This window comes from Salminus brasiliensis, chromosome 24, assembly GCF_030463535.1.
Source record: "Salminus brasiliensis chromosome 24, fSalBra1.hap2, whole genome shotgun sequence".
NCBI lineage: Eukaryota > Metazoa > Chordata > Actinopteri > Characiformes > Bryconidae > Salminus > Salminus brasiliensis.
The window spans coordinates 6,499,572-6,643,750 of record NC_132901.1 but is presented as its reverse complement, the minus strand read 5'-3'; the positions used below and the strand labels follow the sequence as shown (position 1 = coordinate 6,643,750).

At 39.1% G+C, this 144,179-nt stretch overlaps 1 protein-coding gene across 4 annotated transcripts; it reads left to right on the top strand.

Moving 5' to 3' along the window:
- Positions 1-38,208: 38,208 nt before the first annotated feature.
- tasp1 (taspase, threonine aspartase, 1) lies at positions 38,209-112,580 on the top strand. Of its 4 annotated transcripts, none has more exons than XM_072670571.1 (14): positions 38,209-38,286; positions 39,119-39,312; positions 43,204-43,271; positions 48,253-48,321; positions 54,335-54,455; positions 68,098-68,182; positions 81,439-81,518; positions 88,852-88,952; positions 92,042-92,176; positions 92,313-92,391; positions 97,238-97,348; positions 106,107-106,211; positions 109,212-109,282; positions 111,552-112,580. In XM_072670571.1, the coding sequence occupies exons 2-14, from the start codon at positions 39,183-39,185 to the stop codon at positions 111,642-111,644; spliced, it is 1,248 nt and encodes a 415-aa protein (XP_072526672.1). In that variant the 5' UTR covers positions 38,209-38,286; positions 39,119-39,182; the 3' UTR covers positions 111,645-112,580. The 4 variants fall into 4 exon arrangements, 3 of the variants coding, with proteins under 3 accessions (XP_072526672.1, XP_072526671.1, XP_072526673.1); XM_072670570.1 differs by having other exon boundaries at positions 109,209-109,282; XM_072670572.1 differs by lacking the exon at positions 38,209-38,286 and adding an exon at positions 45,241-45,280 and having other exon boundaries at positions 39,228-39,312; positions 109,209-109,282.
- Positions 112,581-144,179: the final 31,599 nt, after the last annotated feature.

Here is a 144,179-nt window from a genome sequence, read left to right as displayed (position 1 = left end):
CTTGCCCGATCCCATTGTTAAACACCAACCCCTTTTTGCGTTGGTCCTGCCTGCATAATACATTCGGTAAAAAAAGTCTTTTTGTTTTCTATCACCAGCCCTTGAAACACGCTGGTCTGTGGTCCATTGGTTAGTTTCTTTACTGACACAGGGCTGGCCCAATCCTATCATGAAACACCTTCTTCCTCTGTGCACCGGTGTGCAGTGCAAAATAGGATGAACATAACGTTATCTTACAGAATCTTCTGAGATGAAAAGAAGATTCTGTAACAGGGCGCAGAGAAATGAACTTGCTCTTCAAGCAAACGCAGCTAATGTGCCAAAATTACAGACATTTGTCACAGCAGGGCCTTCATTAGCTCCTGTTGCTGATAGCAGTTCTGGCAGTGGCATTCACAGTGGACAGGAACATATAATAGAACCTGCGGTAAGCTGGACTGCTTTTAGAACACTTATGTGTTATGTGAAATGTGTCCTCCGCATTTAACCCATCTGAGGTGGTGAACACATACACACTAGTGAACTAGGGGCGGTGAGCACACAAACACACACACACAGAACTATGGGCAGCCAATTCCTGAACCTTGGGAGCAGAGAGGGTGAAGGGCCTTGCTCAAGGGCCCAACAAGGGTTATGCCAGTACAGCTGTGTGTATGTTCATTAGAGAATCCAATAATTCTGCACCTGCATCCATGTGTAAAAAAAACCCAAAAAACTCCCCAATCTCTATTCATGTTTTGTTGTGCTTGGAAGAGATAGCATCCCTAGAAGAGGAAAGTGTTAGTTAGAGTTAGTAAATGTTAATTAATTGGCTTGGAAAACTTAATTCAAACGTCAGTGCATAAGTCTTGTAAATGACATGGTGGCTATGACCTTTCCATTTTCTACATTTCATACTTTTAATATATTCAGGAAAAACTTGCTGGAATGGGAGCTGGAAGATCAGCTGCAGAACCCAAACGGCAATGCTAAACAGACCTGGAATTGAAGCTTGACCATGAACGGTATTACTGGATAAAAGAGCGAATCTTGTCCGACACTAGAAGCTCCGTGAAACCCGGTAGTAGTCGACGGAGTCGAGCAGATGCTGACCTAACGCTATCCAGATCTTGTAAAGTAACCCTTAAATACCCCCAGCTTCAAGTGAAACGCATCAACTAAACAAGACGTGACCAACCTGAATCAAAACACGTGAACATGAACCGTGTTACACACATGAACGCAAATGAACATGAACCGAGTCTGTGAATCAAAGCATGAACGGAAATACAAACAAAAGTCCTCATGTTAGCCTGTGGGCGGTGGCTCAGCATCGCCCCGGGGGAGGGCACGATACCGAGGAGCTGACAGTACCCCCCTAAGGCGGCCGGGCGGGTCCCCTGATGGGGACACCCCGGTTGCCGGCCAGCAACCTGCAGAGCCTGAACAGCCGCAGAGGAACCCCGCCGGCCAGGTATGCCGGGATGTGACCATCAAAGACGCCCTTGAAGTCCCCGCTTGCATGCGGGACCAACAACATGGTCGGCCAGCTCCCGGGAGTGCACTTCGGGACCTCTGGCCCCCATGCCTCCGGGAACCCAGCACCTGCCTGACTGCGTGAAAGGGGTCCCCTCATCTCCGCAGGCTCCGGTGGCCAGTCCTGGGGCCCAGGCACCACAGGCAGAACTAGAAAACATAAAAAACACATGAACCACAAACATGACTGGGGCAAACCTATGAACATGAACATGGAATGAAACACAACCAAACAAGGACCAAAACAACTTAACTTAATCGATCAAGAGTCTAGGAGTCCACTGCGGCCTACCCGGGGCGTCACCAATGCAGGAACGGACGCAGAGGGCATCGTCATGGCAGGAACAGGGGCGACGTCTTGGCAGGGGCCAATGCGGACGCGGTGGGCATCACCAACACAGGAACGGACGCGGTGGGCATCCTCATCTCAGGAACGGATGCAGTGGGTGTCACCAACGCAGGAATGGACGCGAAAGCCGTCATCATGGCAGGAATGGGGGTGGCAAGCACCGCCTTCGCTGGACCTGTGGCAGCCGGCACCGCTCGCCCTGGGGCAGTTGCAGGCACCACCGCCTGAACAGATGTTGAAACAGGGGCAGCTGGCAATGCTTGCCTGGTAGGGGCACAGGTGCCACTTCCGGGACATGGATAGAGGTGGGCAGCATAGCACATAGTCTGATAGTTAGTCGGCAGAGTATTGTAAAAGGCTGAACAAAATTCTTCTGTTAACATATAAAGCCCTACATGGCCTCGCTCCTGAGCACCTGCGGGATCTTATTACATATTACGAACCATTAAGACTACTTTGATCTAGAGTGCTGGCTTCTTACTCCTTCCCAAAATTCAGAAAACCTCAGCAGAGGGAAGAGCCTTTTCTTATAAAGCCCCCCAACTCTGGAATAACCTTCCAGATAATGTCCGTGACTCAGACACAGCCTAAATCTTTAAATCTAAATTAAAATTAAATCTTTAATCTTGTCTTCCTCCCTCCATTAAGTTGGCCCAGCCTCGCTTTGCTCCCTGGCTACCTACCAGCCTCAGGTGGCCTTCAGGTTTAACCCATGTTATTTTGTCACGTTGTCTTGTTTCTCCTTCTCTGTTATTGCTGACACTCATCTCCAACATTTGAAATTATGTGTTGGTATTTCTTCTGCACCTTTTTGGAATAAAGTACTCTCTGTTCTCTTGTGACTTGCACATATTCTCTTGTATACACAGGAGCATAAACACAGGAGAGGTAAGAATTTAGGGAGGGCAACATTGGCAACCTGCTATTGTGATCAGCAAGCATTAGCAACCACTTCTCAGGACGGCTGAAAATGAGTTCCCATCAGCATCATCCAATGTTGTTGCTGATTCCTGAGACACATTTGAGAGAGGTATAGTTCACAAGGTCTGGAAGACAAGTGAAAATGCCAACAAGGACAAAAAGACATAAAACAAAAAGAAAAAGTATAAGTCAGCTGTCCCTTGTCCATACATCACACTCTGGTCCACATTTAAGTAACCTACGATATTCAGTAACTTGGGACTTGAAGGTTAGGACTTACTTGTGAATTTAATAATCGTTTGCTGGCAGAAAGAATGGTGGTTAATGGTTGAACAGAGGTTACCCCGAGATACAGGCGATGTTGCGGTGGGGTGCATGGATTTGCGCGAGCCGCAGGGAGGTAGGGAAGACTGTCTGGCCGGGGCAACTTAACTGGAGAAACGTACCAACTGGGGTGGCGGGAGAGGAGTCCATTTCGAGCAGGGTAGCATTCTAATACAATTTATATATGTTGTATAAATTGTATTAAATTATTTTTTGCAAGGCATTTAATTTATTTCATATGATTGTCTACTTAGCACTTGACCTACAACTCCACTTGAAAGGGGACATTGCTTAAGAAAAATGCACTATTTTAAGCAAACACACAATTTTGATATTAATACTTCTCTGCTGGCTAAATTTAACATAGAAGTCAGTTGTTTTTACCAACATAAATTATATTCTATAGTCCTATGATTTTTTAAACCCCCTTTCCTCTTTTTTAGTGGTCTTGGAAAATGCCTGCTGGCAGACAACCGTTTCTGGACAGCACCCAGCTGACATTTTCCAAGATTTTTCCAAAAAAGAGGAAAGGGGGTTTACCAAGAAAGGCATACATACCTGGTATGCTATGTGACCTGCATATAGTATTACGTGTCAGGTCCGCATCACCGCGCCCACCCCGAGGGCGGTCCCGAGCCGCGGACCACAGGCTTTATGTTCATGGACTTTTATGTTGACACCTGTTTACAGACTGCGCCATGTTTGTTCCCGTTATTAGTTCTGATTTGGGTCACCTGAGAGCTGGGGTACAAAAGGGGAGCAAACGCTAAGGTCTGGGCCGAGAATTACTCTTGCGACGCCAAGCATTATGTTGGCCTCACGTTCATGAGACTTCTAGGAGAGTCTACGGGTTTCGGTAGTGTATGCTCTATCGGAGCTGTTTCACGTTCAGAAGGAGTTCGCTGTCTGGTTCATTGGTTGGTCGCCAGTGATATTCGGAGTCCGGTTCCCTTGCACTCTAGTCACGTAAGTTCATCAGCGCCTGATGAGTGTGGTTTGGGTTCCTGTATTTGGCTTCCCCCCTCCGTTAGGTTGGCCCAGCCTCGCTTTGCTCCCTGGCTGCCTACCAGCCTCAGGTGGCCTTCAGGTTTTGCCCACATTAGTTTGTCACGTTTGTCTTGTTTATCCTTCTCTGTTATTGCTGCACTCTTGTGTTTTCCCCTTGTTTATTTAATTAAACATTATCATGCATCGCACCGTCCCTGCGAGTGTTCACCCGTCCATGTCTAGCTTAGCCAGCATGACAGAAGTCTCGGCCTTAAACCCCCGAACAGCGGGGATGGGTGCCCTGAATCTGGCTGCTCGCGCCCAAGGACTTCTTGGGGCAGGAGTCTTGGGGCAGCAGCACCACACTCCGCTGAGTGTGTCTGAGACCGCTGGTCGCCTGATGCAGCAACAACCAACTAGTGGGTGACATCCAAGCACTCATGGAGCCGTTTTTTTCTCCACACCACATCCCTAGTCCGTATCCGATGGACATTCCGGATACGTATTCTGGCAATCCAGAGCTTTGCGAGGGGTTCGTATTTCAGTGCTCGGTTTTTTTAAGTTGTCAAGGAACCAGCACTGACCAGGCGAAGGTCGCCTTCTTCGTATCCCGTCTCGCCGGAGAAGCTCTGGATTGGGCCAGCGCCACCTGGGAGTAGCTGAGTGTGAAGCCCTTCTCGGAGTACCTGAGGCACTTTAAAACAGTATTTCAGTGTCCCCGAGGGGGGCTCACGCCGGACGACCTGCTGCTGTAAGTGGAGCAGGGTGACAAGTCGGTAGCCCACTATGTGCTGGAGTTCCGCTCCCTTGCCACGCGTAGTGGTTGGAGTCACGCCGCGCTTGTCGCCGTGTTCCGCAACAGGCTGGCTCCCCATATGCAGCAAGAGTTGGCGTGCCGAGGTGAGGCGCTTGAGCTGGACGAGCTCATAGCACTCGCCATCAGGCTCAACCAGCTCTCTGGCCGTCCCTCCTCCATCAGGCCCCAGGGTGCTGGGGGGCCAGGTGTTGGTGAAGCAGGGCTAACCCATTTCATAGTCCCTAGCCATGTCACGGCCCCTAGCCATGTCACGGCCCCTAGCCATGTCGTCCTGCCTACCGCCACCTCAGTCAGTGAACCTATGGAGGTGGGCGTGTGCCACCTCACGCCTTGGTTCGCGCCCTCCGAAGCCATGGCGGCGCCCCTCGCGCCCTCCGAAGCCATGATGGCGCCCCTCACGCCCTCCGAAGCCATGGCGGTGCCCCTCGCGCCCTCCGAAGCCATGATGGCGCCCCTCGCGCATTCCGAAGCCATGGCGGTGCCCCTCGCGCCCTCCGGAGTCGTCACGTCGGCGGCGCCCCTCGCGTGGGGTCCCAAGGTATGCTCCTGGGTACCGGCCGATCAGGGTGTTGGCCCCGCACGACAGCGGGTTCTTCATGGGCGTAGCCCGAGTAGGCCGGTCCCTGGGCTCCGTGGTCGCCCCCGGGATGACCGCCTGTCCACTGGTGTTGTGCCCTCGCGTCTTTGGCTGTCACTCCCGGCACGCCTGGCTGGCGTGGTACTTTCCTGGTGATTCATGCTCTGCAGATTACTAGTTTGTCACGTTTGTCGGGGGGGGGGGGGGGGGGAGGTACTGTCAGGTCCACCCCGAGGGCGGTCCCGAGCCGCGGACCACAGGCTTCATGTTCAAGGACTTTTATGTTGACACCTGTTTACAGACTGCGCCATGTTTGTTCCCGTTATTAGTTCTGATTTGGGTCACCTGAGAGCTGGGGTACAAAAGAGGAGCAAACGCTAAGGTCTGGGCCGAGAATTACTCTTGCGACGCCAAGCGTTATGTTGGCCTCACGTTCATGAGACATCTAGGAGAGTCTACGGGTTTCGGTAGTGTATGCTCTATCGGAGCTGTTTCACGTTCAGAAGGAGTTCGCTGTCTGGTTCACTGGTTGGTCGCCAGTGAGATTCGGCGTCCGGTTCCCTTGCACTCTAGTCACGTAATTTTATCAGCGCCTGAAGAGCGCGGTTTGGGTTCCTGTATTTGGCTTCCCCCTTCCGTTAGGTTGGCCCAGCCTCGCTTTGCTCCCTGGCTGCCTACCAGCCTCAGGTGGCCTTCAGGTTTTGCCCGCATTAGTTTGTCACGTTTGTCTTGTTTATCCTTCTCTGTTATTGCTGCACTCTTGTGTTTTCCCCTTGTTTATTTAATTAAACATTATCGTGCATTGCACCGTAGCACCGTAGCTTAGCCAGCATGACAGTATGCATAAGGTCGTTCTCTTCATTTAGGTGCAGTTACGATGCTGAAGTTAGTTCCTTATTCACAGCTCGTTATTCACAACCTCTTATTCGCCAAGTGAAGTTAGTTCCTTATGCGCTGCTCTTCATTCACGGAACAACGGTGTACTAAAGGGACCATTCACATAAACACGAATGCTGCGCACATTATGTTTATGTTTAAAAGACACCCTTGAAAATGTACACAATACATATATACAAATATTATATATTTTTAATCGTTGCTAACTTTTACATGGATGCATTAGGATTTTTTAAATGTGTGTATTAAAATGAGAAACTGGAAATGTCTGGTAATGTTATATGCTTTAGTAAAAGTGTTAAAAAGTAAAAGTGTAATTTTTTCCCTCAATAATTTGTTTTTGCTGCCAAAGATACCTCTAAGCCTACATATTGCTGAACAAAAAAGTCAACATAGAGACCATAATACTGTACTCTACACTTCGCCCAAGTACATATAAGAGGTGAGTATATGATCGTATATGAAGGAAGAGGTGGGTTTTCAGTCTGTGTTTGAAGACAGCGAGTGACTCATTCTGACACCCAGGGGAAGTTCATTCCACCACTTCGGAGCCAGGACAGAAAAAAGCCTGGATGCTTGTCCTCTGTGGACCTTGAGGGATGGTGGGGCAAGCCGAGCCATACTTGAAGCTCGAAGGGCTCTTGGTACTGACCGGCTTTTAGTCATTGCCATCAAATATGGAGGGGCTGGTCCGTTCTTGGCTTTGTATTAGTCGCAGGGGCCTGATGGTGCGTAAAGAGAGACCAGCCAGAAGGGAGTTGTAGTAATCAAGTCTTGAAGTGACAAGAGACTGAACAAGCACCTAGGTGGCCTCTCGAGAGGAAGGGTCGAATTCTCTGGATGTTGAAAAAGAGTTAGATTTGCACACTTAAAAACTCATATCAGAAATAAGGAGACTTTAAGGTGCCCCTTAAAAGACTGAAACTTTCAGTCCAGTGTATATAGCACTTTCCATGCCCACAAGAGTAAACATCATTGACTGTGTATCATAGAGAATTTTTGTGGGGATGTTCTACAGACTTCCACTCTTGGTGGAAGGCTGTATATGACTCTGAAAACCCAACTCTCGTGACACATTTGGTCCTTGTAGACATTTTTGCTTTTAAATTATGATGTGAAGTATGATGAGTTTACATCAAAATGAATAGAAAGCGTGCTGGTTAAACAACTGTACAATAAGCAATGCAGTCACTGCGGCTGTCACAGAGATAGTCAGAAAAACAAGTCCACTTGTATCACTGTCACAGGACAACCTTCTTGGCTTAAAATACAGAAGAACTGTTGAATATGTTTTAGATGCATCTTTCAAATGTAAATATGTTTATGTTTCTATTTTGAATGTTTTGTCAGAACTGTTAAATCGTAACAATGTTCTAGATAAAATCTTGTCGAGAGAACACACAGAAGATTTTGAACAATTGACTTGTTTAAAAACCTACATGGATGGACCAGTTGTTTTTAGAAACTGTAAGCATGGTTCTGGGATTATACATAGAGTACTTTAAAATGTGTAACCCCTTAGGCATTCCAAGAAAGAAGCACAAGGTTTGTACAGGTTATTGAGTGGTTTCAAATGTACCAATACGGTATAGGTCTGCTGTGCAGTCAGTCTATTTGGCTTATCTCTGTTACAGTAGCAACATGAAAAAGTATGGCTATGTCATTTTTCAGCCTTTGAGTAGAGATGTGAAAGTACTTGAGCAGCAAGGTTTATATGTTCAGAAATTGGGAGCAAACATTAAAGGTTCTGTACTTTATGTGTCTATACTACAACGTCAAACTAAAGATTGTGGAACCACATGAGCTAAATGGAAATCATCCTCTGTGCCCATACATTAATCAATAAGTTATGTACAGTGTTTTGGGGTTGCATTTTACATTTCTAACATACTAAAACAGAGTACAGTGACTTATATTCAGCATTTTATACACTCTCTGAAATGATTTGATTAACTAATTAACTAATTATGTTTTCTTTAAATAAACATGTAGGTTACCTGGTTCAAGTAATTTTATTTTTTATTTTTTCTGCAGGCATCAAACCATAGAAAGAGGCAGACATTGCCATGGTACGTAAGTTCCTTAAGATGTGTGAGGTATGCTAAAACTGAAACAAATCCAAAAAAGTTGAACTAAACACAACACATTTTGTGCCTATAAAAGCTACTTCAAAATGTGCAATTTATGCATTTGTTTTATGAAGCCCACTGATCGTGAAGATGTAATCAAAGGGATTGGAATCCTGGCAGTTGCTACAAAGGTACAGTGATCAAACTCGTACCTTAAAACAAACATTGCGAAAACTAGAGCGTAAATGGTGGACAACCAAACTAGAGGTGTTCCACTCTGCGCGGAAGGACAGCCTTATTCAATATAGAAAGGCACTTATTTAAGCTCGTTCAGCATATTTGGCCTCACTGATTGAGAAAAACTAAAATAATCCCAGAGTACTTTTTAGTGAGATCTCTAAACTTACTAATGGCCAGGCAGATACTCAACCCCAGATTCCAACATCTTTAACCAGTAATGTTTTTGTGGACTATTTTAATAATAAAATAGAAAATATTAGACAACAAATCCAACCCTGCTTATTAAATCAAACATATGAAGCAGATAACAGATCAAGGCTATGTATCTTTATTGGACCTACTAGACTTTGATACAATAGATGCTTTATTACTAGAAAGATTAGAGAAAATGGTTGGAATTACAGGAACAGCCCTATCGTGGCCCATATCTAACTGAACGCTATCATTGTGTAAAGATGAAAGATTTATCTTCAAATTACACAAAAGTAAGAGTTCCGCAAGACTCTATTTTAGGACCGCAATTATTTACATTACACATGTTACCTTTGGGCTCAGTTATAAGCAGACATGACATTAATTTATTCTTCAGTTTTTATTAACATATGGTTATTAATATCTGACTTATGTTCAAGAAGACATGTTTTGTTGTTTCTGCTTCAGCCAACTAATGGGAATAACATTGATTGTTAATTTACCTACTAGACTTTGATACAATAGATGCTTTATTACTAGAAAGATTAGAGAAAATGGTTGGAATTACAGGAACAGCCCTATTGTGGCCCATATCTAACTGAACGCTATCATTGTGTAAAGATGAAAGATTTATCTTCAAATTACACAAAAGTAAGAGTTCCGCAAGACTCTATTTTAGGACCGCAATTATTTACATTACACATGTTACCTTTGGGCTCAGTTATAAGCAGACATGACATTAATTTATATTGTTATGCAGATACACCGCTCTATATATCATGATGATAAATTTAGATTAAAGAAAATGGAGGACTGTGTAAAGGAAATAAAACTCTGGATGTCACATAACTTTCTTCTTCTTAACAGTGACAAAACTGAGGTCCAAAAGGCACTAGAAATAAACTTTATAGACTTAATGTTAGACTTGGCTGATGCTTCCATTATTCCTGGGCTAGAAGCTAAAAATCCTGGAGACATATTTGATTCAGATCTATCATTTGAGCAACAAATAGCTAATATTAGTAGGACAGCCTTTATGCAGCTTAGGAACATCGCCAAACTAAGAAACTCATTATCTCTACAGGTTGAAGAAAAGCTAGCACACGCTTTTATTACTGTAATGCACTTTTGTCAGGCAGCAGGAACCTCAATAAACTTTAATTAGTTCAAAATGCTGCAGCCAGGCCCCTAATAAAACTAGTTCATTTGACCATATCAGTCCATTTCTATCAGCACTTCATTGGCTCCTAGTTAAATTCCGTATTAAATACAAAATTCTATTCTTCTATGAACATGTTAAGCTCTAATTGGCCTCGCTCCTGAGTACCTGAGAATTTTTCGGGACTCAGTCACAGAGTCTCAATCTTTAAATTTAGGCTGAAAACTCATCTGTTTAGTTTAGCTTTTGGTAATTAATATTTCCTCTTAGATAAAGGTTGTAGGTCCAGGGGTTCACAGACACAAGGAATTGTAGTACACTGAGATGCTGGAGCACACTGAGACCTGTGTGCTGCTTGCACACAATCACTCAGGTTTGTGGATGGTGGAGCAGATGGACGCTAGCGTTTCAGGGTGCTTCCATGTCTGTTTCACATTCTGGCTCTCTCCTTTAAATTAGGCTGTTATAGTCAGACCTGCCAGAGTCGTCATACACACTCTGATACTGCTCAACCTTCTATGCTCTCCATAAAATCCTCTCAGGCACTTGCTCTTCAGTTTTTATTAACATATGGTTATTAATATCTGACTTATGTTCAAGAAGACATGTTTTGTTGTTTCTGCTTCAGCCAACTAATGGGAATAACATTGATTGTTAATTTAAAAATAAATGTTGAATTACACCAATGTGTTTATTTTATTTTCAACAGGCTAATTTGAATGATTTGATTGAATGATTTGTTTATAAGCATGGCAGCTTAAATGTTTGGAATCTATGTTTTAGAATACAAAACAGTCTAGTTGTGTGTATTGGTTTAAATAAGTTATATAAAAACACCTTTTAAAAAGACACTACGTAGGACGATGAAAAGATGTGTAAAACAACTTAATGCATAACTGTATAGTAATTAAGCTATTATACATTTAAAACTGCTTATAGAACAAATGTAAAATATCACTAACTGAAACATAATTTTTTGGTGTCTTATTTTGTCAGGAGTGACTCATTTCCTTGAAAGTTTATTTACTCAGCCTGAAAAGCTAGGTTACTGTTTGAGAAGCATTTAAATAAGGAATACAATATTATACAATGTAAGGCTGTAAAATAAATAAATAAATACATTCCAAATGAATTTTGAAAATGCTTCAATATACTAAATCTCTTGCAGAGGCCCCTAATACGTTTTTATTAAAAATATATGTCAGGTCTGCGTCGCCTTGCCCGCCCCCGGGGTGGTCCCAGGCCGTGGCCCGCAGGCTCTCCTCAGGACTTTTAAGTTGATGTTCTGTTCATGTCATGGTCTTTCAGTTTAAAGTTCAAGTTCACGTTTTTAGTCACAGACTCTTATGTTGACATTCATATTCACGTCTCACATCACGTTTTATCCTCACGTGTGTTTGATTTGTGTTCTTTTTTTGTTGATTTGGTTCTCCTGAGGCTGTGGTATTTAGGAAGCTAGCGCGAGCAGACTTGTTGCCGAGAATTAATCACCCTGAGCCATCCTGGTGTTTTGGCGTCTGTTTTTGGTTCTTAGGTCAAGCGTCTAGTAATAGAGTCCACAAGGATGTCTGTGGGAGTTCCTCGTGTTACCAGTTTTACCCGGCTATACCGTTCATGAGTGTGCCAAGGTTCAGGTTTGTCCGTGGGTCGCCTCCTGGGTACAGCGACTGATCTCACAGCTCCTTAGTTACGTCAAGTGAGTTCTGTTGCGCCTAACGAGAGTTTTATAAGAGCACATATAAAAGCTCATATTTCATAAGAGCTCATATTTCATAGCACATTAAGTTTTTTTTACCCTGTTTAATAGGGGTGTAAAAAAATAATATATTGTAGTATCATATCGTAATGTTTTGAAATATTGTTAATCTCAAAACATAGTATTGATTTTTAATTGTCTTCAGAACCCAGTTTTCTAATTGCCTAAAAAGTTTTTATTTTATTTTAATGTATAAATATTTTATGCACCTGGTGGTGTGTTTTTATCCTATTGCAATGTATCATCTTTCTTGCAGAATGACAATATATAGCAAGATGCTGAATCGTTAGCCCTGTATTGTCATGCTTATTGTATCGCCAGGTTCTTGTCAATACACATCCCTACATTTAGATGTCATTATAAACATTATAAACTGTTTAAAAATATATAATGCTAGAAGACCTACAAAGTACATCAATCAATCTCAATGTTGGAGCTTTAAATATTCCAGGAAATCATTCACAGATTTGGTTGTAATGTAGGAAAACTACATTAAAACATATGAAAAAATACAAAACCAATGGATGATTACATTAAGATGAAATGTTTTAAACAATAAAGTAAAGTAAATAAGTAAAAGAAAAAATTTGAAAATATATAATAACACATTCTTAGTGTTGTATCAATAGCTAATTAACATTTCAGCATAATGTAGTAATTCTGCAGAAATCACAATGCTTAAAACATTTTTCTATAACAGATTATTGCATTATATTGTTTTTTTGTATTTTTTTATTTTAAGATATGTAGCAATTCTTTCATTTTCTATGTTAGTAAATAACTGTGTTTAATGGATTAAAAGGTGAAGTTACAGATATAATAAATAACTGAATGCACAAAAGAAGGCCTAACTGGCAGTCATTAAAAATATGTTTTGCATAACATCTTTCACATCACCATGGCCTGGTCTCTTCAGCGGCGTCATAGCAGGGGCCATCGCAGAGGGCGCTGTTGTCGCAGGCACTGATGCAGAGGGTGTCGTTATAGCAGGGAAGGGGGCGGCAAGCACCGCCTTTGCTGGACCAGTGGCAGCTGGCACCGCTTGCCTTGGGGCAGTCGCAGGCACCACCGCCTGACCAGACCTTGAAACAGGGGCAGCTGGCACTGCTTGCCTGGTAGGAGGCACAGACGCCACTGCCGGGACATGAAGGGTAGGGTGACCTGAGAGCTGGTCGAGCCTGATGGAGAGTGCCATGAGCTCATCCAGCTCAAGAGACTCACCTCGGCATGCCAACTCGTGCTGCAAATGGGGGTTCAACCCGTTGCGGAACAGGGCGACCAGTGCGGTGTGACTCCACCCACTATGCAAGGCTAAGGAGTGGAACTCCAGAACATAGTTGGCTGCCGACCAGCTGCCCTGCTCCCCCTCAGCATCGGGATCGGGGCCTTGAAGTGCTTCAGGTACTCCGAGAAGGGCTTCTTGCTAAGCTCCTCCCAGCTGGCAGTGGCCCAATCCTAAGCTTTGCCCATGAGATGAGATACTAGAAAGGCGATTTTCGCCTGGTCAGTGCCGGCTGCTTGGCTACTTAAATAAACCGAGCACTGAAACAAGAACCCCTTGCAAAGCTCAGGATCTCCAGAATACATATCTGCTCTGCCCACTAGTTTGGCGACTTGCTGCCGTTGGTCCGCCTGTTGCTGCACCAGGCAACGGTCTCAGACACACTCTGTAGGGTGTGGTGCTGCTGCCCCAAGACTTGTCCTTGGGCACGAACAGCCTGATTCAAGGCTTCCATCCCCGCTGTTGGGGTGTATTCGGCCGAGATTTCTGTCATGACTGGCTAAGTCTGACAATGAGGGTGAACACTCGCAGGGGATGGCTCGATGCAAAAGAGTTTATTAACACAATAAACAGGGTAAACTGAAGAAAAAGCAGCAAAGTACAGGGCCAGTGACCTTGAGGCTTCTTGGACCGTATGCTTGAACGCCAATGCACGTGGTCGTTGGGCACCCTGACTAAGTAAGATAAGTTCAATTATCAGCAATGCGTAGCTAGCGCTGGCCTCTTAAATAACTCAGCCTCAGGTGAAACATATTAACAAAACCGGTATCAAACAATGAACATGAATCAAACACACATGGCGTAAAACAGAGTCCGTGAAGCTAGACATGAACATGAATATCAAAACAAGAGTCCTCATAAGAGCCTGCGGGCTGCGGCTCGGGGGAGGGTGCGGCGACGCGGACCTGAGAGAAAACACAGATTATTTCCAGAAATAATTGCAGGAGACTAGAAGTAGAACTACTTTCAGGTTTTCCTTATAGTAAGAGACCAGACCTGTATTTAGCATGTGTATTTGTTCTGGTCCAAGATAAATAAGTTCTTCAGTTCATATATTTTTTTTGAGCATGGGTCATGCTGTGTTTCTATTTAATTGTAAAATGTAAAATCATCTTGGGCCAGAATAATTCCAAGTTTTTCTTATTCTTGGAGACCAGAGCTATATATAGCATGTGTATTTGTTCTGCCCCAAGATGAATAAGATGCTTAAGATAAACGTCCGGAAAGGCCATGGTCCTGACAACATAAAGTGGTATTGAATACCTTTAGCACTAATTATTGGAACACAAAATTTGTTTTGTAAGCTCATTGACCCTTGACCTACATACATGAAAAAATTCACATACGTGAATCCAATTATGAGAAGGAGGTTAAGGTGGCCAATTGCCAGTTTTTCTCCTCTTTGCATCTTCTCTGAAGAGTGGCAACATGGGAGCCTCAAAACAACTCACAAATGACCTGAAAACAAAAATTGTTTAACATCATGGTTAAGGGGAAGGATACAAAAAGCTCTCAGAGATTTCAGCTGTCAGTTTCCACTGTGAGAAACATTGTGAGAAAATGGAAGACCACAGGCACAGTTCTAGTTAAGGCCCGAAGTGGCAGGCCAAGAACAATCTCAGATAGGCAGAGGCGAAGGATGGTAAGAACAGTCAGAGTCAACCTACAGACCAGCTCCAAAGACCTACAACATCATCTTGCTGCAGATGGTGTCACTGTGCATCGTTCAACTATTCAGCGCACTTTGCACAAGGAGAGGCTGTATGGGAGAATAATGCAGAAAAAGCCTTTTCTGCGCACACGCCACTAACAGAATCGCTTGAGGTATGCTAAAGCATATTTGGACAAGCCAATGACCCTAAACACTGCTCAAAAAGGCATTCATGCAGAGGAACAAGTACAACGTTCTGGAATGGCCATCTCAGTCCCCAGACCTGAATTATTATTGGGCTGTCCATGCTCAGAAACCATCAAACCTGACTGAACTGGAGATGTTTTGTAAAGGAGAATGGTCCAAAACACCTTGAACCAGAATCCAGACTCTTATTGAAAGCTATAGGAAGCGTTTAGAGGCTGTTATTTCTGCAAAAGGAGGATCTACTAAATATTGATGTAATTTTTGTGTTGGGGTGCCCAAATTTCTGGACCTGCCTAATTCTGTTTAAATAATTATTGCACACTTTCTGTAAATCCTCTAAACTTTATTTCACTTCTCAAATATCACTGTCTTCATCTGCTATATGATACAGTGGGGAAAAAAGTATTTAGTCAGTCACCAATTGTGCAAGTTCTCCCACTTAAAAAAATGAGAGAGGCCTGTAATTGACATCATAGGTAGACCTCAACTATGAGTGACAAAATAAGAAAAATTCTGCAAATCACATTGTCTGATTTTTGAAGAATTTATTTGCAAATAAGTATTTGGTCAATAACAATAACAAATAACAAAAGTTCATCTCAATACTTTGTTATATATCCTTTGTTGGCAATGACAGAGAACAAACGTTTTCTGTAAGTCTTCACAAGGTTGGCACACACCGTTGATGGTATGTTGGCCCATTCCTCCATGCAGATCTTCTCTAGAGCAGTGATGTTTTGGGGCTGTCGGCGGGCAACACAGACTTTCAACTCCCTCCAAAGGTTTTCTATGGGGTTGAGATCTGGAGACTGGCTAGGCCACTCCAGGACATTGAAATGCTTCCTACGAAGCCACTCCTTTGTTGCCCTGGCAGTGTGCTTGGGATCATTGTCATGCTGAAAGACCCAGCCACATTTCATCTTCAATGCCCTTGCTGATGGAAGGAGGTTTGCACTCAAAATCTCACAATAGCCCCATTCATTCTTTCATGTACATGGACCAGTCGTCCTAGTCCCTTTGCAGAGAAACAGCCCCAAAGCATGTCAAGTCAAGTCAAGTCAAATTTATTTGTATAGCGCTTTTTACAACTGTTGTCGTCACAAAGCAGCTTTACATAATTAGTACTTAATAAAGGACAGAGACAGAGAAGAAAGAAGAAATAACATGAAGGATCAAAGACCCCCGTGAGCAAGCCAACGGCGACAGTGGCAAGGAAAAACTCCCTCAGAGCTGGAGGAAGAAACCTTGGGAGGAACCAAGACTCACAAGGGGGACCCATCCTCCTCTGGCCAGACTATTTAAACAGTAATGATAAAAATTACCAAAGCAGATACAACAGAAAGTTAATAGTGGTGATATTAATAGTGTCAGACAGCCACGAGTCCATCTAGGTTTCAGCACGGCCACCAAACAGGCAGCAGCGGCAGGCGGGTGAGCCATGGGTGGTGGCGGGTTGGGGGGTACCCGCTGGCCGGACTGGTAGGTGGCAGCTGGTTAGACGCAGGTAGAGGGGACCTCAGCGGGCAATCTTCCAGCAGGTCGGGCTGAGTGGCCATTTACTCGAAGAAGGTAAAAAGAGAAAAGTTAGTTCTAAGAGGAATTTTATGGAGGGCAGAGAATGTTGAGCATCAGCATCAGGGTATGTCTGACGACTCCGGCAGGTCTGATTATCACAGCATAATTAAAAGGAGAGAGCCAGAAGGAAACACGGACACGGGCGCACCCTGAGAACACCAGCATCTATCTGCTCCACCGTCAACAAACCTGAGTGATCGCATGTAAGCAGCGAGACGACAGCTCCAGCATCTCAGTGTACTACAATTCCCTGGGTCCGCGAACCCCTGGACCTGCAGCCCTTATCTAAGAAACATTAATTACCAAAAGCTAAACTAAACATATAAGTTTTCAGCTTAGATTTAAAGATTGAGACTGTGTCTGAGTCCCGAACATTATCTGGAAGGTTATTCCAGAGTTGGGGGGCTTCATAAGAAAAGGCTCTTCCCCCTGCTGAGGTTTTCTGAATTTTGGGAACGAGTAAGAGGCCAGCACCCTGAGATCTAAGTAGTCTTGATGGTTCGTAGTATACAATAAGATCCTGCAGGTACTCAGGAGCGAGGCCATGTAGGGCCTTATATGTTAATAGAAGAATTTTGTATTCGATACGGAATTTAACTGGGAGCCAATGAAGTGCTGATAGAACTGGACTGATATGGTCAAATCTTCTAGTTTTAGTAAGGACCCTGGCTGCAGCATTTTGCACCAGCTGAAGTTTATTGAGGTTCCTGCTGGAACAACCTGACAGTAGTGCATTACAGTAATCTAGCCTTGAGGTAATAAAAGCATGTACTAGCTTTTCTGCGTCTTGTAGTGATAAGGAGTTTCTTAGTTTGGAGATGTTCCTAAGCTGCATAAAGGCTGTTCTACTAATATTAGCTATATGTTGCTCAAATGATAAATCTGAGTTGAATGTGACGCCAAGATTTTTAGCTGCTAAACCAGGAATGATGGAAGCATCGGCCAAGTCTAACATTAAGTCTGATAGTTTATTTCTAGAGTCTTTTGGACCTAAAAGGAGAACTTCGGTTTTGTCACTGTTGAAGAGAAGGAAGTTTTGTGACATCCAGAGTTTTATATCCTTTACACAGTCCTCCATTTTCTGTAGTCTAAATTTATCGTCAGGTTTGGCTGATATATAGAGCTGTGTGTCATCTGCATAGAAATGGAAATTAACACCATGTCTGCTTATAACTGAGCCCAGTGGTAACATGTATAATGTAAATAATAGCGGTCCTAAAATTGAGCCTTGCAGAACTCCATATCTTACTTCTGTGTAGTTTAAAGATAAATCTTTTATCTTTACAAATTGATAGCGTCCCGTTAGATATGATTGGAACCATGATAGGGCTGTCCCTGTGATTCCAACCATTTTCTCTAATCTTTCTAGTAATATAATATGATCTATTGTATCAAAGGCTGCACTAAGGTCTAGTAGGACTAATAAAGATACGTAGCCTTGATCAGAGGCAAGAAGGAGATCATTCGTAATCTTCACTAGGGCTGTCTCTGTGCTGTGATTGGGTCTAAATCCAGACTAGAATTTCTCATACATGTAATTTTTACTCAAGTATAAGCAGAGTTGTTGGGCCACAGCTTTTTCTAATATCTTAGATATGAATGTTAAGTTTGAGATGGGTCTATAATTAAATAATAATCTAGGATCAAGATTTGGTTTCTTGATTAAAGGTTTTATAACTGCTATTTTAAGGGTTTGGGGTAATGCTTTTATAGACTAATAAAATAATAATTCTAATAAAATAGAAAACATTAGACAACAAATCCAACTCTCTTTATTAAATCAAACATAGCCGTCACCTGGTGTGGCTGCTTTAAAACATAACTTGGAAGCCTTAGCCTTAAGCCTTAAGCCTTGGAAGCCTTCTACCCACTTCCTCAGCCAGAACTAGAAAAATTATTTCCTCAGCAAATTGTACAACCTGTACACTTGACCCAATTCCCTCAAAAATACTAAAAGAAATACTCCCAATTATAATCAGATCTCTTTTAACATTAGTAAACTCATCGCTTAGCTTAGGGCATGTACCCAAAACCCTATACATGACATGTATAAGAAATTCCAATTTGGATTCAGACCCCATCACAGCTTGAAGACAGCCCTAGTGAAGATTACAAACGATCCCCTTCTTGCCTCTGATCAAGGCTACGTATCTTTATCATCCCTACCCTAGTGCAGCCTTTGATACAATCATCAGATCATACTATTCTACTAGAAAGATTAGAAAAAATGGTTGGAATTACAAGAACAGCCCTATCGTATAATACAGCCTTATGCATCTTAGAAACATTGCCTAAGAAACTAAGAAATTCCTTATCTCCACAGGATGCAGAAAGGCTAGTACACACTTTTATTACCTCAAGGCTAGATTATTGTAATGCACTTTTGTCAGGTTGTTCCAGCAGGAACCTCAATAAACTTCAACTAGAGATCTTATTACACATTATAAACCATCAAGAATACTTAGATTTCAGGGTACTGGTCTCTTATTAGTTCCCAAAATTCAGAAAACCTCAGCAGGGGGAAGAGCCTTTTCTTATAAAGTTTGTGGATGGTGGAGTAGATAGATGCTAGCGTTTCAGGGCGCTCCCGTGTCTGTGTTACCTTCTGGCTCTCTCCTTTTAATGAGACTGTTACAGTCAGACCTGCCGGAGTCTTCAGACACACTCTGATAAAAATCAAACATTCTCTGCTCTACATAAATCCTCTCAGAACTAACTCTGTCTCTTTACCTTTTCAGAGTAAATGGCCACCTAGCCCAACCTGCTGGAAAATTGCCCGCTGAGGTCCCCTCTACCTGCAGGCCCCCACCCACCACCCATACCAGACCAGCGGCATACCCTCCTACCACTGCTACCGGACTAATGACCATGTTAAAACCTAAATGAACTCTTAACTATCTGCCACTATTAATATCATCACTATTAACTATCTACACCATGATTAATATATTATGATTATGATCAGATCAGTTCAACAGTATAAATGGTTTGGTAACTTTTATCAATAATGTTTAAATGGTTCTGACCAGAGGAGGATGGGTCCCCCTTGTGAGTCTTGGTTCCTCCCAAGGTTTCTTCCTCCAGCTCTGAGGGAGTTTTTCCTTGCTACTGTCACCGTTGGCTTGCTCTTCACTGCTACGCTGTTGATGCAGCAGAGGAAGTAGACTTGGAGTATGACCTACATGTGTTCAGTGACTCCTTCAAAAAGGTGAGTGGCTAATTTGGCAGTGCACAACACGAATGTTATTCACGTCTCCTTCAAGGATTGCCCACAAGAGACAACAGTCCATGCCACGTTTGGAACTCCGTGCCGCATTAGTTGGAGTTCAGTTGGCTAAGCTACTAGAGGCTGAGATGACTCTCACAGTCTTCACTACGGTGTTGGATTGGCTCCAGTCAGACTCCTGCAAATTTAAGGTGTTTGTTGGCACTCGTGTGCCAACAGAAACTGACAGACCAGTCAGCTTGGCATTATGTGAATACGCACAAATGTCCTGTGCTTGTGTCACCGAAACGCATGGAACATAAAAACATTTTTCAAAAAATATTAACTAGTTAAAATATTAAATTAAATATTAAATTAAATAAATCTGAAACAGGTGTACAAGTCTACTGAAGTAGGCCAAGTTATTTTGATTTTACTAAAAAACAAAAACAGCGTGGCTTATGACACAGACACACTAACTACTTATCTACTTCAGCATATCACCATTGGCATTAAACCTAGCCATAGAAGAATTTAGCTTGATCTCTGTGAGACTGCCGTGGGTGTCACAACACAATAGGTCCTATCTTTAAAACACGATGAGTAGGGAATGAGAATGGGATGAAATAAAATGGCGACTGCATTTGCAATGTTTCCAAGGTCGCACTTTCACACTTTCCACAACAACATCTTCCAGCTCATTTGTAAGTTCTGCACCTTCCTTCTTTATGGCAAAGATTCTTAAGATTGTCTGCTCCATCTCCTGGTTGTCCTCAACTTCCTCAAAAACAAAATCAATAAACATTCAGCCAAAGCATGCACACACCACAAAACAAAAAATCAGTTGTCAACCATGGATATGAAAAAGGCTAGGAAGGCACGGATTCGATACCGTCCTGGATACTGTGCTGGATACCGAAATGCTGGAGGTCACAGGCAGTGACATTCTTCTTAACAGTGACAAAACAAAGGTTCTCCTTTTGGGTCCAAAACCTGAGAAAGAAACCATCAGACATAAATGTTAAATTTGGCTGATTAGTTATTTGTGGTTCATCAGCTAAAAGTTTAACCAACATATTGTTTTGCTGGTGTTTAGCTGGTGAGTTGAGTCCCAACACAATGCAGAATAATCCTCGACCCACTCAAGGTCTTGGGGCAGTCCACTCCCAGCCTCAGTTAAAAAAAGTAATAGTGGACACTGAAGGGTGCTATTTGCTCTTGGGATCATTGCTACCAGGTTGCTGTGAATAAAGCACTGGAAGAAGTATGGTCATTTTTTCTCGTTGTCTCCTTGATTAGCATTCTCTTAACTTATGTACTTAAGTATATATATATATATATATATATATATATATATATATATATATATATATATACATATATAGTGGCAATATTAATAGTGGCAGATAGTCCATTTAGGTTTTAACATGGTCATTAGGCAGGTAGCAGTGGTAGGAGGGTGTGCAGTAGGTCTGGCATGGGTGGTGGGGGAGCCTGGTATGAGCAGCTGGTCTTACGCAGGTAGAGGGGACCCCAATCAGTCTTCCTGCAGGTCTGGCTGAATGAGTAGGCCACCATTTACTCAGAAAAGCTAAAGAAATAGAGTTAGTTCTGAATGGATTCATAGAGAGCAGAGAATGTTGAGCAGTATCAGAGTGTTTATGATGACTCTTGCAGGTCTGACTATAACAGTCTAATTAAAAAGAGAGAGCCATAAGTTAACAGACACGGAACACCCTGAAACATTAGCGTCCATCTGCTCCACCGTCCACAAACCTGAGTGATTGTGTGTGTGACGACCGCTCCAGCATCTCAGTATACTACAATTCCCTGTGTCCGAGAACCCCTGGACTTACAACCTTTATCTAAGGGGAAACATTAACTACCAAAAGCTAAACTAAACAGATGAGTTTCTAGCCTAGATTTGAAGATTGAGACTGTGTCTGAGTCCCAAACATTATCTGGAAGGTTATTCCAGAGTTAGGGGGTTTTTATAAGAAAATGATTTTCCCTTCTGCTGAGGTTTTCTGAATTCTGGGAATGAATAAGAAGCCAGCACCTTGAGATCCAAGTAATCTTGATGGTTCATAACATGTAATAAGATCTCGTAGGTAGTCAGGAGTGAGGCCATGTAGGGCTTTGTATGGTAACAGAAGAATTTTACTGTCAATACGGAATTTAACTGGAAGCCAATGCAGAGCTGATAGAACTGGACTGATTTTTTAGTTTTAGTAAGGACCCTGGCTGCAGCATTTTTAACTAGTTGAAGTTTATTGAGATTCTTGCTGGAACACACTGACAATAGTGCAATCGTGCAGATGTATTTCTTTTACATTTACATTCAAAAATCATGTACAAATGTAATATTTCAATATTTTAATTAATGTAATCCATTTAAGTTTCTTCTTAAAGTTTCTCCTCACAGTTTTCAGGAAGATTGTGAGAAATGGCTGGTTGTCTATGTAGTCTTGGTGTATGCTAGAGGTTTACTTGGCACAGCTCATGTATAAGTTACTCTTGCTTAACTTATACAGCTATTAGGGAAAAAGTGTGAGTTCTGGACCTGAGCAAATCTAAGCCATATATAAAAATTAAACAAAAGTAATGCACTAATAATAATTATGCTCAAAACAAATTTTATAGTTTAATATTTTATAGCACAAGTGTTACTTCAAACCAGGCATCACTTGTGTTGTGTCTTCCTGTCCGAGCATGTGGGGCAGTCAGCACACCTCACTAAGGGACCTCCGCTTTCTGCTGCCACTGGTCCGACCTCTCTAGCAGTAGTGCCAGGTGCCAGGATGTTGCACACAGTGCAGATGAGGATTCTGAGCTGACGGGACAGACTTAAAGAGGGGAGTCTCTGCTCTGCCCATGGCTTAATAAGTGCCATTGCCAAAGCCTGCATATACTGCTTCCTCCTCATTGGTGTGTCACCTCTCCTTAAGGCATTCTCCTTGTGAATGAGTTTATCACACCAGCGTTCATCATGCCATATAGCACACAGAGTGGCCACCTCTTGGTTTTTGTTTTTTGTTTTTTTCACTTGTTAGCATGCCATAGTAAAAAATGCCTGATACAGGATGACAGCTGTGGATGAAATGGGGCAGAGAATGTGGCCAGCCTGAACGTTGTTTGCCTTGAAAAGTGCAAAGAGCGCCTGATTTAAACACACAAACACTAACATCGGGTAAATTCCACCCATAAAATATGTTGCTCTCTATCACTAACGCTGGGTGAAAATAACCCAAACGCATGCCTCTTGAAGAAACTATACCATTAATGACATCAATGAGTGCCCTGAAGCTACCCAAAGTCCCATGTAACTCAGACAGCAGCAACACAATGAAAATTACATGACAAAATTTGTGTGGGTGAAAATCACCCGGCGTTAGCGTTCTAGGGGTAAGGGCAATCTGAACCAAACTGCTTCATCATCTAGTCTCTGATCTTATTTTGTCCAAAAATATGGAAAAATCTGCACTATACTGGCCCTTGAGGCCGATTGGACAGATTTCTTGCGCCTGAGCAGTGAGAGAAAGTCTTACGATTTGAACAAGTTTCTTGTCTGTAGGCCTTACAGTTTGGTCTGTGCAACCAGTTTTAGTGCAAAATAATCCAGAAGAATAGTAAAAATCCTAACAAAAACTATAGGGTTCCACAAACACTTGTACTAAACTATTACTAAACAAAGTCATACATGTTTTTGCTTACTGTTCATATGGCATGCAGCAGTGTGTTATTTTGTCAGGTGACAAAAAACAAACAAACATCTGTGTAATAACTGTATAAGAAGAGGCACACTGTAAACTCAAATAAATTCAATGAACTCATTTTTTGAGGAAACTGACTGCCTTAAAATATTTAAGTGCACAAACTCTATTCTTCTAGTAAACAGAACTTAAATATTTGATGTATAACTTTTAGAATGCGATTACACTGTACTTGAAATGTAATATTCTCTTAACTTTCTATTTTATTAATAACTTAATTGCATTTAAAGTCTAATACCTTACTTAAAACATTTAAAAGTATACGTATTTACTGAGGTAATTAGTTAACAAAACTCAAACAAATTACAATATACAATTACAAAACAAAAGACCAAACACAAAAAAAAAACCTCACAAAGAAACAGAAATCTGACAAAATTAGCATTTTATTGTAAATATTCTAGAACATTTCCATATTTCCTAATAGGATACAAGCTTGTAAAACTGTGTTCATATACTGTACCCATTAAACAAAAATGTGACAATAGTACATAAACATGTATAAACAAGCTTTTAATTAGGTGCAGTAGAGCTTTTTACTAAAGTGAAAATACAACAACCGAAAGCACTCATTTTACTATTTCTAAACACAAGAAAGAAAAGTGCAAAACCTCAGAAAAAATGGGGGAAAATTTTCTTTACAAATACAAGTAAAATTCTGTGTAAATGTTTCTGTACCTGTTTAACAATAGCAAAACACTTTAAATACCTTAGACTTTACACAATTATCAAGAAAGTATATGCACCTTAAACTGTTAATATTTGAGATGTACTGTGCACTAAGAAAGTAGCAATATAATCTAGAAAAACTGCAAAATTCAAAAACAAGTTCAATGAACATCAAAACATCATAATGAGTAAGGTCAATAAAATAGGTGGGGCTGGTTGTGGGGGAAAGTATAATTCTTTTTACAGAACCATACATTTTTCTTTTGAGCAACTTTATTTGCTCAAAAAAATTTATTTAACTGAATATTTACTTCCATCAAACCATACTTTAGGAAGCCGAAGTTCTGATGTAACTGCTACAAAATGTTAACTTTAGTATATAAATATATTTTTTCTACATTGTGTCTATATAATTTTTAAATATAGAATTTCTAATGACATCATAGGTTTTAAAATTCAGTTAAAATGTAAAACATTAATAAGTAAATAAATGAATGAATAAATAACTATTCAAGCCACAACACAGGAGGTACATTTTGAAAATTATTTTTTACAAATCATTTAACAAATTCACTCAATAAAAGAGTGAACTCTGACAGGTAAAAAGAAACAAATTTCCCATTATTACAATCTGGAGCACTAAATACAAACTCACTCACTCCCTTTCTTTAGGAACTTTGCATTGCAATGCAAGATATTGCAGATATTGTTACGTATTTCTGTCCACTCATGAACACAGTGTCACATTCAAAAGGCTTGAGAGCTGCTGAAAGCTCTTTCAACAAGCTCCACTGTTCGGGTTTCAAATTCAGGTACCTTTTGCCTCTTGGTGTAACAGAGCTGTCTGACCGTGTTGCTGTTACAGGCCTTTGCTCAATCAGTTGGCTTATATAGAATGTACTGTTCTATCTAGTGCTAACGTCTTGAACAAGGCTGTGCTCAGGTGTGGCCATTTGTTGTTGTTTGTGCATACCTCACTTTTCTTAAAATGTTGAACTAGATATTTTGCAGCCCAAATAGTTTTTTCAATGCTTGGATGCTTCAATGCAGCATTGATCACAAGTTGCAACGCACAGAGGACCATCCATGCTTTTCCTCCAGGATGTTTGCCGCAGCCTCAACATTGGCACAATTGTCATGTACTATTTTGATGATATTTTGACTATTCTGATTTCAATAGTAGGAATTTCAAACCTGGCTACTACCTCCTCCAACCACTCTGATTAGATGCAGTATGTCTATCATGCAGTGGCATGGTGGTGAGGCAGATAGACTGCATGTCTCAGGCATCTGTGATGTAATAGCAGGTGATCCCAAGGCTTTATTGGCTTCATATATCAGCAGTGAGAGCAAGTTTGCTGGGGTTTGTGTTAAATGCAGTCCTCACTTCTATGAAAGTCTCTTCATATTTTCTGTACATGAGCTTTGTAAAATGTGTGCTTAAGGGAGGAGTGTAACCTAGACAAAAGGTGCAGATCATTCTATTGAAGCCTTTATCTTCAACCTTGCACAGAGAGCCTTTTTTATTGTTTGCTGTTTTTTTCTGAAATGAGAAAAAAGTATGAGTATGTATTATAGCACAATTCAAACAGGTTAATAAATGTCTGGTTTTATTTACAGTGTTAGGTTAAGTCATGTAAGTAACCCAAAGAGCACTTTTAAACACCAGATACACACACAATGTAGCATAGTGTGTTCAAAATTCTATTAAATACCTTAATCCCTGGCTAAATGCTAAATGTCTAAATTCATCCTACCTCAAACAGCATGAACCATGATATGCTGGTTTTCACAGTGTGAGTGTGCTGTAACGTTTCCTCACTTAAAAAAACAAAAAAACAAACTTAGGATATTGTAGTGACTGACCCTGCTGTTAAGCTCCCTTCATCCTTCATCTGTGACTCCTACATGTTTCAGTTTCAGGTGCTATATCATCACCCTGGTGCTCCCATGCCAGGTCAAATCACTTTTACACCTTTATTTTTATGTGAAGCGTGAAGTGCTCCCACACTTTTGAGGATTTAAGCCGAACCTTCTTCTCTGCATCGGTCAGGTTTTTTTTTTTTTATTATTTACTTCTTATTGGTAACCTTATTTTGAAGATCCACCTTCACTCCAGCTTGCTCTGTTCAACTCTATTTATTTATTTTTTCCAGCATTTAATAATCAATTATTATCGATTCACTGCAGCCCTACTAACGTCCTGTAAATGCAAAAACCAAACACTGGCTGAGTAAACAATGGAGTGGTAGGAATGGGAGAGGAAAAAATAAAAGGCAGCATATTTCTTGCCAATTTACACCTTCACCAGCAGATGATTTTTTAAGATTCAGTAACCTGGGTGATTTGGTTTGATGTCATCTAAGCCCATGAGGACTTTCTGGATGAAGCTGAATGTGTGGGTCAATTCTTTTGCATAGTCATGGTGTAGTGCATACATTTAACCAAATTAAATATTGAGGAAAGCATCAGCCAAATTAGGCAGCTAATTCAAAACAAGGTCACCTTCCAGCACAATACCAATACCAAATACTGACAGGACTGAAGTGGGTCTTTAAAAGAGTTACCTTAAAAGAGCTCCTGCCAGGTCTGCAATGTCCAGCTCATCCTTGACTGAACAACAGCAGATAAGGAGAGGAAGAAACATAAAAGGCAGCAGTAAAAGCTAAAGAAAAAACAGGAAGGAAACTAAGGCAATTATCTAGGAAATATTTTTGTGAAAACATAAAAGGTGATCTCATATACCAGGACATCATAGGCAGTAAAGATGCTCCTCATAGCCATCATGCCAGGACGTGCAGCCTTCTGCCTAAACACAGCCAAGAGTCGTGGTGTATGCTTGTCTAGCTCTGCATAGAACTGGCTTTGCAAGTTCATATTTGTGATCCTGTGGTATTCTGCACAAGTATACAAAATACAGTAATTTTCTTTTTAGAGTAACGTAAATGTTTTTACAACGATATTACTTTTTAAAAATAATACAATGGGAGCACATAGGAGAAGGTTAAGAAAGAATTCACCTGTAAATCCAGTCGAAGGGCAGGCCAATTACGTAAAAAATCCTTGCCCAGTTGTAATGGGTTGTCGACAATGATCTCTTTACAACGCAACGCATAGTTGCAGTTTCAATTAATCTCTCCATCATCTGTAGATTTCTGTCTGTCTTTAACACTTCAGATATTTGCACTCTTAGTTGTTCCAGGCTTAAGGTGTCCACTCCTCTTGGGAAATATGATAAATTGTTCAGCTCTATCAGCTTGATGTTGCAGTGGGGTGACTCTCTCTCTCTCTGGGTTACTTTGGCTCCTCTTCCCTGAGTTAAGAGACACATCACATCCAAATCGGCTCAGTCTGGTCCGAGACTTACCCATTTTGAATTTTAATCTTGTTTTCCAGCCATTCCAACCACAATGACTTCCTGGCTTAGTAAGGCAGGGTGCTTGGTAACAAGAGCTTCTGCAGCTTGAGCCATTTCTTGATCACTAGCGTACACCTTGAAAGTGGTTTTGGCCATGTTTTCCAAGATGTCATGCATTTGTTATGTTGTTAATTTCAAACTATTCCCAGTATTCTGATATGCTGTATTACCAGCTTCAAGGACATACTAAACAAAAGAGGTAATGGAAATACATCAGGCCACGTATGCATACATGCTAGGGCATGGGGGAGTAATTCTGTGTCAGAAGTCCCAGTTGAGCAATATTCTGGGAATTTTCAAAGTTGGGAAATGTAATTAATTAATGTGAATAAACAGGTAATTATGGTGAATTAACATGGATAAAATGGGAATATTCAAAGCTAAAGAAATGTATATATAGTTGGTAAGAAAGCAAAAGCTATAGCAAAGCTGCTCCTCAGGCACATGGCACATTACACATTGAAGGGCTATTGAGCCCAGATCCCCTGCATGTTAATTCCTCCATAAGATGCACAGCATATGTGCAGATGATTTCTAGATAGCTGACACTCACCACTAGCTTGTGGGAAAATACCTTTATTTGATTTGATGTTAATAATGAAAAATGATTCTTGGTTACAGAAACCTGTTGAGGCAAAAATATAGGTAGTTAGCCTATGGTGGTCAATGAAATTGCTCATTAAGTGTTTGTCTTTGGTTTATGAACTTTGCCTGTGTGTTGATATGAAAATGACAATTCTTTGATTCAAATAGTCAAGAGTGAAATGCCTCAGACGAACCATTTCCTATATACATAAAGCCTCCAGTAACCTCCAGCAGGTCATGAAGAATATCAGAAGGGAAACCATTGAGGGGATGAAAATGCTTAAACCTTCAACCTGGAGAAGCTTAGCTGTTGGGAAGCAATTGAAATTGAGTGCAGACAAGACAAAACAGCATGTCAAATATATGATATTTAACTCGCATATCATAGTGGCACAACAAGCTTGAGGAGTAGTATTACTATTTGACGAAAAACAAAAACAAAAAAAACAAACAAAACCCACAACAATCGTTACATTTTTTTTATCTCTTTCTCAAAAAAAGAGGCAAAGCAGTATTTAAAGGACAACAAAAGTACAGTTAGCTTTTGCAGCTAAATACTGCCTTAACTCATCGACTACACCAACCCCATTAAAACACATTTTCCCCCAAAGCTGGCTACATGGTTCACAAGACACAAAGCTCAATTTTACCAGAAAATACAAGATGTGTGGTATTTTGTATAAATATACTTTTTTTTTATTTATTTAAGATGTGAATTGAAAGTGCTTTTTTCTAAAGCTGCTATTTTAAAGGAGCGACCTGTGCTATTTTGTTAAATTTACTATATTTTGTATTTAAAGTAGTGCTATTTAAAGTATTAATACTGCTGCTATTAACACAATAGCATGATGTGTGCCCTTTTTGTAAAGAATATTACTTTTTATTACATTACTATTAGAATATTATTTTTGGTATTTAAGGTATTAAATTAAAATACTGCTATTTTAAGGGCACAATGTGTGCTATTTACTACACTATGTGTTTTATATTTAAAGTTTTTTGTGTTTTGCGATTCTATTTTTATTGGGATGTGCACTATTTTGTTTTATTTATTAAGGTATTAAAATGTTTTTATTCAGTGTGATTCTTTGCACTGCGCTGCTATCCATTTTAGCAGCAATGCTCTTATTTGCTTGTTAAGTAATTTAATTCTGTATTACTGTATTTAAAATGATTTTTATTTGAAGTGTTCAAGGAGTTTGCATTATTGTGTTTAAAGTAATTATTCCATTAATCCATTTTTAATGTGTTGTTCACAGTAGACATTCACTATTATTGCAGAGTAGAAATTCAGATTTAAGCACAGCCAAAGCTTAATTTAATTCTCTCAAACCCTTCTAATTTAGAAAACTGCCTTAGCATGCTCATGTTAAGTTAAGAGAAAGCACTTAGCTAGCACTTTGCACTAAACATATCCTAAATAATTCTAAATCATTATCCAAACAATCTAAAAATAGTGTTTAGTGGCTGCTTTTATTTGAAAACTGTGAGCCTACTGAATATAAAAGACAAATTAATTGTGGAATGTTTTAAGCCATTTTAACTATTTAGCAGTTTTGATTAAAGATAATTTTACAATACTAACTGGGAATCTAATGCAGTTGAGGAGGCAGGGTCACAAAATTAGCTGGATCGGGAAGCTATCTAATAATTAGGCAGATGCATTCACTGAACCCGATTTTCACCCAATATTCTAAACTTCATAGCTAACTCAGGGTCAGACATGACACACATTTTGCGTTGCCCTTGGTGCCCGTCATCAACTATCAGCAAGTAATCCAGCTTGAAAAAACAGATAAAAATCCACACACATGGTCTTCAGTAGCCTGCTCTGTTTACTCGGGAGCAGCACAGGGAGGAAGGGTGAGTGGGGGATCAATAACACACACAAGCACACTTGCAGGCAGACACAGCCGAAAAGTGTGCAAAATCAACAAATCACATGTTTTTTCGCAAAATTTATATATTTGAAATTGAAATCCCATCGCTACTATTAAAAGTCTGCCATTTTCCAGCGAGAGAGACGAGAACTGAGCTGTTCTGTTAGAGACTTGCGCCAGTAATAGCTAAGACAACCAAGAGCGAGAGGAAGGGTACTGACATCACTGCCGGCTGCCCTTTCATATAAGGAGAACCAAGAACAAGTTTTTTTGGTTTCACAGATTTCGTATTTTGGAATAAAAGTCCTGAGGCCAGACCACACTGTGCCAAGGTCCACCACAATTATTAATTTAAGTGTTTAGGATTTAGTATTGACTAAAAATCTAAATGTCAATTATAAATGTTTTAAATGATGAAAGTTTAGATGTTCTGTCATAAAGTACAGAAAGCTACATGTGATACTGTTGGTTAACATAAACACAATTTTGTATTTACTGTCTCAGGAACATACTAAAAGAAAAAAAACACTCCTTTTATGAGTGTGTTGGCTACCATATATATAAATAAAGGCCCTTGATGACATGAAATTGTCATAAATGTAAAAAGCCAATGTCAAAATCAAACCTGTGCCCTGTGGCATGTCTCAGTAAATCCCAAATCCCTGTTGCCAGAGGTCTACAATAAAATGACATGAAGATTACATTTCAAATGAAAGCAAAGTAGTATTTAAAACAGAATTAAATTAGCTGAGTAGCTAAGTAAGTAACAATAAATGTTACAGGGGACATTTACATGGACGTCTGATTTCAGCAAAAATGACAACACCTACTCTTCTGCACTTTTGTAAAATAAAATGACAGGTTTTTGCAAGTGGCAAGGAAAAAACTCCATCAGGGCTGGAAGTAGAAACCTTAAAAGGAACCAAGTCTCACAAGACCAAAACCAGGTACTCCTATGCCCCAAACACAAGTCAAAATTCTATTAGACTCATCTTGTTTTACAAGATAGAAATTTTGGTGTCCATGTTTCCATGTGGTCTGCTTTTCTGTTTTTTTTGCCTTGTTTACTGTTTCACGCCACACTAAAATAGTAATACAGTAAGTAATACATAAGTTTGTAGCGTAATGTGTTTAAACTCATATTATCACTGCCCCTGAACATTTTGTTTAATTATTTGCTTACTGTGCCAGCCCTGGCAGGGTGACCCCCATAATTCATCAGAACGTCACATAACCAGACACCAAAACTAGACACCTGGCAATCCTAGGAGAAAGCAAGAAGGTGGTACAAACACAGGAGCTCCCAGAAACACTGGAACCTTTATCTAGAGAGAAACATCAATTACCTAAAGGTAAACTAAGCAAATGAGTTTTCAGCCCAGACTTAAAGGTACTCCAGCTTTCAAGCAGTGAGAATCGTTTAATGATGGCAAATGTAGTCAGTTACATTCTGAAAAGGGACATGTAAGTATATATAAGTTCCTACTACACTTTGGAACATTGTAATAATTTGATTGCACTTAGTGACAAGCGCATTGAAGAGGCCAGGATGTTGGATGATCATCACCTTCTCTGGTCCACAACTCCACAAGTCCTGTTCTATTGGCAATAGTTCTCTACTGGGACTAGACAAGCTGTGTGTGCATTTAACTTCATAGTAGCTAAATGTATTCATTAAAATGACTATTCACAAACATTTGGAGATATAGTATAGATGTGTATATGTTGTATATGTAGTTGTTGCAAAATTCTTTTCCTTCTCCAGGATAACTCAGATTTTATTGCTTGACTTTAAAGAATTGTATATAACTAAAATATTGAATATTGTATTTTGGTTTTGTATATATACACCATATATTGTTGTTTTCAGGAATTAATCCCTTTGTTTGATGCCCTTTAAAATTAGCCAGTCACTAAAACAATTTTAAATGTCAAAAAAGGTTTACCTATGCTCGGTTGATATTCAATATTCGCTTATTCACTTTTCCCTCCTTGTTCCCACAAACAACATCCTAAAGTCTCTGAAATGACATTTTCTAAATGATGGACAAACATATAACAAATTACGATAATTATACTTTGTCTCAATTCCCGTCCTTTTTATTTTGCAGTAAACACTGCAGCACTGTTTAACAAACCCACTATCATTAGCATTATCTGCATTTGCCCAACAGTGGCAACGACCAGCCGCAGGAACTGATTAACCAACTGTGTGCCAACTATAAAAATAAATTAATATAAAACTTTACCTGTGTTATAGTCAAGTCAAGTCAAGTCAAGTCAAATTTATTTGTATAGCGCTTTTTACAGCTGTTGTCGTCACAAAGCAGCTTTACATAATTAGTACTTAATAAAGGACAGAGACAGAGAAGAAAGAAGAAATAACATGAAGGATCAAAGACCCCCGTGAGCAAGCCAACGGCGACAGTGGCAAGGAAAAACTCCCTCAGAGCTGGAGGAAGAAACCTTGGGAGGAACCAAGACTCACAAGGGGGACCCATCCTCCTCTGGCCAGACTATTTAAACATTAATGATAAAAATTACCAAAGCAGATACAACAGAAAGTTAATAGTGGTGATATTAATAGTGTCAGACAGCCACGAGTCCATCTAGGTTTCAGCACGGCCACCAAACAGGCAGCAGCGGCAGGCGGGTGAGCCATGGGTGGTGGCGGGTTGGGGGGGACCCGCTGGCCGGACTGGTAGGTGGCAGCTGGTTAGACGCAGGTAGAGGGGACCTCAGCGGGCAATCTTCCAGCAGGTTGGGCTGGGTGGCCATTTACTCGAAGAAGGTAAAAAGAGAAAAGTTAGTTCTAAGAGGAATTTTATGGAGGGCAGAGAATGTTGAGCATCAGCATCAGGGTATGTCTGACGACTCCGGCAGGTCTGATTATCACAGCATAATTAAAAGGAGAGAGTAAGAAAGTAACACGGACACGGGCGCACCCTGAGAACACCAGCATCTATCTGCTCCACCGTCAACAAACCTGAGTGATCGTGTGTAAGCAGCGAGACGACAGCTCCAGCATCTCAGTGTACTACAATTCCCTGGGTCCGCGAACCCCTGGACCTGCAGCCCTTATCTAAGAAACATTAATTACCAAAAGCTAAACTAAACATATAAGTTTTCAGCTTAGATTTAAAGATTGAGACTGTGTCTGAGTCCCGAACATTATCTGGAAGGTTATTCCAGAGTTGGGGGGCTTTATAAGAAAAGGCTCTTCCCCCTGCTGAGGTTTTCTGAATTTTGGGAACGAGTAAGAATCCAGCACCCTGAGATCTAAGTAGTCTTGATGGTTCGTAATATACAATAAGATCCTGCAGGTACTCAGGAGCGAGGCCATGTAGGGCCTTATATGTTAATAGAAGAATTTTGTATTCGATACGGAATTTAACTGGGAGCCAATGAAGTGCTGATAGAACTGGACTGATATGGTCAAATTTTCTAGTTTTAGTAAGGACCCTGGCTGCAGCATTTTGCACCAGCTGAAGTTTATTGAGGTTCCTGCTGGAACAACCTGACAGTAGTGCATTACAGTAATCTAGCCTTGAGGTAATAAAAGCATGTACTAGCTTTTCTGTGTCTTGTAGTGATAAGGAGTTTCTTAGTTTGGAGATGTTCCTAAGCTGCATAAAGGCTGTTCTACTAATATTAGCCATATGTTGCTCAAATGATAAATCTGAGTCGAATGTGACGCCAAGATTTTTAGCTGCTAAACCAGGAATAATGGAAGCATCAGCCAAGTCTAACATTAAGTCTGATAGTTTATTTCTAGAATCTTTTGGACCTAAAAGGAGAACTTCGGTTTTGTCACTGTTGAGGAGAAGGAAGTTATGTGACATCCAGTTTTATATCCTTTACACAGTCCTCCATTTTCTGTAGTCTAAATTTATCGTCAGGTTTGGCTGATATATAGAGCTGTGTGTCATCTGCATAGAAATGGAAATTAATGCCATGTCTGCTTATAACTGAGCCCAGTGGTAACATGTATAATGTAAATAATAGCGGTCCTAAAATTGAGCCTTGCGGAACTCCATATCTTACTTCTGTGTAGTTTAAAGATAAATCTTTTATCTTTACAAATTGATAGTGTCCCGTTAGATATGAGTGGAACCATGATAGGGCTGTCCCTGTGATTCCAATCATTTTCTCTAATCTTTCTAGTAATATAGTATGATCTATTGTATCAAAGGCTGCACTAAGGTCTAGTAGGACTAATAAAGATAAGTAGCCTTGATTAGAGGCAAGAAGGAGATCATTCGTAATCTTCACTAGGGCTGTCTCTGTGCTGTGATTGGGTCTAAATCCAGACTGGAATTTCTCATACATGTCATTTTTACTCAGGTATAAGCAGAGTTGTTGGGCCACAGCTTTTTCTAATATCTTAGATACGAATGTTAAGTTTGAGATGGGTCTATAATTAGATAATACACTAGGATCAAGATTTGGTTTCTTGATTAAAGGTTTTATAACTGCTATTTTAAGGGTTTGGGGTACATGCCCAAGGCTAAGGGATGAACTTACAATTGTTAAAAGAGGTCTGATTATAATTGGGAGAATTTCTTTTAGCAATTTAGAGGGAATTGGGTCGAGTGTACATGTTGTACAATTACATGAGGAAATAATTTTTTCTAGTTCTGGCTGTGGAAGTGGGTAGAAGGCTTCCAGCCTTTGTTCTACAACTAAGTTATGTTCTAAAGCAACTACATCAGGTGACGGCCATGTTTGATTTAATAAGCAGGGTTGGATTTGTTGCCTAATATTTTCTATTTTATTATTAAAGATATATTAAAGATGTTGGGATCTGGGATTGAGAATCTGCCTGGCTTTTAGTGAGTTTAGAGATCTCACTAAAAAGAACTCTGGGATTGTTTTTGTTTTTCTTGATCAGCGAGGCCAAATACGCTGAGCGAGCCTTTCTATATTGACTAAGGCTGTCCTTCCACGCAGAGTGGAACACCTCTAGTTTGGTCGTCCGCCATTTACGCTCTAGTTTCCGCACTGTTTGTTTTAAGGTACGAGTATGATCACTGTACCACGGTGTGAGCCTTTTTTGCCTCATCATTTTATTTTTAAATGGTGCTACTTTGTCTAAGGTTGATTGAAAGGTATTCTCTAGATCGTTTGTTAATTTAACGAGCTCCGTTTGGTCTGACGGAGTGTAAGCTAAGGTTGATAGGGGTGGGAGATTTTTAGTATACTGTACAGCCATCATGTCATTGGTGTTATTGTGCGCTTTAGACAGTGTTGGGGAGACGAATTAACATTTTGCCTTGTAGATGTAGCTCAAAGGAGATTAGATAATGATCCAATATTACTTTGAGGTTTGAGGTAGAATATTTAGCTGATCAATGCCAACACCCAGGGTCAGGACTAAATCTAGGGTATGATTACAGTAATGTGTGGGTCCAGTTACGTTTTGTATAATGCCAACAGAATCTAAAATTGATACAAACGCCTTTGTTAATGGATCGTCTGCTTTTTCAAAGTGAATATTAAAGTTTATTATAACTTTGTTGCTGCACACTGCCAAGTCTGCAGCAAAATCACTAAATTCTTTTAAAAAATTAGAGTAGGGCCCTGGAGGCCTATAAATATTAATCAGTGTGAAAACATTTTTATTTGTGGCTGGATTTGATATATTAATGTAGATAACCTCAAAAGAAGTGAAGGTGTTACAGTGTTTTTGAATAATCTCTAGTGTATTCTGATAGATTATACATACTCCACCTCCTCTGCCTGATAATCTAGGGCTATGTACATATTTATAGCCTGTGGGGGTGGCTTCATTTAGTGCTATATATTGATCAGGTCTAATCCAGGTTTCGGTTAGGCAGAAAACATCTAGTTTCTGATCACATATAATTTCATTTACGATCACTGCTTTTGAGGATAGTGATCTAATGTTAAGTAGACCAAGCTTTAGGTCTGAGGTGCTGCTGTTATCGTTGAAATGAGAGATTTTAACACTGATTAAATTATTAAAACGAGCTGATCTAGATGTTCTATGTTTGGGTTTAATTCGGGGCACAGACACAGTCTCAATACAGTGAAACCTGGGTGACGCCTCAAAGCAGCTCGCAGACGGTCGGTTTAGCCTGTCTGTCTGCGGCCTGGTCTCGGCTCTGGATTGTCAGCAGTCTTTTACACTCCTCTGCCGACTAACTAGCAGACTATGGGCTATGCTGCACGAAAGTAAGGCAGCACCCTCCCACGTGGGGTGGACGCCATCCCTACCTAAAAAACCAGGCTTGCCCTCAAACTTTAACCAATTATCTATGAAGCCCACATGATTTTTGGAACACCACTTGGACATCCAGCGGTTCAGCGCTGTCAGTCGGCTGTAAGACTCAGCGCCGCGCCTCATTGGGATGGGACCAGAGCAAATTACGGCATCGGACATCGTCTGGGCCAGTTTAACCACCTCTTTAATATTATCCTTCGTAACTTCTGACTGCTGCAGACGAATATCATTGGTCCCTACATGAATCACTATTGCCGCTAATGTCAGGCGCTCTGGCTCCCGGTGAACAGCTAACGGTCACTGCTGGAGCCCCTAAAGGACTAGCTATCTTCACGTGTCGAACAATTGAGTTTCATATGACCAGAGTACTTTGAACAGGCTCCTCAGCGGGTGTTTGCGAATCGGGGGGGGGGAGTGCGGTGTTCCGGTGGGCTAGCTTCGGCCTTAGCGCTAGCATTAGCCTTAGCTTTCCGGCTATGCCGCCGAGACGTCACCCACTCGCCCTGCTGCGAGGGCTCTAACGCCGGAGTGGGGTGGTGGTGCTAGCTGTCCCAGAGGCAACAGGGGCTGCTACCAGTGACTCTTGCTCTCTATCCTTCAGTAACCCCATGATGCACACCTCTAATTGGTCCACCTTTTCCACCAGAGAGCTAACTAACTCACATTTAGTGCAAACACTATCATTATCACTAGCGGTGGGAAAAGGGTCTAGACTAACCATAATCTTATACCATTGTGTTGTATTATTATTGTTTTATTGTATTATTTTTTCAAATATAGATTTTTTTTTTATCTGCTCTTGGGGGCCACGTAATTCGAGTATGCCTTGGGCCGGCTCTGCCTACTGAACACCACAGATGATATAAAAAAACAATGACTGGTTTTCAGTAACATTATTTCTTATAATATATAAGTTGCCAGTTTATTATGTACATCTACCTTCCACTTTGACTGGCTATTTTATCAGATATTATTTGAGAGGGATTTACCTCCACCAATAACAACCCAATTTGCTGTAAAGTTATACAGCACAGTTGTGCAGTATGCAGCCCATCTGTTGATGTGTAGCCATCCTCCGGCTCTAGATCAATAGCTAATTTCTGATCACAGAGCCGTTCTTGGCTGGATATTTTTGAATGGTGTCAGATGGAATCTTACCAGTACCACACACACAATGTATGTCACTGCTGTGTTGAGAATGAAACAAATAAACTAATTAATATCAGGTCATACAGTGGTCCTATTGTTGGATGGGGTAAGGGGGCTGATAAATTGTACATTGAAACAATGTTAACCTAATACTGGCTCTGGATAGTGTAAATTTGAAGAATGTTTTTTTAGGTTGTAAATATTTTTTTTTTCTATAGGTCATCTACAGTTATATAAAACAGTCTGACCATACGCATATGGAGACAACGGGTACCATTTGGTCTGATATCTTTTTTTTTTTTAAATGAATGAGTGCTTTTCCCAAATACTCAAAGTCGTTTCATACAAAGAATGGAGGGTAAATCCACCTACAGAGCACAAGAACACGGTTCTTATTTTAGTTGACCAAAATGATAAGACATGCAGCATCAAGAACTAACGTATTCAAACAAGAATACAAACTGGGTGGCATTTCTTTTCTGTTGCACAGAAATGAAAGCTTGCCTGCCTTTTCAGAAGCTAGAATATCAATATGTTAAATAAAAGAAGAAGTTGTTTTAAACAAAATGTTTTAAACAATAAACAAATGGCTACTGCACATAATAATTCTACCAGTAATAAGCCATACCATATGTTTTTAACACTGGCGACATGGACATCATTGCATATTATCTTGATAGTAAATAAGGACATCAGTTCCAACTTCGGCCATGTTTTGCTCCAGCACAGTAGGTGGCAGTAAAAAAATCTAACAACGCTTTCCTATCCGCGAAGTAAAAGTACAACTACAGGAAGACCAGCTCTGCTATTTTTTTTTAGATGTATCAACAGAACTAAATTCGTAGGTATGTTTTTTATTCATTTTAAATGGCCTTAATCTAAACTCCCACTGAAATTACACAGTAGTTGCTTTTCATTTATAATTTGCTTTTAAAATGTGGCGACACAACAAGCGAACACAAGGCTCTTTCTGCTACATGAAATGTAGCAGTGTCTCATACTGTTTATTTTCTAAAGCGATGGTTATCCGATGCATTTAGGAATGGTGTTGCATGTAGCAGGTATGCCACGTAACCCCCTAAAAGCTTTTGTTTCAAGTGGCGTAAGCGTCTGTGGGACCAACCGGCTGTCGTAAACGATAGACCACAATTAAACTATTTACTCTTTATATCTAATAAACGTTACTTTATAAACGTGTTGCATTTCATTGTTCTTGTAATACGGTGTATGCATTGGTGATGAACAAGTTTAAATCATAGAGAGCAGATTGAGTCACGAAGGTCAAATCAGCTGTGGTTTCTCAACAAAGAAATGTGTCATAAAGTATGTGCCATAAGAATACAACAGAAATGGAAGCTGAGCAAAGTTTAGATTTGCCAAATCTTATTGTTTGGAACGTGAAAGGAAGAACTAGTCAGCTTAGTGACCATGAAGTGTCTGGTAGGCCCTTCTCATCATAATTAAAAATTCATATAAACCTGAAAGATTCAAAACACAGGAGGTATATATGAATTGGTCAATGACTGCTGTCTGCACTTGACTTTATTAGCTAAAAAACAGAGGCTCCACCCTAAAGCATAATATTGGTATATAATATAAGGTTCTCTGGAATCTTGTATATGTGTATATTACATTGTACAATATTAACTGTTTCTTGTTCTTGTCTTATTTTTTCAGAACCGGTATGTTTATGTTGTGAGTGACTGATGGGCCAAGATGCAACTGCTGCTTCACACAGGTCATGGAAAAATTAATAAATTCAACAGGTTGCACAGAGACTGTGTTCCCACTAAATTATTCTGGGACCAAGCACAACAGCTCTATTTCCAGCAGGGGGCCCAGAGCTGTGGGATTTGTGTTGGTGCATGCAGGTTTGTGTTTTAATTCACACAGACTTTTTAAAAACTTACATTTGCTCTTAAATCATCAGCTTTACTGAGTGCAACCTCTTGCAGATCTAATTTCATGATATAATAAATAATCATTAGTTATCATTTCATGCTGTTATTTGTTTTATCTGGAGTAGAGATGAAACATTAAAATATTTTAAAAATAAAAAGTTACAAATAAAATGTATGTGCACGTGGCTCTTGAGGCCCCACACAGTGCATAATATGTCTGACCAAATGACATTTATATTCAGCAATAGGTTCCAAATCCCTATTTAACATTTAATTGATGTTAAATTATGTTTTGTTTGTTTTAGAAGTAGTGCACTATGTAGAAAGAGTAAACGCTATAGGCTAGTGTTACACTTAAACAGTGCCCCTCTAAGGAGCTTGTGTGGATGTTAACTCAGTTACGGTTGTTTTTAGAGACACAGCTCTACATTGATGTGTGTTAAAAGGTCTAGTTCCGGTTTACAGTTGATTCAGTACTCATGAACACATTGTGTACACTTTAAAAAAAAAAAAATGGCATGACCAACTTGACAAACTTTCACATGGAGTGGTTGTGATGTGCCTTCTAATTTTGTTTGAACATAGAAATCGCCCAAAATATTGATATTGTCTGTTATAAACAAAGATCTAATCAGATCGGTATAGGCTGACAGTCAGTGTAAGGGTACTCTGATTATATTGGGAGTGCAATATTCCAATGACATTTGAAGCTTTGTTGATAATACCTTGCAATTTAATTATCTTTTTTATTTTACAAAAGATCTCAACTTGTACCAAAAATCTGCACTGATGCTTGTCAATTCTGTTGATTCTTATAATCCACCATGATTTTTGTTTGTCATTTGGAGGCCGATTACTACTCTCATCATCTATGATAAAGCATATTATGGTGGTTTTATCAGTGTGTAAAGCAGTTTTAGCTGATCGATTGTGAGATACCAGATGTACTTTGTAACAGCTGTAATGTTTAATTACTGATATTAATGTTTTGAATTGAATTTGAAAAGTTAATGTTTAAATCCATTAACTTTTGTAAGAGCTTGATATTCAAAGCTAAACTAAAGTCTTTAAAAAATGTGATGGAGCAAGAATAATGACATCATCAACCAATTGATTAGCTCAATTTAATGCTAAAGCTGTACGCCACTTAGTAAGGATAATATGTCTTTGAGAATACGTCTAATACAAGCATGCGGTGTGTTTTGTGTGTGTGGTGTGCTGTTGAGAACTATTCTTTAAAACATTGTGGCACGACACATTGTGTTGTACATTTTGTATAATGTAAACAGATTTAAATGTATCCTCGCTTTTGGCAAATTTTGATGGAAGGGGCACACTGAAAGACACAGTGAATCAGTTTAGTCGGTTTGGTAAGTCCACATCATTGTGTGATATGGGCAGAAGCTGTATTATAACTGCTCATCAGCCTTATATTTCACAGACTGATCTGGCATCATTGAATTTCACCTTTTGCTCTAGTTGCTTTGCGTAGTTTCTTTGCTTTTGTTATTGTAGAATGCATTGTGTATTTAACTAAAGTACAATGTGTTGGTCCTACCACATGCATATGCAGTGTGTGTGTATGTCATTGAGCGTGCTGTGTGTGCTGGGGAGTGCGTCTTGTGTGTGGTGTATGCAGGGTGTGTGTGCATGTAATTTATGGTTCTCCACACCACAGACCCATGCACACAAAAGGCATACTCCCCACCACGCAAAAAAATCTCTCAGCTGGAGGAAGAAACTGGAGGAAGAAACCTTAGGAGGAACCTAGACTCACAAGGGGCGACAGTTTCAGCATTTCAGTTTACCACAATTCCATACGTCTTTGCACCTCTGGATCTGCAACCTTTATTGAAAGGGAAACATTAATTATCAAAAGCTAAACTATAAACAGATGAGTTTTCAGCCTAGACTTAGAGATTGAGTCCCGAACATTATCTGGATTATTGTGTTATTCCAGAGTTTGGGGACTTCATATGAAAAGGATCTTCCCCCTGCTGAAGCTATCTGAATTTTGGGAACTAGTAAGTACTGTAAGTAATAGTGATGGTTCATAAAAGGAAGTAGGATAATGCATGTACTCAGCGAGGTTGTGTAGGGCTTTGCATGTGATTAGTTGAATCAATATGAAATTTAGCTGGAAGCTAATGGAGTTCTAAACTGGGTTGATTATGATACATTTTTCTAGTTTTAGTAAGGACCCTGGCTGCATCATTTTGAACTAATGGAAGTTTACTGAGGTTCCTGATGGAACATCCTGACAATAATCCATTGCAATTGTCTAGCCTTAAGGTAATAAAAAGCGTGTACTAATTTCTTTGCATCATGTACTGAGCTTGGCAATGTTTCGAAGATGTCGAAAAGCTGTCCTAGTAATATTAGCTAGATTTTTAGCTGCTGAAGTAGAAATAGCAAACAATCATCCAGATTTAACAGTAGGTCTGATAGTTTATTTCTTGTGGCTTTTGGACCTAAAAGGAGAACCTCTGTTTTGTCACTGTTTAGAAGAAAGTTGTTTTCTGTAGTCTAGATTTGTCATTATGTTTGGCAAATTGCATAACCATGAAAATGGCACAATGTTTGCTTGTAACAGTGCCCCGTGGCAACATGTATATTGTGAATAATAGCGGTCGTAAAATAGAGCCTTGTAAAATTCCAGATTTCGCTTATGTATAATTTAAAAGTGCATCCTTTATTTTTGCAAACGGGTAATGTTTGGTTAAGTAAGTTTGAACCGCAGTAGGGCTGTTATATTCCAACCATATTCTCTAAACCTTTCTAGGAGGATACTGTGGTCTATTGCATCAAAAGCTGCACTGAGGTTGAGTTGTACTAATAAGGATAAACAGCCTTGATCAGAAGCAAGAAAAAAGTTTATCCTAACTAAAGCTGTCTCAGTGCAATGATAGAATCTGAATCCAGATTGGAATTTGTAAAATATGTGATTTGTAAAATATGTGGTTCTAAAATTGTTGGGCCACAGCTTTTTCAGAGATCTTCTATATAAATGGTATTTGTCTGTAATTAGATAGTTCACTAGATTTGGTTTCTCAATTAAAGGTTTAATTGCTCATTTAAGAGCTTTGTGTACATGTCCTGAGCTAAGGGACACATTTAATATTGTAAAGAAATCATATGAAGTGTGCAGTTTGGAGGAGATCATTTCTCCAAGTTTTTAAATCGCACTAAAAGTACTCATTGTTATTGTTGTTCTCAATCAGTGAGGCCCAATGCTGAGAGCTTTAGTGAGGCCCATTATATTTCTAAGCAGGGCCTGTATATATTAATGAGAAGGTATTCTTTTTTTTTTTTTATGACCAAATTGGATATGTTAATGGAAATACTCACAAAAGAAGTGAAGGTGTCAGTGTTTCTGATTAATATCTAAAGTGTTTTGTTATATTACACATACACTACACACTACACTACACTACGCCTGTCTGTCTGTGGCCTGTTCCTGGCTCTAAATTAAGCATTTTTGTAATGTATGATGGCAAAGCCATTAAGCACTTTATAGTTAAACATACAGCTAAAGATGACCAGCCAACCTTTTTTATACAATGTACAGTAATGGGTATTGTAGGGGGACTGGCATTTACTTTTTAGGCACAGCGGTATAGAAGTTGTAGGTGCATATCTATGCATTACATTATCATTATCCATAAGTGTTTTATGAATTTGTTATTTGCCAACAGTTATTTGTGCTTTTGTGCAGTACACAACTCAGACAGGTTCAGACAGGTGCTATGTTATTTTGTAAATATTATATATAATTTATTATACATTTATTTGTCTTTGGTTGTAAATTACTCGCTTTTAAGTTTTTGTTTTTATTTATCATTTTTTTCCTTTTCTGCCCAGGGGCAGGGTATCATTCGGAATCCAAAGCCAAGGAGTACAAGCATGTGTGCAAAAGAGCTTGCCAGAAAGTAAGTGCTAAGTATTTTCCTTTACCTCTGCATTCTGATGTTTTTGTGTAATTTCTTTGCATGTGTTAATACTTAAAATATGCCTTGATTTTTAGTATTTAATTGACCTAATTTGTATATTAGAAATATTACTAAAGAAAGAGGAAGTCATAGATGACCCCTTAATGGCTTTTGAATGCACAGGTGGCCTATTTCTTACTTTCGTTCTTTATCAGTTTGTTTATTTAGTTCCCCTTTATATTTACATTTATTCGTAAAAGTATGGAAGTAGGGGGATATGAAAAATAAAAGTACTCAAATAAAAGTAAAACAAAATGAATAATAAAAAAGTACAGTAACAGACAGTATATTTTTCTTCTACTCCCAGGTTGTCAGAGGTGCATAAAAGACTCCCATGTTCCCATGTCCTTTTCTATTTTCACTTAATGTGACATGTAACACACTTATAATACATTAATATTGCTTAAAAATTGGAAAGAATGTTTTATCTTTAAGATAATTCCTTTGAAAGCCAATTTTTACTCTTTACTGTTTGCAGTAACAGAACTGGGTTTTGCATGCCATTGTATATTTTTTAACAATTATGATGTTTGTACACACATACACTAAGATCAGTTTTATATGCCCAGTATGCATTGGGTACTGTATCTTTTAAGAAAAGGGCATGTTGTTGTTTTGCTCAACTGTTTTGTTTTGGCTTTGTAACTTGAACGCAGGTGAAAAGCTTAAGCTTCAATTGAGCTTGCATTTCATTTGTTTGAAGACAGAACAACACATTTGCTTGACAACACATTACCAGAGAAGATAGCACCTTGCAAACGTCAAGCAGGCTTTGCATGCAAGAGATATGTAACAAAGTACTAAACATTACATAATGTATCCATCATTATGTCCTAAACACAGTAGTGAATGAAGTGTTGTCTGGCTCTACTATTGTCAGGATCTCCTGATACATATGAATAATTGCCCATCGGGTCAGGTTTAATTTAAAATGCAATACTGTGGAGCAGAGGGATATATCAGGGAAAAATGTGCCTTTGTCCCAAATATTATGGAAGGTACATTCTGTGTAGCAAAATGAAAGTAGTCAAAGCCTGCAACATTCAAATCAAGCAGGTCCACTCTTTTAATAATGTATATATTTTTATGTTCTTCTTTTTGTTTTTCTTTTTTTTTGCCTTTTGACTTCAGTTACACTTTTGTGCTTGGCACCCCTGAAAAGAATTTCTCCCAGAACATTATTGCAATTACACGTTTTGTTATAACATGTTTATCCTTCGAACAGAAAAAGGAAAAAAATGCAAAACTCAAGCCTCAACTTAATATTTGGTTGGACACCCTTTGGGAAAATCTCCAGTGCTTTGTTTCCATCCATTGTCCTGCTGGAGGACCCATGACCTAGGACGCAAACCAAGCTTTCTGACACTGGGCCCTACATTGCGACCCAGAATCCTTTGGTAATCTTCGGATTTTATAATGCCTTGCGCACAGTCAAGGCACCCAGTGCCAGAGGCAGCATACCAACCTCAAAACATATTTTTTGGGTAAACAGTAGAATTATGTGCTTTACCAAAAAGCTTTAACTTTGTCTCTTCTGTCCACAAAACGTTTTCCCAGAACGATTTTGGCTTACTCGCATACATTTTCGCTGTAGCATTTCATTTAATTTAAATGTCAAATGCTTATCCACCATCTGGACTATCCTGATTTGTAACCTTTTATCAGTTTTTCCCTTCTGTCCACATCCAGGAAGATAAGCTACAGTGCCATGGATTGTAAACTATGTTGTTCACTGTGGACAAAGGAGATAGACTTGTACCCTTGAGATTGTTGATATTTTTCCACAATTTTAGTTCTCAAGTCCAAGACAGTTCTCTTCTCCTCTTTTTGTTTTAAATGCTTAGTGCGGCACACACAGACACACAATGTAAAGATTGAGTCAACATCTCTCCTTTTTATCTGGTTTCAGGTGTGATTTTTATATTGCCCACACCTGTTACTTGGCACAGGTGAGTTTAAACAAGCATCACATACTTGAAACTAAGTTCCAAAAGGTGCTGTTTTTTGTGTTTTCAAATATACACAAAGGAAGTAAACAATATGTATAACAAAACGTGCAGTTGCAATTATGTTCTGGGAGAAGTGCTTCAGGGGTGCCAACATATTTGGCCATGACTGTATATTGGCTTGGCTATGTTGTAAATGACGATCATCCTCAATGTTCTTTGAGGTTAAACAAAGGATGATTAGATTTTTTGGTTAACCTGACCTGGATTTTTTTTTTGGTCTTATCATTCTTTTAAGATATTTCCCCAAAACCTTTACGTTTTTGTTTTTTTTTGGTACACTAAGGCAGGCAGTTGTGTTAGGCAGTAGGATATACATACACATGGATATTCTGTGCATCTGTACAATGGCAGGGAAAAACTCATTTAATGCTGCCGAAAGATTTATTATTATTATTATTATTATTACAGCAATTATTATATATTATTAAACAGCAAAAAGATTCCTTGCTAGAGTCCATGTAATGTAGCAGTTCCGTCAGTGTCAGGCCAGACAGGTGGGCAGTCATTTACTCAGAAAAAGGTAAAGGGTGGAATTATGTATGGATTCATTAATACACAGAATCTGAATGAAAGTAACACAGACCTTCTGGTGCACCCTGAAACACTGACGTTCATCCGTTCCACCATCCACAAACCTTTTAGTTTGTTTAACATTTTAGTTTACCACAATTCATCATGTCAAGTCAATTCTTTTGTTGTCATTCCATCTTAGTAAGAGTAAACAGTGGAGCAAAATTATGTTACTTCAGGACCTTGGTGCAACATGAAACGGAAACAATACACTGTAGATACATAAACTGCAAACATGGAATCAGAACAATACAGGAAATAAGATAAATACAACAAACAAACACAGTCAACAGACCGTACAGCGCAACACTGACACAGCACTTAGTACTGAATGTGTAGTAGGGATAAGATGCAGATGTATGCAGTGTGCTATGACCTAGTCATATGGGAGAAGAGAACAGTTCTGTTGTATACAGTATTTAGCAGCAGTAACCAAATAGTTGTGAATGTTGGCACATGGTGGGAGCATCAGTAGAGATGTGTATGCGAGTGTGAATGAAGTATGTGTGTGAGTGTGCATATGGTGTGCTGGGGTCTCATATCAGTCTTTGTGTGTTGAGAAGTCTGACGGCTTTGAGGTGGTAGCTGTTTGAGTCTGGCATCGATTGCTCTGATTCTCTGGTACCTGCTGCTGAGAAGAGTCTGTGTGAAGGGTGGGAGGAGTTGTTCACAGTGCTGGTGGCTTTGCGGACGCAGCTTGTGGTGTAAATGTCCATAATGGAGGGGAAAGAGTCCCCAATGATCTTGTGCTGTCCTCAGTATTTGCTCTAGGGTCTTGCAGACATTGCAATTCCCAAAATAGACAGTGATGCAGCTGCTCAGGGAGCTGGTTTTTGATTTCAAAGCACTTTATAATGATGAGTGTTAAGTGCAATGGGTAGTTGTTAAGGCTAGACACTGGGGACTTTTGAAGCATGTTGGGACAACTTGCGATGCTCACACAGTTGAAGATGTCTGTAAGAACATCTGCCAGCTGTTCTGCAAATTCTCTGAACACGGGTATGCGATTCAATCCTGGGGCTTTTTTGTGGGTTGGCCCTGTGTAGAGTTCTCTGCACATCAGCTGTGGACACACACAGTATCTGGTCATTTGGAGGAGGTGTGGTGTTCCTTGCCATAATGTTCTGTGCTTCAAACCGAGCATAAAAGTAATTTAGCGCGTCTGGAAAGGAGGCATTGGCATCACAAGCAGATTGAGGTGACTTGTAGTTGGTGTTGGCCTAAAAGTGTTAATAGATTTTCTTTGCCTCTCTGATGGCCCAGGAAAGGTTGTCCCTTGCTGTATTGGGATGTGTTTGGACCAATGCACTTGCTGATGTAGGCAGTCACTAAATCTGTATTGTCCTTCATCAATCTCATCACTCACCTGAAGTCACCGTCTCCCTAAACATGTTCTAATCAGAGTGCTTAAAACAGTCCTGAAATGCAGAGATGACTTCTGGGGGTTTTCACTTGCTTTTGGCCTGATCATTTAGTGTTGATGTAAACACACAGTCCATCACCTTAAGTCTTACCGCATAGTACAGCATCTCTGTCTGAGCAGGCCGTCATGCTGAAATGGTGAAGTGGAGGTTGTCATCCATGTTTCCATAAACACACAAACACTATAGTTCTCCTGTCACACCATTTTCGGTGTCCCGAATGCTGCTATGATCCACGCAATGCTGTGGATCGTAGCAAGCCTATCCCTGGTACCTCTTGAAGCAGTCCATCTGAAAGCAAAGATTGTGGCTGATTACTTATCTGTAGCAGGGTTTTGCATTGGTAAACGTTGGTGCTGGTTATAGTATTCATGTATGTAAGTATCTGTTGTGTTGCGACAGATATTAAACAAAAAAGCACTGCTTTTGTTGTTCCCGACCACTGCAGCAGTCTGAAAGTATCCATGACCATGACCCCTCGGATCTACAAGGTTGTTCAAAGGAAAACATTAATTGCCAAATGCTACACTCTATAATCTTTGATTATCCTAGATTTTTCTTTTGTTTTTATTTTCACGACATGTGTCGTCATTCCACCACTACCAGTTGTTTGAGATTTTAAACAAATACCTGCGTGTCACAGCAAATCAAGATTCTTTAAACCAGTTGATGAGTTGTTCCAATTTTCAACTGTGATGAGTTGTTCCAATTTTCAACTGTCCAATTTTGGTAAAACTGTTCCCAGTGTGGCAGAAGATCTGTTGTGGTACTGTAGCCAAACGTTTATGCCAAAGTCAAAAAAAAAAAAAAATCATTTGTTTTGAACTTGTCTGCATTTCACTATTGCTCTGGTGCCATATGGTAGGCTATGTAAATTGAGCAGGTAAAGGACAATAGTTAAAAATTCCTTGTGTTTCACAGGCAGTGGACAGGCTGAGAACAGGGGCCATGGCGCTGGAAGCAGTGACTGCAGCTCTGACAGAGCTAGAGGTAATGCCTTTCTAAATTTCTTTCTTAAATAAAGTTTCTTCAGGAATGATTGGACAACATGGTAAACTCATACCTGATTGTCATCCTCATGATAACACTTTAATTACTGGCTTTAATCACCTCTTGATTGGTTAATTGATTTTTGGTTAACACACCAATTAGCCAATACATTAGGATCAGAAGATTAAATGAGTGATTGTTGTTCCATAACAACCATGCAAGTCAAGGTCTGGGATGTATGTTACACAGTAGCTAAAGTAAGCTCATTAAAGTGAGAGGGGAAACAAAGGCTTTCCCAAGTGGACAGAACCAACAGAAGGGACCATTGTGGCACAGGTTTCAGAAACAGAAAGTTCATCACACCCTGCCAAAAGTGCCTAGCATGGGCGCACAAAGAAATAGACTGGAATTTCAAATAATGGAAGCAGGTAATCTGCTCTGATGAGTTTGTTATCATATAGCGGGGGCCCAGGTATGTGTGTGCAATTACCTGTGGGATGCGCAGAATCCACATTTGATCTGCAACAGATCTACCTTGCTACTGACAGGTGTTTAAGGATTTGATACTAGTGTTTCTGTGGCACACAGTTGACATCAGGATAATCTGGAGAATAATGTTTTGGCGCTCTTAATGTTGGATAATTTTGATCAGTAAGGACATGTAAAAAAAAAAAAATACACATACATAAAGTGGAGGAAATAAGTATTTGATCCCCCAATGATTTTGAAAGTTTGTACTCTGACAAACAATTAAACAGTCTATTATTTTAATGGTAGCTTCATTTTAACAGTGAGAGATGGAATATCAAAAAGAAAATCTAGAAAATTAAATAATATTTAAATAAAAAATAATTAGCATTTCATTGAGGGAACTAAGTATTTGATCCCTTAAAAACCATGACTAATGTTGGCACCCACAGACCACTGACACACCCTAATCTCAGTGAAGTCGTCGCACCTGCATGAGAGACACCGGTCCCAAATTGTCACCTGTGTAAAAGGCTACCTGCCCAGAGACTCAGTGACACTCCAACATCTCCACCATGGGCAAGACTAAAGAGCTGTCTAAAGATGTCAGGGAAAAAATGTTGACCTACACAAGGCTGGAATGGGCTACAAAATCATAGGTAAGAAGCTGGATGAGAAGGTGACAACTGTTGGTGCAATTATTAGGAATTGGAAGAAGTACAACATTACTGTCAATGAACCTAGGCCTGGAGCTCCATGCAAGATATCACCTCGTGGAGTCTCACTGATCATGAGAAAGGTTAAAAATCAGCCAAGAACTACACAGGAGTAGCTGGTTAATGATCTCAAAGCAGCTGTGACCACAGTCTCCAAAAAAAAACATTGGTAATACACTAAGACGAAATGGTTTAAAATCCTGCAGTGCACGCAAGGTTCCTCTGCTCAAGAAGGCTCATGTCCAGGCCCGCCTCAAGTTCGTCAATGAACTTATTAATGACTGGGAAAAAGACTGGAAGAAGGTGCTGTGGTCAGATGAGACCGAAATTGAGTTTTTGGCCTCAACTCAACTTGACGTGTTTGGAGGAAGACAAATACAGAATATGACCCTAAGAACACCATCCCCACCGTCAAACATGGTGCTGGAAGTATTATGTTTTGGGGGTGTTTTTCTTTTGAGGGCACAGGCCAACTTCACCGCATCGGCGGAAGATGAACGGGGCCATGTATCGCAAAATCCTGGGTGACAACCTCCTTGCCTCTGCCAGGGCACTGAAAATGGGTCGTGGATGGGTCTTCCAGCACGACAGTGACCCAAAACATACAGCCAAGGAAACAAAGGAGTGGCTCCATAAGAAGCATATCAAGGTCATGGAATGGCCTAACCAGTCTTCTGACCCCAAATTGCATAGAAAATCTATGGAGAGAGCTGAAGCTCTGCATTTCCAAATGCACAAGAAACATCTGACTACTGTGCTTGCCAACAAGGATTTTGCCACCAAGTATTAAATTATGTTTTACTAGGGGGTCAAATACTTATTTCCTTCAAAGAAATTCAAGTTCATTTTTATTTCTCATTTCATGTAATTTTCTCAGTTTTTCTTTTGATATTCTATGTGTCACTGTTAAAATAAAGCTGTTTAAAGACGTTTCATTAATTTTTTTGTATTAAAACTTTTAAAGTCAGTGGGGGGTCAAATACTTATTTCCTCCACTGTATGTATATATATATATATATATATATATATATATATATATATATATATATATATAATTAGTTGAATCATGTTGTGATTATTCAAAGCTAAAGGTGAGAAACTTACCAATATATAGTTGGTAAAAAATATACTAAAGCATAATCTTGGCCAAAATAATTACATATGATACCAAAACAGTTGAATAGCAAAACTGCTCCTCAATCCCAGGCACATGGCAAATTAAACACTGTTGAGACAACACCCCCTGCATGTTCATTCCTTAATTTAATAGTTGCTTAAATGTTTCAATAGTATTATCGTCAATAAAAATATGAACCTTGTCAAAACGTACCTGAATTTAGGTTGTCATTTGGTCCAAATGTGTGCCCTTTGTAGTGGTGAGTGTCTGGTATCTATAAATCATGTGGACATACAGTGGGGCAAAAAAGTATTTAGTCAGCCACTGATTGCGCACGTTCTCCTACTTAGAAAGATGAGAGAGGTCTGTAATTTTCATCATACAGTAGGGAAAAAAAGTATTTAGTCAGTCACCAATTGTGCAAGTTCTCCCACTTAAAAAGATGAGAGAGGCCTGTAATTGACATCATAGGTAGACCTCAGAGAGACAAAATGAGAAAAACAATTCAGAAAATCACATTGTCTGATTTTTAAAGAATTTATTTGCAAATAATGGTGGAAAATAAGTATTTGGTCAATAACAAAAGTTAATCTCAATACTTTGTTATATATCCTTTGTTGGCAATGACAGAGGACATACGTTTTCTGTAAGTCTTCACAAGGTTGGCACACACCGTTGCTGGCATGTTGGCCCATTCCTCTAAGCAGTTCTCCTCTAGAGAAGTGATGTTTTGGGGCTGTCGGCAGGCAACACGGACTTTCAACTCCCTCCAAAGGTTTTCTATGGGGTTGAGATCTGGAGACTGGCTAGGCCACTCCAGGACCTTGAAATGCTTCTTACAAAGCCACTCCTTTGTTGCCCTGGCAGTGTGCTTGGGATCATTGTCATGCTAGAAGACCCAGCCACGTTTCATCTTCAATGCCCTTGCTGATGGAAGGAGGTTTGCACTCAAAATCTCACAATACATGGCCCCATTCATTCTTTCATGTACACGGACCAGTCATCCTAGTCCCTTTGCAGAGAAACAGCCCCAAAGCATGATGTTGCCACCCCCATGCTTCACAGTTGGTATGGTGTTCTTTGGATGCAACTCAGCATTCACTCTCCTCCAACACAACGAGTTGTGTTTGTACCAAACAGTTCTACTTTGGTTTCATCTGACCATAAGACATTCTCCCAATACTCTTCCGGAACATCCAAATGCTCTCTAGCAAACTTCAGACGCGCCCGGATATGTACTGGCTTAAGCAGGGGAACACGTCTGGCACTGCAAGATCTGAGTCCCTGGCGGCGTAGTGTGTTAGCCTTTGTAACGTTGGTCCCAGCTTTCTGCAGGTCATTCACGTTCTTGTGATCATTTTGACCCTACGGGCTGAGATCTTGCGTGGAGCCCCTGATCGAGGGAGATTAGCAGTGGTATTGTAGGTCTTCCATTTTCTGATTATTGCTCCCACAGTAGATTTCTTCACACCAAGCTGCTTGCCTATTGCAGATTCAGTCTTCCCAGCCTGGTGCAGGTCTACAATTTTGTTTCTGGTGTCCTTCGACAGCTCTTTGGTCTTCACCATAGTGGAGTTTGGAGTGTGACTGTTTGAGGTTGTGGGCAGGTGTCTTTTATACTGTTAATGAGTTCGAACAGGTGCCATTAATACAGGTAATGAGTGGAGGACAGAGAAGCCTCTTAAAGAAGAAGTTACAGGTCTGTGACAGCCAGAAATCTTGCTTGTTTGTAGGTGACCAAATACTTATTTCCCACCATTATTTGCAAATACATTCTTTAAAAATAAGACAATGTGATTTTCAGATTTTTTCTTCTCATTTTGTCTCTCATAGTTAAGGTCTACCTATGATGTCAATTACAGGCCTCTCATTTTTTTTTAAGTGGGAGAACTTGCACAATTTGTGACTGACTAAATACTTGTAGATACCCTTTAACTATGAGAGGCAAAATGAGAAAAACAAATCCAGGAAATCACATTGTAGGATTTTTAAAGATTTTATTTGTAAATGATGGTGGAAAATAAGTATTTGGTCAATAACAAAAGTTCAACTCAGTGCTTTGTAACATAACCTTTGTTGGCAATGGCCGAGGTCATACATTTCCTGCAAGTCTTCACCAGGTTTGCACACACTGTAGCTGGTATTTTGGCCCATTCCTCCATGCAGATCTCCTCTAGAGCAGTGATGTTTCAACAAATTTTCTATGGGGTTGAGGTCTGGAGACTGGTTAGGCCACTCCAGGACCTTAAAATGATTTTTACAGAGCCACTCCTTCATTGCCCAAGCTATTTGTTTGGGATCATTGTCATGTTAGAAGACCCAGCGACGTTCCATTTTCAATGCTCTCACTGATGGAAGGAGGTTTTGGCTTAAAATCTCACGATACATGGCCCCGTTCATTCTTCCCTTAACACGGATCAGTTGTCCTGTCCTCTTTTGCAGAAAAACAGCCCCTCTTCTGGATCATCCATATGCTCTCTGACAAACTTCAGACGGGCCTGGACATGTACTGGCTTAAGCAGGGGGACACTGAAGGATTTGAGTCCCTCTTGGCGTAGTGTGTTACTGATAGTCGTCTTTGTTACTTTGGTCCTAGCTCTCTGCAGGTCATTCATCAGGTCCTTCTGTGTAGTTCTGGGATTTTTGTTCACCAGTCTCATTATCATTTTGACCCCACGCGATGAGATCTTGCGTGGAGCCCCAGATTGAGGGAGATTATCATTGGTCTTGTATGTCTTCCATTTCCTTACAATTGCTCCCACAGTTGATTTATGCAAACCAACCTGCTTGTCTATTGTAGATTCACTCTTCCTAGCCTGGTGCAGGTCTACTATTTAGGTCTATTTTCTTCCTGGTGTCCTTCGACTGCTCTTTGGTCTTTGCCATTGTTAAGTTTGAAGTCTGATTGATTGAGGCTGTGGACAGGTGTCTTATACAGATATCAAGGTCAAACAGGTGCCATTGATACAGGTAACGAGTGGAGGACAGATGAGCTTCTGAAAGAAGTTATAGGTCTTTGAGAGCCAGAAATCATGCTTGTGAGTGATCAAATACTTATTTTCCACCGTAATTTACAAATAAATTCTTCAAGAATCCTACAATGTAATTTCCTGGATTTTCCTGGAACTTGCACAATGAATGCAGGGGGTGTGGTCTCACTAGCCCTTCAGTGTGTTATGTGCCATGTACCTGGGATATTAAGGAGCAGCGTTGCTATTAAACGTTTGGTATCATATCTAATTATTTTAGTCAGGATTATGCTTCAGTACAGTTTTTACCAATTATATGCAGGTTTCTTAACCTTTAGCTTTGCATACTTCCATTTTATTCCCATAATTAACTGTTCATTCCCGTTAATTCCCTCGGTCCATTTATTTGTATTGTTATGCCTTCGTGTTCCTGTTGACACACACACAAAAAAAAACAGTACATTGATGAAAATGTATCATATAGTTCCTTTAAATTATCCAATATTTCCTATTAATTCCAATAAATTCCAATGCAAGTTTACATTTTGAAATATTTCCAAAATTTGTAAGCTAAAGTTTCCATGGGAAGTTACCGGCAATTTACTGGTAATTTATCAGACATGGTCCACCCCTTTGCAATCCTAGTCATAATATATAATATCCCTCATTGCCCATAATTGCTGTATATGAAATCTAGTGTCTTGGATAAACAGGGATCCTTAGTGTTTGCTGTTTGTTTGCAGGATTCTCCATTCACCAATGCTGGGACAGGCTCCAACCTTAACTTGTCTGGGGATGTTGAGTGTGATGCAAGCATAATGGATGGGAAGTCATTAGACTACGGAGCAGTCGGCGCTTTAAGTGGTGGGTTTACTTGCTTTACAAGTATTTTATGGAAACAGAAGCGTGTAAATAATACATGTAGCATAGACTGATTGCCATTATAAACAAACATATGTGCCTTGTTTTTTTCTTAAAAAGCTAAAATGCAGGTTCAAATGCACTTATATGCACTATAGTGATTCCAGCTCACTGGTGTACTAAGGCATGTTTTTACACTTGAGTAAGAATAAAACACCTCATTACTATGATTGTAATCCAGTCCATCTCTGATGATTTGTATTATTTACTTGTGATGAATAGTGGCATATAGCCAGTGAATTAAATCAAATCCGGTTTGTCACATTACCTTAGGAATAAAAGTGAGAAAAAAAAACGTGGGTGCGTAGTCATTCACAATAGTAATTAACTTTGTATATTACACTTTTTAAATGTACTTTTTAAAATGTAAAGGTTTAATATATAATTTGTGAAATGTTTACATTACTGTTTACATAAAAACTTTGGAAAATATGTGAATTCAAGTTTAATCTTTGGTGGGTGCAGTGTGACTGAGCAGATGTCACAGTTCCAGTAAGTGAGTGCAGTGCAGTGTGTGGATTGAAGGTGGAATGAGATCTTGTGTAATGAGCCAGTGAAATAGCTTTGGTGACAAACTGGACTAATACGCTATACTACTGGTTGTTCAGCAGCCTAATTGTTTGGGGATAGAAACTGTTTTGGGACCGGATGGTTCTGGTCTTCATGATTGTGTACCTCCTACCGCTGGGCAGCTATGAGAACAGCCAGTGGTTTGGGTCCTTAATCTTCTTGGACAGCAGTAGGTGTATACGTTTGGAAGCTGAAACCTGATATTTTGGGCTGTCTGCACCACCCTCTGCAGAGCTTTCTGCTAAGGTGTAGTTTCCGTAGCAGTGTAGTTTCCGTACCAGGTGGGGATACAACCTGTCAGAATACTCTCCACAGTTCAGGTGTAGAACGTCCTGAGTATGTGGACATTCATATTAAACTTTCTCAGCCATCTGAGGTAGAAAAGATGCCGTTTTGCCTTCTTTGCCATTCATGTGGTGTGTTCTGTCCATGTAAGTTCCTTGGTGATGTGAACACCAAGAAACATGAAGCTGCTCATCCTCTCCACAGCTTTTGGTTTTAGGCAGGGCACACACTGCATGCATGAGTCTCGTTTGTCTGGCTAGAGTGAGCAAAATTGTATTATTAGGTGCACTATGCCTTTTGTCAACTGTTCTGTTCAGTCTGGGCAATGAAAATTTAACTATGCCAGGAACCTCTTGCAAACAAAGTTAAACTGAAGTAATAATTTTCAACAATATTAGTACTACAAATGTGGAAATTACTAAAATATATAAAAAATAATTAAATTAAATACATTATCTCTTAGCTATCCACCAGTCAGTTTGTGGTGAATTCTGTCTTCAAGCATTTAAATGAGTGCTCCAAGAGTTAAATGTTGCACATGTCCAAGACCATCTGTCTTGTATTTGCATACACATTCACAGTGCCTACGGTCATTATTATGGCAATGCCCATGTTTTTTTTTTTTTTTTTTAACAGAAATATGTCTCTACAATGCCAGAAGGGCAAAAAAAACATTGATTTTTTTTATTCAACCCGCTGTTTTTACTTTATATAAGTATTAAACCTTCAGAGGGGAGAATAGGCCAAAATCACACCTGAGGAATAAATGCGACTAGTTTCTCTATACAGGCAGCATTTTGATGCAATGTTAAAGACTTGGAACTGGATTGGGATTTAAAATGGCTGACACCCAAACCATTAAAATATGCCTGGATCAGTCCTGATCAGATTGGGATATCTGGATATAAAACCCATGTTAACATGACCTGTAAAGGCTTACAAACCACAAGGTAGGATTTATTTATTTATTTATTTATTTTTAAATCAAGATTTTGAAACTCAAAAATGCAAGTCTAATTGTAACTTAATATGTATCTTGTTCAAATCAAGTTATGCAATTAGGCAGAAAAAAAAATGGTCAGCTTGAAGTGATAGATTTTGTCCCACTTTGTATAAAGTGTCTGTAGTTACACATTAGACCATGCAACAACAATGTTACTACACAATATTTTGAATGCTAACCCCTTGATTGCCCTTTTCTTGCCAGTGCACAGTTACTTAAGCTGTAATGCATTAGAAACAGCTACAAGACAACCAATAGTTATTACATGCATTTTTAATGGGTTGTTACAGTTATTAGACACTTAAAACTATAGTGGAACCCAATTTATATATCCAATTATGGGTGCTTTGTATATACAGTGGAGGAAATAAGTATTTGATCCCCCACTGATTTTGAAAGTTTGTACTCTGACAAATAATTAAACAAATAATTAAAAATGAAATAATATTTAAATAAAAATAAATTGCATTTCATTGAGGGAACTAAAGTATTTGATCCCCTAAAAACCATGACTAATGTTGGCACCCACAGACCACTTAGACACCCTAATTTCAGTGAAGTCGTTGCCTGCATGATAGAAACCTGTCCGAAATTGTCACCTGTGTAAAAGGCCACCTGCCAAGAGACTCAGTGACACTCCAATATCTCCACCAAGAGATGGGCTACAAAGCCATAGGTAGGAAGCTGGATGAGAAGGTGACAACTGTTGGTGCAATTATTCGGAAGTGGAAGAAGTACAACATTACTGTCAATAAACCGAGGCCTGGAGCTCCATGCAAGATATTACCTCGTGGAGTCTCACTGATCATGAGAAAGGTTAAAAATCAGCCAAGAACTACACGGGAGTAGCTGGTTAATGATCTCAAGGCAGCTGGGACCACAGTCTCCAAAAAAAAAAACATTGGTAATACACTAAGACGTAATGGTTTAAAATCCTGCAGTGCACGCAAGGTTCCTCTGCTCAAGAAGGCTCATGTCCAGGCCCGCCTCAAGTTCGCAAATGAACATATTAATGACTCCGAGAGAGACTGTGAGAAGGTGCTGTGACCAAAATTGAGCTCTTTGGCCTCAACTCAACTTGACGTGTTTGGAGGAAGAAAAATACAGAATATGACCCTAAGAACACCGCCCCCACCGTCAAGCATGGTGCTGGAAGTATTATGTTTTGGGGGTGTTTTTCTTTTAAGGGCACAGGCCAACTTCACCGCATGGGTGACAACCTCCTTGCCTCTGCCAGGGCACTGAAAATGGGTCGTGGATGGGTCTTCCAGCACGACAATGACCCAAAACATACAGCCAAGGAAACAAAAGAGTGGCTCCATAAGAAGCATATCAAGGTCATGGAATGTCTAGCCAGTCTCCTGACCTCAATCCCATAGAAAATCTATGGAGAGAGCTGAAGCTCCGCGTTTCCAAATGCACGCCTAAAAACCTTAAGGATCTGCAGAGAGGAGTGGGCCAACATTACTCCTGAAGTGTGTGCAAACCTTCTACAAGAAACGTCTGACTGCTGTGCTTGCCAACAAGGGTTTTGCCACCAAGTATTAAATTATGTTTTACTAGGGGGTCAAATACTTATTTCCTTCAAAGAAATTCAAGTTAATTTGTTTTTCTCATTTCATGTAATTTTCTCTCTTTTTCTTTTGATATTCTATGTGTCACTGTTTAAATAAAGCTGGCATAAAATTGAGACGTTGCATTCATTTTTTTGTATTAAAACTTTTAAAGTCAGTGGGGGGTCAAATACTTATTTCCTCTACTGTAGACAATCACATTAGCATCAGAATTGGGGGAGAAATGTGATCTCATTCATTGAGTAAGTCACAGATGTACAAGTTTCAAGTCACCGTGGTAAGTCAATTGAAGTTCCTGCTGTAAGTCAAGCATGTCATACAAAATTATGATTCTCCAACTCCACTTTCCACATTCAAATCATTTAAATGAGTCATCTTGAACACCTCTCTGATGCCTTCAGATGAAAGGTTGTAGATGCAGGGAAGGGATTTAAAAATATCCCAAAACAACATGAAATCAACTGTTCCACTGTCCGCTCTCCAGGTCAGGCCATCCTAGCAATTTCACCCCAAGAACAGACCGCAAAATGAGTAATGAAGTCAGCATAATGTAAAGGCTCTTAAAATATGATCACGGGATCAACAGGTAGCTCCAAGGGGCAGTGGTGGCTCAGCGGTTAGAGCGCTGTGATATCGATAACAGGGTTGTGGGTTCGATTCCCGGGCTCGGCAAGCTGCCACTGTTGGGCCCTTGAGCAAGGCCCTTTACCCTCTCTGCTCCCCGGGCGCTGGAGTTGGCTACCCACCGCTCTGGGTGTGTGTGTACTCACTGCCCCTAACACGTGTGTGTGTGTGTGAGTGTGTGTTCACTACCACTACCACTACCGATGGGTTAAATGCGGAGGACACATTTCACTGTACAGTGTACACTGTACAGTGACAAATACGTGCACCTTTACCTTTACCTCTTGCAACAGTTGGTCTAGGTAAAACATTGCTGGTGTGTTTTACGCAACTGGTTAAGGCAGATGCAGGCAAATTATAAGTGTTCCATTACATTCATTTATTTATTTAAGTTTTTATTGCGATTTAGTAGAATAAACAGTTCACTCCTATATATTGCAATATTTATAAGGGGTTGCTCACAGAACTGCAGACAGTATAGCTAGCACTCAATTAGGAAGTCAAATGTTCAAAACATTAACAGTGTATTAGAAGATTATTAGAAGACTATTAAACTCAATGTTAGTTTTCCTGCTAATGTTCGACTAAGTTGCTAATGTTTGAATAAGTTGGCTAAAAATAGTAATGTACCTTTTTCTGTGGGTTTATGGTGACAAATGAAGTTGGGTGTTGTGGTGATTGCGTCACTGATTTACAATCTGCAGACCTGTTCTCTTTGTACTACCGTCATTGATTGCATAATCCTTTAATCCAAACGTTGGAACAACTGCTTTCATGATACAAGCTTCTTTGAAAGCTAGTCTCTGATGGTCTGCCGAGCTCTGACAGGATTGATCGCATTGCAACAGAAATCACCAAATCATGTTTTGGTGGGCTAGGTGGAGTATTTCTTTCTGAGTTTACTAGAGAATCTTGTAACAAATAAAATTTACCACAGCAAGACCAAGATAAAACTTGAAACAATATAAAAAAAACCTCCCAGTCCTAATGAGTGACCGTTAAAATCGTGTTAAAAAAATCGTTAAAAAAAAGTGTAGCGACGACCAGGAGTCAAAAGATGTTAAAAGTAAAAAAATAATGTGTGTGTATATATATATATATATATATATGTGTGTGTGTGTGTGTATGTATATATATATATATATATATATATATATATATATATATATATATATACACTGATCAAAAAAAAATAAAGGGAACACTCAAATAACACATTCTAGATCTGAATGTGCTGACAACAAAATCACACAAAAATCATTAATGGAATCAAATTTATTAACCAATGGAGGCCTGGATTTGGAGTCACACACAAAACTACACTACAGGCTGATCCAACTTTGATGTAATGTCCTTAAATGGTCCCAAGTGTGCTCAATCGGATTCAGATCTGGGGAACGGGCGGGCCAGTCCATAGCTTTAATGCCTTCATCTTGCAGGAACTGCTGACACGCTCCAGCCACATGAGGTCTAGCATTGTCCTGCATTAGGAGGAACCCAGGGCCAACCGCACCAGCATATGGTCTCACAAGGGGTCTGAGGATCTCATCTCGGTACCCAATGGCAGTCAGGCTACCTCTGGCGAGCACATGGAGGGCTGTGCGGCCCTCCAAAGAAATGCCACCCCACACCATTACTGACCCACTGCCAAACCGGTCATGCTGAAGGATATTGCAGGGAGCAGATCGCTCTCCACGGAGTCTCCAGACTGTCACGTCTGTCACATGTGCTCAGTGTGAACTTGCTTTCATCTGTGAAGAGCAATTCGCCAGTGTCGAATTTGCCAATCCTGGTGATCTCTGGCAAGTGCCAAGCGTCCTGCACGGTGTTGGGCTGTGAGAGCAATCCCCATCTGTGGATATCGTGCCCTCATTACCATCCTCATGGAGTCGGTTTCTAACCGTTTGTGCAGACACATGCACATTTGTGGCCTGCTGGAGGTCATTTTGCAAAGCATTATGCTCCTCCTGTTCCGCCTTGCACAAAGGCGGAGGTAGCGGTCCTGCTGCTGGGTTGCTGCTGCCCTCCTACGGCCTCCTCCACGTCTCCTGGTGTACTGGCCTGTCTCCTGGTAGCGCCTCCAGCCTCTGGACACTATGCTGACAGACACAGCAAACCTTCTTGCCACAGCTCACATTGATGTGCCATCCTGGATGAGCTGCACTACCTGAGCTACTTGTGTGGGTTGTAGAGTCTGTCTCATGCTACCACGAGTGTGAAAGCACCACCAACATTCAAAAGTGATCAAAATATCAGCCAGAAAGCATAGGTACTGAGAAGTGGTCTGTGGTCCCCACCTGCAGAACCACTCCTTTATTGAGTGTGTCTTGCTAATTGCCAATAATTTCCACCTGTTGTCTATTCCATTTGCACAACAGCATGTAAAATTGATTGTCAATCAGTGTTGCTTTCTAAGTGGACAGTTTGATTTCACAGAAGTTTGATATACTTGGAGTTATATTGTTTTGTTTAAGTGTTTTTTGAGCAGTGTATATATATATATGTGGTGGCTCCAACAACTTAAAAATGAGCACCAATAAGTTCTAATCTCATGTCACTGTGTCCTTCTTCCGGGAGCGATCAGTCTTCATGCGTCAAACAATCTTTCAGTGTTGTGTACTGGGATCATGTTACACAAATTTAGTGTAGTGGCATAATCAGAGGACAGGGATGTGATGTCTGGCATGCCACATTACACCCTGATGAGAAGTCTAGCAGTTTTAATTTTTTTTTTTTTTAGTTTTACATCTCCTGCAACATGTTCCTTAATAACTAGTACAAGGATAATGTACTCTTTGGAGCACATACACTATATTGCCAAAAGTATTCGCTCAACTATCTGAATCATTGAATCCAGGTGTTCCAATCAGGTCCATGGCCATGTGTATAAAACCAAGCATTTAGGCATGCAGACTGCTTCTACAAACTACTTCCATTTTTGTGAAAAATGGGTCACTCTTAGAAGCTCAGTAAATTCTAGCATGGTACCATGATCAAATGCCACCTGTGCAACAAGTCCAGTTGTGAAATTTCCTCGCTGATAAATATTCCACAGTCAACTGTCAGAAGTGATTGTGAATGACAGCAACTCAACCACGAAGTGTTAGACCACGACTTTCTGCAGAGTCAGACCTCCAAACTTCATGTGGCCTTCAGATTAGCTCAAGAACAGTGCGTAGAGAGCTTCATGAAAAAGGTTTTCATGGCCGAGCAATTGCATTCAAGCCTACATCACCAAGCGCAATGGAAAGCATGGGATGCAGTGTTTTAAAGCACACCGCCACTGGACTCTAGTGCAATCCGATGGGCGAGTCTGGATTTGGCGGTTGCCAGGAGAATGGTACTTGTCTGACTGCATTTTGGTAGAGGGGAGATTATGGTGTGGGGTTATTTTTCAGGAGTTAAGGTTTGCCCCCTTAGTTCCAGTGAAGAGAACTCTTAATGCTTCAGCATACCAAAAGATTTTGGTCAATTTCGTGCTCCCAACAGTTTGGGGAAATGCCCCTTCCTGTTCCAACATGACTGCGCATCAGTGCACAATGCAAGGTCCATAAAGATGTGGATGGACCTGACTGGCCTGCATGTTCAACATCAGTGTCTGACCTCACAAATGCGCTTCTGAAAGAACCATAAACGCAGTTGAGTTGAAGCTGTTATAGCTGCAAAGGGTGGCCAGACATCGTGTTAAACCCTATTGATTAAGAATGGAATGTCATTCAAGTTCATAGGATAGCGAATACTTTTGGCAATATAGATTTGCGAGTTAAAAGCACGTTATAACCATTCAAAAAAGCATGTTGGTAAACCCAGCAAACCACACATTGACTTTGGTCAACTACCACCATCATGAAAATGTGAAGAGAGCAGAGCAACAACAAATGTCTCATCTACTAAAATGTCTGATTGGACGCCTGCAAGTAGACCCCCCCCATTTCATTGGAAGTCCTTACACGTTGTACCAGGGATGGTCAAGTCCCAATCAAAACCATGACCACCAAGTTTCATAAGTACTCTTTGCCAAGAATTTGAGCATTAAATAAGCTGAAATAAGCTTATAAGTTTTCAACCCTCTCACATGGGTGGTGCTCGGGAGCACATAATTGGAGTCACACAACTAATTCTAAGTTGAACCTTCAGAACTCACTCTTCCTTATCACCTGTATGGCAAATAAAACCAGTGCATCACTTAAGAAGAGAAACACTAACAGGCTCGCCTTTAACTCACCAGCCTCTTCAGCATCTGAGGTCAATAAGAGTCATGTGACATCTACAAAATTCATTTACAGTGAGGAGAACAAGTATTTGATACACTGCTGATTTTTCAGGTTTTCCCACTTGCAAAGCATGTAGAAGACTGTAATTTTTATCATAGGTACTCTTCAACTGTGAGTGATGGAATCTAAAACAAAAATCCAGAAAAATACATTGTATGATTTTTAAATAATTAATTTCCATTTTATTGTGGGAAATAAGTATTTGATCATCTATCAACCAGTAAGAATTTTGGCTCTCACAGACATGTTACTTCTTCTTTAAGAAGCCCTCCTGTTCTCCACTCATTACCTGTATTAACTGCACCTGTTTGAACTCGTTACCTGTATAAAAGACACCTGTCCACACACTCAATCAGTCAGACTCCAGCATCTCCACAATGCCCAAGACCAGAGAGCTTTCAGGGACATGTAATGGGTGAAAACGCGGGTGGTGGAGGAGCTAGCAGAGGAAATACACTTAATCCTGGCTTCCCTCGAGGCACACACACAGGACACACTCCATGCGGGGTAGAAGACGGGTTTAATAGTACATAAGCACCAACGCATCTCCCCATTACTGTCCAGATAGCTTAGAGTAGGTACATCAGACCGGAGGCCATGCTACAGCTAGCTCACCGTCTTCATAGAGAGGCACAACTCTGGCGCACATGCGCAGTAGTACAATACACGTAAAACCACCGTTACAGACATCAGGGATAAAATTGTAGACCTGCACAAGGCTGGGATGGGCTACAGGACAATAGGCAAGCAGCTTGGTGAGAAGGCAACAACTGTTGGTGCAATTATTAGAAAATGGAAGAAATGCAAAATAACGGATAATCTCCCTCGGTCTGGGGCGCCATGCAAGATCTCACCTCGTGGAGCATCAATGATCTTGAGGAAGGTGAGGAATGAGCCCAGAATTACACGGCAGGACCTGGTCAATGACCTGAATAGAGCTGGGACCACAGTCTCAAAGAAAACAATCAGTAACACTCTACGCCGTCAAGGATTAAAATCCTGCAGTGCACGCAAGGTGCCCTTCCTCAAGCCAACGCATGTCAAAGCCCGTCTGAAGTTTGCAAATGACCATCTGAATGATCCAGAGGAGGAATGGGAGAAGGTCATGTGGTCTGATGAGACAAAAATAGAACTTTTTGGTTTAAACTCCACTCGTCATGTTTGGAGGAAGAAGAATGATGAGTACAACCCCAAGAACACCATCCCAACCGTGAAGCATGGCGGTGGAAACATCATTCTTTGGGGATGCTTTTCTGCAAAGGGGACAGGACGACTGCACCATATTGTGGGAAGGATGGATGGGGCCATGTATCGTGAGATTTTGGCCAACAACCTCCTTCCCTCAGTAAGAGCACTGAAGATGGGTCGTGGCTGGGTCTTCCAGCATGATGACGACCCAAAACACACAGCCAGGGCAACTAAAGAGTGGCTCCGTAGGAAACATCTTAAGGTCCTGGAGTGGCCTAGCCAGTCTCCAGACCTGAATCCAATAGAAAATCTTTGGAGGGAGCTTAAAGTCCGTGTGGCCCAGCGACAGCCACGAAACCTGAAGGCTCTGGAGGAGATCTGTATGGAGGAGTGGGCCAAAATCCCTGCTGCAGTGTGTGCAAACCTTGTCAAGAACTACAGGAAACGTCTCATCTCTGTAATTGCAAACAAAGGTTTCTGTACCAAATATTAAGTTTCTTTTTCTGGTGTATCAAATACTTATTTCCCACAATAAAATGGAAATTAATTATTTAAAAATCATACAATGTATTTTTCTGGATTTTTGTTTTAGATTCCATCACTCACAGTTGAAGAGTACCTATGATAAAAATTACAGTCTTCTACATGCTTTGCAAGTGGGAAAACCTGAAAAATCAGCAGTGTATCAAATACTTGTTCTCCCCACTGTATATAGCACTTTTTACAACTGCTGTTACACAGCAGCTTTATAGAAATCCAGTAATAGGACAGGAAATGAACAAAACAAACAGAAAAACCCTGGCCAGCAAGCCAAAGGTGAAAAAAACTACTTAGAAATTATTGATAGTCACTGTACCACCATGTAAGACTCGTCTGCTCAGGTGTGCTGATATTATCATAATATTATTTATGTTAAATTAGTTAATATACTCATAGTAGAACTATTTTTGTTTGTCACCTGGCATCAGTGCATTGTTGAAATTCCAACATTGTTTGACCAAAATGTTTAATGTTTTGCTATGGTGCCACCATCAGGCTAAGATGTGCCTAATTAAGATATTAGCTATTGACTATATTTAAGCACATTATATTTTTCACCATGTAATCCCAACATTACAATTCAATTCAAATGTGTTTTTGCTTGATGCTTTTAGCTTGATAACATTTTCACAACAGCAAATGGGCAGTACTGGAAATTTACTTGACCTGACTTCATTAGCAGTGCTGAACGACTGGCTGTACAGTCAGATTAGCTAACACAAGTAAGGCCAGCTGCTGTTTTTCTGGACTATGTGCATGTTACCTGTAATGTTCTGCTTGCATTTCAGCTAGTCAGCTAGAAATTAAGAACTGAAAGGTTGAGGAGACAAACTTTTGTAAGCAGTGATTGAAGGACATTTAGTGAATGCATTAACAGACACTCTGTTCTTTGCAGCTTGTTTCTGTATGTCTGATGTTGATGTAAAACAGCCAGTGTGATCTGATTATCTAGTTGAACATTGTTTCGTCTCGTTGTATAACCTAGTCTGTTGCAATTAGGGGGTTTGACTGTACTGTAGTAATGCCGATTTGTCTCATCAACAAACAGAGCTGAGCTCTGGAGCTGTAATGTCATTAAAATCTAAATCGGTTCATAATAAAACGTTGTTCCGTTTCCGATATATATAATTTGAGGCATGAATAAAATGTCTCCAGCTGAAACTATTTAAGATCTAAAGTAAAAAAAAAGAGATTTTGAACAGATCCCAATTTTGTGTACTAGGGAGAAATTGGCAAAAAGGCTTAATTTCCGGTTCCGGTCGGCGGCGCGTTAACACGCAGTGGCCACTCTTGGTCCGAGAAATGGTGCTTCTCTGCAATAGCTTCTTCCCCCAAGCCATCAGACTCCTCAACACAACTCAACTTCTGAACTGATATCTTACACTCTCCCTCTCTCTCTCTTTCCAACCATTTATCCCAGATAACATGGGAAACATTTTTTGCACAAGCATTTGCACTAATAACTTTACTACCTCACTGGACTCTATTTATCGCACATTGCACAACTTGCACACTACAGTCATTATTTATTATCCTCTGTCTGTACTGTGTTGTCTGTCCGCACTTGTTTGTTTGTGTTGCACTTGTGTCTTGTATGCACTGTCTATGTTGCACCATGGTCCTGGAGGAACGTTGTTTCGTTTCACTGTGTACTCTGTATGTAGTTGAAATGACAATAAACCCACTTGACTTGACTTGACTTGACTTAATAATTAAGTTTTTCTCAGTTTAGAATATAAACTGAGTATTTAAACCAGGAGAATTTAAACCAGGGTTAACAGCCCAAAAAGCAGTTTCCAGCCTCATTAGTTTTGTGGTTGAATAGAAATTAAGTTCTGCAGTCATTCATTACGCACAAGCTTTCATTGGGATGCAGAACGTCATCTTTTGTTCAGGTTTACCAACTGTCTAGTTTGACAGGCAGTGTCACATCATTATGTCACCCTGACACCTAAAAAAGAAAAAATGCTACATAATCATAAAATCTCTCATTTCACAGTAAAATGTTACTATTTGTTTTTACACTGGTTTGAATTATAGCATGAAATATAGTGATGGGAGAGCTGAATAGTTGCTGTCTCAATAAGTAGGTTTAAGTAGCTTATTTAAGACTAGTTAGACGGATTCATATCTTAATATCATTTAGTGAAGTCTAACATTTATACTATTTATTATCTCATCCAGTTACAAACAGTAAAGTAGTTTTAGGCACTTTAAATACCATGAGGAAATTGTTTTACTCAGCAAACGTGTGTGTGGCCTGTTTGCAAAATTCAGCTCTGTGTGCCTGCTAGTGCCTGTATGTGTGTGCAGCTTTGTTAATGTGTGAGTTACATACAGAACCTCTACAACAAGAGAGTTGAGAGGAAAGTTATTAGCATCTCCTGTGACCCCACTCAACCCAGCCACTTTTTGTTCCAACCCCTGCCATCTGGACAAAGGTACAGACAAAGGAACATCAGAACAGGGCCCACCGGATTCACGAACAATTTTTACCTGCACACTGTTAAACTGGTCACACCAGCAACACCAAGCACAACTTGAACACACACTCAGTGCTGGCTTGATTGCTATTTGCAACAGTTCAAAGACATACCTGAGCAATATCTGGTAGGCAAAATGTCTGGATCTGTCGACAAGTTCAAATCATGTAGAAAAGTATTACTCTGTTGTAATTGTGAGTGCAGCAGCAAGTTACAACCAGTGAGCGGACAAGATATGGGCTGAAGAGAAGTATCTCGTAAATACTTTTCATTTTAGTATTCATTTTATTTGTTAGTCTGGATCAACATGTTAATATCCATAGACAAATGAATGTCATACTTACATATTTACATTTAAAGCAACACTATAAAGAATTGGCATTTCTTGCTCCTGGGCTCCCGTTAATTTGTACTTTGAATCACATGTCTGGATGAGCTGAAAAATACAGAACCATCACTATAAGTAAAAGAAACATGAAGACTAACACGGTAGAGGAATAGTACTGGATTTTCCACAAACATGACTCTGTAAGCAGCGTCCTGAGCCTGGAGTAGCAACAATAGCAAAGCTTTTTTTACTATTACTATTTTTTACATTTTTCTTTACTATAACTTATCAGAGCATCAATTTGAATTTGAAGCTGGTATTTTGCATTGTCAAAATACATTTTACATTTTACATCGAGCCTAAATAATTAAAATAAGAGATTTTTTTTTTGCCCAGTGATTGTCTACTAAAAAGTATTTATTCAGCCTTCAGTATCCTTTGTTGTAATGAATAACAAATGTTTAATAATATGAAGCTTTTTTTCCTTTTTTTTTTTTTTTAAATACAGGTACACATAGAATGATGTGGGACTTACTCAAATATATCCTTGATTTGAGCATTCATATTATTGGGTGTGTGATGATTTGAACATTTGATGACTAGTAGCCAGTAGAACTAATAGTCAAGTAACGTGTAGTAACTGAATAAAAATGCAAGTAGTATGAACTTTATTTGCTTTAACACACTTATGTACAAACATTGCCCCTTCTCCTCAGGAATCAAGAATCCAGTCTTGGTAGCTAGAAGACTACTGAGTGAAGCACAAAAAGGGAAGCTTTCAGCTGGCAGGATCCCTCCATGGTGAGTGATTATTAAATAACTAAAGGGCTTGCTTTATTTAAAGGCTGGCGTATACATATATATCAGTCATGTAAGAAACAAAGTACACCCTTTTTGAGTTCTCAATTGGACAAAAACTTCTGGTCTTTAGAAGAGGATCTTAATTAGGTTAAATACAATGGATTCCATTTAATTTTACAAAAATGGAGGCAAAATGTAAAAGTCATGTGTAATAAAACAAAGAATACTTAATGCATCAGTAGCTTGTAGAACCACCTTTAGCAGCAATAATTTAAAATAATTGTTTTGTGTGTGACTTCAGTCTTCTACATTGTTCTTGAGGTCTTTTTTTATTTACAATGTACACACATGGACAAAATTGTTGGTACCCCTCTTTCTAATGAAAGAAAAACCCACAATGGTCACAGAAATAACTTAAATCTAACAAAAGTAATAATAAATAAAAATTCTATGAAAATTAACAAATGAAATCCGACATTGATTTTGAACCATGCTTCAACAGAATTATTAAAAAAATAAACTCATGAAACAGGCCTGGACAAAAATGATAGTACCCCTGAAAATTATGTGACCAAAGGGACAAATCAAGGTGTGTCTAATTAGCATCACAGGTGTCTACAATCTTGTAATCAGTCAGTGGGCCTATATATAGGGCTACAGGTAATCACTGTGCTGTTTGGTGACATGGTGTGTACCACACTCAACATGGACCAGAGGAAGCAAAGAAAAGAGTTGTCTCAGGAGATTAGAAAGAAAATTATAGACAAGCATGCTAAAGGTAAAGATTATAAGATCATCTCCAAGCAGATTGATGTTCTTGTGACTACAGACTGCAGGAGGAAATTTTATAACAAATCAAAGAGATGAATAATACAAATGGTAACAAAAGAGCCCAGAAAAACTAAAGAGATAAAAGGTGAACTTCAAGCTCAAGGAACATTAGTGTCACATCACACCATCCGTCGTTGTTTGAGCCAAGGTGGACTTCATTGGAGACGACCAAGGAGGACACCATTGTTGAAAACAAATCATAAAAAAGCCAGACTGAAATTTGCCAAACTACATTGCTTCTGGAAAAAATGTCTTTTGGACATATGGAACTTTATGCCAAGGCACATCAGCTCTATGTTCACAGACAGAAAAATAAAGTCAAGAAAAGAACATTGTCCCTACTGTGAAACATGGAGGAGGCTCTGTTATGTTCTGGGGCTGCTTTGAATGCATCTGGCACAGGGTGTCTTGAATCTGTGCAGTGTACAATGAAATATCAAGACTATTAAGGGATGCTAAAGAGAAATGTGCTGCATAGTGCCAGAAAGGTTAGTCTCAGTCACAGGTCATGGGTCTTGCAACAGAATAATGACCCAAAACACACAGCTAAAAACACCCAAGAGCATCTTTGGAAGGAGCTGAAACATGCCGTCTGGAAAAGGCACCTTTCAAAGCTGAGGCAGCTGGAGCAGTTTGCTCATGAGCAGTGGGCCAAAATACCTGCTGAGAGGTGCAGAAGTCTCATTGACAGTTATAGGAATCGTTTAATTGCAGTAATTGCCTCAAAAGGTTGTGCAACAAAGTATTAAGTTAAGGGTATCATTTTTGTCCAGGCCTGTTTAATGAGTTTACTTTTTAAAATAAATCTGTTTATTGAGGTTTGTGGGCATTTGTTTATACACAGCTCTTTTAAGGTCCTGCAGCAGGAATTTCAAGGGGTTAAGGTTTGGACTGACTGAGCCATTTTTTGTTGTTGATTTGCTGGTATCCTCATTATTGATCATTGTCCTGATGCATGACCCAATTTCGGCCAAGCTTTGGCTGTATTTATACAGAGAAGTTTATAATTAACTCAATGACTGCAACGTGCCCAGGTCATGTAGGTGCAAAACAAGCCCAGATCATCACCCCTCCCCCACAGTCTTGACTGTTGGTTTGAGTTGTTTGTGATAATATGCTGTTTGATTTTCATCTGTGCATTATGGCCAAACATTAGTCTGGTCTGACAGTTTATATAGATGCAGGTTTGCAAATCTAAGTTCTGCTGCCAAGTTATTTTTAGAAAGAAGAAGCTTTATCCTGGCAACCCTTTTAAGCAAGTCCTCATTGTTCTGTCTTTTTTTCTAATGTACTATCATGAAAATGAACATTTACCATGCTTACTGAGGCCTGCAGAGTCCGATGTAGCTCCTGCTTCTGCTTTTATATGGGTGATGACACTTGCTGATGATCAGTTGATCAATAGCATTTGATTAGCACCACCTGACTGCTACTTACACATACTTCATTTTTCTCGCAGTGCTTATCAATTTTGGCTTCATTTTTTAAAATAAATAATGACAGTGTAATCTGTTGTGTGCTGCTGATTTTGTTGTATTATTGTATAGATTCCCCTTTTGAGTTGTGGTTCCTTCTTTTACTTGCGTTTTCTTGCGGATACCTCTAGATTTCTCACCAGGGGTCTGATGTAAAACGTTTGCCATAAAAAGAACTATACATGTAAATCTGACTTTCCCTACGCAACCAAGTCCCAAAACAGTGGCAACTGATGCAGCTGACTGAAAAAAAATTATTTTGTTCTCGCTATGATAAAGACTAACCCCAAGATGCCACATGTGCTGTGTCTGCTATCCTGAAAACAAATTGCACTACCACAGACATGATCTGGGGGCAGGCCACTGTCTCTAAGATAACTGAATAATATGTAGCAGGCGAAATATCTACTTTTGGGTAGTTTAAATCCTGTAGAAAAGGTTGTGACAGGCCGGTGAGTAAGACAGTGAGCTACAACCAATGAGAGCATATAACAAATCAATGGCAGCTGGTCTTATGCAGGTAGAGCGGAAGGTAAAGAGACAGAGTTAGTTCTGAATGGATTTATGGAGATAACACAGGCTGAGGGGGGAATATGGGGGATGAAATTATACATCAACTAGCATGGATACAAAATATTTTACAGATATGTGCACAAAAAATGGATTGTGTAGAATATTTCCTATATATCTCACTTCTCGTGTGTTTTCATAACAAAATGTAGTTTTGAGACATGGAGAATTCCCCTGGTGACAGAGCTGGTCATTTGTCTCTTTTGCTATTCAGCCATGCAGTGTGCAAACCACAATGATCAAGACGTCTGATTACATGTTGTGTGGTTTTAAGGTACAGACGTCTGACAACTTTGAAAGTCATACAGTATGTACAAGGCATTAGAAGCATAATATTTTGCACTTTTTTGGACTTTTGAACCCAAAACGCTTACTTTAGCATGTTGTGCATGTTGGTGCTTTGTCTGTGCTTATTGGTAGCTGTGAAAAAATATGTAATAAATGTCTGGTATACTGCTTACTGCAATTATGCAGGATTTGCATTGCCAAACTTCTCATGTGCATATGAAACAAGTAATGAGATCTAAGCATCTGATCAGTCATTGGGAGGATGCTGGTTCAATCCTTGGGAATACCTTACTCTCTCTGGGTGGGGTTAATGACTTTCTTTCGATATTCCTGTAATTCCCTGTGAATGCTATTCAGTGTGGGCAACTGTAAGCATGCTTGGCTATCAAATAATGTTGTCTGAACTGCTTGAAATTAACAAAGTATAAATAGCTTGGTCAACACTAGAAATATTTAACAATTTTTACTTATGCAGTAGCTTTAGCTTTTATTTTTGTATTTTGTTGGCACCAATGGACTACCAAGAAAGGTATGTTTTGCTATGGTGATTGTCATAGCTATTTCCATAGCAAACGGACTTTAACAGGATTTACTTGTTTTATGTGTGGCATTGGCTGTATTTGTACTGTTTGTGCACTGAATTTGCAACCAGGCTGCTGGGTTGATTATCCAGACACTTAATTAAGGTGTTATTTGTATTTATCATAAATATTACCTCCTTTATTTTATGTAACTTTAATCCATTATGAATGCACCAATATTTATATAGTTTCATGGTATCAAATGGTGTTGCAGGTTATTTTGATTGTCCAAAAGCAGACTATGAAACTGTACTTCTGTTTATAAGAATAAAGGGAGCAATTTATATATATATATATATATATATATATATATATATATATATATAAATAAAAAAAATAAAACTGTACTTCCTTTTGAACAAAATAAATGATGGGAGGCGAAAAATGCAGGGCTGTTCTGATACTATTGTCCTGAGATGAAAACAGATACCGGTTGCTGATCCACTCAAAAGGATTGCATCAGAGCAAAAAGAACACAATGAGAATTGCCATATAAATGTAATGTTTAAAAGAATGGACCCAGTTTGTTCCAAAGTTGATTTCTAAAACTTTGGATGTATTTCTTAAACTATTACTAGAAATTTAACAAGTAAAGTAATGTACCCCAGCACTTAACCTGTCTACCCTCAAGATTTCTTAGTTAACATTCCAACTTTAAAGTTTGTCTATTATGAGTAAGAAAGTGTACTTGACATATTTGGCATATTTGTCTTGCCTTGTATAGTAATCAGTCAGTTCATCTGCAGCAGTAGTTAGGTTCTCTACATGAAGTCCACATCAGTATTACAAATTCGGAGAGATGAACCTGCATGCTTAACAAGATTTGGTTAAAAGGTGGCCTTCGCTTCAAAAATTTAAAAATAGGAAATTGGCCATGATGTTATCCAATTTTTGTTTTCATATCAACAAGTAGAATGGGAAACCTGTCATCTCATTTTTCCTCATTGAGTAGGACCATGGACAACTGGAAATCATCTGTTATTACTGATTACTGACAATTACTGATTTTTACATGTGAAATTGAAAAAGCAACCTCTTGCAAAGTGGGAAAAATGGGTAACAATGAATGATGGCGATTTGTTGGTCAACAAAATATGAAGAATATTTCAGGTTCTTTAAGGTATTTCAGGTTCTTGCTTTTATGGTATTATCTAGTGCATAATTGTTTTTTATATATTTATTGTGTGCTCAGAACTGTGCAAACATCACAGCTTCTGATTGGGGTAAACATGGACTGTCTTTGTTGGAATCAACATCATCAACTATGCATTCTGTGACAAATCTATCTACAATACTGTCTACATGATTACAACAGTCCTGAAGCATAATTTGATTGGGCCGACTAGTGATAAACCTCCCTGATGGTGGGCAGCTCCAATTTTCTCTGCCTTGTAGGCGGGTGAAGCAGGATGGTAGATCCAATTCCAGCAACACTAGTTTTAGTTAGAAATCCACTGATTTTGTGTATTCTTCTAGTGCAAAACGTGAATGAAATTATTTTTTCCTTCAGTTCAAATTATTTACTAGTAACAATAGTTAAAGTATAGAGATTTCAGTCAAAATCTCTGAAATCTGCTAATTTGGTGAATTCACCAAGTGCAAAATGTGGTGCCAGTGTTTGAAAGATGTTTTTACTTTAAAATGCCCTTTTTTATTAAAGATTTTCCAGCTTCTCTAAGTACAGAATAATGTATCTTTTTTTCTTATTTTATCTTAATTTGAGTAAGTTTTAATAAACTGTTTGTTGTAAACACAACTACCTTATAAAATGAATTAATACAAAATAATTTGACTAATTTTGGGTAATGACTTATTTCAACAGAATTTTGTTTGCTATTGTGTTAAAATCACAGTGTTGTCGAGTTAAAATGTAAGGAATCAAATTTGAATTGGAATTTGTTCCTTTTGACTTGACTTCAGAAAGCTTACACGAAATAACTTTCTTTAAATTAAATATTTATATATTTTTTGATGTTGAGGAGTTAGGGATTTGTATAGAAACATGATTTGGGGATTCCTGTTGCAGTATGCACAAACCTGGAAAACCATCAGAACACAGCAGACCAGCATAGCAAAAGCTCTTATTATGGAAGCGGCTATTCCAAAATGAAGTTTGGAATCAAGATTCTGTTGTCAATGACAATAGTAAAAGAGAACAGCTGTATCTAAGGTCTGCAAATCGGAAATCAGTGACACAATCACCACAACATCCACTGTCTTTTTAGCTTTTTAACTTATTGGCTAGTTGAAGTTTAGCAAGAAAGCCAATGTTAGATAATGCTAGATTTGTCTTTGAACTGATTGTGTATTTATTGAGAAGACAAAACAGGACTTTAATATGTAAAAAGGCAAATTCCATGGAATTACTTTCTACTTGAATCCTAGCTATAGGACTGCAGTTCTAGGGTTAATATCATTTTAATTTGAATCTCATGGGTTTAAATTGTGACTGTGACCAAAATAGATTCCATTTGAATTAATAAATCAATATGGCAAACTTTTTTCATAATCAGCCTGTGTCTGTTTTCCAGTCGGGTGAAAACAGCATTCATGTTTGAGGGAGACTTATTTTTTCTTATACGAACACAGTTTGACTACGTTTGTTGGTAACTAACATCCATTTGGTAGTAATGTCTCACACTGGACATTGGTCCACATTCAGTTGACGTGACCTAAGATGTTTACTAAAAATCAGATTTCAGACTTCACTGTGGGATATTATTATAGGCTTGAATTCCAGATATATCGGGGCAACTGTCCAAAGCACACTGTTACAGAAGTCTTGGTCTTTATCTAGATGTTCTCTGACAAGCTTCTTTATTCTTGCTCTTTTTCTGCTGTACTTTTACATCAACTGTTATAGGACTGTTATGGACTTGCAGTTGGCAGTTAATTCACTTTTAAATGATGTTGTGCACAGTGAAACGGTTGATTTCTAATCTTTCTAAATCTCTTCCCAGAGCCATCTGCATCTACCACCTTCTGTCTAAAGCTAGTCAAGTCAAAGGGCTTTATTGTCATTTCAACTACACTGCTAAAAAAAAATAACACATCCTAGAACTGAATGAATGAAATATTCTCATTGAATGTGCTGACAACAAAATCACTCCAAAATAATCAATGGAAATCAAATTTATTAACCAATGGAGGCCTGGATTTGGAGTCACACACAAAATTAAAGTGGAAAAACACTACAGGCTGATCCAACTTTGATGTAATTTCTTTAAAACAAGTCAAAATGAGGCTCAGTATTGTGTGTGTGGCTCAGACCTGGCTAAAGCATCCACCAACTCCTGGACAGTCTGTGTTGCAACGTGACGTTGGTGGATGGAGCAAGACATGATGTCCCAGATGTGCTCAATTGGATTCAGGTCTGGGGAACGGGCAGGCCAGCTTCAATGCCTTCATCTTGCAGGAACTGCTGACACGCTCCAGCTACATGAGGTCTAGCATTGTTCTGCGTTAGGAGGAACCCAGGTCCAACCGCACCAGCATATGGTCTCACAAGGGGTCTGAGCGTCCTGCACGGTGTTGGGCTGTGAGCCTAATAATGTGGACGTCGGGCCCTCATACCATCCTCATAGAGTCGGTTTCTAAATGTTTGTGCAGACACATGCACATTTGTGGCCTGCTGGAGGTCATTTTGCAGGGCTCTGGCAGTGCTCCTCCTGTTCCTCCTTGCACAAAGACGGAGGTAGTGGTCCTGCTGCTGGGTTGTTGCCCTCCCACGGCCTCCTCCACATCTCCTGGTGTACTGGCCTGTCTCCTGGTAGCGCCTCCAGCCTCTGGACACTATGCTGACAGACACAGCAAACCTTCTTGCCACAGCTCACATTGATGTGCCATCCTGGATGAGCTGCACTACCTGAGCTACTTGTGTGGGTTGTAGAGTCTCATGCTACTATGAGTGTGAAAGCACCACCAACATTTAAAAGTGATCAAAACATCAGTCAGAAAGCATAGGTACTGAGAAGTGGTCTGTGGTCCCCACCTGCACCACTCCTTTATTGAGTGTGTCTTGCTAATTCCCAATAATTTAAACCTGTTGTCTATTCCATTTGCACAACAGCATGTGAAATTGATTGTTAATAAGTGTTGCTTCCTAAGTGGACAGTTTGATTTTTACAGAAGTTTGATTTACTTGGAGTTATTTTATTGTTTTGTTTAAGTGTTCCCTTTAATTTTTTTGAGCAGTGTATATACAGTACACAGTGCAACAAAACAACATTCCTCCATGACCATGGTGCAACACAACACAATGCATACAGTACAGATAAGACACAGAGTGCAGACTAGAAAGTAAATCAATAAGACAGAAACAGTAGTGGGAAGTAGGGTTGTGCAATAAAATGTGCATACTATGTTAAAACCAGTAGAATGCAGCACAGGTTATTGCAGCACTCTGCAGTACTCTATTTTTAAAATAAATAAATAAAAAAGTGTTCAATTTATGCATAATAGATGTGTCAGGAGTCCAGTGAGGTAGTATGTAGTGCAGTACTTTCACATTGTCTGGGATTCAAACGTGTGTGTGTGTGTGTGTGTGTGTGTGTACGTACAGAGGAGTCTGTCCATTTAGTCTCTTGAGTTGAGAAGTCTGATTCCTTGTGGAAAGTAGCTATTGAAGGGTCTTGTCATGTTGGACCAGATGCTGCGATACCTTCTTCCCAATGGCAGGAGGAAGAACAGTTTGTGTGAAGGGTGGGTGGGGTCATCCACAATGCTGTTTGCTTTGCGGTTGCTGCTGGTGGTGTAAATATCTATGATGGATGGGAGAGAGACTCCAATGATCCTCTCTATTCGCTGGAGGGTCTTTCGGTCAGCGACGGTGCAGTTCCCAAACCAGGCAGTGATGCAGCTACTCAGGATGCTCTCTATAGTGCCTCTGTAGACGATGGTGAGGATGGGTGGAGGGAGACAGGGCTTTTTCACAGGGCTTTTTCAGCTTCCAGAGGAAGTAGAGGTGGACACCAATGAACTTTGTGCTTTTAACGATCTCCACAGAAGACCCATCGATGTTGAGCAGAGTGTGGTTGTCTTGTGCTCTCCTGAAGGTTGGCAGTTAATTCACTTTTAAATGATGTTGTGCACAGTGAAACGGTTGATTTCTAATCTTTCTAAATCTCTTCCCAGAGCCATCTGCATCTACCACCTTCTGTCTAAAGCTAGTCAAGTCAAAGGGCTTTATTGTCATTTCAACTACACTGCTAAAAAAAAAAAGGGAACATTCAAATAACACATCCTAGAACTGAATGAATGAAATATTCTCATTGAATGTGCTGACAACAAAATCACTCCAAAATAATCAATGGAAATCAAATTTATTAACCAATGGAGGCCTGGATTTGGAGTCACACACAAAATTAAAGTGGAAAAACACTACAGGCTGATCCAACTTTGATGTAATTTCTTTAAAACAAGTCAAAATGAGGCTCAGTATTGTGTGTGTGGCCCAGACCTGGCTAAAGCATCCACCAACTCCTGGACAGTCTGTGTTGCAACGTGACGTTGGTGGATGGAGCAAGACATGATGTCCCAGATGTGCTCAATTGGATTCAGGTCTGGGGAACGGGCAGGCCAGCTTCAATGCCTTCATCTTGCAGGAACTGCTGACACGCTCCAGCTACATGAGGTCTAGCATTGTTCTGCGTTAGGAGGAACCCAGGTCCAACCGCACCAGCATATGGTCTCACAAGGGGTCTGAGCGTCCTGCACGGTGTTGGGCTGTGAGCCTAATAATGTGGACGTCGGGCCCTCATACCATCCTCATAGAGTCGGTTTCTAAATGTTTGTGCAGACACATGCACATTTGTGGCCTGCTGGAGGTCATTTTGCAGGGCTCTGGCAGTGCTCCTCCTGTTCCTCCTTGCACAAAGACGGAGGTAGTGGTCCTGCTGCTGGGTTGTTGCCCTCCCACGGCCTCCTCCACATCTCCTGGTGTACTGGCCTGTCTCCTGGTAGCGCCTCCAGCCTCTGGACACTATGCTGACAGACACAGCAAACCTTCTTGCCACAGCTCACATTGATGTGCCATCCTGGATGAGCTGCACTACCTGAGCTACTTGTGTGGGTTGTAGAGTCTCATGCTACTATGAGTGTGAAAGCACCACCAACATTTAAAAGTGATCAAAACATCAGTCAGAAAGCATAGGTACTGAGAAGTGGTCTGTGGTCCCCACCTGCACCACTCCTTTATTGAGTGTGTCTTGCTAATTCCCAATAATTTAAACCTGTTGTCTATTCCATTTGCACAACAGCATGTGAAATTGATTGTTAATAAGTGTTGCTTCCTAAGTGGACAGTTTGATTTTTACAGAAGTTTGATTTACTTGGAGTTATTTTATTGTTTTGTTTAAGTGTTCCCTTTAATTTTTTTGAGCAGTGTATATACAGTACACAGTGCAACAAAACAACATTCCTCCATGACCATGGTGCAACACAACACAATGCATACAGTACAGATAAGACACAGAGTGCAGACTAGAAAGTAAATCAATAAGACAGAAACAGTAGTGGGAAGTAGGGTTGTGCAATAAAATGTGCATACTATGTTAAAACCAGTAGAATGCAGCACAGGTTATTGCAGCACTCTGCAGTACTCTATTTTTAAAATAAATAAATAAAAAAGTGTTCAATTTATGCATAATAGATGTGTCAGGAGTCCAGTGAGGTAGTATGTAGTGCAGTACTTTCACATTGTCTGGGATTCACACGTGTGTGTGTGTGTGTGTGTGTGTGTGTGTGTGTACGTACAGAGGAGTCTGTCCATTTAGTCTCTTGAGTTGAGAAGTCTGATTCCTTGTGGAAAGTAGCTATTGAAGGGTCTTGTCATGTTGGACCAGATGCTGCGATACCTTCTTCCCAATGGCAGGAGGAAGAACAGTTTGTGTGAAGGGTGGGTGGGGTCATCCACAATGCTGTTTGCTTTGCGGTTGCTGCTGGTGGTGTAAATGTCTATGATGGATGGGAGAGAGACTCCAATGATCCTCTCTATTCGCTGGAGGGTCTTTCGGTCAGCGACGGTGCAGTTCCCAAACCAGGCAGTGATGCAGCTACTCAGGATGCTCTCTATAGTGCCTCTGTAGACGATGGTGAGGATGGGTGGAGGGAGACAGGGCTTTTTCACAGGGCTTTTTCAGCTTCCAGAGGAAGTAGAGGTGGACACCAATGAACTTTGTGCTTTTAACGATCTCCACAGAAGACCCATCGATGTTGAGCAGAGTGTGGTTGTCTTGTGCTCTCCTGAAGTCAACAACCATTTTCTTGGTCTTGACTTTACACCAGTCTGCCAGCCGTTGCACCTCTTCTCTGTATGCTGACTCGTCACCTTTGCTGATGAGACCCAACACTGTTGTCATCTGTGATTTTTATGATGTGGTTTGAGCTGTGTAGAGTCGGCAGGGTGAACAGCAGATGACTCAGAACACTGCCTGGGGGGGGGGGGGGGGGGGCGTGTTTAGTGTGATGGTGCTGGAGATGCTGTTACCAACACGGACTGACAGGTAGTCCAGTACCCAGTTGCAGAGAGATGTGTTGAAGCCCAGCAGGCTTAGCTTCCCGATGAGGTTCTGTGGGACGATAATGTTGAATGCTGAGCTGAAGTCTATGAACAGCATTCTGGCGTAAGTATCCTTATCCAGGTGGAAGAACGAGAGATAAAGGGCAGTGGTGATGGAATCGTCCATTGAGTGGTTGGGGTGATATGCAAATTGCAGGGGGTCCAGTGAAGTCGAGTCTTGACTAGCCTCTTGAAGCACTTCATGATGATGGGCGTGAGTGCAATGGGACAGTAATTAAGACAGGACACGGTGGACTTCTTTGGTACCAGGATGATGGTGGTGGTTTTGAGGCACATTGGGAGCTGTTCAGAGAAATGTTGAAAATGTTTGTGAGAACATCCATCAGCTGTTCTGCACATTCCCTGAGCACTTTGCCGGAGATGTTGTCCGGTCCTGCATCTTTCCGTGAGTTGTCTCTGCACAGTTTTCCCCCACACCCACTGCAGTCAGACACAACACCTGCTCGTCTTGCTTGGGTGTGGTCTTCCTCGCCGATGTGTCATTTTGTGCCTCAAACCGTGCATAGGAGTCTTTCAGGATCAGCATCAGGAAGGAAGGCCTGTAATTGGTGGTTGCCTAGATGCCTTGCCACATGCCCCACGTGTCACCTGTGTCCTTGAAGTGGCCGTGGATTCTCTGAGCGTGTGCACACTTTGCTTCTCTAATGGCTCATGACAATGTTGCTCTTGCTTACCTCAGGGCAATCTTGTCACCCGCTTTGAAGGCTGAGTCACAGGTCCTCAGCAGCGCACGCACCTCATAAGTCATTTACGGCTTCTGCTTTGGGCATAAGATAATGGTCCTGGAGACAGTAACATTATCCAGGTTAACTGTGTCACAGACAGTTGCAGCCTCGCTGAACATGTCCCATGCAGTGCTCTCGAAACAGTCCTGAAGGGCAGAAATGGCTCCTGCTCGCTAGGTTTTCACCTGCTTCTGAACTGATTTGCAGCGTCTGATGAGAGGCCTGTATGAGGTTGGGGCGTGGCTACGCCGGGAACGTGCTGGGGATGTTTAAGTAAACAAGATCCACCACGTCCTCTTGTTGCAAAGTCCACATGCCGATGGAATTTGGGGAAGACTGATTTAAGATTTGCATGGTTGAAATCTCTGGCAATAATGTACAGTCTGTCTGGTTGTTTATTCTGCAGCTCACTGATGGCCCCGTACAGTTCGCATAGTGCCTCCTTCGCATTAGCACATAGCGCTAGGTGTAATGTATCCCTATATTAGCACAGTGTATTAGCATTGTGCTATTAGCACAGTGGAGAGTTCTCGTACTAAATAAAAATAACTACGTTTGACAATCATGAACTCCACCAGTGGAGAGCAGTGCTTAGTGAAAGCCAAAGTGTTGTAACACCATTCTGAGTTGATGTAAACACACATGCCTCCACCGTGAGTCTTCCCAGACAGAGCTGCGCTCCTATCCGATCTGAACTTGGTTAGCCTTTATAGCAGATCAGTCTTTTAACTGATTTTTAAAGTGGAAACTGGAGTTACAGCACAATCATTTTGTGCGACTTGAATTGAGACTAGCAGATACTTTACTTTCTTGAATGTTACCACTGTAATTTGGGACTAGCTTGAGACTTGCTTGAACATGTGACTTACTCACACCTTTGGTCTCTTGTGCCCATACTATTGCGTGACGCGCATGCATGCAAGGGGAGTCGGATAACAGGCTGTTTTCTCGTTTTTCAATGTTGCAATTTGGAAGCAAAAATCAGATAACATCAGTTTAAAAAAAATTTCATTTTGAAATGGAAATTCAATAGCCAAAACGTTTATGAACCATAAGTGATTTTTTCTTTGTCAAGACTGAATGAAAGCATGAACCAAATTATTAAAAATAAATTATTTATCTTAGCCATTTGGCATTTTTCTTGTGTTGCAAAATAACTGCTTATTTTTGCTGTTCCAGGTAGATTTATGTTGTTTGTCTATGTCAGCTTTTTAGTGGGAATAGGAGCACAGCAATGGGCTCTCGGTCATGGAATACCTCCATGTTCCTCAGAGAAGATGGCCACCAGTGAGTATTTTACACATACACTGCTGTTTTTCTGTTCTCTAAACCTAAACATTAAATATTACTGAAATATTTTAGCAATCCAATTTAAAGTGCTTGAAATGCTGTATGTATGTTTATGGGAGGATGGCCCTGTGTCTTGTGTGTAGCCACTAGGTTTAGGCTAAACCATCGGTGCTCTCTGTAAAAGTGGAAGTGGTGCATTCATGAAATTCATTTTAGAATGGCAACAACAGGGTTTAATTCAGCAGGAAGTTGTGGTGGGAATTTTACATACTCATCATGAACAACTTATTGCAGTGTTGAAGTTTTAGTGATTTTACTAAACTGGTTTTATGTGTATATGTTCACAGAGTTAAAAATATTCCACTACATGGTTAAAACACTTTAGAACAATTGTTTTAGTAGTCCACTGGTTGTTTTGCCATCCTTCTAATTGCTTTCTTATTGCCACTCTAACTGTCAAACTTGCAACTCGTCTTCTTTTCATAATTGAAACTGAAGTTTGATCTAGTGTTAAGCTTTGATACGAGGTGTTATGTGAGCTGCCTATTACGACATTATACATCTGTATTTCTGTGTTAAGCTTCTCTTAGCCCTCAAATGGTTTGTTTGACAGCACTCGTCAGATTGACAAACACATTTCAATGAGAAAGTCCAGGGAGCTCAGGTCAGAGAAGGATTACACAAGTTAGGAATGTCTTTTGGATGCATTATGAGGCAACTTGGAAGATAACCAGTTAAAATGCCCTTTTTGTAAGTATATGTTTTTGGGTGGTGTAACCACTTTTCCAACATCCGGAAGAAGACCCAAACTGTCACCCTCAGCTGAGAGGAAATTAGGTCTGATGGTAAGGAACATTCCAAGAAGCACCAAGGCCCAGGCCTGTCATGAACCGGAAGCTGCTGGAACATGTGTCACTGTCTATAGGTCAAATTCTTTCAGTGAAGTATGTATGTTGTACATGTATTTTGTACATTAATTCTGAAAAAAAAACAATTCTGTGAACTCCTACTGAACTTTAGTTGAAAACCTAATTTTGCTCTGACAGTCGGTTCCATGATGAGTGTCTGTAAACTTCAGGCAACTATGTTGTACTTATCCAAGTCCTAATATGAAGTTGTATTTACTCATCTGCCATCTGGGCAGGTTTTTTCTTTTCTACAAGACCATGCTTCTATCTCTTTGAGGGGAGCGAAACAGCAGTGTGTTTTGACATGCGTGAAAATGTGAATTTAGTTAGTTAATGTAGCCTCAAAAGTCTCTCAAAAGGTATAGTGCTTCTTCTGGCTGGTCACAGCATCATAGCTCTGCCCATGCCCATGCCCTCACCCTCATTTCTCTCCTACAAACCGTCTACCCATTTCCAATGTCTAATTCCAACAGTTAATTTTCCCTGTAGTAATATAGGTAAATGTTTTATTTCCCCCAGAAAATCAGTGTTTTAAACATTATTCTACCATATCGTAAGAGGAAAGAAGGTGGGGTTACAGTTCGAAATTCAAAGATTGACAGCTTGACTTCGTGCCCTTTCTGTTCATTACATGGAGTAACTGTGTAGTCAACTCTGCATTTTTACTTTTTAAAACATTACGCTCATCGGACAAACTGAATTTTCAGAGGAAAAATATGCTTATATACTATCTTGCACTGTGAGCTCAATGAAAGTGCTCTGACACACACTTTGTCTGGGAAAAGGAGGCGGGTCTACTAAATAAGTATATGAGTCTTGCTCTGCCTGTGGTCTCTATTGCACTGTTTTTGCAAATTTGACAAAATGATGGACAGCTTTGATTTTGCCTATATAGAATTGAAGGGAATGAAACCACAATGTGACAGTCCTATAGGAGTTTAGATTTTTCTGTCTTACCGTCATATGAGAAGTTCACCCTCATGTTTCTTGATCTTCCTCATCTCATGTTGACCTGCACAATTCCCCTGAACTGCAATTTCTTAATAGTTTGCACCATATAAACTAGAGAATGTATACATTTGGAAATTTGATTTAAGCTGACAATTCCTAAATACAACATGCATCATGATGCATGATTCGATGATCAAAATCTTTAAAAATTTGAACACACTTCATAGCCATTGCTAGTAATTACTACTTACTAGTGTGTAGGGACAGTGAGCACACACACCTTGAGCATTGGGAAACCACTTCAGTGGCAGGGAAACAACTGGGAGTTGGGTGTCTTGCTTAATAGCACATCAGTCGTGACAGGAGAGGCAGGAAAAAAATGCTGGTCTTTCAATCCCACTATAAGTGGAGTCAGCATGAGCAGAGTCAGAGTCAACTCCAGAAAGATCCAGAGAGTTTTTAGTTTATTTTAGTACGTTTAATCTTTAAAGGAACTCAATCTGCACTTTACCTGAAGTACTTGTCATCAGAACTGTCTGATGTAAACTGTGTTAAAATCACTGCACTTCTCTTAGAATCTTCTTTTTGGTTATTTCAGATTTTGCGCACCACTGATGGATGACAGCAAACAAATAATTATCACCCTAAATGGTACAAGTAAGCGGCTGTGATCTCTGCACACCAGTGGGGTTCAGAGTGAGACACGGTCCCTGGACAGAGAAACATTCAAACTAGCTTGTTTTCTATATTGTTATTCTTCAATTTAGCCTGAAGTAAGTTAGTTTGTTGTTATACACAGTGGTCTGTGATTGGGGCCTGTCCAGTGAAACTGTTATCAAAATCTACCCTGTCTGGCTTACTAGGCTATTTTAGTGCAGTGTCTTCACAGCATACAGTTGAGTTTTTGTCATCATTATTCTTCGACCTCTGCCCACAGCACTTGTGGGTGGATTTAATTGTTGACTAGTTGTAGATACACTGCCAGCCACTAGAAACTCTCTAGCACCATCAGAAACTCTCAGTGCAAGTGCATCATCAAAGAACAAAAAATGAAGGCATGATTATGTCGATTGGTGGGTGCGAGTGCGAGTGCTTAAGACGTCAGAGACGGAGCAGAATTAAGACACACTTTAACTTACGTTACTTCACCTATGTACGACACTGCTTAAACTTGAAAAAACGTGCTGAGTTTAACAGTTAAAATGAATAAGTGGTCCACGGCAAAGAATCATTTTAAAGAAATGAAAGATTTTCCTCTTTTTCCATTGCTATGGAGTTCTTCCAGCTCCCTCCAGGTGCTGTATACAACTTCAATTTAATGTACTTTTTGTAAACTTCAGGAAATGTTATCTTATGGTTCACTAGCTCTAAGTTTATGCAAGGAACATCACAGTGGAACATGGGTAACTGTCTTCAGTGTAGTCTGATGCGGACTTCAGAGAGAGGCACACCACTTGCTCCTGGGAGAGACTTGTGAGCTCTTGTGTTAGGGAGATAAATGGGACACCCTACACCCAAAAAGTTTGTGATTTCACAGGATTAAACATGTTTAAGCATAACTAATGCAGCTGTTTGCAGGATATACAGCAGAGTGTTGTTTGCTTTTGCCAACAGAAGCATCGAATTAAGTTATTAGTTAAGTCAATTACATCTTTTTACACTTTGGGTAGTGACACAGGCAAAATCCCATTCAATTCCTGTTGTAACTCATTCATCTTCCGGTCTCTGGGCTCTGGACTCCAGAGATGATTGATATTATGGATTTTTGGTACCACCTTGTGGTTTTAAGTATTTACAAGGTTTTCATAAATCTACTAATAATATGAAGATATATTTATTTGGAGATTTAATAAATTATATATTTCTGAAAGCTCTAGTAAACTTTGAGGTATGCTTGGAATAATTCTGTTGGAAGGATCAATGACGCTTTAGCTTCCTCACAGAAGTTGTGGCATTGTTCTAATAGGATTTCCTTATACTTGATTCAGTATCAGGTTGTCATTAAGGAGTCATGTCATTAAGATGCTTGTCATGAAGATGTTGAATAATTCTGAAACTGCAGTAATTAGTAATTAGTAATTAGAAGGCACCTTATTATTTAGGTGTGTTGCGCTACTAAAATTGTTCTATTTGATCGGTTTATTGCAAACAGCTGAAAGCTAATTTTGCTAATAAACCTAATTTGCAGTGGGTTTTAGATCATTTTGATTGCAACTGTGAATTTACTGTACGCTTGGCACAAGCTACACGTTTAGACTTGTCCTTCTGTCTGTTCCAGACGGCACAGTCTGCAAATCTGACCTGGACGGTCTGAAAGGACTTTCGGGTGAGACCAGAATTGTCTATAGGCCTCAGGAATCAACTTATATGCTTGGAGTAGCCTTAGCCTAGTCATAATCAAAGCTCTGGCCGACACGTAAAATGCGACGCTTGCTTGCTCCTGTGCCCTGCTAGCTTATGGTAGTACATCATATCTAATGTTAACATTCTTCCCCCATTAAAAAAACTACTTGAACTCAGTAAAACAAATACACCCTTCCATTCAGAGCTGCTTCAGAATGGCCAAGTATTGCCAAAGTAATGACACTGGGCTTGCAGTTACTGGTTGGCTGAAATAGTGTTGAGTGGCTAACCCAAAGCCACTTTCTTTGTTTCCATTTTACATAGCAATGACCAATCGACTTCAATTTCAATTCAATACACTTTTTTAAAAAAATCAGTAAACAGATTTGTAGAAGGCAACTTTAGGGTGCAGATGGATATGCTTGTTTTTGGAAGTCTTTACTTTGGAGTTCTTTGGAGCTCTCAATTCACTGTGTAATATGCTTTAAAAAGAAAGAAAAAAAAAAAGAAGGAAAGAGCATCAAATGCCATTAAAAGGTCCTGATTAGGAGGTATGGCAAACAAGTGATTAAGCAAAGTATTTTATTGTCTGTACTTGCAAAGTGAAATATCTAGGTTGAGCCAGCACTGGAGTAGTCTTAAGAGCCTAAGAGAAGAAAACAATTGTGGTCCTTTTTAGCTGCCCTCACTATTTCCTGTAAAGTCTTACGGTCAGATTCATTGCTATTCCCAAAACAGACAGTGATTCAGCTGCTCAGGTTGCTCTCCACAATCCATCTGTAGACCATGGTAAAGATGGAATGGGGCAGATGAACTTTTCTCATTCTTCTCAGGAAGTAGAGGCTTTCTTGGCACAAAAGGTGTTGAGTGAGGTTCTCTGCACTGTGAACACTGAGGAACTTGGTGCTCTTGACGATTTCCTCAGCAGACCTGTTTTTGGTTCTGCACCAGTCTATTAGTTGCTGCACCTTTTGTCTGTATGCTGCCTCATTGCTGAAGGTTGTTTGTACCTTGCTCTACCATGTTACAAGTACATGTACCTTGCTGAACCTTCTTTGCCACTGCTGCCAGAGAATGGCAGATGCTGGACAGTTAACAGTAGTTTTGTAAAATCTACACTTAATTTCCAGCGGATGCAGGATGCTGTCAATTCTTATCTAATCAGTCCTGATGTTTACTGGCTGTATAGACTATAGAATGGAAATCCATTTTCTGATTCATGGTTAGTGTAGTCCGTTATAGTGGAATGTAGAATCTGGTAACCAGAAGATTTTGGTAACTGGCTACATCTGCTTGCACCTGCACAAAGATGGTTGTACCCAGAAAAATGCTGCAGGATATACCCCAATCAAAATCCCTGGATAAACTGTGAAGTTTAGTCTATGCTGGACAATAGCTTCACTGCATTTGTCTTAAGCAACGCTGAAGACTAAAAAAGGGCCAGTATGACCTTGATCGTTTCTAGAGACTGAAATTAGAAATATACTACACCAGATGCATGTGGCAAGGCCTACAACACATCACAGGTTACCAACAGAGAAGCAGAACGTTCACAAGAAGTCACATCACACTGCCTGAAGAGCTAAGTGAGTTCTAAGCTCTTTACAACTTTACACACACACACACACACACACACATACATTACATTTATTGCATTTGTTCTGCACATAGTTCCATTTTTCAAAAAATCCAAATACCATTGCATTAATTCCTGTATGTATATTTTTACTGGCCCTACGCACATACAGTGCGCTCCATTTTAGTAACATTTTTTGATTCCTGATTCAAATACCATGACACTAATGACATTTGATACGTTTTTACATATGCTTATATGAAATGACTGTACCACATCTTGCACATCACACACTATACATACATACCTAGCCTTCAGAGTGGTTAACTAGCTAGCTACAAAAGCCCTTAAATATGTGTACTATCAAAAATAATACACTACTATTAGCATAAGGACGTTACAATATCTCTATGTGCTCTAAGTGTACATTTTAATGGCATGAATAGTACAGTGTAATACCTGTAAAGGGAAGAGTATACATGAGTAGAAAGTGAGAAGAACGTGGAGAAAACATGTGTGCTGCTGGCTGTTCAGGTAACCATAATCATTGTATACTGAACATATAAATGAGATTTAGCTTTCAAACTAATGATCCCTGCTTGAATGAATTACTGTTGAAATGAACAATAGTGTTTTAGTTAACAAAAATTACATTTTGCTAAATAGGATTAAATTATATTATAAACAACAAACAAATTAGATGATTTTGTCAATATCTGTCATTACTGAATGAGTTTAATCTTTGAAACCCTTTTGGAATTGATGAATTTTTTAAACCTTAAATTAATTAATTTAGTCATTTTAAACCTTTACAGAACTAACTGACTTTTTTAAATAGGAGCGAAAGACAAAGAGTGAAAGGCAAAAATGTAAAGGAGAAAAAGTTTGTAACAAGTGAGTCAAACAGAACAAGTAGTGTTGCATCAAAGTACTTGATATTTAAAGATTTCTGCAGAGGAGTTGCAGAAAATGCTGAAATTTGCATCCTTCACCCTTCTTTTTTTCTTTTCAGGACCCTTCTTTTCAGGGTTACAGATACTAGGCTACAACATATCACACAATAGAATACAAATGTATTTGTATTACAAATGTAACTTGACACCAAAGTTTACAAAAGCAACCTTTGACAGTTGACTCCTTTTGGAATAAGCTCTTGTGTATGTATGCTTGTGTCAGTTGTCAGAGTGATAATGTCAGGTAGCTTTTTAAATAGTTCCCTACAGTAAAGTGTTGCTTAGTTACAGTAAATGTGAGTTAGTACTCTAGAAATTGTTGATAATAGCCAGACCTCAGTGGTGGAGTCAAATGACCAAACTTTAGTGAGGACCAGAAAAGCAAAGGCATTGTGCATGATTTTTGAAAGGGTTGTAGCACATCATGGAAGTCAGATCAGTCAAATTATGACTTACTTAAGACTTAGTTGAAGTTCATTTGAAGTTAATTGAACATGACTAGGAACCTGTCTCAGAATCGAATGGCAAAACTTTTTTGGATTGAAAACGGTTTTAAATTTCTAAAGAAATGCTGGGATTTTCTTTTTGGTATTTCTCAGAATCGAGTCTAGCTGCTTACAAAAGGAACAAACGGAAGATGGAGCTGGCAGAGAAGACGGAACTTACATTTTTGAAGAGACCACGATCGTCAAGTGGAACTGTGAGTAAATTTATAAAAGCATGTATAGTTTTAAAGACTTATATAATAGCTATTTTGCACATAGTGCATAGTGCACACTACTGTTTCGACTGTATGTGTGACAGTTTGACACTACTGTTTTGACTGAATGTTTTTTTTTTCAAGCTTTATTTAAAATGTTTTACCTTTGTGAAAACTTGTCTGATAAGATGACATTAAGGATGAGCCATTTTGAAGCCAGTTGGCCAAAACAAGTGTTTATTAATGGAAAGTTGACCGGAAGGAGAAAATGTGGTGGGGACATGTGGTAGGGCTGAAACAACAAATCAATAAAATTGATAATAATTGATTATGAATTTCATTATTGATTCGTTGTGTTGCTCAATTTATGTGTTACTCGCCTTGTCATATCCGCTTACGTCACCTGTGGTGCTTTATATATGCTGAAAAAAAAAATAAGAACAAGTTGAACAGAGCGAGCCAGCTAGATACTAGTAAATACTAGTGTGCCAAAGCAGCAAAACTCCCATCAGGTGATTTCAAACAACCATTACGTCAACAGGAAGTACATTGGCATTAAATAACTGTTTCTTGGTGTCATGAATTGATAGCTTATGGTGCTTCAGAGGAGATACAGGAATCCATGTCTTAGTCACAGAAAAGGTGGCAGTCCACAGAGAAAGTCAAATGAACAAACATAGTCCATAGTGCAGGACATATAACCCTTTTTTATTCATATCTTATTAATTTATACATTTGTGTTCTGTTTGTTTACAGGTACAGTAATATTCATGGTAGTTGTACAGAACGGAAAAAGCATAGATTTTTAACAATAGTAAATTTGTCTTTTAGCTTAGGGCATTTACTCATCTTAAATTACATATTACATCTTAAATTAGCAGTCATAAAACCAAGAAAGCAAGTGTATGAGAAGTCTAATTAAAGACCTATTTCTAACCTAATATTTATATCTAAGATCTTAGAAAAGGCTGTGGTCCAACAACTCATACCTGCGTAAGAAATGTCTATCTGGATTAAGACCCTATCATATGTCTATGAAAAGAAAATATTGAAATTAAAAATTACAGTATGCCTATTCATATATTTTATAAAGCCATTTTTAATTAGCCAATGTGGACATAAGACCAATCAAACAGACAGGCTCTCAGGATTATGATGATGTAAGCCATTATACTGAAATGCAGAAAGATTTGCTGTCTTTATTTTGAAGAGGTTGGGGACTTTGGAGACTTTCGCTGTATAGTGACAAATATGTGCAACCTTTACCTTACCTTTTACTTTAAAAGGACACTTTGAGAAGCAGCATGTTCGCTGTCTACCCCAGCTTGAATAACTGGAAATCAGTAGTAGGAATCAACTCACAAGTTTTGCATGTTGACAGTAGACACATGGTGACAGTAGGTTCAAAAGCAAAAAGTGTTGAGGGACATGAAGGCTTCAGTTAATAGTCTCTATAAATCTAAATTATAAAATTAAATATGTAAGAAAACGCTTACATTTTTTGTTGTTTTCATCATATTTTGACCATTGCAGGCTAAGTGTTTTCTATGACAGATCTGAATGCTTTTCAGTAATATTACTTAACAAAAGCTTCTAGTTTACATAAGGCTTGAGTAGAAAGCCTCAAGAATTGGGTGTGTAATTTCAGGCAGAAAATGGAAAAAAGGCTGGAATGTTAAGAGGATGTATAAGTCAAACCTGATGTCAAATCTAGATTAAAGAAAATTGCGGACTATGTAAAAGATGTGAAAGGCTGAATGTCACTTAACTTCCTCTTCTAAACAGTGACAAAAAAGCAATGTGGTGATTTCTGTTATTCCTAGTTCATCAGCTAAAAATCTCAGCATCATAATTGATTCAGATCGATCATTTGACCAACATATAGCTAATATTACTAGGACAGCTTTTCTGCATCTTCGGAAAATTTCTTATCAATGCATGATGCAGACAAAATAGTACATCCTTTCATTACCACATGACTATTGCAACCCACTATTTAAGATCTTCCAGCAGGAACCTAGGAAAGTAGACATCAACTAGTTCAAAATGCTGCAGCCAGGGTCCTTACTAAAACAAGACAATTTGACTATCAGTCCAGTTCTTTGAGGACTGTGCTGGCTCAGGCGCTCTCCTGAGACTGTTAATCAGAACAAATCAGAACAAATTGTATCTCTTTATCTTCTCCAAGTTAATGACTGCCCATTTATCGGACCTGACCTATTGGAAAGCTGCCCACTGGGGTCCCCGGGATCTGTCAGACCAGCTGCCCCCCACCAGATTGACTCCCCTGCCTCCCGTGTCAGATTAACTCCCCACCCACCTGCCATTTGCTTACTGCCTAAGGAATTTTTGTTAAAATATGGACTACATGGACCTTATCTGCCACTAATATAAATAGCATTCTAACCAGAGGGCCCCTCCTGTGAGTCTTTATTCCTCCCAAGATTTCTTCCTACAGCTGAGGGAGTTTTTCCTTGCCGCTGTCGCCTTTGGCTTGCTCACTTGGGGTTTTTATGTTTTGCTGATCTCTTGTCCTCTAACTGATTCCTGTAAAACTACTTTGATACAACACCATTTGTAAAAAGCTCTACACAAATAAATTTGATCCATGTTACGTTCTCACCTACTAGATTAAAGCAGTTTTGCAAGTAAGAATTTGTGGAAAACAAAAATGTAAACAATCTAAGCTACTACAAAAAGCTTTAACAAGGGGTGTGTACGTATGCTACTGGCCATGCAGGGTGCCCAAACCTGTGCTTCACTTTTGTTTCTTATTTTGTAATAAGATACAAAAAGAAAAATTCAAAAACCGTTTTCTTAACATATTTGTCTTTAACTTGATGCCTTTTAATATAAGGTTATCATTTAGGTGTTTAGCTATTTACACTAACGGAAATATTGATGGGGTACCAACAAATCTTCACTTTTGTAGCACTGATGCATTGCAATAAATTCTAATAATATGCAGTTTTTCTGATACCCAGCTTTCTTGGGTGTTTCATACAAAATTTTCACCAAATTTTAATGAATTTATTTTTAATAAAAAAATTGATTTATCAAAAACTAACTGAATGATTCACTTTAAACAGGTGAGGGAATTCATGCCGCCTATTTCTTCCTCCTTGGACACAGTGGGAGCAGTTGTTGTGGATCAGGATGGGAATGTGGCAGCTGCGGTCTCTAGTGGTGGTTTGGCCATGAAACATCCCGGGCGAGTGGGCCAGGTAAGAAGCACTGATGCGTCATTAGAGCCACTGTCTGCAATTTGCCACAGTCCGTAGCTCTTCCACAATTATACAGTAGAATTATATTCTCAGTAGATAAGCATGTCTTTTGCATATATCTTCCTCTCTGTCTAAGGCTGCTCATTATGGCTGCGGCTGCTGGGCTGAAAATGCGCATGATGCCAAACCTTGCGGTACAGCTGTGAGTACCTCAGGTATGAAAAATCTGTGCTTTCTGCTGTACATAGAGTTTACACGACTTTCTCAGTGAAGCAGCATTCAGCACTAATCAATATCAGTTACACTGTTACTAGCTGTGGGTTAATTTTTTGTATTTGTTTTATTAAATTGAATATTAACACATATTATTAGGGTTGTCATAGAAAATTATGTGGTAAAATGTGGTGTTACGTGAGTGTTACATACAGTATATACATACACTACCGCTCAAATGTTTGGGATCACAGTGAAATTTTCTTGTTTTCAATGGAAACACACTTAAGATTATGAAAAAAGCCAATAAACAGGACAGAGTAAGAAATATTGATTTTAATGAAAATGATGACTGTGTACTTCAAATTTTGCCTTCATCAAAGAAGCCACCTTTTGCAGCAATTACAGCCTGGCAGACGCTACGGCATTCTAGCTGTCAACTATTCGAGGTAATCTGATGTGATTTCGCCCCATGCTTCCTGTAGCATCTCCCACAACATGGATTGGCTTGATGCAGTCTTCCTCCGCACCATACGGTCAAGCTGCTCCCACAACAGCTCAATAGGGTTCAGATCCGGGGACTGTTCTGGCCACTCTATCCTTATTTCTTAAATATTGGCGACACAATTTGGTGTGTTTGGGGTCATTATCCTGTTGTAGGATAAAATTAGCCCCCATCAAGCGTTGTCCACAGGGTATGACATGGCGTTGCAAAATCTTTTGGTAGCCTTCTTTCTTTAAGATCCCTTCCACTCTGTATAAATATTCTATTCCACCTCCAAGGCATCCCCAGACCATCACGCTGCCTCCACCATGCTTGACAGATGGCATTAAGCATTGGTCATGCATCTTTTCATTGGTCCTGCACCTCACAAATGTTTTTCTGTTTGATCCAAAGACCTCAAACTTGGACTCATCTGTCCAATGTCTTTTCTCTTTGGCCCATCGCAGTCTTTTCTTTTTATTGGCCAGTGTGATGTGTGGCTTTTTTTTGGCAATTCTGCCATGAAGTCCAACATCCTGAAGTCGCCTCTTGACCATTGATGCTGACACTGGTGTTTGACGGGTTCCATTTAGTGCATCTGTCAGTTGACAGCCTGTGAGGCGTCTTTCTCTCAAACTGCACACTCTAAGATATTTATCTTCTTGCACACCTCTTTTTTCTGTCCTTGTTAGAGCCAGTTTGTGAAAATTGCTGATAATAGGGTTCTATGCAAAATAAGCCTCTATACAAAAATAGGCTTTAATACAAACGTTTTATTCTTTAAAAATCATCTAATATTGTGAAATGGACAATATTGTTTGTGAATTGCATGAAAATGTGTTTTTCTTTAAAAAAGAGGGAAATTTGCAAGTGATCCTAAACTTTTGAGCAGTAGTATATGTATGTGTGTGTGTGTGTGTGTGTGTGTGTGTGTATATATATATATATATATATATATATATATAAATAATATAATAACCATATATATATATATATATATATATATATATATATATATATATATATATATATATATATATAATATAATAACCTATAATATAATTTCTATCATTTCTAATATGGCATATTGCAGTATGAAGCCAATAAATTAAATCCACACAGTACCACTCTGAAATCCTTAGGTAAGCCCTATTCAAACCAAAAGACAAACTTCAGATATCACACTCAATCAAAAAATAAATGGTAGACAAATAGTACTAAGTTGACAAGACAAGACAACTATATTCATCATTTGTGTCAGCCACAGAGGGAATTCGGCCTCTGCATTTAACCCATCAATGCAGTAAACACACACCAGCGATCAAACGCACACAGTGACAGTGAGCACACATGCCTAGAGTGGTGGTGGTGGGCAGCCATTGCTGCGGCACACAGGTAGAAGAGAGGGCATCAGTGGCAGCTTGCTGAGCCCATATCGAACCCACAACCCTCTAACCGCTAAGCCACCACCAAAAACTCTTACAGAAAACAAGCTTAAATATTAACATTTTCCTCAGATTTTGGACACACATCCTATTTATTTTCAGAATGTAACTTTATTAGGCTCAGACAAAGCTAATTTATTAAAAATCAAAATGTAAAATATCATGTAATCATGTACAAGTGTGTACACTGATGTGACACTCAAAAGTGAGCTGAGATGCATTTTGTTTCCACTGATGCCACTCTGGACCCCAGACTTGGATGAACATGACAACGACCCAAAGCAACAAAGATATGGCTTTAGAGACTCTGTAAATGCCTTTGAGTGGCCCAGCCAGAGCCCCAGACCTGAATCCAATTGAACATCTGGGGAAGGAGCTAACAATGGTTGTGTACCAACGCTCCCTATTCAACCTGACTGAGCTTGCAAGGATATGCCAAGAGAATTATGCAAGAAACAATTGTGCCAGGCAAGATTTTTCCCAAGATGCCTTTAAGCTGTAATTGCTACCAAAGGTGCATCAAAGTATTAGCCCCAAGGTGTGTATGGATATATAACCCCTAAATAATCTATTTTTGTCAGTAAAATAATATTATAACATTTATTTTTACATTTTGTGACAAAAATGACCTCAATTTATTGTAGAATAAGTCAGTAATGTAATAAAACATGGAGAAAGTGAAGGGGTATGCAGACACACTACTGTATCTCACAAAATTAGAACGTCATTCTGATCATTGGCGGCCTCCACATACAAAGAGACTAAGCCACTGAAGGTCATTGTTGAAAAGACTGGTTATTTGCAGAGTGCTGTATTGAAGCATATTAATGAAAAGTTGTTTTAATGCACAAAAAATGCTGTAGGAAAAAGTGCACGAGCAACAGTGTGCAACATTGTGGGCACAGTGCAGTCAGGCAGGTTCATGACAAAAGAGATGCACTATGCGCCTCAGCATTTGGTGACCCTGATATTTAATTGCATTTCCCTGATAACAGCATTTGTGAGGTCAGAATGATGGATGATCACCTCATCCCCAACTCCATAACTCCCCCAAAAGTATTTGAATGTAGCACTATCATTCACTAGAGAACACAGACAAGCTGTGTGTGTGTGCATTTGCACATTTTGTCATTTTGCTTCAGCAATGTATGTATGTATATATAAATCAGGGCATATCCAACGGGTTTACCCCTCTTTTTAGCTTTTTTTTATGTAATCATGGAATAAACAAAAAAAAATGAACTTTGACTCTGCCTCACCAGAACACAGCATGATGTTGCCACCGCCTTGCCTAATGGTGGGGATGGTGTGTTTGTGGTGATGTGCAGTGTTTGGTCTCTGGTAAACATAGCGTCTTGTCTGATGGCCAAAAAAAATAAATTTTGTTCTCATCAAAGAACCTTTTAGTTGGCCTGAGTGAACCTGATCTTGAGGCAGAAGGATGACACAGAAGCGTGACAATAAAAATTGATTAAATGGATGTTGTTGGTTAATGTTCAGTGTGGTGACTTCTGATTAAATATTAAAGATGGGACACAGAATCATCCTAATCACCCTTTTTTACTTCTACAAGATTAATTAATAATTGTACGCTATGTAGTATTTAATGTATTTATTAATTAAATATATTTTATGTGTAATGAATAACACACTAATTAAATTCGATTTATTTTCTTTTTTTATATTAAAAATTGCTTGTGAAATTAGTTTTTTGGTCGACCGCCATTTTTGCATTTTGCTAATAGGTTATCTATGCCGTTGCTGTGCTGTTTCCAGTGTTTCCAGCACCTGAGTAATCTGAGAAAGGAAGATTGCAGTTAATTGGTAGCAAAAAAATTGGGTCACTTCATTGGTCCCCAAGTACATACTAAGTTCAAAAATAATTATTTTCTAAAATATGTGTAAATAGCTAGGTTGACTGTCTTTGAACAGGGTTGACATTGTTTGTGTTTGGTGATTGTTGGTGTCATTGTTATGTGGCATTAATCGAAGCAGTCATCAAATTAAATTTTCCTTTTAAGTTATTCTAGTTTTTTCCATGTAAAACATTTATGGTTTTTAACTTTTACAACCAATCATAAACAGGGTTGATAACCTGCAATTGCTAGGAACAAGCACAGCTTGTATACTTAAGATTATATGCTTAAGATTTTAGTCACACTTATTATTTTAGATTTTTTTTTTCCTTTCTGCATGATTTAAGTATAACATTGTTGTATGTTTATCCCCAAGTGTCACATACAAAAAAATTAAAAAGTGTCAGAAAAGAGCTAACTTCTGGCCTTTTTTGCTTTTCTTTGTTTGTGTCTTGCTTAAATCAAAATGTTTGTTTTTTTATCTTTTTGCAGTGGTGTTGAGCAAGGCCAAAAAAAAGTCACATGGACATGCCATTTTACTGCATTTGTGGATGAGATTTAAAATGTAGACAAGAAAAGACAACCATATTGACATTTGTACACAGATTTGTACACTATGTAGCAAAGTGCAATGCTTCAAACAATACTTAAGTAAAACTAAAGGTACTACTACTTGTACTGTAAAAAATACAAGTACAAAAGTAAAAAACAAACAAACAAACAAACAAAAAAATCCTAATTCGCTACTTTCCATCTCTGCCATCAGGTTACAATGTGTCACTGTAAACGGTAGTTGTTTTTTTTTAATAATAAAGCAATCAAACTTTTAAACAAATCAAACTGGATTGCTGGAATTCAATCATCAAACTGATTCATTGCAACTTCGATGTGTAGCATCTGGGGTGAAACTAGACAGGGAGTTTTAGAAACCATCCAGTTATGTTGTCGTTTATAGACAAAACCTCAATAACAAAACATGGAGTAGCCATGTGCATTGTGGCAGCACCCCACTCCCCAAAATGTTTTAGCCTTTGCTGATTCTTGTTATTCTGGTGGATTACAGGCTGTGGGGAGCACCTGATTCGCACCATGTTAGCCAGAGAGTGCTCCACAGCTGTACAGACTGAGGATGCACATCAAGCCCTCCTGGAGGCAATGCAAAATAAGTTCATAGGTAAGTAATGCAATACTATCATCCTCATCCACATTTAAAGAGAAAATATCCATAATGTATAATTAAACTTCTGGGCACACTTAAATCTGGGCACACTTAACATCTCAAAGCGGTAATGTAATCAGCATAGTGATCTCCCTAAGTAATATGACTATGTGGTCTCATTTATTTTTACAGAGCACTGTATTTTGCTCATCTAAAATTTAAAACTCAAGATTGTGCTGTTGTAGGAACAAAATAAAGTACCAAAAAGCTGCTTCACTGTTACTTAGATGTAGAGATGTTAAATTTTATGAACATCCTAAAGAGAAGTGACCAGTAGACCAGAGTAGATTATGGCTCTGAGTGATCAGGCAGCTAAAAAATTGTGAATGTTAATATTAAGTTCCCCTCTGACTTACTTCCCTGCTGACTTACCGTCTCTGTAGGATGTTCGTAATAAAATATAGCATCCCAAGCTCTAATAAGAAGCCCCTTATCCCTCCTATTTACCATAGTAACGCTGTTTGAGGATTGTCAAGTTCTTTTTAATCCTGTGCAGCTTTCCCACTTGAAAGGGATTGACCCATCTACACATCTGAGTCTGAACAAACTTTCTTTGGATGCCCTCTGATCGTAGTGAACCTTAGATAGGCCATCAGGAAACTTTCTAATGAAGGTGAGTTTGTTACTTCGATGTGGATAGCTCTGCTGATCATACAGCAAAACACCCCCAAACCTTGAGTTTTACTCTTTTCTTGTCATCATCTATTACTTGGTAGAGTCCAAAAAGGTCTGCTGTTGTAATGCAACTATTGACCCAAACTTTCTTTCTCCTTCTTCCTCATTGCAGTAATCCAGATCCCTTATCTCTGTAAACTACCAGTCTGTCTGTAGTAGTGCTTGGGAAGATGGTGCCCTCTTGTTCTGAAAGGAAAATGTCTATTAGAGCATCTTCACGCTCCCTTACTGAGATGACTGCTGCTGAAGAGACTGCCTCCTACTTTGGACTGTTTAGGGTTTGACTTTTCCCCATGAACCTCTTTGCTGTTCTCCAGATCCATGCAACTGTTTTGACTAGTCTGGTTAGATCAGTGAACCGCTTGACATTCACAAGATCCTTGACAGCTGACCCTGCAGGCTCTACCTGTTCCTGGTTCTGGAGCTGTCTTGGTTTAGGGGCATTGGTGGCTTAGCGGTTAGAGCTCTGGGCTATTGATGACAGGGTTGTGGGTTCGATACCAGGGCTCGGCAAGCGGCCACCATTGGGGCCCTTGCAAGGCTCTTCACCCTCTCTGCTCCCCGGGCGCCACAGCAATGGCTGCCCACCGCTCCGGGCACGTGTGCTCACTGTTCACTGTGTGTGTTTCACTGGTGTGTATGTGTGTTCACTGCACGGATGGGATAAAAGCGGAAGCCAAATTCCATCTGTGTCCCAAATGGTGTATATGGTTGTCTTTGTCTCTTTGTCGCTTTAGCCCTTGTTAACACAGCCACAAATGCGTTTTTGGCAGTATGTTGATATTTTCTCTAGCAGTGGTTGCTAATTCTTTAGCTGATTTGATTGGCCACTCACCTACTGGTAATCTTAGAAACTTTGGACCTTTTTGCTATTCTGAGTTTTCGTCCATCTCTTGTTGGCTGGCTCCTCTGGTGACAAGATCAGCTATGTTTTGTGAACCAAGTGTCCAGTAACAATCTTGGATCCTTGTACTGCTTTGGATCTCTCCGATTCTATTTGCAGAGAACGTTTGATAGCCATAGCTTTCTTGCTGAATTGCACAGGAGTGTTTGGCTGTCAACTAAATGGTCCTTTTACCTGGATTCAGCTGTGCAGTTCAAAGTACTTCTTTAGCCGTGAGGCAAATACTGCTCAACACATTTCTGCTATGACAGTATCACCTTTGTGATCCAAGGGAGTTAACTTGGCTTTGGACTCTACTAGTCTAATGATTGGGCCATGAGTTGAGTTCCACCTCAAGTACATCACTGCTCCATAGGCATGTTTACTTCCATCAGAGAACGCGATTGTTTAGGGTTCTTCCGTGAAGCATTGGGGAGTCAGCTGTTTTTTTAAAAAGTTAATTGCATCTTCCCTGATGCTGTTTGAGTGCCATCTCCCATGTGACTGGACAATTTGCCCTTTGTCTCTTGGAATGCTCTACATATCAGAATGACTCCCTTCTGCTTAGCTGGAGTTACCCAGCCAGTTGGATCAAATATCCCTGATATCTGGCTGAGCAGTTCTCATTGTGTTAAGGGGTTTGGTCTTTGCCCAGAAAAGATCCAAGGCTTGAGCTCAAATCCTCCTACATTCAGAATCCTCTGCACATTTGCTGTTATAGTTTCTAGCTGGCCAAGATCATTGTGGGGTGTGATTTCCTTGCCACCTGGCTGGCAGCTTCCACAGCGACAGTCTCCACATATTGGCTTGCATGCTGCGCCAATGCCACTTCCACCACTCTAGAAAGTTTTGGTTAGTGGTTGCAGAACTTGACTCTCGGAACTTGAACCTAATGTGTTCGTGGTAGACGTTGCTCTGAGGTCTTGTTAGGAAGATCCTCATACTTTACAGCAGCTGCTCTCATTGACCTGGCAAAGATCTTTGAAGAGCTCTGGATGAGTTCCTCTAACTCTCTTTCCCAGTGGTCCGTCCCACAGCACAAGGTCTCCAATTACTCTGATTCTTTGAGGTGCTATCTGGCCTTTCCTGTGGCTTATGAGTAGTTTTATTTGTTTGGGTCTTGTAAGTTCATTGAGTGGGATGTCTAAAAATAATTTTTGCAGTTGCTTTGGGGTCCGCACTGTTATGGACGTCTGCAATGCTGTCCAGCCTATAACACACCGGTTGATGTGACTTGAGGGTACCCTTGGGAGTACTCACTTTGATCTTTTACATGCCCCAAACTTTCTTACTGCAGGCTTTTTTTCTGCCAGTTTGAGCGATCTGAACTGTCTGCAGTAGTACAATTTTTTCATTGCCACAGACTACTGTCCTTTGCTCCTGATCTGACTTGGTGGACTTGGTTCTGGCATATTTTGGCTCAGACCTGGTGTCTCTTCTCCTTTGTTCCTCGTCGCTCAAACTGCTTATGTATGCTTTCTTGATTTTTAAGGAAAGACAAAGCCAAACCAATTGTCTGGCACTACCGTGTTTCTGGCATCAGCAGCATAGACTAGCCACTCTTTTTTTTCTGGAAGTTTACTCTCTGTTGACATTGTCACTAGTGGATTTTTAATAGCACCTGTGTTGCCAAGATCAAGTTTGAATTAATCTGTCAATTTTTCGTGATTGATAACTCTTGACTGTTGCAAGTTTTGTTGCAAAAAGTCCTCCAGTGTTTCAATAGCAATGGAAGAGGTCATCTGCAGTGTTATAGGTAGTTAGATGGAGGTCTCTTGTGATGTTTGTCATCAAAACTGTCTAGTAACTGGATTTTCTTCACCTCCTTTGAACCAGTTGATTCACCTTGGACTTTGAGCACTTCCCAGTCTTTCTTCTACCTATGGAAGTCTCATTTGTTGCCAGTGAACTTGGGGAGGGCAGTGGGCTTCAATTTAATAATTGGTGTGAGATAATTGGGGGTACTTGCCATGGATGATGGTCTTTGAATCTGTATGAAGCTGGCCTTTCTTGAGACTAATTTTGTGATGTGTAGTTCTAGGTCCATTACATGGTTTTGAATTCTTTTTTGTTTTTCTGGTGGGTTCCATCTTTTCCTTTGTCTGTACACCTATTTTAAGGTGGCTCTCTGGTCTAACTTTGGAGTCACTGAACTGTGCACTGCGCTGTTGATTGTGAGCAAGTTGCTGCTGTAGAACCAAGTGCTAACCAGGAAGCATAAGCATCACGTGCAAGGGCTAGTAAAGCTAGCCCTTGCATGTGATGCACGTTCTCTGGTCTGTTGGTTTTTAACTGTCAAGTTCTTTTTAATCCTATGCAGCTTCTCCACTTGAAAGGAATTGACCCATCTACATAGAGTATCCACTGGAATTCACTCAGTGACCAAGCAGATTTCTTCTTTTCTCTTTTTAATATCTTAATTCATTTTCAATTCAGTTCTCTTTGTCCTTAATTTTGCAGATTACATGGTTTCAGTTTGCTGGTATCAGTTCCAGTTTCTTTGTAGATTACTTGGTTAGTTTAATCATTAGAGCAGAATCAGCTAGGGTTAGCTAAAATCAGCTAGAGTCAGGTGAAAAAAACTTGAAAATAGAAAATACTCGGAGGAGAAAGAAATATTGGTTAAATAGTAATATTAATACACAACATATATGGCTTAAATGACCCATAACAAACTAAACATTTAGCTAAGCAAACGCAGCTTAACAACTCTTAGCACAGAGCTAGTACAGTCCACACTGGTTCAGGCAGCAGCTGCCATTTCCACTAGAGAAGCGATTCTTGGTGGTTTAAATGATTTGGCTACTCTTACCGGGTGCCTTTCCGGATTTAGTAGATGCATCAGTTCTGAACAGTGTCTTTGTGAACTCCAACTTTGCTGGGCTCTGAGCAGTAACTTCTCCTCGTGGCGAGAACTAGTGTAGCACTCACTTGCCTCCTTTGTTTTTCTCTTTCTCTCCTTTCGTCTCTTGCATGCGCCTTCCAGGAGTTCCCGTAGGGTTGCCAGATTAGTTTCGCTTGATTAGTTTTCTTTGGTGTTTTATTTATTAAGTATTATTTATGAACTTTGATCTTTCTTTTATTTTTGTTTTTTGTTTAACTGATGTTTATTTCTTTTGTTGGACATTTGATGTATTATCCCTTTTTAATTTCAAACTTTCATATATTTATTCTTCCAATTTTAATATTTTCCAGAAACTTGAGTTTGACTCATATACACTGTTCAAAAAAATAAAGGGAACACTCAAATAACACATCCTAGATCTGAATGAATTAGATATTCTCATTGAATACTTTGTTCTGTACAAAGTTGAATGTGCTGACAACAAAATCACACAAAAATCATCAATGGAAATCAAATTTATTAACCAATGGAGGCCTGGATTTGGAGTCACACAAAATTAAAGTGAAAAAACACACGTTGACGTTTTGACATTGGTGGATGGAGCGAGACATGATGTCCCAGATGTGCTCATTCGGATTCAGGTCTGGGGAACGGGTGGGCCAGTCCATAGCTTCAATGCCTTCATCTTGCAGGAACTGCTGACACACTCCAGCCACATGAGGTATAGCATTGTCCTGCATTAGGAGGAACCCAGGGCCAACCGCACCAGCATATGGTCTCACAAGGGGTCTGAGGATCTCATCTCGGTACCTAATGGCAGTCAGGCTACCTCTGGCGAGCACATGGAGGGCTGTGCCCACTGCCAAACCGGTCATGCTGAAGGATGTTGCAGGCAGCAGATCGCTCTCCATGGCATCTCCAGACTCAACCATGTCTGTCACATGTGCTCAGTGTGAACCTGCTTTCATCTGTGAAGAGCACAGGGCGCCAGTGTTGAATTTGCCAATCCTGGTGTTCTCTGGGAAATGGCAAGCATCCTGCACGGTGTTGGGCTGTGAGCACAACCCCCATCTGTGGACGTCAGACCCTCATACCATCCTCATGGAGTCGGTTTCTAACCGTTTGTGTAGACACATGCACATTTGTGGCCTGCTGGAGGTCATTTTGCAGGGCTCTGGCAGTGCTCCTCCTGTTCCTCCTTGCACAAAGGCAGAGGTAGCGAAGTGAAGTAAAAATAAACAACTGAGATAATGTGGTTGCATAAGTGTGCACACCCTTTTATAACTGGGGATGTGGCTGTGTTCAGATTTAACCAATTACATTCAAACTCATGTTCAATTGGAGTCAGCACACAGCTGTCACCAATTAAAGTGCCTATGATCCACCCCAAATAAAGTTCAGCTGTTCTAGTAGGCTTGTCCTGACATTTTTGTTGCCACATCTTCCAGCACAAGAAAAGGTTCGCAAAGAGCTGCCAGCACATCAGAGGGATCCCATTATTCAAAGATATCAGTCAGGTGAAGGCTACAAAAGAATTTCCAAGTCATTAAATATACCATGGAACACCGTGAAGACTGTCATCATCAAGTGGAAAAAACATGGCACAACAGTGACATTACCAAGAACAGGACGTCCGTCCAAATTTGATAAGACAAGAAGAAAACTGGTCAGGGAGGCTGCCAAGAGGCCAACAGCAATACTGAAGGAGCTGCAATAATTTCTGGCAAGTACTGGCTGTGCAGTACATGTGACAACAATCTCCCGTATTCTTCATATGTCTGGGCTATGGGGTAGGGTGTCAAGACGGAAACCTTAAGAAAAGACATCTGAAATCTCCCAAACGCACGTCGGAAAACGTGTTATGGTCTGATGAAAGGTTGAACTTTTTGGACATAATTCCAAAAGGTATATTTGGCGCAAAAACCACACTGCTCATCACCAAAAGAACACCATACCTACAGTGAAGCATGGTGTTGGCAGCATCATTCTTTGGAACTGTTTTTCTTTAGCTGGAACTGGGGCCTTAGTCATGGTGGACGGAATTATGAACAGTTCCAAATACCAGTAAGTTTTGGCACAAAACCTACGGCCTTCTGTTAGAAAGCTGAACATGAAGAGAAACTTCAGCACGACAATGACCCAAAGCATCTAAATCAACAAAAGAATGGCTTCACCGGAATAAGATTAAAGCTTTGGAATGGCCCAGCCAGAGTCCAGACCTGAATCCCATCGAACATCTGTGGGGTGATCTGAAGAGGGCTGTGCACAGGAGATGCCTTCGCAATCTGTCAGATTTGGAGCGGTTTTGCAAAGAAGAGTGGGCCAATATTGCCACATCAAGATGTGCCACGCTGATAGGCTCCTACCCAAAAAGACTGAGTGCTGTAATAAAAGCCAAAGGTGCTGCAACAGGTTTTTAGTTTTTATCAAAAACTTTTTCAAAGTTTTTATTTTATATTCTTCCGCTGTAAAGGTTTCTGTTTGTTTTGTGTGTGTGTGTGTGTGCGTGTGTGTATATATATATATATATATATATATATATATATATATATATATATATACAGTCATGCCCGAAAGTATTCATACCCCTGTCAAAGTTTGACTTAAATTTACTTTTATTTAACCAGAAATTATATTTTTGCCTGGAAATGACACAGGCATCTCCCAGGAGATAACACGATGATGTACAAGAGGCATCATTGTGGGAAAAAATATTTCTCAGCTTTTATACACATTTGAACAAAAAGTGGCATGTCCAAAATTATTCATACCCTTCTCAATAATTAATAGAAAAGCCTTTATTGGCTATTACAGCAATCAAACGCTTCCTGTAATTGCTGACCAGCTTTTTGCATGTCTCCACTGGTATTTTTGCCCATTCATCTTTAGTGATGAGCTCCAACTCTTTGAGGTTCGAGGGTCTCCTTGCCATCACCCTGATCTTTAGCTCCCTCCACAGATTCTCAATTGGATTCAAGTCAGGACTCTGGCTGGGCCACTGCAAAACATTAATGTTTTTGTCTGCTAACCATTTCTTCACCACTTTGGCTGTGTGTTTTGGGTCGTTGTCGTGCTGAAATGTCCACCGGTTCCCAAGGCCAAGTTTCTCTGCAGACTGCCTGATGTTGTTGTTGAGAATCTTGATGTATTGCTCTTTTTTCATGGTGCCATTTACTGCGATCAAGTTCCCTGGTCCATTGGCTGAAAAACACCCCCAAAACATTAGGTTCCCACCACCATGTTTGACAGTGGGGATGGTGTTCTTAGGGTTGAAGGCTTCTCCTTTTTCACGCCAAATGGTGCACACATCATTGTGGCCAAACAATTAAATTTTTGTTTCATCTGACCATAAAACAGAACACCAGAAGTCTTCTTCTTTGTCCAGATGAGCATTTGCAAAGGTCAAGCGGGCTTTTGTGTGCCTTTTCTGGAGAAGTGGTGCCCTCCTTGGCCTGCGTCCGTGGAACCCAGCAGTGTGCAGTGTCCGTTGAACTGTCTGCCTTGAGATGTCGCCACCAGCAGAGTCCAGATTCACCAGGATGGCCTTGGTGGTGATCCTTGGATTTTTCTTCACCTCTCTCACTATTCTCCTGGCCAGCACAGGTGTCACTTTTGGCTTCCGACCACATCTTCTGAGATTTTCCATAGTGCGGAACTTCTTGTATTTTTTAATAATACTTTGCACTGTAGCCACTGGAACTTGAAAACATTTTGATATGGCTTTATAGCCCTTTCCTGACTTGTGAGCGGCCACAATGCACAGCCGCAGGTCCTTAATGAGCTCCTTTGTCTTAGCCATGACTGTCCACAAACCAACTGCAGAGAGCTGCTGTTTTTCTCCTGTTGAGTTGATTAAAACAGCTGTTCCCAATGAATCAGGGTAATTAGGATGCTTTAAAACAGCTTGGACTATTTGGAATGGTATAGAACTTTGGATTTTCCCATATACTGTGACAGTTTTCAAAGGGTATGAATAATTTTGGACATGCCACTTTTTGTTCAAATGTGTATAAAAGCTGAGAAATACTTTTTCCGACAATGATGCCTCTTGTACATCATCGTGTTATCTCCTGGGAGATGCCCGTGTCGTTTCAAGGCAAAAATATAACTTCTGGTTAAATAAAAGTAAATTTAAGTCAAACTTTGCCAGGGGTATGAATACTTTCGGGCATGACTGTATATATATATATCTCCACTGTGTCCTCTCCACGCTGTAGTTCATCACAACATTGCTTTACTTGGGCTGGTCTGTTTTTACACAGTTGTCTCACCACATAATTTCTCTCTCTCTCTCTCTCTCTGTGTTACAGGGTCACCTTTTCTGGCCAGTGAGGATGGTGTTCTAGGTGGAGTAATTGTTCTGAAATGCAAACGTGGAGATGAACAGAACTCTGGCGGTTTTCAGGATCTACTGGGTATATCCTTCTCAACACAATACAATAACTGTAAAGTAACATGTAAACAACAAAACTAATGTCAAAATAAAATGCAAAAAGCATTTTGCATTGAGTCTACAATGCAATTCACTGGCAAAATATTATGTCATTTTATGTAACAGTTTTGCCTTGACTCCATTGCCTTTTCAATAGAAAAGGTTGTGAAAGGAATTTAGGCATCATACTGACCTTCCAATGGTTCAAGTTCATTTTAAGGTTTATTTAAGTCATGTTATATACATAGGCCAGATATCAAATGTTTAACAAAACATTATACACAATAATATTTAACAATATTGTGTTAAACCAAAACAAATTAAACGTATGGTGGCATAGCATTTATATTGCAGTGCCCAGCTGCCTGAAATATGAACAAATAATGCAATTAGCCTATGTATCAGAAAAAACAAGGCAAAATATTAAAAACATTAATATGTTCTTAATATTTTAAAAATATTAAATATAAAAAAATAATAAAACAGTGGCTCTGTGTCTTTACACATAGTTTACCATGCTGGGTCTGGCTTGTTAGCATTACATCACTTATTAGCACTTTGTTTACATAGAAATACAGTGTATCACAAAAGTGAGTACACCCTCACATTTCTGCAGATATTTAAGTATATCTTTTCATGGGACAACACTGACAAAATGACACTTTGACACAATGAAAAGTAGTCTGTGTGCAGCTTATATAACAGTGTAAATTTATGCTTCCCTCAAAATAACTTAATATACAGCCATTAATGTCTAAACCACCAGCAGCGAAAGTGAGTACACCCCTAAGAGACTATACCCCTAAATGTCCAAATTGAGCACTGCTTGTCATTTTCCCTCCAAAATGTCATCTGACTCATTAGTGTTACTAGGTCTCAGGTGTGCAAAGGGAGCAGGTGTGTTCAATTTTGTAGTACAGCTCTCACACTCTCTCTGAAAGTCACTGAAAGTTCCAACATGGCACCTCATGGCAAAGAACTCTCTGAGGATCTTAAAAGACAGCTTGTTGCGCTACATGAAGATGGCCAAGGCAACAAGAAGATTGCCAACACCCTGAAACTGAGCTGCAGCACAGTGGCCAAGATCATCCAGCGTTTTAAAAGAGCAGGGTCCACTCAGAACAGTCCTCGCGTTGGTCGTCCAAAGAAGCTGAGTGCACGTGCTCAGTGTCACATCAAAATGCTGTCTTTGAAAGATAGGCGCAGAAGTACTGTCAGCATTGCTGCAGAGATTGAAGAGGTGGGGGATCAGCCTGTCAGTCCTCAGACCATACGCCGCACAGTACATCAAATTGGTCTGCATGGCTGTCACCCCAGAAGGAAGCCTCTTCTGAAGTCTACACAAGAAAGCTCGCAAACAGTTTGCTGAAGACATGTCAACAAAGGACATGGATTACTGAAACCATGTCCTATGGTCCGATGAGACCAAGATTAGTTTGTTTAGTTCAGATGGTCTCAAGCATGTGTGGTGGCAATTAGGTGAGGAGTACAAAGATAAGTGTGTCATGCCTACAGTCAAGCATGGTGGTGGGAATGCCATGGTCTAGGGCTGCATGAGTGTAGCAGGTGTTGGGGAGTTTCATTTCATCGAGGGACACAGGAACTCCCAATATGTACTGTGAAATACTGAAGCAGAGCATGATCTCCTCCCTCCGGAAACTGGGTCGCAGGGTAGTGTTCCAACATGATAATGACCCCAAACACACCTCTAAGACGACCACTGCTTTATTGAAGAGGCTGAGGGTAAAGGTGATGGACTGGCCAAGCATGTCTCCAGACCTAAAGTCTCGAATATCCGCCAGCTCCGTGATGTTGTCATGCAGGAGTGGAAAAGCATTCCAGTGGCAACCTGTGAAGCTCTGGTAAACTCCATGCCCAGGAGAGTTAAGGCAGTAATGGAAAATAATGATGGCCACACAAAATACTCACTGTGTGGTGTACTCACTTTCGTTGCCGGTGGTTTAGACATTAATGGCTGTATATTGAGTTATTGTGAGAGAAGAATAAATTTATACTGTTATATAAGCTGCAGACTACTACTACAGACTACTTTTCATTGTGTCAAAGTATCATTTTATCAGTGTTGTTCCATGAAAAGATATGCTTAAATATCTGCAGAAATGTGAGGGATGTACTCACTTTTGTGATGCACTGTATTAGTTATCCATAAATTATACTATATATTTTGCAACTGATAATTTAAATTAAACAAAATTGAGCTCTGTTAACAGCGAATCAAAGAAGGTATGGTCATATTTTGATGAATGGATGTGAAAGAGGTACCAGCCTAAAAAGCTAAAGTTTGTGTATGTATCTCATCAAATTAGAGGCTCAAACTTAATTAAAAGCAATATCAAGCATAGTAAAATATGCCACTTAGATTTTGGTGTAATACATAAATGAGATGAATTTATATTCCTCTGTTTCATTTACATAACACAGGGATGTTCACAGCAATTCACATAATTAAGTAGTCAGTTATTTAATGTAGAAACTTCTCAACCCAGTCCTTTTTATTAACTAGTATTTCAAGTGGGTGCCTAGGGGGTGTTTTAGGATTACCTTGGTATACCCTTATCTAAATCTTAGGGATATATATGTTAGGGGTGGTGGGATGTTCTGGGGCAATTTTCAAATATCAGTCTTGACAGGCATAAATTTGCCTATTAAACTATTGTGTACATTTCACATTGGTTGCAAGCTGATTAATTATTTCTATTACAGTATGGCATTCTTATTTTGGCAAGTTCGATCTGCTACTAACTGCAAGTTTGCACTCTGTACAGATGTCTGACATAACCAATTCATTCAGTTGTTATGCCAGCAGAACAAACAAAATGGATGCTGAAGGAATTTGGGATACAGTGATCTAATAAAAAATATAAAATAATACACTTAATATTTTATGTTTAAAATATTAATTTGAGTTGAATTTCTGAAAATGTTACTAATTTACAATTCATCTCTCTTCCATCTTCAGTAGAGTTCCTTTGGAGCCATACTACAGAGAGTATGTGTGTTGGGTACATGTCTGCACATGACAGTAAAGCCAAGGTAAGAAAATTACTGAAAGTACTGAAAGCACCTATACTGTCACAGCTAGATATGCAAGATTGTGATTTCTTTTGACTTTGAGAGCAACATACTAAGCCTGCAAGTGTAGTTGACATCAGATGCACAGGGAACACTAACAACATGCGAGTCTGTAAGAGCAGGAGAAGCAACAGGTCCACAATGACTCATAATCCAAGCATCCAGTTCTATACACAGAATTCAAGGTCAGCGAGTTTCATTAAGCTTTTCATAACCTGCAATGTTACCGTTCTTATTGCACTCAGAAAGACAAACACTAGCTGACCACAGTGACTACCTATTATAAGTACCATGTTCCTTTTTACCTACTTACAAGGACACTGTCAGTGACACATAAGGTTTGCTAGAAGGTGATACAGCGGGTGAAATAAGTATTGCATTGTGTCAATGCTGGACTTAAAACTAGGAACCAGGTTGTTGGTCTTCACGTTCTAATCAGTACCTTTACTTGTTTGTTTTTAACTTTACTTGTTTTATGGCTGTGCCATAACGGGTTGAATACATTTTTTTTTAAATAGTATTGTTTGTTTTAAATTCTTGAAAGCTACATTTCACTGTTTTTGTAGTATTATTTTTTTTGTCTTAAAGATAACACTTTATTAACCAAAGGATCCATCCCACTCTTGTATTTGGATATATCAGTGATTTTTTTTCAAATACTTGTTCCTGTTGGAATGTTTGTTTAATTGGTTTATTTTTGTTGTGGTATCAACATTGGTATTAAGAGTCGTAGAATTCTCCTAAATTTTGTGGCATCTCTAGTACCAGTAATATATAGATATATTAACTTTCAGACCTGCACGTTAGCAGTGCGTTATTTGTTGAGGCAATGTTCAGCAGTACTAGTTTTAGTTGAAAGATCTGTCAGTTGACAAATTGACTAATTTGAAACTATCTGTGTGACTAGAACTTTTTTAAACCAGTAATATTCAGTAAAAAAAAGTTCATGAGCAAAACCTTATCTCCAAAATGCAAATTTCACGGGGGAGGGGGGGGTATTTTAATCCAAGTAAATTGGATGCTTCCTCATAAAAAGTTTAAACAGCCGGCTGACACAAACAGCTTAGAACATTTTATGTACATCCAAAGTGGTCTAAACTGGACTTTCACAGGGCACCATTACATGTATTTTGTAACAACCCAGCCCTGCAAATGCTGAAATGTCTTTTTTAAATCATTTGTCAAATGTAAATAATAGAAATGCAATTCCAAATGCCAAACATGTCCTCTGTTATTGTGTACAGATAATTCTTTAGATTTTTTTAAAGGACATGGTTCCAGATGGTCCTGGTCTTTGTGTGAGTGTTCTCACATTTACATTTACATTTATGGCATTTAGCTGACGCTCTTATCCAGAGCGACTTACCCGTATTACAGAGGTGGATCAGGGTAGTGTTAAGAGTCTTGCCCAAGGACTCTTATTGGTGTAGCACAGCATAGTCACCCAGACCGGGAATCGAACCCCAGTCTCCCACATGGTGTGGTAGCTCAGTGACAGATAGTGGTGTTATCTGTTGCGCCACACCAACCACCACCAAAACCTTGCTCTGATGATTTTTTTTTTGTTTTGTTTTGTTTTTTAATGGCAAACGTTCCTCCTTGCACCCCTCCAATGAAAATCAAACATTCTCTCTGATGGTAGATGCTATACTTTAACTTCAACTGTGGCAAGAACTACTTGTAGATCCCTTGATGAATTGTTTTGTTGGATACATCTTTGCGCATTTTGTGGTCTGCTGTTGGACTGAACTTGCTTGGATGGCCTTACCTGGCCATGTTGCCAGTTGTTGCGCTTGTATATTTTTAAATATATAACTTCTCTGTTTCCAATCAACAGTAATCCAGGCTAAATGTTTGATATTTAAATAAGACAGGCTCCTCCAAAATCCGCTCTAATAAATGTGGGGGTTTCCTAACCTTTCCCAACAGGTAAATAGTATGTTAATTAGTATTTTACGAATAATTTTTAAAGACATTTCTTCACTTTTCTGTGTTTATGTAAATTACTTCCATCTCCCAGTATTGTTTGTGAAGATAAAATGTTCATTGGTTTATATATATTAAAGACAAAGCAGTGCAGGTGTTCTTGTGTTAAAAATCCCAGCAACACCATCAAAACCACACTTAATTTTCCCATACTTTAATGAGCAGTATTGTCTTTCTTTGGTAGTTCTAAACAGTTACCCTTCTATTAAAAAAACACTTTCTCTTGCTCTGTCTCTCCCCCCAGACCCATATATCCAGACTGCCTCCTGGTGCTGTAGCTGGACAATCACTGGCGATTGAAGGTGGTGTATGTCGGCTGGGGGTCACGAATGAATGAATGAATGAGTCAATGCAGATTTGTTTTTCATCAGCAATATGCACAGTCTGAGGAAGGAACCTCTTTAATTGGTTTGAACTAAGCTTAAAGCTATGTATTACATTAAAATCTTACACAATTATAGGATGAACCAAGAAGGAAGAAACCATATTTTTTAGTCATACAACTACACAATAAATTCCTTTCAATGTGAGAAATTATCCCGTGCAAGCAACAAATTAATAGGTTCAAACTTAGATTTCACATATTTGGTGATTCATTGTCTTTTTTTATATTCTTTTTTTCTAAATAGAATTAAACACATTATTTAAAACAGAATCTGTTTGGACTATTTAATAGTAAATTTTAAAGTGCAGTGCTTTTTTTTTTAATGGGTCTGTGGATAAGAGTGAATTTGCTTCTTTTCATTTGTGTGGTAATGCCATATCCAAATCACTAAATAGAGCACTAAATTTGTTAGATACAATATTTTTAGACTGTTTTCAGATTTTAGCACAAAGTACTTTGCTTTGAATGTTTTTGTTTTTTTTTATAAAAAGAAACAGTTGTCATACCATTCTATATTGATTTAGTGTTATCACAAGATAACTGACTGTTATTACAATTATTCTTCTATAATTTGAAATATTTATTGATTCCACTTCTGAGCAAAAATGTTTTCCCTGTGCAGATAAATCAGTCAGGTAGTTAGTAATCTGTCTAGACTGCAAACACATCAGACTACTACATGTTATAAAAACAACTAGAGCTTATAGTTAAAATACAGCTTAGAGTTATTGTAGTTTAAAATGTATACTATATTCCAAGGGCTAAGGGCAAATTTAATTTGGGCTGTGCCAGACGTTTAATTATGTTTGTTTTTTGTTGATTACAAATTGTACAATTATAAATGTCTGTGTTAATATAATTAAAGTGATAATAAAGTGATCAAGGTTTCTCTTCTGTGTATTTGTTTTGCACTACATATCTAAAGCTATCAAGTAATAAGAGCTGCCAATGTTTAGCGTAATGTGCCACACACTTGTTTCAAACTGAATCAGGTTTAGTAAATTTGCTTGTGTTTTCTCACACTGTGATTTAATGCTATGTATAAAAATGGATACATTAATGCCATAAGCAAAATATTTTATTAAATAAAAGTCTGACTCATCACAAATGGTAAGATTATGATCTTTTATGGATTTGCAGGCAGTTTTTTGCCCAAAGCTGAAGGCATCATCTTTCCATCACAGGACCAAGCTGGTTGTACAAAACTTTAACAGGTCTACGGTACTAGGAAGTACAAGTGTCAACACCTTAATGCTTGGAGTCTATTCCCTAGGAATAGGTAATGATTTTTGGTAATAACTGCCAGAAAAACAGACACAACTAAAGAACCTATTCCTTTTTTTTTATTCACTGAAACACTACATTTCTGTTAACTGTTGTCAATGAATGCTTGTACTAAAACGTTGAAAACATTGATATTTTGTGTCTAGTGTTATCTGTGAGAACATTCTGAATGTTTTATATTCTTAGGACATTTAAAAAAAAGTTTGTTATTCTTTGAATAGATGTCAATACTATGTCACATTAAAATAGATAGGATTACTCACAATAGAAAGCAGAAACAGTGGCTGTTTGGTTTAAATACAAATGGAACACTGGCACAAGCAGAGCAATTTTGTGATTGAAGGCTTGTAACACTGACTGTAAAAACCTTGTATCTTTTTTTTTTACATATGTACAATGTAATACTATAACACTATAAAATACACACGTGGACAAAATTGTTGGTACCCTTCGGTTAATGAAAGAAAAACCCACAATGGTCACAGAAATAACTTGAATCTGACAAAAGTAATAATAAATAAAAATACTATGAAAATTAACCAGTGAATGTCAGACATTGCTTTTCAACCACGCTTCAACAGAATTATTTAAAAAAATCTCATGAAACAGGCCTGGACAGAAATGATGGTACCCTTAACTTAACATTTTGTTGCACAACCTTTTAAGGCAATCACTGCAATTAAATGATTCCTGTAACTGTCAACGAGACTTGTGCACCTCTCAGCAAGTATTTTGGCCCACTCCTCATGAGCAAACTACTCCAGTTGTCTCAGGTTTGAAGGGTGCCTTTTTCACATTCTTCCAAAGATGCTCAAGAGGATTTAGGTCAGGACTCATAGAAGGCCACTTCAGAATAGTCCAATGTTAGCCATTCTTGGGTGTTTTAGCTGCGTGTTTTGGGTCATTATCCTGTTGCAAGACCCATGACCTGCAACTGAGACCAAGCTTTCTGACACTGAGCAGCACATTTCTCCCTAAAATCCCTTGATAGTCTTGAGATTTCATTGTACCCTGCACAGATTCAAGACAACCTGTGCCAGATGCAGCAAAGCAGCCCCAGAACATAACAGAGCCTCCTCCATGTTTCACAGTAGGGATAGTGTTTTCTTGATATGCTTCATTTTTCCGTCTATAAACATAGAGCTGATGTGCCTTGGCAAAAAGGTCCATTTTTGTCTCATCTTTCCACAGGACATTCTCCCAGAAGCATTGGGGCTTGTTAACATGTAGTTTGGCAAATTCCAGTCTGGCTTTTTTATGGTTTGTTTTCAACAATGGTGTCCTCCTTGGTCATCTCCCATGAAGTCCACCTTGGCTCAAACAATGACGGATGGTGCGATCTGACACTGATGTTACTTGAGCTTCACCTTTACACAAGTTCACCTTTAATCTCTTTAGAAGTTTTTCTGTCATCAATTTTCCTCCTGTGGCCACATCCTGGGAGGTTGGCTATAGTCCCATGGATCTTACATTTGTGAATAATATGTGCAACTGTAGTCACAGAACATCAAGCTGCTTGGAGATGGTCTTATAACCTTTACCTTTAACATGCTTGTTTATAATTTTCTTTCTAATCTCCTGAGACAACTCTTTCCTTCGCTTTCTCTGGTCCATGTTGAGTGTGGTACACACCATGTCACCAAACAGCACAGTGACTACCTGCAGCCTTATATATAGGCCCACTGACTGATTACAAGATTGTAGACACCTGTGATGCTAATTAGTGGACACACCTTAATTTAACATGTCCCTTTGGTCACATTATTTTCAGGGGTACCATCATTTTTGTCCAGGCCTGTTTCATGAGTTTACTTTTTAAAATAATTCTGTTGAGGCATGGTTCACAATCAGTGTCGGATTTTCATTTGTTGATTTTCATAGAATGTGTATTTATTATTACTTTTGTCAGATTCAAGTTATTTCTGTGACCATTGTGGTTTTTTCTTTCATTAACTGAGGGGTACCAGCAATTTTGTCCACATGTGTAGATTCAGTGTTTATAAAGTGTTTTAAAAATCAAACCTTTTAAGGTTACATGATTGTGTGTCAAGGTTAGAATGTTTTTTCCTTCTGTTGTAAAGTTGCAATTTTTTAGATAAAAGGCCTTAAATATGTACATATGCTGATCTTAGGAGATTTTGTTACACAATTATATGAATTATAATAATTTAGTTACACACTTTACACATGCTTTTCTGGCAGGGGAACTCCCAGGGATTTTGGGCCCCATAAAATATATTACACTGGGCCCCACAACTGTAACAATTTTGCCAATATACTAAATTAATAGTTACTAGGGCCCCTGTCAGTCACAGGCCAATACCCTTTCTTCTTTCAAGTTAAACAGAAGGCATTAATTCAATACAACACTTGGTTTTCCTGAATTTGAATCCTATTCCTACTGCCTGAGAACTTGAGTCTTGTTTGACCCCAGGTTATAGTGCTGCGAGAGAGCAGCAGGTTCAAGAGCAATTATGTAATTACTGGAATTGTGAAAAGTGTTGCTAGAGCCAGTTGAAGGCATGAGACATGCATGTGGGTGCACATCTGGCACCTCTGCCTCATTTTGAGCCAGGAAAAATCTTGCTAATGACTTGACTTATGTACCTTATTTTAGGTAAGTGTTAATAATCAGATAATTTTGTTTGTTTAGGTATACAACTGAATGCAGCACATATAATTTCAGTCCGCAAGCAGCCAATGTAATCTGCCAGCTGTACCTGCAGTACTGCAATCATGCAGGTCCCTCTAGATAAGCAAGATGAGGCAGGTAAAGTAAAAAAAATGCTGTTGCTTAACCGTATTAGCCCATTAGCAGCCATTGGGCAAATCTGTTAACTGAGTTGGCTAAAGGGGGCTCGAATGTCTGGCCACATGTATGTTCATTCTTTGAATATATTCTCATTTAAAGAATATATATTAAATATATCCATCAAGTACTTACAACAGTCTTGATGTCTGCTGTTTCTGTTTTTTTTTTTTTATTTCAAGCTAGGTTGAGGACAAACTATAAAAAATGTCTAGATTTAATAAAAAAAAAACATATGTAACTAATGTTTACTCGACTAAATTGCAATGCAGCCAAAATTGGTCTTTGACAGTACACATATTTAAGATAATAATAATAATAATAAATCACATTAACAAAAATGGCACTATACACAATAAATAAAAATGCCGGACTGATGAAAGTACACTGAATTATTCATAATATAAAAAAACAACAACATAGAATTGTTGTAGACAAATACATGCAAGAAGTACTAATTCATATTTATAAAATCAATTGATCCCCAAACTAATTGATTAATTAAACCAGGGTTCTGGAATAGAGGTGGCAAAATTAAGAAAATATTAAATCAATGACGCACAGAAGAATTTTGCATATGCAGAATGGGGACAAACATTTCACATAAGGGATTGTAGTAGTAGACCATCAGAAATGGACAAGAAACAAAACAAACTCCAAGACATAATTTACAAGAATTATCTACAGACCTTAAAACCAAGACATAACCCTAGAGAAGGGTACAGAAAAATTGCTGCGGCTTTATGTGACCCAAAGAGCACAGTAGCCACCATAATTTGTAAATATAATAAACTTGGAACCACCAAGAATTTTCTAAAGTAATCAGGGAAGATGGGCCACTCTGACAGAGTATTCTTGCTGAGATTTAAAAACCTTTCAGAACTATTTCAACCATTCAGCCAGCACTTCACAAATCATGCTTTTTGGCCTGAATACCAAGTGTCACGCCTTGAGGAAACCAGGCACCGCTCATCACCTGGCTCATGCAATCTCTACAGTGAAGCTTGGCGGCATCATGATGTGGGGATTCTTAAATACACTGAGATCCTTAAAGCGCTTTGGACCTCAGACTTTTCATTTTACATAATGACCCAAAGTACACAGCCAAAAGAACAAAGGAGTGGCTTCCGATAAAGTCTGTGAATCTCCTTGTGTGGCCCAGCCAGAGCCCAGACCTGAATCTGAAAAATAACTGTGTAATCATGCTATCCATTCAACCTGATGTAGATAGCAATGATGCCAAAAGGAATGGGTAAAAAAATGTCCAGAAACAAGTGTGCAAAGCTCGTAGCACCTCCCCCCAAGAAGCATTGAAGCTGTAATTGCTGCCAAAGGTGCATCAACAAAGTATTAGCTATGGGTGTGTACAGAAATGTAACCCCTAAGCAACCTATTTATTATAGAATGAGTCTGTGAAATAAAACATGGAGAAGGTGAAAGGGGTCTGCAGACTTTTCGGCTTGACTGTATGTAGGTCAATTGAGCCTAATTATGATCTTGTGATGCGCACAATGTGAGCCACCTTATTATGTCTAATAAGGATGGAATTAACAAATTAATAATGGCACATCATGTCTACACTGTATCTACCCATACTGTATCTATATGTATGTCTGAAATTTTTCATTAATACTATGTAGTATGTGCTTTATATCATGAGGGGGCAGTGGTGGCTCAGCGGTTAGAGCACCGGGTTATCGATAACAGGGTTGTGGGTTCGATTCCCGAGCTTGGCAAGCTGCCACTGTTGGGCCCTTGAGCAAGGCCCTTTACCCTCTCTGCTCCCCGGGCGCTGGAGTTGGCTGCCCACCGCTCTGTGTGTGTGTGTGTGTGTGTGTGTGTGTTTGTGTACTCACTGCCCCTAGCTCACTAGTGTGTGTGTGAGTGTGTGTTCACTACCACAGATGGGTTAAATGCAGAGGACCCATTTGTCACTTCACAGTGACAAATACGTGCACCTTTACTTCATCCAATGCTTGGCATTGTGCTTGGTGATGTATGCAGCTGCTCGGTCATGAAAACCCATGCCTTGAAGCTTTTGCCTTAGTCGTTTTTGTGTTGATGTTAATGCCAGTAGAGTGTTTGCAACTTTCACTATGCGCCTCCACACTCTGCGGCCCCACTTTGTAACTTTGCATGATCTGACGCTTCATGGCTAAGTTGCTTTGGTTGCTAAACGCTTCCTCTTTTCACTAATACAACTCACTGGTGATTATAGAGGGACTATTGGGGGGAAATTGAAAAGCATACTGCAACAGCAGCATCCTATTACAATACCACGCTGGAATTCAGTGAGCTCTTTTGAACAACCAATTCTTTTGCTAATGTTCATGAAAGCAAAGTGCATGGCTAGGTGCTTGATTTTATACATCTGTATAACACCTGTATAACACATCTGTGAACGAAACAACTAAACTCAAAGATTAATAGGTGTCTTAATACTTTTGTCCATATAGTGTACTTTAATATTAAGTAATATCATCAGAAGTGTTTAGAAAAAGGATATAGATTTTTTTTATATTGGTATGAGTAAAATTAACTAAACTAAACTAAACTAAAGTTAACTAAAAGAGCATCACAACAATCTTTGCCAGGCAGCTCTAACCATTAATGAGGGGTTATGACTAGACCATTAAAGAAGCTAAAAAAACATTGGCTTCAAAAAGGGTCAGGACAACAAATATAAACAGAGAATGGTTTGGAAATCTAAAATGTTTTTCAAATAGTCACATTTTCTGTCTCAGTTTGTAGTGAGTTTAGAAACCATGTTTACGTGGTGCTGATCCATCTTGGCATCCACTTATGTCTGAGTTCTGATAGGGCTGAAGGCACTAAGGGTGATCCAGAGAACGTTGCAGGGCTAGCTGCCGTAGAATGACCAACTGGGAAACTGGCCTTTGAAGAAAAGCAGCTAGTTCCCCTTCACTGCTCCCCACCACACTGACTCCGTTCACCTCCACTAGTCTGAAGAAGAGACACACAGTACAGACAAGAGAAATTATTCTGTATATTAACATTCATCTCACATATGTTTAATTTAAACCTCTGTTGTTGTCTATTATACCTTCGTAGTTAGGCGCCCCTAAAGTATGTCAATTAACCTGTGTATGCTCTCTCCGTCATTGTGTCTCATAGATTTAGATTTTCAAAATTGCACATATGATTTATTGCCAAGCCCTAAGGGTGAGGGTGAAGTTTTTATTTTATTTTATCTGTGTCCCTCCATTCAAATCGCCAAGTTGTACATGTCACCAATTATCATAGAAACAGGAGAAACCTTTGTGATCCAAAGAGTTAGAAAACTTTGGGATGAAGGGCCAGTTTGACTGTGAATTTCTCAAAAAAACAAAACAAAAACAAAAACAAAAACAAAAAAAACATGAAACATTCCAAACCTCTGGAACCTCTGGAATCTTGGCTATATTTTTTTTGTTAACCAGCTTCTACTAACAATGGGGAGTATTCAGAGCAGATGAGCAGATGATTTGTCAATGTAGGTTCAAAAGTTACTTTAATAGTTACATGAGAAACATGAAAATAAATTGTTTATGAAAAGTTATTTTCTGGGCAATGCCCAAGGGCAGTACACACCTCAGGCATAAAGTTAAGTTTTGTTTGTTTGAACACCCTGCATAGTCAGTACAGCCAGTAACAGCCACTTACTTACAAGTACCACAGCTTGTAAACACTTTCGGTAGCCACATAATGGTTTTTCGATTCTTGTTTGGCTTATTCTATTCAGTTCTATTCACAGAATATCGATGATCGAGGTTCTTTGTGCTGTAGAAGCAATCATCTTCTCATCATCAGATATTCACAGACGGTGTGATGTTTTTTTTTCCAGTATTTCCTGGTATTAAATTTAATCTTATTTTCCATCTACCATCTACCCTGTGCAACTGGCTGCAACACAAGCCCAAAGCATGGTGGATCCATTCCTGTTGATTTGATACTGATTGAGTCAGTATTTATAAAGCTATTTTTCCGGTAATCTCTGTATTCTATCCGGATAACTCTGTACATCTCTGTAACTTGGTAGCAGTGATGGCTTAGCAGTTAGAGCTCCGGGCTATTGATGACAGGGTTGTGGGTTCGATATCAGGGCTCGGCAAACTGCAACTGTTGGGCCCTTAAACAAGGCCCTTTACCCTTTCTGCTCCCTGGGTGTTCTCACTGCTCCTAGTTCACTAGTGTGTGTGTGTGTGTGTGTGTGTGTGTGTCTGTCTGTCTTCACCACCACGAATGGGTCAAATGCCTAGGACACATAGTACAGTGATAAATATTTGCACCTTTAATCTGTTAACCAACTATTACCTAAAAATGAGTTAACTACTGAATAAGACTTTGTTTCTGTTACACTAAAAGTCAGTATTTTTTTTTTACCACAATCAGATCTTCAGAAGCCAAACAGGTAGACATAGGGCATGTTCATAACTAGAACTTCCTCTCTGTAAGCTGTGTGCTGTATTCTTTACCTAAACATTGGATGCTGTTTTTAAATGTGATGCTGTTTATGCTGCTTCGGCTTAGACACCTGAACTCACTTGAACATGTTTCACTCTTCATGTACACATACAAAACATGGTTAGTCTACATATTTATTCCAATTTACTATTAGTTACTATACTATATTACTATACTATTTTACTTTTTATGATATATTACTATACTATTTACTATTAGTATAGTAATTTACTATTAGTATGGTAATTACCCAGCCATTATGCACACATTTGCACATGTACATGCACATATTTGTATATTTTTGTATTTATTGTCTATGCATATATGAATATCATCTATAGACTTTGTACTATGTCCTACCTATTCTGCACCGGAGACTTAGCCTAACCAGTTGAATTGCATGTATTGTTCATTGTAATTTATGTTGAAAATTACATGTCATTAAGGCAGAGGCTACTGTTTCCAGTGTGTACCACTTGCAGTCCATGGCTCTCAACCAAGCGAACAGTAAAGCTGTAGTGGCCATCTGGGCCTGCTTGCTCCTCAGCAGCCACCAGCATAGCAGGACAATGTGGAGAGACAAGTTGAGCCAAAGTAGACTTCTTTTTTGCTGCTCTTTCCTGCAAATGAGACATGCATTTAATTAGGGGTTTGTGAAGAACCTCTGTTAAAACAGCAACTACATTTGATAGAAAATCTCACCTTTTGAACATACATGAGTTGAACAGTGAAATGTTTAACCTTTGTAATAAGGCATATCTTCATTTTGATTTGATGTATAGTAAAGTATTGTGCAAATTAGTCTATATATTCTGCATTTTTATATGATTTCACTACCATAAGGGACTATGTACTACACAGTTTTTTACTCACCTTTACAAATGTGTTAATGTGATGTGACAAACTTGACTTAATTTGAAAATCAAGTGTGCTGTCAGTTATAATTATGTGTTTATAAAGGCTACTCCACTAAAATGTCATGTGTGAGCCAAAAGCTTTTATCTGTAAGGTACTGTTGAGGTCTGATGTCTGTTAGCCATTGAAACTGCATTAAATAGGCAGTGACAACCAGGAATCTGGTAAGAGAGAAAAATCAAAGTGGGTATGACAGCTGGGAGCCCTTTGGCCAACCACAATTGCAGTATGACAACTTTTTACATATATGTCATGCCTTCAACAAACTCATTGCAAACCAGTTTTTCTAGTCATTTAATAGTAATTACTATAATTATACTAAATAATGTAATGTTGGATGTCAAAGTGTGTGTGGTGTGTATGAGCATGTATCCAAGTGTTTGTGTTGTGTTGAGCTGTGTGGTTGCTAGGTGCTGTGAGGCTGTTGCTTTAGTATCCAATGTGGTTGGTTACCTGTTGCTAGGTGGTTACTAAGGTGTCCCTAAATGGTTACAATGATATTCAAGTTGCTTAGTTGTTGCTAGGTGGTTGTTGTGGTATCCAATGTGTTTGCTATACAATTGCTATGGTATTCTAAATTGTTGCTATGGTGTTGCTAGGCAGTTGCTATAGTGTCCTAGGTGGTGTGTAGTATGAAGTGTGTGGCGTAGAGTGTGCTGTGCATGGTGTGGGGTGGGCACAGTGTGTGGAATGTGTTGTATCTCCTCTGAGGGAGTTTTTCCTTGCCACTGTCGCCATTGGCTTGTTCATGTGGGGTCTTAGGTTTTCATGTCTTTTTATGTTTTTTTTTTTTTTTACTGATTACTGATTCTGTAAAGCTGCTTTGTAACAAAACCAGTAAAAAGTGCTATATACATAAATTTGATTTGTAGGGTGGAGTGTGCCGTATATGGTGAGGAGTGTGCTCTGTATGGTGGGGAGTGTGCACTGTGTGGTGTGGAGTGTGCTGTGTATGGTGGGGAGTATGCACTGCGTGTGGTGGGGAGTATGCACTGTGTGTGGTGGGGAGTGTGCTCTGTATGGGGTGAAGTGTGCAGTGTGTGTGGTGTAGAATGTGAGGTGGTGTATATAGTGTGTGTGGGGACAATACTTAATATATTTAATAATACTACTAATAAGAACAAATAACAGTAACTAGAAAAAGAATGCTTGTGAACAAAGTTGGCTTGTCAAAGTTTATGTGGCCTGTATGTATATGGATGCTATACCATCCCAGGTGACTTTTAGGTGGTTGCTTGTTTGTTGATACGTTGTTGGTATGTATCCAAGGTGGTTGCTAAGGTGTTGCTGTGTTATTGCTATGGTATCCCAAGTGGTGTGTGTCATGTGCGGTGTTTGTTATGGATGTGTTATGTGGAATGTGGTGTGTGTGGGTGTGGTGTGGTGTTGAATGTGCAAGGTGCAGTGTGGAATGTGCTGTTTGGATAAAATGTTTGGCCAATGCAGCTGCATCCAAACAACAACAACAACAACAACAACAATAATAATAATAATAATAAACAATAAAACCTATTATTAATACTTGTACTTGTTCATACTAATATTATTATAATAATTTTATATCAATACTTGTATTTTAGTAACATTTTGAAATACCTTACACAAAGATAAAGAAAACACAAGGGAAAATTCAAATAACATGGAGCATATCAATCATCCATATTTTTCTATGTTAAATTCAGCAAATAAAAAGAATTACCGTTAATTTTGCAGAAAAACATATTTTTGCTTCAACAAAATGTATAGGACAAGACAGGTAGAATTTTGCATATTGATGCTTTCCTGAACCAATACCACAGCCTCCTTTGTTTTAGCCCAGATTCCAAGATTGCTGCCAATGATGAAATATTTCCTCACTGATATATTATCTCAAGCAAATAAACAGCTGTCTGCTACTTATTAGGACCAGGTCTGTTTGGTTCCCAGAGTGCTTTGTGCCTTGACCCATGCCTTTGACTTTAAATAGGTCATATGATAAACATTAGACTACTTTTCCCACCAGCTCAGCATGTTACTGCCATGGCCTGAGGGCAACAATGTGATTTTTTTCCCTTTAAAACCCACTCAGTTGTATCCTTTCATGGCATGCAGTTAGGCCTCTGCCAAAAAGATGAAAGTGGGAAAAGAGTTGCTGTAAAAAGAGTTTAGGGTGCAGATGGAGGGTCTGGACACTATATTTTGTGACCTCTTTTTTTTAAGGAGTAGTTATTGCACACTGTGTAACATCTATATGCATGGTGCAATGAATATAAACAGATTATTCTAGACTAACTGTGGCTTACTAAAGCCAGTTTAATGGAGGACCATAAACTTCCATCTCCTTGGGGAGATTCTGCAGGAACTGGACAATGGGGTATTCTTACACTAAACAAATCAAATATACAAAAATGCACAAATTTTATTTCCGGTTGGCCCCTTGTCACTTCACCCTCCAAATCAGTGGCTATCCCTAAACATTAAATTACACAATCCAAATTATTTCTTACTAATTATTACAATTTTCGATTTGCATGAAATTTTCAAACATGAAATGTTTACTTAATGTACCTACATACATGTCATAAGTGTAGTGACAATAAAAAATTGTCACTTTTATATAAATTCATAATTAATGAATTTATATAAAACTATCTTTAGCCTTAAAGTAGCCTGTAAGGAAAATATGGTTGATTGGTATTGGTGGAAAAGAAAGTGTAATTTTGTATCATGTCTAAATTTCATGATGGTTTTAAAAGAGATCATTGTGACCCTCTGGAGTACTTCCAACATACTTTGTTTCTCACAATTTGAGTAGGCTATGCTGATGAAAAACATTACATTTACTAATTTCTGTTTTGTATAATATTGCTAAAATGGACAAAATGCACCTACTTGTTCTTAAATATATATTGATTGTCAAAGCAATTCTGATGTGTAAAATAAAAAGTCATGGGCATTGTACAGTTTAGAACACAATTGTCACCCATTGCATACATTTTAAGGCAAGTGATGAACATCCAGTGGGAGGTTTAATTAGATGTTTGCATGAAGGCCTCAGCAACTCAGAACAAAGCAAATGCTGTCTTATGCCACTGCCTTTTGCTCACTTATGCCTCCCTCCCAGCCCTGGCTGCTGTACCTGTTCGCATCGTGGCTAACCTGCTCCACTCTGCAGAGCCCGGCTGTTAGCATTGTGACTTTTGATTGGTGTTTTTTATCAGTGTATTGTTAGATGACTTGATGCATAAAACTGATTTATAGATCCATTTTTTGGTGGACGAATATATCAACAGTCACTTTTATTTTGACAGATCAACATTTCCACAGAGCAGGACTAACATTCAGAAACCTCCATAAGTCATGAAGTCTTCAGTAAAACACAGTTCTGGAGTAATATAAGTTATTGTAATGTTGCATGAATTGATTGTAATGATTCATGAATATGTATATTTATGTACTTTGCACAGATGATGTATACCTTGTGAATGCTTTATGACAACACACTCTGTTTAGTCAGTTTTGCCACACCTTTGTCTGGGTCTCCTTCAGTGCTGTTTGCAGATGACCAATGTACCGATTAAGGTGCACCAGTGCAATCTCTTCTTTGAACACCTGACAATTCAGTCTCATCTTCTCAAGCAACCAAACCTCTGCTCGCCTGGAATACAAATACAAATGGTACACACATCCAGATGTTTTCCCAATGCTAGCCTAAGCACACATTTGTATACACATCCATACTCCATACACCCGGCTCTCTACTGAGCCACTGCATACTTATTCACAAGCATCTTGCTGTTCTTTAGGTTAGGCCTTCTTCTTATCTCCTGTGTCTTCACTCCTCATATTATGGAAATATACTACCAAATACATGTCACTGTGAACTGGGTATAATTTACTGAGCAAAAATATGTTTTGATTGATGTGTTATACTTGCTTACAGTGTTGATTGCTGTGTAGGCTACATAGACTAATGATAGGGCTAATTAGCTCATAAGCCCTCATTCAAACAGCTAAATACTATACTCATATGTTGTCTCTATATATTTTATTGGATCATTTTGACTTGCACCATGTTTATGCTGCTCTGTGCCAATTTCCCAAAAGATAAATGGACAAATGTGGAAGGTGATTGTTACTCTTCATGATCTTTGTGTTAGAAGGCTTTGAGAAAAGCTTTGACAGCCAAAAAATATGTCAGCTTGTTATCCATTATGAGAGAACTGAAATGTAATGTATTCAAATGTCCTCTGTGTTTTTAAAATCGTAAATGATTCTGATTCTTTACTACAGAATTTCACCATAGACAGCTTAAAAGTCTTACTTTCTGTGGGGGTTTAAAGAAATGTTCAATGATTAATTTTCTCTCAAAATCTATGTTGGTAAATCCAGTCAAATATTTGGACAGTGATCATTAGTTATTTGAAATATAAAATATTGAATTAACTAAGAATTACAGAAACAGAAGGCAGTAAAAAACGGACCTGACTGACTGTATTGTTAGCTTGCTAGGCGGTTCATTAAAAGCTACAGTAGCTTAATATATAAATAAGTCCACATACACAGCTATAAAGGTAGATGTCCAAACTGAAATATTAATTTTAAATATGTATTTCTTCATGGTTATTAACAGTTTTAATTGATACAATTTTTAACTTGTGATTTTGTGGATCCGAATATCCTAAATAGATTATTTGATTGTTTTTTTATTTTTGAATTTAGTTATAAACTGATAAAGAAAATAATATTGTTTTGCCTCCTTAATATCTTCAAAATGAAAAGCTTTTATGAAGGGCTTATTAAAGAGTTTATTTTTATGTTTAAGGGGAATTAGAATTGGTTTTGACCCTGAATTATGCACTGCACATTGCATTGTAGTTTTCTAAAATAGAAACATTTATCTAATGTCTGAAAATTAAGAAAAAATAACTTAATTTTAAAATATAACTTATTTTCAGTGGTCAAACAAGGGGTGTATAAAAATTTAAGTAAAATCTAACCCCTGACTTCAACACTGAAAATGTTCATTTTCATTGATTAAAGGAAACTAACTCCTAAAATGCATATTTTTCATTTGTTCTCTAAAGTAGTCTCTTAATATAATTTATACAAATTATTGTAAATGTTAAAATGTTAAGAACATTTTCAGTGAATAAAACAGTGGTCACTAAAGAAATATGTTTTTATAAATAAATTATAAATTGGTGGTATAATGGTAAAGGGTACTTTAAAATATAGTATAAAATATTTATAGTAAGTGATATGTAAAAGTTCTTCATTCCTGGCCAAATGTCTGCTTTATTACTGTTCATAGAGGTTCTACGGGAGAGACCAGGAAACCCGTTTCTACTGAAAGAAGATAGTCAGCATGCAGTACTGCTCTGGTACTTTGTGTGACACCATACACTGCTTATCATCCTAGTTTTTTTTTTCATTTTGAGGATAACATTCCTTACCTTCCTATTTCAAAGATTGCGTTTTAACATGTAGATAAAGACATATAACAGCATAGTGAAAAGGTTAGAGATCATTCAACAATTGATCAACTGTCAGCTATGAACTATTCAATTTCAATGTGCATGACTCAGTATGGCTACACATTGCTAGTGTTGGCTGACTGTGGTCATTCCAGTGGCCAACAGTGGACATAACCATTCTTTAAAGCAAAGATGTCACTTTTTTTCAATTTTACTTTGTAAACAAGAGTAGTTTAAGAATTAGAAAGACATAAGCTGTGTTTATTGTTGTTAAATGTACTATTAATGTGTGAGTACAGAGCTATTAGACACTTATTATACAGTGGGGACATTTAATTTACCCTAGCAAATTCTGTTTATTAGCAACATTTACAAAGTTTCAGCTGTTTGCAATATACCAATTAAACAAGAATAATTTAAATAAACGTAACTACTTTGAGACGCTTACTTCGTGCATCATACTGAATCATTCAACATCTTCATGAAAAGCGTCTTTAGTACTTTGTAGAGCACCATTTTGGCATGCTGTTATGACCTGCTGAAAATGTGATACATAGCCTATCACCAGCTTCTGGCAGTGCTCCTTAGGACTCCCAGTCAGGCAACTGTGGTTGAAATATGCTTGCGATCATTGTCCTGTTGGAAGGTCCAATGAAGGTCTCATTGGATTTCTTGATAATTGATTGAATACATCTTGCCCTGTACCTGCTGCAGGTTTCCAGTGCCAGAAGAAGCAAAGGAACCCCAGAGCATCGCAGAACCACCACAGATGCGTTGATTTGATGCGTTTCATCTCAAACACATCCGATAAAATCAGTTAAGCTCTTTAACTCTGGTTTGCCACCAATAGCACAAAATGTGTGCCATTAGGAGAGATTCTCTTTAGGGGATTAAATCATTCTAAACCTGCAGTAGTCATTAAAAAGTCATTTTGTGTTGAATGTGGAGAAACCATTCAATCATTCACTGATTGCAAACCCCTGAAAGTAATTTGCAATGGGGGTTAAATCATTTTAATTGCAACTGTAACACTATTCCCTAATCAAATATTTAAATCTCTAGCATGTTCTAAACAACAACAATCTAAATAAATTGGTTCCTACTTGCTTTTCTGCACTGGTGCAGTACCAAGTTTGTTCCTCAGTGTTTGAAGACAATGTTTCTTTTCCTGCACTTCGTTTTGAGCCTGACTGAGATGTCTTTGTAGCTCCAGACTGTCCAGCATTTCATTGTCTAGCTGTCCATCGATGCTCTTCAGCTCAGTGCAAAATCTTACAAGTCCATGATGAAGCTCCTGGACCTGAGTTACAAACATTTATAAAATTGTAAGTCAAACATTACTACTTCTTCCTTTATTTAAATGCCATAATTCATCATCTTATGACAAAAAAGTCATGTTTCAGTTGCATTTTCAGTGCCTTCTGTAACTGGAGCAGACAACACCCCATGGTCAAAACAGCAGCATCCTTGGTAAAGTGGCAGAAAACATAGTACAACCTAGATCATTTATATTATTATTTACATAGTACGTATAGTTTACTATGTAAAATATGGGATATAATTTTTTATAAATTTAAATAATGCAATAGTTCAGATATCAGTGTTTCTACCATTAGTGGGCTCTTGAATCTGAACTGGACTGGAGCAATGTCTAATAGTGTTAAAGATGTTTTATGCACAAAAAATTCTTTTTTTTCCTAAAGGATGGAAAACATACATGGAACAAATGGAAATGGCATACCTGTAGGATGACATTTTGGAGAAAGTCTACCTGTTGATTTAGCTCTTGAATCTTCCCATCTTCCCCTTTGCTTTGCTCACTGACATTTTGAATGCTATTTTCAACTCCATTTATTGTGTTGCATTCAGAGGATTCTGGAGTATAGAGTGGTTTCTCCTGTAGAAGAAAGGTGTAGCAATCAAGCAGTTATGCTCAAAGAAATTAGGAACAAATAGCACAAGTCTTCTCCAAGAATGGATGGATTTAAACACAGAATGTGGGTTAATTGTAAATATTCTCATGATTATTATCAATATCTTCATCACAGCTCCTCACTGACAACTAGGCATTGTGTGATCAAATCACATGATATAAAAGGCGTGAACTATGTATTTATACAGATTCAGGTTTATGATTACTACCAAGTAAGCATACCTTTTTACACAATTCAAGCTCCAGTAACCTGGTCTCTGAACCTGGCAAGTTCCCCACCTGCTGGTCGATGGAAAACTCTTCTGAAGAACCTTTAAATGAAGATGCAATTTAAATACTATAATGCACTCATGTTCCCCATAATGAAATTATGCATACTAAATCATACACTTCCACACCCTTTCAAAAGCCTTCAGTCTTTGTTTCTGCAAGTAAATCTGTTTTGGTTGTTTTTTGTAATACTTCATAAAACACTACTTTTTCCAGCTGTTTATCATTGTTTTACAGTGGGGCCAAAACGCTGTACAAGTTGTCCTACTTAGAAAGATGAGAGGTCTGTAATTTTCATCATAGGTACACTTTAACTATGAAAGACAAAATGGGAAAAAAACTTCAGGAAATTACATTGTAGGATTTTTAAAGAATTTATTTGTAAATTGTGGTGGAAAATAAGTATTTAGTCACCCACAAACAAACAATTTCTGGCTCTCACAGACCTGTAACTTCTTTAATTAGCTCTTCTGTCCTCCACTTGTTACCTGTATTAATGACACCTGTTTGACCTTGTTATCTGTGTAAAAGACACCTGTCCACAGCCTCAAACAGTCACACTCCAAACTTGACCATGACCAAGACCAAAGACATGCACCAGGCTGAGAAGAGTGAATCTACAATAGGCATCGACATACAAGACCATTGATAATCTCCCTCGATCTGGGGCCCCGCGCACGTTCTCATCCTGTGGGGTCAATATGATAAAGAAAACTGTGAACAAAAATCCCTACACAGAGGAACCTGATGAATGACCTGCAGAGAGCTGGGACCAAAGTAACAAAGGCTACCATCAGTAACACACTATGCCGAGAGGGACTCCAATCCTGCAGTGCCAGGCATGTCCCCCTGCTTATGCCAGTACATGTCCAGGCCCATCTGAAGTTTGCCAGAGAGCATATGGATGATCCAGAAGAGGATTGGGAGAATATCATGTGGTCAGATGGAACCAAAATAGAACTTTTTGGTAAAAACTTGTCATGTTTGGAGGAAGAAGAATGCTGAGTTGCATCCCAAGAACACCATACCTACTGTGAAGCATGGGGGTGGAAACATCATGCTTTGGGGCTGTTTTTCTGAAAGGGGACAGGACGACTGATCTGTGTTAAGGGAAGAATGAATGAGGCCATGTATCGTGAGATTATAAGCTAAAACCTTCTTCCATCAGTGAAAACATTGAAGATGGAATGTGGCTGGGTCTTCCAGCATGACAATGATCCCAAACACACCACTTGGGCAATGAAGGAGTGGCTCTGTAAAAAGCATTTCAAGGTCCTGGAGTGGCTTAGCCAGTCTCCAGACCTCAACCCCATAGAAAATTTGTGGAGGGAATAGAAAGTCTGTGTTGCCCAGCTACAGTCCCAAAACATCACTGCTCTAGAGGAGATCTCCAGGGAGGAATGGGCCAAAAAACCAGCTACAGTGTGCAAACCTGGTGATAGACTTGCAAGGTTTTGTTACAAAGTATTGAGTTGAACTTTTGTTATTGACCAAATACTTATTTTCCACCATAATTTACAAATAAATTCTTCTTCTAAATAAATTAAATCAAACAAAATAAATTCTTCCTACAATGTGATTTCCTGGATTTTTTTCTCATTTTGTCTCTCATTGTTGAAGTGTACCTATGATGAAAATTACAGACCTCTCTCATCTTTCTAAGTAGGAGAACTTGCACAATCAGTGGCTGACTAAATACTTTTTGGCCACACTGTATATACACACACCATGGTCATTTTGTTATTAAAGATAATCCATGCTGCATATTTTATTCTGTTCTGTGTTGAGTTCTGCAATTCACTTTCAGCAAACAATATTCTAATTTTTAAAAATAGTGTTTATCTTGCAAATCAAAAAATAATAAAGTGAAATAAATAAGTTAAAAATGAGAAGTAGATTTAATAGATATTTAATAAATAGATTATTACTAAGTGGTTACCATGCTTAACTGGGTTAAGGTGTTGCTATGTGGTTGCTAAGATGTTTCTCTGTGATTGCGCAGGTAAACTGAATGGTTGCTAGGCGGTTGCTATAGTGTAAGGGTTGGTTACCTTGGTGTATGGGAATTGTTAGGGGGTTGCCAAGTGGTTGCTAAGTGTTGTTTAATAGGGGCCATTGGAGAGTGACTGCTTAAACTGTCACACTAAATATAGTTTACAAATGGTGGTATGGTATTACAGACAAACAGACAAACAGAAACACATACACTATATTGCCTATATTGCAACTATAAAAGTATTTGCTTACCGGCCTTCGCGCACATATGAACTTATGACATCCAATTCTTAATACATAGGGTTTAATATGATGTCAGACCACCCTTTGCAGCTATAACAGCTTCAACTCTTCTTGGAAGGCTTTCCACAAGGTTTAGAAGTGTGTTTATGGGAATTTTTGACTATTCTTCCAGAAGCACATTTGTGAGGTCAGACACATGTTGAGTGAGAAGGTCTGACTTCCCCCTGCTGAGGTTAGACCTGAATGCTGAGGTCATGGGAAGAACCTCAGCAGGGGGAAGAGCCTTTTCTTATAAAGCCCCCCAACTCTGGAATAACCTTCCAGATAATGTTCGGGACTCAGACACAGTCTTAATCTTTAAATCTAAGCTGAAAACTCATATGTTAAGTTTAGCTTTTGGTAATTAATATTTCTTAGATAAAGGTTGCAGGTCCAGGGGTTCGCAGACCCAGGGAATTGTAGTACACTGAGATTCTGGAGCTGTTGTCTCGCTGCTTACACACGATTACTCAGGTTTGTTGACGGTGGAGCAGATAGATGCTGACGTTTTCAGGGTGCTCCCGTGTCTGTGTTACCTTCTGGCTCTCTCCTTTTAATTAGGCTGTTATAGTCAGACCTGCCGGAGTCATCAGACACATTCTGATACTGCCCAACATTCTCTCCTCTCCATAAAATTCCTCTCAGAACTAACTCTCTCTTTTTACCTTCTCTGAGTAAATGGCTACCCAGCCCGACCTGCTGGAAGATTGCCCGCTGAGGTCCCCTCTACCTGCGTCAAACCAGCTGCCACCTACCGGTCCAACCAGCAGGCCCCCCCACCCACCACCACCCATAGCAGACCAGCGGCTCACCCGCCTACCACTGCTACCTGTTTAATGACTATGTTAAAACCTAAAAAAAAAAATTATTTAACTATCTGCCACTATTAATCCCACCATTATTAACTATCTGTTGTACCTGGTTTGGTAATTTTTATCATTAATGTTTAAATAGTTCTGACCAGAGGAGGATGGGTCCCCCTTGTGAGTCTTGGTTCCTCCCAAGGTTTCTTCCTCCAGCTCTGAGGGAGTTTTTCCTTGCCACTGTTGCCGTTGGCTTGCTCACTGAGGGTCTTTGATCCTTTATGTCTTACGTTATTTTCTTTTTTCTTCTTTGTCTCTGTCTTTTATTAATCACTATTTATGTAAAGCTGCTTTGTGACGACAACAGTTGTAAAAAGCGCTATACAAATAAATCTGACTTGACCTGACCTTGACTCGCAGTTTCCACTCTAATTCATCCCAAAGGTGTTCTATCGGGTTGAGGGCAGGACTCTGTGCAGGCCAGTCAATTTCTTCTACACCAAACTTGCTCATCCATGTCTTGCTTGCTTTGTGCACTGATGCACAGTCAGAAGTTTGGAGGTCTGAAGCAATTGACTCTTGCAGAAAGTTGGCGACCTCTGCGCACAATGCATCTCAGCATCCGCTGACCCCACTCTGTCATTTTATGTGGGATATCACCTCATGGCTTAGTTGCTGTCGTTGCCAATTGCATCCACTTTGCTTGGTTTTATACACATGTGGCCATGAAATTAATTGGAACACCTGAATGCAATGATTTTAATGGGTGAGAGAATACTTTTGGCAATACTTTTGCAATTGCAGCATTAGTGTCACCGTAGCCCTGTAACAATCAGTGCAATGCACTAAGAAAGACGCAGCCAAAGACACCAAAGAGCCAAAACTATGTGCAGTCAGTCTTTTTTCCCGAACTGCCGCTGATGCAACGTCACTGGGCAACCAATGCATTTGAAATAAAGCGCCATGTGCCAGTTTTGGCCACATTGCATTAAGTAAGGGATGTAGGGATGTTTTGGAATAACAGAAACAGCCCTATAATGGTTTAAATTATTTGTGATACTGAACATTATTAGTTCACAAAGGTAAAGGATTTATCTTTAAATAATACAAAAATGAGATAAGGCTCTGTGTTAGGACTGCTTTATTTACATTATACATTTTGACCCATGGCACTGTTATAAGCAAACGCAGTTGTATTTATCAGCCATGAGCAAACACAGCTGTATATATCAGCCAAGCTTAATGATAAATTTCGATTAAAGAAAATTGAGGACTGTGTAAAAGATGTGAAATGCTAGATGTCACATAACTTCCTCCTTCTAAACAGTGATAAAACAGAGGTTAGGGTTAGGTACTTTTGGAGCCAAAAGCCACATGAAATAAACTATTACATTTAATGTTAAATATATCTACTATTCCTAGTTCAGCAGCTAGAAATCTTGGCATCAAAAATTTATTTATATCTATCTTGACCAACTTTAATATTAACTTATATTGCTATGACAGCTTTTCTACATCTTTGGAACATTGCCAAGCTAATAAATGCCTTATCCATGCATGATGCAGAACTATTTGTACATGTTTTTACTACATAAAGGTTAGACTAATTAGCCAGTTTAACAGTTCTACTTTAACATGTCTACATACTGTAAGTAATGCATCAATAGACATCTCAATGTATTTAGATGCTTCACTGCTGGTCTACAAAGGACCACTCAAGATAAAGTGTTGCCAAACGTGTCAAAATCTATTTGGGGCTAAGCTCAGTCCAATGTGGTTGGCTAAGGGAGCTGTGTCCATAAAGTTTTGACCAAACTTTCGGGTGCCTTAAATTTTGCCTAAAAATATTTAGGGCAAAAGCTCTTTCAATTTGTTTATAATGTTCAGCTAATAGAGTTGTGTCCACAAGCTTTTGGCTAAAATGTGGGGTTCTGGAGTCTCTAGTAATACAGTTATATTAAGAGGGACAGAGAGGGGGACGCTTAACATCATCACAAAAAGAGTGAAGTGTAAAAAAAATATGAAGTGAGAACACAGTGCCATTTACAAGACCTACACAGTTTAAACAAAGGTTCAACCTTATGTGGTTCTTAAGTTATTGATCCTTTAAAAATAAGAAAATGAATAATAATAGGAAGTACTCAAAACTGAAAATCTGAATCAAACAAACTCCTGAATAGACAAATGCTATTCTCGTATGTTTTTCATAATTATAAGAAGACGAAGAAGAAGACATAACCGTTTTTTGGACATAGATATTTTCCATACCTTCCTTGCTTTTCAAGATGAAATGATCTTTATCTTCATTTATTCCCAGCATCCTCAGGCAGGATTCCATGACTTTCCCAACACTTGTATCTCTTGGTGTTCTTAAGTGTACTATCCTTTCTAATGCTAAAATAACACAAGATATTCTTCAGCCACAATCAACATCAAGCATATGATTTAAAACAGATCATGTAGTTAAAAGAGATATTTTTAAATAAAACAAACTAATACCACAGTAGGGGTTAAAGCATATTTAAAAAAAATCGAATTAATCTCCTCCCATGTCTCCTTCCTAGTCATGCCTGGAATTTGTATTTACACAATGCTGTAGATTATGAACCCTGCTATGAGTTCTCTACTTTAGTCTCTTTGTATTTATGACCCTCCTTTTCCAGTGTTTTAGTCAGGTGGATTTGTAGTTAATTTCAGTTATTTGTCTTTTGTTCAGTTCCTACTCACTGCCTCAAAACCTTGCAGACATAACACTAGGACAGCTGATTTGTTCTGGCCTTGTGGCCATTCAATAATTCACACAACAAAATACTGCCACAATTGTTTTTATACTGAAAAGAAATATTCAGTTCATGTCACTGATTTTAGTGCAACACAGCCTGTGAATGCCTTACATTTGCACATTACATATACAGTGGGGAAAAAAAGTATTTAGTCAGTCACCAACTGTGCAAGTTCTCCCACTTAAAAAGATGACAGAGGCCTGACTGACATCATATGTAGACAAAATGAGAAAAAAAAAATCTGAAAATCACATTGTCTGATTTTTAAAGAATTTATTTGCAAATAATGGTGGAAAATAAGTATTTGGTCAATAACAAAAGCTCATCTCAATACTTTGTTATATATCCTTTGTTGGCAATGACAGAGGTCAAACATTTTCTGTAAGTCTTCACAAGCTTGGCACACACTGTTGCTGGTATGTTGGCCCATTCCTTCATGCAGATCTCCTCTAGAGCAGTGATGTTTTGGGGCTGTCGGCAGGCAACACAGACTTTCAGCTCCCTCCAAAGGTTTTCTATGGGGTTGAGATCTGGAGACTGGCTAGGCCACTCCAGGACCACTCCTTTGTTGCCCTGGCAGTGTGCTTGGGATCATTGTCATGCTGAACGACCCAGCCACATTTCATCTTCAATGCCCTTGCTGATGGAAGGAGGTTTGCACTCAAAATCTCACAATACATGGCCCCATTCATTCTTTCATGTACACGGACCAGTTGTCCTAGTCCCTTTGCAGAGAAACAGCCCCAAAGCATGATGTTGCCACCCCCATGCTTCACAGTTGGTATGGTGTTCTTTGGATGCAACTCAGCATTCACTCTCCTCCAAACACAACGAGTTGTGTTTGTACCAAACAGTTCTATTTTGGTTTCATCTGACCATAAGACATTCTCCCAATACTCTTCCGGAACATCCAAATGCTCTCTAGCAAACTTCAGACGCATCCGGATATGTTCTGGTTTTAAGCAGGGGAACACTGAGTCCCTGGTGGCGTAGTGTGTTACTGACGGTAGCCTTTGTAACATTGGTCCTAGCTTTCTGCAGGTCATTCACTAGGTCCCCCCGTGTGGTTCTGGGATTTTTGCGTGGAGCCCCTGATTGAGGGAGATTAGCAGTGGTCTTGTAGGTCTCCCATTTTCTGATTATTGCTCCCACAGTAGATTTCTTCTGCTGCTTGCCTATTGCAGATTCAGTCTTCCCAGCCTGGTGCAGGTCTACAATTTTGTTTCTGGTGTCCTTCGACAGCTCTTTGGTCTTCACCATAGTGGAGTTTGGAGTGTGACTGTTTGAGGTTGTGGGCAGATGTCTTTTATACTGTTAACGAGTTCAAACAGGTGCCATTAATACAGGTAATGAGTGGAGGACAGAGAAGCCTCTTAAAGAAGAAAGTACAGGTCTGTGACAGACAGAAATCCTGCTTGTTTGTAGGTGACCAAATACTTATTTTCCACCAATATATTTGCAAATACATTCTTTAAAAATCAGACAATGTGATTTTCTGAATTTTTTTTTCTCATTTTGTCTCTCATAGTTGAGGTCTACCTATGATTGGTCTACCAATTACAGGCCTCTCTCATTTTTTTAAGTAGGATGAACTTGCACAATTGGTGACTGACTAAATACTTTTTCCCCACTGTATACTAGTTCAGCATTGGGGTTTTATAGCATTTATATTGATATTGACATTAACTACTAAAATAAACACATTCTGTTCACTATTACAGTGAGATAAAGAGTGAGAGCAAGTATAGAGCAAGAAAGACAGAGCACGAGGGTGTCATTGTGTTCTCAGGGGCAGATGCATTTGTCCGAGGACGACAGGTTAAATAAACTACAACCGAAAGATGCTAAAACGGGCACTACCTCATTAACTCCAGTACTCTTGGTGTAGTTGCAAAGGTGCAAGCTTTAGTACAGCAAAATGTGAATGCCTTACATTTGCACATTGCATATATACTAGTTCAGCATAGGGGTTTTATAGCATTGATATAGTATATTTGTAATTGTAGCATTATACTATGTGTACTGGAGCGGATTTATGTTGTTTCTCCAGGCCTATAGGGGGCGCAGGTTTGCACAGTTCGCTATGCTGAGCAAATAGGAAAAATGAACAGGAAAGGTTTTAATTTTCTCATGAGGCAGGCGAAGCATGGTATGTATCTACTCAAGCCATCCACTCCTTTCTGTTCCTTTGAGTGGCAATATGAGTAAGTTTGAAGTTTTGTTTGATTGTCAGATAATATACATGTCATTATTGAAGTAAATTTGGGAAGTTCTAACGTGCTGTATATGTCAGTATAGTGAAGTCCAATTTGAAGTTAAAATTGGCCCTTTAATGCATCCTGTACATAAAAGGAAATGTTTATTTGATTTAAGTGGACATATTATGATTTGTATACTGAGTATCTTTCTGTATTTTGTATTGTTTCAGTTTCACACCTTTTTTGCATTAAATTCTGTCCAAATACATCACGCGCCTGTTCCTTGGAGGAAGTGATGCAAAAGGGAGTTTAGCTGGCTGTGAATCCCAGTATAGGACACGGGGTCACATTGGGTGCAACAGTACACTATGAAAGAATATATGCAGACACCATAATAAATACAACCATAATCAACGTTATTTAATTTTACCATTAATTGTGATCTCCACAAAATGAGCATTTCTGTGACCCCCAAATTGTTGTCCTTTGTGTCTGTAAAACAAAAGTATATGTATAAGAGGATATAAATATTTTAGTAATATGTATGAGCAAACCAGGAAAATTTTTGAAATATTTTGCTAGTTTAGTTCACTTGTACCTGAATTTATGTGAACTTTGGTTCATTGTCACACAGTTTATATGTGGTGACGACTTTGACTTGGTCATGGACACCAAAGCAGAAGTAAATTTTTCAATATGGTTTGGACCACATGTTTCTGTGGGTGGAGAAAGTAATAAAAACATCTGATGAAATGTGTTGTGCATGTTCTCAGTCTAATCCAGTTTACAAATTATTTATTACAACTAAAACAATCATACGCAGAGTTCTTTGGATCAATGCCTGTTAGAAAAGGGAATTATGTTTGATTTTCTGAAGAATTTCCAAACCTGATATTTCTAAAAATATATTAGTGTAGTAGAGTAGTTTATAGGTTTGTGTTATAGTGTCAAAGATCTCAAGATTGCAAATTGGTGGTCTTTGTTTTTGTTTTTTTGCATTAAGAACTTTGACCGCCACAGACATTGGATTGTGCTCCTTTGAGACCTCTCTTCTGACTAAACAATGTGTTGTATTCATTGTAAATACATTCGACTCCAGCAATCAAATCAATGCATACATAGGCAGGAACAAAGCCAATAAACACCAATAGAAACACTTTTTTTCACCCAGTGGGAACATGGAAATAATAGTAAAATAGATTGGTGAAATAGTCAAAGTAGTGGTGGGTTTAACTTGAGTAAATGTGGTAGGGACATGTCACTTAAACAAAGTCTGTCATCACAGAGAACGGTGGCCAGAATAGGTGCTGTAATGGTTATTATAATAGTTTGTTACCTAGAAGGCTGTCAAGTTTCTGAGTGGTGGTGTTAGGTGGGTGAAGTTCCTTGTAAATGGCAGACAGCAGCCTCTCTCGCTCCTCCACACCAGATACTTGAAGAACATCTAGAATGCCATGGTCAATGCAGGCAATATGGGAACCTCTTAGTTCTGCCTCTGCAATATATAACTGTCCATATCACTACAGTGATCTCACTTAATATTGTTCAAACAGAACAATTTTCTTTTTTGAATAGGCAAGATATCAAGGTATGCGTGACATTAACATACATGCCCGAATTTACCTCTAATGAAGGGCAGGCACTTCTCAAAGCCAATGTTGCGGAACCACTGGCATACCTCCTCTGTGTTCAGGTCTGCCAGTGTTTTGTGCCCATTTGAGTCCTGCTGGAAAAAATAAACAAAAGAAGTGATGTTTCAGAAGACTCATAACATACAGACACAGCTTGATCTGTGGTATAATATATCCTAGAGCAAGAAAAACAGAGCCATTTTGTGTCTAGAAAAACAGAAATCGTTACTCTTGGTGTAGTTACAAAGGTGCAAGCTTTAGTACAGAAGACTATTTTTATGTTTTGGTGTGCTGACTAATAAATTTGGATACCCTTCATAAATGATAAATTGATATTACAAAAAAAAGGATCTAGAATGGTTATGTTCACTATTCCGATTATGTTGACAATGCAACATCTGTCGTTGTAACAACCCAGCAATACATTACTTGGCCAAACCATTTTAAAATAATCCAGCATTTTACCTAGCCCTGGTCTGCCTAATCTCTCTGGTATTAGAATGTAATTTCAACTTTTTGGTGATTTTTTATCACTTACAGGTCTATGCATCAATGTTTCCCTATCCTTGGACTCCTAGATAGGAAAGGGTTCTTAAACAAGTGTGCATGCTGGTCTTCATGAATAAGGGTTGGCAGGTGTTGGCTTTTTCTTTCTTTTGGAAAGAAAAGAAACTCCACAGAAACTGTTAACATTGGATGTAATTAGTATATGACAAACATGCCATACTCTTTCAAGTATGCACTGAAAACAGTTTCCACTATCGATATGTCCTGTCATAAAACAATGAGCTCGTTAAGATAAAAAAAATATTACTCAAGTAAGCTATTTTTGTTTTCCAGTATTAATCTGCGAGGCATCCAGCCAGTGTGAACACCTTCTCGCACACTCAGGCCATTCATCCAAGCAACTCCTTTGTGTTGTAGGAGATGCCTGTGAGTTGTGTCCATGTCTTCACACAGCTTTTAAAACAATCAAATGCTAAGTGCACATGCTTGTACAAAAGTGACCACCTGAAACATGTTACTTAGTACAATGTTGAACTCAAGTGATTATCTTATGCTTGACAGCATATCAACATGAATGACAGTAGGTGGGCTCACAGTTTAGTCATGACTATAGCACTGTCAATGCACAAACCAATACTGAAAACCCAGTTGAGTTAACTAACATGTATTCATCCAAGGCTTTAAATATCTTATTCCCTGTTGCTTTGCTATGCTGTGTTAAACACATAGTAATGCTTCAACATCAATGTTTTAAGGCGACACATAGTTTTAACATTATTTTAATATAATTAAATTACTTTAGTTTCTTAGATCCCTAAAAAAGTCATTCCTGTTGGCCCCATTCATAAAAAAATGTGTGGTAGATTAATCGATCTATACAGTCTATAGAAAAATAGTCATTAGTGGCGGCCCAAGTTTACCTTAGTAAACTACCCTGCCCTATTTCCCATGGATGTCATTTATTCGTATTTATTAGTATTGCTAACTAGCTGGCTAGATGCCCCTAGACAATCTCCCCCTAGACTTACTTAAAGTAAAAAAAAAAACAGCTTCCATGAAAAATAAATAATAGAATACAATACAATACAATATAATATATAATGCATTATCATATAATATTAGTGTAATAATTGTATTACAGATTTGACAAAATCACATTACAAAGTATTACATTGAACAATATGATAAGGATGTACTCAATGCTTTTTTTTCTTTTAGGGCACGATTAACAATTAACTAAGTGCAGGGAAGGGCTGCTCAGGTATTTCACAGTTCATTGCACTGAGATCACTTTTATAACATTCTTCCAGTAAACATTTTGTATATGTGCAGAAAGGTAAATAAGTGTTTTTTTCTCCACATTTTTAGGGGTTCTCTGATTTTAGGCTTGACAACTATAATTAAAATACCTAATTTATATTTTTTGTTATGTTTTTCATTATATACAAATAAAAAATAGAACAATAGTAAATTTGTATCAGTTTTGCCATTAAATAAAAGAAAACTCAAATTCGACAGACATTTTTATTTTTAAAGTTTAAATTAAAAGACTGGACCATTTTATTCTATTCCATAAAAAAACAAACACTAAAATATATTTGGAGGAAGGTCATATGATGTCGAAGCAGGTCAAACAATGACCACAAAAATAAAGTGTTACCAAATATTGCCATTTCTTCACCTGGCTTTTCTGAGCTGCAAAGTTTTCCTTCTGGTCTTTTGACTGAGGGATGTAGGATGCTGAAATAAAAAATAAACATATGAACAAATAAATCTACTTTTGTTGGATATGAAAAGATTAAAGGTTAGAAATAGTTATTCCACTGTGGATATTGCAAATGATAAACACATATATATAAAAAAAAAATCATTACCAACTGTAATTCTTCTCTGCCTCAGAGATCCTTCATTTTCAGAAATGTCATCAGTACCAGGATGTATGGAGCGAAAGGTATGACTTTTTGGCACTCCTTCTCCCAAACTGCAAGATCTTGTGAATGTTTTCTGAGGACCATGCACCATTATAATTAAAACTGGCAAAAAGACTGCTAGGAGTTTTATGTGAGTATTTACAAAATTAATGAACTATTTCATGAAAAATAAGGACACCCAAAAACAAAAACGGAAGAAAAATCTTTTAAAATATTTTGTAAAATGTGAATAATGAATGCAATGCAAGTCAAAATACCCCCACATTTTTTACTACTTAAAATGCCTAAAATTAGAATCAGGTGCATCATATCATGATGCAAGAGGAGACTTTTTGGAATCAGCTATTCCACTGTTTGAAAAATGTAGTGTAGAACAACAACTGCCAACATGGCCAAATTAGGACATCCTAGCAAGTTCAGTCCAAGATCAATGCACAAACAACAAACAATATAAAACATGTATTCAAATGTCAACATTTTTTGGATAATTATTATATAAATAATATTATGTAATATATTACAAATAATATTATGTTATGCCAAACATGTTTTGTTAAAAAATCTTAGGACTAGTTAGCAAAAGGACCCAGGGGCGGCTTCGGGCCGCGGTCCACAGGCTCCTTGGGACTTTTCAGTCGATGTTGGGTTGATTTCAATGTTCATGTACTTTCCGTTCCTGCCGTTGGTTTTCTCACTAAGGACTTTTATGTTGACAGCGGTCGAAGTAAGACGCCATGTTTTCTGTTTATCTCTGATTTGTTTCACCTGAGAGCTGGAGTACAAAGGGAGCAAACGCGGATGCCTCGTCGCCGAGAATTACTCTTGCGATGCCAAGCTGTGAGGTTGGCTTCACGTTCAGGAGACTTCTAGGGAGGTCTACGAGTTCAAGTAGTATATGCTCTATCGGAGCGGTTTCACGTTCAGGAGTTCACTGTCTGGTTCACCGGTTGGTCGTCAGGGAGGTTTAGTGTCTGGTTCTCTTGCTCCCTAGTCGAGTAAGTTCATCAGCGCCTGACGAGCGCGGTTTTGGGGTGAGGCTTTTGTTTGCTAGTTTCATTGGTTCCTTTGCGTTCTAGCCTTCCTCCCCCCGTTTGATTTGTCCCCTCTCGCTTAGCTCCCGGACTACTTTCCAGCCTCAGGTGGTCTTCCAGGTTAAGCCCCATTTCAGTTGTCACCTGTTTGTTTTCTGTTTCTGTTTATTGGACCCTGTACTTTGCCGCCTCGTTTTTGTTGTATTTGTTTGTTTGGTTTCATTATTAAAGACCATATTCTTGCATTGCTCTGTCCCTGCGAGTGTTCCCTTGTCTCGCCTAGCCAGCATGACAAAAATCTTAGGAATAGTTATGCAAACTAGTAAAGAAATCTAATGATCAAATCTCAAATTATCAATTTACTTACTGCTGAACTATAGCTCCACCCTTATGTAATTTTTCTTGGCCTGTCATTTCACACCTGCTGTACCTTGGTGCCAAATTTGGTATTTCTGGGACTTAACGTCTTTGCTCCACATTGTGTTTAGTCAAAAAAAATAAGAACAAGAAAAATACAATAGGGTCCCTGTTCTTAGAGCTGTTCTAAAATCAGGGCAAGACTCAACTTTGCTAGAGAGCACCCAGACATCTAGACTTACGGAGACGATTTCTAAATTAATGTGCTTTGGACAGAAGACATTTTGAGCCTCTTACCATCTGTGAGGAATTAGGGTGGAAATGTTATGGTTTTCTTGACCTGGACATGTGATTCTAAGAGAAAACATGTTCAACAGTATGTCAGTATAGATGAGTGTTACTGAACATTGGACTTGGATTGATGGAACACTTGTACACAGCTACTTGTAAGAAGTAAGATCTTTCTTACCTTTTGTAGAAAAAGACAATCTATGTTATCGCTGAAAGTCAGCAATCTCAGTTTTGCCATAATTAAATCACGGTTAGTGGTGTCCTTGTTACTCAGATCATCTAAATAAGGAAAAAACAGTTTCTGAATGATTTATTAGCTATAAACCTATGTCGTCTACTACTGTCATTCTTCTAAAAGTATTTGGTCTGATGGTTTTCAATAATTGGGTATTTGTTTATTAATTTGGTGCCTAAGTAATAATGTGTTACTCTAGTAATTAATTATCAATGGCTGATGAAACTGGGTACACTTTCTAATTAAAGATAAATGCACAGTTGATTACAGAACATTCATAGAAATTTCTGTGATTTTGTCAGATAGTATGTTTGCAATTTCCTGCTAAACAAAGACAAATACAATCTGGCTGGCAAATGGCATAGCTTTAGTTTAGCTTTAGTGTTAGTTACTTTCCCACAGTAAGCAGACATTGTGCCCACCACATCACTTGCTCACATCTACCCCAAACAGCAGGTATAAAATGGAAATGATACTAACTTGTGAAAAGCTACTCAGTTTAATCACTTGTCAGGATGTTCCAGCACGAACCCCAATGAGCTTCAATTCAAAATAAATTATGTATGAATTAAAAATTTCTAATCTAATCTAATATAGTGTATAAAGCATGGGCTGTCTCCGGAGTACCTGCTAAATCTTATTTCCTATTATGAACCATAATCACAGGGTGCCAGCTTCTTTCTAGTTTCCCAAATTCAGACTCTCTCCTTTTAGTTTAGGCTGTTATTGTCAGAATTGCCTATATGAGTTGTTAGCCACACTCTGATATCTTTCACATTGTCTGCAATGAAAGTTTTTTCCTTCTCCTACAAAGTCACCAAGTTTTTTGTGTGAAAGTTACAATACATAATACTGGTCAGCTGCAGCTAACGATGATTAATGATGATGATAACAAATAGTGACTGAGAAACTCATGGGTGCTCAACACAAAGACTTAGGACAGTGAATACACTCAACCATTCTCACTTCGGAAATGAGAAATGTGAGAAAATGAGCCGAATTCTGTTTAGAAGCTTATGACTTCACTATCAAGAAATGTTTGTTGTGGGAAACACCACATAACATGCAAACATACATGATAAGCAACACTACTACAAAATCAGCACCTAGATATTGTGTTGAAAAATGCTGGAGTATTCAAACTGTTACCAACTGTAAAGCACCAATTGTGGTTCTTCTATGGTGTCACTTTAAAGAACTCTTTTGTCATTGTCTTTTTAAACGTGTTATAATAAAGTATTCATTATTTTCTACCTGTCATATATCAAAAATACAACCAACAGCCATTGCTGCATACAGACTCACCCAAATT

Excerpts from the sequence above, each read along its gene's own strand:
- tasp1 (XM_072670570.1), top strand. The coding sequence starts at position 39,183 with ATGGAAAAATTAATAAATTCAACAGGTTGCACAGAGACTGTGTTCCCA. Across the intron at positions 68,183-81,438 it reads GCTGGCAGGATCCCTCCATG|CTTTTTAGTGGGAATAGGAG; the intron begins GTGAGTGATTAT and ends TGTCTATGTCAG. Across the intron at positions 92,177-92,312 it reads ATCCCGGGCGAGTGGGCCAG|GCTGCTCATTATGGCTGCGG; the intron begins GTAAGAAGCACT and ends TCTCTGTCTAAG.